Source organism: Coffea arabica, chromosome 2c (genome assembly GCF_036785885.1).
Source record: "Coffea arabica cultivar ET-39 chromosome 2c, Coffea Arabica ET-39 HiFi, whole genome shotgun sequence".
NCBI classification, from domain to species: Eukaryota; Viridiplantae; Streptophyta; class Magnoliopsida; order Gentianales; family Rubiaceae; genus Coffea; species Coffea arabica.
The window spans coordinates 62,581,040-62,725,218 of NC_092312.1; the positions used below are offsets into that span (position 1 = coordinate 62,581,040).

Genomic DNA, 144,179 nt, shown 5'->3' on the forward strand with positions numbered 1-144,179 from the left:
AAGGAAAGGCAACGAGGAAGGCAGCTTTGCCATCCTCTGGTATTTCATTCATAACTAGAGCTACGCTTATTGGATTAAGGTGAACTTGATAGCGTTTCGAAGCTAAAACCTAGACCTACATTTCCTAAGAAAAGTCGACATCTAGTTCTCGCGTTTTCAAGGCCAAAAAGGGACGGTGAAAAGCACATTCTGCTTCATTCTCTCAGACAGCAACCACAAACTTCCAGTAACGTTAATTCAAGCTTTAAGCAAAATCTCTATTCTTCCACTTGCTTAAAGCTCTAAATACTTAAGGTACATTCCGTCCAGCATAAACCAAAGCAATTAGCATATAGTTTCAACGAATTATTCAATCCAAAAGCCATGCACAACAATCTGACATCAGCTAAGGCATTGGACAAGTAAAGCTTCCAGCAATGTAGCAGTTTAATATATAACATTTTTACCATAACTCCTTCAGTTTTAATTCCAACTCATCTTGCAAAAGATGACTATCATGCCATAGAGTAATCTTGATCAGCAATATAAAAATTTACAGCCAAATTCATAATGAAAACTGAACTGAAGTTTATTTCCTTTTCTCTCGGCCAAGCTGTAAAAGTTTTGCTCAGCAATCAACTTTTTAAACAAGAACTTCTCCATTAACTACTTCCTTTCCCACTCAAATCCAACATGCATGCTGAGACTGTAATATTATGCAAGGTATTAAGCTTCAACGTAGGGATTTGGAACCTAAAATCTGTCAAGAAATATGGAAAATTCCTTGTTTCCTCTCTCGCCTAGCTAGACAGAAACTACCAGCTAATCTTTGCAAAGCTTTCACTCAAGCTATCAACTCTGCTCTAGTTACTCAGGTAAGACAAGGAAATAACATATAGTTTAAGCTTCTAGCAGAAAATTACTCCTCACTTTCGGTTAACAAGCTGCAACAACAAAGAACAACTCTCGGTTCCTACAACTTCAGTCCCGTTCCAATTTTTTTCTTCTTTATTAGATTTCCCTCGGTTAAAACTTATTGTTCCTTGCTAAAATATAACATGGAGCTTGTATATATTCTCATTTGTACTAACTAAGCAGAAAATTATGGTAGATTCTTAGCTCTTTTCCCTTAGAATTCAACAATTGTTGACTGCTCCAGTTTCGTTAGCTTCAGTTCCTAAAATTGCAGCAACTTTCACTCTTCCTCTCGGTTGAAGCTAATCAGTGATGAAACTAACAAAGTTTCTCTTCCTATCCTTCACTTTAGCTCTCAGTTTTGGTCGGTTAAAGAATGCAGAAATGGGAATGCTATTCGGTTGCTATGTTTTCTCTCTCGGTTGTTGCTGCCTAAGGAAAAAAATGCAGAGTTCTCTCTCTCACTCTCTCGGTTTGTACTCCAAATGAGCTGATCACTCACTCCTCAGTTGGTGATGGTAATTTCAAAGCCTCTCCACTCAGTTTTGCTTCTAAGGTTCTGATACTAGCTGGCCACATGGTAGATTAGCTAGATTGAAAGGTTAGTTAGGTCATTTGGTACCAATATAATTGCTTACTAAGAAGCTATGGTTTTATTAGTTTACACATTATCTCCTAACTTTGTTATATATATTTTTACACCATTCCAAAGTATTTATAATTTCTCAATTTTGTTGTAGAATTTAAATTTTGACATTTAACCGACCAATTATTATTTCTAATATCAAAATGAAAATAATACATGCAAAACTTACACAAAAATTTTCTAGGGTTTTCACATTGACGATTTACTTGAAAATCGATTGGATTGTCCGCCCATTTGTAGTTTCAAATCTCACAAATTTCGTTGGAATACATTAGTTTGTGAGTCTTCTAAAATCAAGATTTGATCTTGATATATTTATTATTTCAACAATGAGGAATCGTTTGTGAATTTTTTTAACTTGATGTCCTTTACACAAAAGGTTTTACCAACTTTGATAGAACGATCAAAAAGTGAATATTAGATGCTCATATTCTAATGTGCGAGAGTCATTCGATTTTGGTCTGACACCAGAGGCCTCTCAAATTGGGTATTTCTTTCGTTTTACCTTACAGCATCAAGGACAGTGCCAATATAAACATGCATATATTCCACCCTTTGTGTGTGTCGTTCAATGTTCCATTACGTTTTGTCCGCTGACCTGCCAAGATAAGTGTAATCAAGATTTATCAAATCTCCATTCCTTCTAAATCCAAATACAATATAAGAGCTAAAGGTTGCCAAAAAATAATTATGCTATATTAGCAAATATGTTATAGGACTTTAACTAAGTTTAGAGTACTTGTTAATAGTTTTATTGCTTGATAATTAGAGAATTCTTAAGTTAACATAAAGTGAATGGACACAAGGTCACAGGCGGTGCACTAGGGTTTGCATCTAGGGTTTTGCAGGTCCAGGCTCGCCTATGGCGGCCTTTATGCCGCCTGTCCCCCCTGGGTAGCCCAGGTCCTCCCCCCCCACCAAGGAGCTTTGCAACGGTGGTAGCTTCTGGGATGGTGGTGGGAGAGGATGGACCAAACCCTGGGACCATCTCTACCTTCTGCGGTGAACCTGCATTGAGGATGGCTCGCCAGGACATGCTGGTACTGTCTGAACCTTTCTGCAATGCACTAGTCGGCCGGTTTGCCTATAGCAAGCCTCCAATGGAGGTGATCCGCAAGTTTGTCATCTCACTGGGTCTGAAAGGTGACTACCTTGTGGGACTATTGGATTTCAGCCACGTTCTGCTGCTGCCAGCACTAGAAGAGAACTACACGAGGCTTTTCGTGCGGCAGACGTGGTTTGTCCAAGGCTCGCCCATGGCCATCTCCAAGTGGTCGCTGGACTTCAAGGCCAACAAAGAGGTGTCGATTGCCCCTATTTGGGTGACATTTTCAGATCTTCCCCTGCCCTTCTTTCGCAAACAGCAGCTTGCAAAGTTGGCGGGTGTGCTGGGTCGCCTTCTTAGGGTCGATGCGGCAACAACAGACTTGAGACGGCCATCTATTGCCAGGGTGCTAGTGGAGGTAGATGTTCCTACAAAGCCAATTAAGAGGATCTGGATCAGGGATGAAGAGTACAGATTTTGGCAATCGGTGGAGTTTGAAAACTGGCTGCCGGTCTGTTCCGTTTGCGCGAGGGTTGGACATGAGGAACCAGAGTGTAGTAAACGTAACCCTCAGCCTCAATCTGTCCAGGTAGTCTGCCCCAGCACTACCATGCAAGCGCCAAGAAGTTTACATTCCCAAACTGCAGGAGAAAGGCAAGGACAAGGCGTTGGTGTTATCTGCCCCAATGCCCAACCTCCCACACCCCCATGCACACTCCCAACCTCAGGACGTGGCCACCAACAGCATGACGGCTGTGGTGCAGACCAGAGAGGTAGTGGCTGGGGATGGTGTTCCAGATGGCGCTGCAACGGCAGGGGCCTCCTCGTCCGGGTTGACTGCGTGTCCATCACAAGGGGTTGCTCAGCCCCCCGTGGCAGTGGAGAACCTGGGGCAACAGCGATGAGATTACGGGAGCTATGGAGCACCACCTGGGGAGGGAGGGGAAGAACAGCAGCAAGATGAAGAGGAGACATCAGCCGACCTGGTGCACCTGTTGAGGCACCAGCACCAGGAAGAGTTTTTATTGTCGGACTCAGAAGGGGAGGAGGCAATGCTGGTGTCTAACTACTTTGCACCGTGTCGCGCCCCATTTTTTAATGAAAAAAATAAAAATAAAAATTTATGAGTTGTAAAAATGAATTTTGATTTATTTTGAATAAAAATGAGTTTTTTATTTTTAGAAAATAAACAAAGAAAATGGGCCTAAATGGGACTTTAAAAATGCAACGAGTTTGGCCCAAAATAATAGTTTAAAAAAGGTTTTTAAAGAAAATAGGAATCGCCACTTGGTATTGAGTTAAACTGTACCAAGTCACCTAAAATGAATTTCAAATAAAAAAAATAGAGAAAATCCTTTTTAAACGACTCAGAATCTGTGAAAATCAAGAGAAAAGGGGTCGGAAATCACAGTTGAATAAAGGGAAGGCAAGGATAAAATCCAAGGCATCCTTTCAACCTAGTCAAGGTTAGTTGCATGATTTAGTTAAAAATTTTCTTAATTTAACCTAAAAACTTATCACATTTGGATGTTACTATATGAATGCAAACCTAGACCTAATGGCTATCAGAAGGATCAATATGTCTCTTCGAAATTTGATTGGTGCAAATCGCATTAATTGCGACGCCCAAAAAAGATTCTTTGAAGAGGCCATGAATATGCAACAATGAGATTTGAAAAAAAATTATAATATATAGGTATACGTGACCTAAGGGAATGCATCATAATGGATGCGGGGAAACTAACACTCGTTATTTTAATTTTTCCTTTATTAGAGGGAATACGAGCGTGCTAAAACTAGAAAGCCATGCTCGTCCATATCCCATATTCGAGGGGTATTTCCTATCTAGTTAAGCAAAATGCACTAACCTATTTCTAATATTCTTAAATAGAATGCAAATCTAAATGTTATGTTTCACACATAGAGATAAAGGATATACATATAGAGGAATATCATGCAAAAAAATGATAAGGATCCTAAAAGTAGAAAATATGCACGAAATGTAGTGATTGTCATGCAAACATGATCTAGCACGTGGATGGTCCCTAAGGATCTAGCGTTGGACTAGTCCATAGCTATAAGTTTTCACTAGCATTGGACTAGTGAAAAATCATAACAAATGGTCACAACTAGCGTTGGACTAGTGTGGTAACATCATACATTTATTATAACTAAACAAATCACATAAAACATAGTAAAAGCAAGTAAACACATAAGATCACATAAAACACATAGCACATAGGCATGATATTTAGATACAAAACCCTAACAAAGCAAGTAAACACATAATCACACAAGCATGCAAGTACACACAATCAAATAAAAACAAATAGAGACCTAACTATTACATTTGGAGGGCCCTGACTACAATCTAAGAGGGGGAAAGAATAATAAAATAACTACCTAACTATTACATATTCTATCTAAATATATGCCTTGAACCCCCTAACTATTACAAATTGGCATTTAAATGCCTTTCAAATAATCAAAAATTAAATTAAATTAAATATACAAAATTAAATACAAATAAAGTGAATAAATAAACAAAACAAAATAAAAAAATTCAAAAGAACATGCAATTACACATATAAATTCACATAGGATCAAGTAAAATAAAAAATAAAGGAGTATAATATACCTCCCTTGAATTGGTGATCTAATGAAATGAAATTTTTCTTATTTACCCTCCAAAACAAAGAAAATGGTCAAGGCACCAATTTATTTAATAAATAAAAGCAATAACATGTAAAGAAATGGAAATAATCATGAGATTCAACAATTAAAGCATTTAAATGAAAAGCAAACAACCTATATTCAAGAACTTAAAAACAAGCAAGGACCTAATTGAAACACTTATAAAGTTTGAGGGGTCAAATTATTATTATTACAAATATTAGGGATCCAAATTAAAATAAAATTAAGGACTCAAAACAAAACCTACTACACCCAATGATAAAATTCACTAAACTAAATTAAATACCCCCGAAAATATTACCCAAATCCTCAAATCTTTTGATAAAATCCAAATCAAAATTATAAATCTATAAAAATTATTAAACCTTAAATTTCATCCTAAAACTCACACATAATCGGTCCAAAAACCATATTAAAGCATGCTAAAGAAAATTAACATTTTAAAGGGACAAGATTGATTGATTTTTCAATTTTTTGGGCCATAGTATAATTAATCAAAAGTCCAGGGTCAAAATACAAAATTTCGAAAAAAAACCCATGCAGCTTGGTACGAATTAGCTTTCTTTTTCATTCGTCTGCACCTTCTCAACTATGACTTTCAGATCAGACGCAGGTGACAAAATCCAAACAAATAACAATTTTTCGAACCCAAAACAACACTTTACGCATCTTATCATCAAAACCCAACCATATACTATGCACCTCCCAAAGATTTTCCTGCCCAGACCACGCACAAAGGAAACTACAAGAACAGCTTTTAATTCGTTCATCTGCAAAAATTGCGCAGAGGAGAAAACACTCTTTGTCCATGGCTTCTAAATAGAACTCGTAGTTCCGGATACACATCAAATGAATAAAATAGCCAGTGCCAAACCCATCATAATCATGAGAACAACGTAACAGAGGGATAGTCGAGATTATCAATCATTCGCAACGGCAAATCTTAAGAAAAACCACATAAAATGGACCTAAATCTTCATAAGAATTGTGTTAAACTCGCAAGGAGAGAAACCATAGTTACCTGAGAACATGGGTGAAGTGAAACAAACGTGAAATACATAAAGAAATCGCACTGGTTTCTAGAAGATGAAGCCCAGGAAAATTTGTTGCAGAAATTCGAGCAATGGCGAACCCGTCACTTTGAGCCACGATTTGAGAGGGTTGGAGATGTTTTCAGTCGATTATTTCTTAACAAGAATTGTTCATGGGTATCCATAGATAGCGCAGAAAAAGAAATTTCACTCTATGGACCATAGATTAGGTCGGAACTTGATCGAGAAAAAGCCTAGTTGATCAGCTTGGGCATGGGTTTTGCAGAAAAATTTTCTACACTTTTCTCGATTCCTCCTCTCTTTTCTTCTCTGTTTCCTTTCTTTTCCTTTTATTTTGTCTTTCTGTTTCCCCTCTAATCCCCTAGATTCTTTCTCCCTTCCCTTCTTCTTCTCTTCTCATTTTCTCTTTTTCTTTTTTTTCTCCTGCCCGAAGCTTCCTCTTTCTCACTTTCTCTCTTGTTTTCTTCTTTTCTGATCACTCCCGAAGCCTCTCTACCTCTACGCCATCTCCCTCTCTTCCTTGCTTTGTTTTCCTTTTTCTCTCTAAGAAAAACTTCCTCCGACCCGCAGCCTTTTTCTCCTCTTTTTCAATCCCAAAACCCTCTTTTCTCCTCATTTTTTCTTACCTAGCCGAAGCTTCTTTCTTGTTTCTTCCTCAACCCTTTTCCACTGTCCGAAGCTCTTCTCACTCTCCCTCTTGGTTCCAGATTGTTCCTCCTCCCCAAGCTTTCCTCTTTCTCGATTTTTCTTTTTTTCTCTTCCCCCGAAACCCTTTCTTTTTCTTCCCTTCTTTTTTGCTTCTTTTTTTTCCAGTTTTTTTCTCTTCCCTTGCTCTCTCTCTGGTTTTATTGTTCCCCTCTTGCCCGTAGCCTCTTTTCTTTCTTCCCTTGCTTCCTTTACTCAACTGCCACCTTTTTTTCATTTTTCCTCCATTTTTCCTTCCAAATTTCTACAAATCCAACAAGTGTCTTTGCCACCTAACCTTGCATGTGTTGTGGTGTCAAAAATAAGGACACTTGTCTAACACCTACCTATCCCACTTAGCTACTTTGCATGGCCTCCACCTACTTTCTTTTTATTTATTTATTTTTATTTTTCAAAACCAATTTAAGGTAAACAAAATGTTAATTCCTTACAAAAATGTCATTTTATCTGGAAGAGATTGAGTTTGAAAAGATTAAAACAAATTTTTGTTGAGAATTTTCCTTTTTTAGAAACATAATGCAAAAATGCTTTAAAAAGAAAATAATGAACCTAATTTACTAAAATAAATAAAAAAAAATACTAACTATTATTTTGCAAACTTAATCAACTGAAATAAGATAAAATAAAAAGAAGAATAAATAAATAAAAAAAAAGAAGCTAAAATTGAATTAAATAAAATTAAAATTTTGATGTCTACACACCGTTCAGTCGTCTCTCCTTATCTGATAAGGAATTGCTTGCTCATGCTGTAGATGTCAAGAGAGTTGTCTCGCCGCTATCTTTATAGCGACACAAGAGGCGCCAACAGTAGCGCCCTTGGCGGCGCAACTCTTTGGGTAGTTAAGGATCTTCAGAAGTGTCGTTGCAGTAGTTGCAACAATTTCGCATAGAAGTCACAAACCTGGATACACGGCGAGCAGGGGCTGATGATGGTCCAATGCTGGCACTACAGGAAGCAACACCCACCTCTCCTATGCCAGCGGGGGATGCTTCAATGAAACGCAACCAAGGAGGCCTCCGAAAACCTCGTTGCAGCAGCGAGTGTCAACTCTCCAAACTAAGTACTCCTTACGTTCTCATGTTCAATCCCATTAATATCGTTGTTTGGAATAGTAGGGGTGCATCTCCTCTAGATTCTTTGAGATATTTGAAGAAGCTAAGTAGGGATCACTCTGTGCGTTTGCTTGTCCTGTTAGAACCCATGTCGGATATTGCTTAGTTAGGTGTGGTTCAGCGCCATCTTTCTTTTGATCATTCGGAGTCATTTTTGGATAGAAAAATCTGATTTTTATGGTTCGATGATATGCGCTTAAGGTTTGCTGCATTAGCAGAGCAAATGCTCCATGCATTAATTGAATTTCGATCCAGAGCCTCAATTGCTTTCTCGGGGATATATGCCAAGTGCACTAGAGTAGAGCGAAGGACTCTTTGGCAAAGCATGGAAAATATTAGTGCGGGTCTCTCTACACCATGGTTGGTGGTGGGAGGCTTTAATGTAATCGCTTCTGCTGATGAGCAGGTCGGGGGCTCTCCGGTGAATGTTACTAATATGGAGGAGTTTAACTTTTCTACATTTAATTGTGGTTTGTCATCGGTGGATTTTGACGGTTCTTCGTTTACATGGACAAACGACTTTGTTTGACAAAGGTTAGACAGGCCACTGATAAACTCACACTGGTTGGGGGCGTACCCTAACACCCGGGTCTCTCATCTGGCAAGGGGGTGCTCCAACCATGCGCCGTTGTTAATAAGGTGTGGTGCTTAGGGTCCACAGGATGGTGGCTTCAGGTTCTTAAATGTTTGGCGCTCTCATCCTCAGTTTTGGGAGGTGATCGCAGACGAGTGAAACGCCCTGGGTTATGGGAAGGCATGGTCGACTTCCATAGGAAGCTGATGAGGGTGCGTAATCGACTAAAGGCCTGGAGCAGGGATACATTTGGAAATATTTTTAGACGAGTTCGGGAGGCAGAGGAGGTTTACAAGCAACAGGAGGCAGACTTTGACCTTCTAAGGGAAGAAAGGTCTAAACTCCATCTTCAAGAAGCGCGAGCCAAATATATGCGGGAGCAGTTAGTTGAGTGTGAGTGTTGGAGGCAAAAATCAAATATTAAATGGTTGAAGGAGAGGGATGCGAACATGACCTTTTTCCATGCCACAGCCAAGCAAAGATGGAATAAGAATTTTATAGCGTGAGTCAAGGGGGAGTCCGGCACTTGGCTAGAGGCTACTGAGGAGATTAAAGTGTCTATTGTCGCCTTCTACACCAAGCTCTTTTCATCAAATAGGCACAGGGATCCTTTCAGCATACCATTTGAGGTCCCGTAGGTTGGGGATGAAGATAACCAAATAATGGTTAGGCCTACCCACACTGGAGGAAGTGCATGAAACTGTGTTTGGCATGAATGTCGAGAGCGCCCCGGGTCCAGATGGGTTTGGTGTGGGTTTTTACCAGTTGTGTTGGGAGGTGATTAAGGAGAATTTGTTGTGCGCTATACAAGACTTTTTCAAAGGCATTTCACAGCCTTGAGGATGGTCTAGCTCACTGCTTCTTCTGCAACTAAAAGTGGATGGTCTTTCCCAGTGGCAGAATTTTAGACCTATCAGTCTGTACAATGTCTCGTCGAAGATCATCTTCCGAATAAGTTGAATAAGTTGCTGTCTTCTCTGATATCTCTATGGCAGGCTGGCTTTGTGCCGGGAAGGGGCATCATTGACAATATCCTCCTGGCGCAGGAATTAGTATTTGACTTGGAACGTCGGCTCGCTAGTCCGAACCTGATTCTCAAACTTGACTTGGAAAAAGCTTACGACCGCATGGAGTGGCCATTTTTACTGTTTATGCTCCGCAATTTTGGCTTCCAAGAAGGCGTTGTCAACCTTTTGTTTCGTACCTTTTTCAACTCGTAGTTCTCGGTGTTAGTAAATGGCGAGCCATCGGGGTTCTTCAAGTCTTCTCGGGGGGTGTAGTAAGGAGACCCGCTATCCCGACTCTTTTCCTGCTGGCTGTAGAATTCTTAAGAAGAGGCCTTCACCATCTCTTTATGGAGCGAGCTGACTTCTTCTACATTTCGGCAGGATCTAGAGTCCCATTCCTGACGTTTGCAAATGATATGATCATTTTCACACGGTACTCATTAGAGGCTGTCACCGCTATCCACGATTTTCTAGTTTCATATCAAACTATGTCTAAGCAAAAGGTCAACGGGGGCAAGAGTCCGTTCATCTATCCTTCTAAGGCGACGGCTAACCAAGTGACACTGGTCTCCTTGGTCCTTCAGTTCAGGAAGGGCACCTGCCAGTTACCTAATTGGGTGCTCCGCTGGTGCGTGGGAGGATGGGGTACGTTATCTTTGACAGTCTCCTCCTAATGCTGAGACAATGCCTGCTCCACTAGAGTTCAAAACTGCTAAGTATAGGGGGGAAATAGTGCTGATACAATACGTGCTCGACTCAATTTCGATGTATCTCTTGCAGGTGTTGTCTCCCCTGAAAGAAGTGCAAGTGGCGCTCGACAGAATTTGTAACTCTTTTCTTTGGGATCAGAGCAGTAATACTAAGCAGTTTCATTGGAGTGCTTGAGAGAAATTGTGTTTTCCCTTACGGGCAGGGAATCTCGGGTTTCGCTCCTTTGACGAAATGCCTCGAGTTTTCTCTTGTAAGTTTTGGTGGCGGTTGCAGGAGAATAAGTTTTGTTGGGCTGAGTTCATACATTCAAATTATGTCAAAGGCCTCCATCCATCACTAGTGATAGTGAAACGTCCTTCTTTCTCCTGGAGATGCCTGGAGAGAGTCAGACATTTAATGGACAAGCGGGTTCGCCGGTGTCTAGGAGAAGGTCTGGTTGATTTTTTGATTTGATATATGGTGTGAAGAACAGTCATTAGCCTCTCATTTGGGTGTAAACAACCCCCCCCCCGCATGCCTTGGTGGGTGAGTTTTATTCCCCAAGTGGATGGAATATTTGCCAGTTACAAGAGTGAGTGACAGAGGCGGTGGTGGCAGATATCGTTAACATTCCCTTTGATGCTTCTCAAAAAGATAGAATGGTATGTCTACCGGGGTCCAATGAGGAGTTCTCGGTTTCCTCAGCTTGGGGGACACTCCGGCAAAAAATGAATCTGTCGCTCATCAAGATACATCTCTGGGATCACGCGATCCCTTTGAAAATTCCTTCTTTACTTGGAGGCTCCTGCGGAATTGGATTCCAATTGATAGTATGCTGCAACAAAAGGGAGTGACTTTGGCTTTTAGATGTAGTTGTTGCGCTCAAGTATCGAAAATAGTCTCTCATTTATTTATTGATGGACCAATAGCCACTGAAGTCTGGACGTCCTTTTCTACTCATTTTGGCTTTAAGGTAGGCTGCCCGGCAGCATATCCCTACTCCTATTCAGCTGGTTCTGCTCTCATTTGACAATCTCTCTGGACCATATACGAGTCTGCTCCCCTTGCTAATTTTGTGGTTTCTCTGGAAGGGTAGGAATGATGCCCATTTCCAAGGGGGGTGCGTTCTCGACATCCCAGGTCATATTTCAAGTGGAACAATTTGTGCTTCAGTTGGGAGCAGCAAAAGTTTTTGGCACCTCCCACTTCGCGGGGGATTGTGATTGTGCTTGGTCCCAGTTGGTTGGGGTGCAGCGGGTCTCACTCCAGTTTCAGTTGGTCCGTTGGCAGAAGCCTCCAAACCAGTTTTTTAAGTTAAATACAGATGTCAGTGTAATCGACTCAAGGGGAAAAGGGGGTGGGGTACTGCGTGATGCGGCAGGAGATTTAGTATTCGCTTTCTACAAAGAGTTTGGAGATGTTGATGTGCTGATGGTGAAGGCGTTGTCACTGTAGACCGGGCTCCAGCTTTGTCGGCAGCGGAACGTTCAGAATTTGTTGGTTGAAGCCGATGCAAAGGGTTTGGTCCACCTAGTGCAATTGAATGCTCTATCCAAGTGGCCGGTGTGTCGAGTCCTCTAACGCATTCGTCTAACACTCAGAGACTTGAAGGCTTCGCTTGTTTTCGTGTTTCGGGAAGGTAACTCACCGGCACATGCCCTAACTTCCACTAACTTGGGCTCAGATATGATATTTTCGGAGTTTCGGCAGCTCCTAGCAAAGGCTAGGGCTTGCTTGCATCTAAATAAGTTTTCGTTTCCTTATTTTCATTGTGATAGCACTATCATGTAATAGTCCCTTGGTAGTTTTGGATCTTGGTGAATAAAAACAAGGGGTGACTCCCCTCCCCCGATCTCGGGGATTCGTTAAAATATATATATATATGTATATATATATATATATATATATATTCTAATGTGCAAAAACTACTCTATCATCTTCAATGTCGTCATCATGGACGGGATCGGATCGTACTTTACCTTGTACACTACCCCTTTGGATGATACAAAAATATAAATATGCAAATCTCTTTGAATTATATATTTGAGACAAAAGGTAGTTTATCCCTAATATGAGATTCCCTATACGGCATTCCTTCTATAGTTGATGCATGATGACAATTTATTAAAACAAGTAAATATGCAGTAACAAGAATTAAATACGACCTAAAGGAATCATTTTTATATGTCAGGATGGCGCTAAAAATGAAATCATTTTTATATGTCAAGGTGGCACTAAAAATGAAGTGTAATATGAAAGTATTAAAATACAATAACTGGTAATTCAAATGTGTAATAATTTATATACTAAGGTAGGTTTTTAAAAGAATACCATGTCAGAACTTTTATTTTCTAAAGTTTATGAATGCAAAAGAAAAGAAAACAAAGAGAGGTTAGTTCAATAAATAACACATAACACATTGGAACAAAAAATGATACTCCCTCCGTCCCATTGAAAGTGTCATGCTTTCCTTTTTGGTCTGTCCCAAAATTAATGTCACTTACCATAATTGGCAATAAAACTTTTCCCCATTTCCATCTCATGCCCTTAAATATACCAGATTCTTTTTAAGCTTTTTGATGGGCCCCATAAAACTACAAGAGTTGCACTGGTATGCGTGAGTCCCACAGCAGCAAATGCAAACAATGGCGTGCAAGGTACTTTCCCAAAAAACGGCTGGAGACATTTTTTAAGTATGGGTCCCACACATCTTGTCATCCCTTCATTTTCTTTCTGCCACTCAATGGAGTAAATGCATAGAAGGGGCACGACTGGAACTTAGACCAAAATGCAGCACTGTTGAAAAAAAACTCAAGACCCGAAGTGCGACAATTATTTCGGGACGGAGAGAGTACAAAAATGTAAAGTAAAGAAAATGGGATAGAATCCCTTCCCTCGTGTCTAGTGTTCCTAATCGAGTAAGGTTAACTCTATTCTAGGTAATTTCTAATGTGGATGCATGAAGTTAGACTCACTAATGCATCTAAACTTGATTAGATTTCAGACTCCCAAACATTCAGACCAAGAGGCTAAGAGTCATTAATGCCAAAGTCTTCAGTCGATGGTTTGAGTGATCCCTCAAATATTGCTACGCGCACGTTATACCACGGCCACATGTCCAAATAGATCGATTCTATTCCTAATAGGGAGGAGTGGTGTGACAACCACTAAAAAGAAAAATAAGATGAAGGGTTATAAAGAAATAACATATGCACGTATGAAGTGCTCCTTTGAGAGGAGAGATTAACGTTATTAAGAACATATGAGGGCTATAGGGTGACATTCCCTACCCCAAATGCAAAAACGTGATAATATAAATGAAAGTAAACAAGTTATCCATCACATGTATGAAGAATGGGAGGCGATTACGTGTGTGATATGCTGAAATTCTAAAAAAAATAAAAGAAAAGAGAAAGGAAAAGAAAAATGCAACCTAAACATCCCAATGTAATATGTAAAAAGGTTAGAGAAAGAAAAGAATCGACTAAACCAAGTGCTTGGACTCTCTAAAAGTTTCTAGTAGAATCGCCAGTTGTCGCGTCCTATATTTTGAAAGATAAAATTATGTGTTAGAAAAAATGAATTTTGATTAATTTTGAGTGAATTGAAAAATAAAAGACAAAAGAGGGTCTAAAATGGGACTTAAAAGTGTGACGGTTTGGACCTAAAAAAATTAGTCTAAAAGGGTTTTTTAGAAAAAAGTAGGAGTCGCCACTTGATATTGTTTTTAAATGTACCAAGTCATTCAAAAAATATTTTAAAAATAACAAAATCCTTTTAGACAACTCCAGATCTTTGAAAAAAAAAAGAGAAAATGAGTTTGGGAGTCACGGTTGAAAAAAGGGAAGACAAAAATAAAATCTAAGGCATCATTTCAATCTAACCAAGATTAGTTGCGAGATTTAGTAGAAAATTTTCCTAATCTAACCTATGAACTTATCACATTTAGATGTTTCTATATGGATGCAACTCTAGACCTAAGGGATTATTTGGGAGGGTCGAGATATCTCTTCAAAATTTAAATGGTGCAAATCACATTAATTATAATGTCCAAAAATGATTTTTAGAAGAGGTCACGAATATGCAAAGAAAGAGACTCGAAAAAAGAAATTATAATATATAGATAAGTATACATGACTTGGAGAGAGGAATGCAATATAATGGCTACTGGAGACAAATTTGTGATTCAATTTTCCTTTTTAGGATGAGAGCATGCTGAGGCTAAAAAAGTCACACTCATTCATTTTTCATATTTGAAGGATGAATCTCCTAACCTAGCCAAGCAAATGAACTATCATATTTCTAATATTCTAAAATAAGATGCAATTCTAAATGTCATGTTTCGCACACATAGAGATAAGAGAGATAATATATATAGGAAAGGTCATACAATATGAGAAAAAAGATCCTAAAAGTGAAAAGTATGCATGAAATGCAATAAATGTTAATCAAACTATGAATTATAGCATGAAAACGGCCTAAAAGGTCTAACATTGGACTAACCAATTTGTATAAATTCTCACTAACGTTGGACTCGTGAGAAAGCGGGGAAAATCCAACAACTAGCGTTGGACTAATATAGTGACGTTATGCATTTATTATAACTAAATAAATCATATAAAATATAATTAAAACAAGTAAACACATTAAACACATAGTGCACGTAACACATAAATATAATATTTAGATGCAAAAATTCTAAAGAAAGTGAATAAACACATAAACATGCAAGCATGCAAGTATAAGGACCTAACTATTATAATTGGAGTCCTAACTACAATCTAAAGAAGAGATTAAAAGAATAATAACCTAATTGTTACACTTATCTAACTAATTACATTTTGGTAAAATTAAAAACTATCTATTGCATAACCTAGCTAAATACATGTTTTGAATATCTATTTATTACAATTGTATTTAAATGCCTCTCAAATAATCATCAAAATAAAATAAAACAAACAAAACTTAAAACGAATAAAATGAGTAATTAAAAGAAAAAGCACTTAAAATATGCAATTACACATAAAAGGCACATAGAAGCATATAAAAGGATTCAAAATAATACTAAAAGATGCCTCCCCTAAAATTGTGGTTAAATGGGATGCAATTTACTCTATTTATACTCTAAAATCAATAAAATGGTCAAGACACTAATTTAATTAACAAATAAATGATAAAAAAAATGGAAATAACCTTGAAATCTACCAATTAAAACATTAAATGAAGTACAATTAACAATTATAGAAAATAAACAACTTATATTGAGGAATCAAAACTGTTAGGGACCTAATTATAAAAATTAAGAAATTTTTTAGGTCAAATTATAATTATTACAAAGATTAGGGTCAAAATTAAATAAAATAAAGTTTAGGAACCAACTTACAATTAAAATAGAGATCTAATTAAAAAATCAAAATTTTTAGAGCCATAGTATAATTAATCAAAAGTCCAGGGGCCAATTTGCAAAAACATTTCTGGTTTAACCAGAAAATGGCCTTGGGCCATCTTTTGTTTTCCTTTTGTTTTGGTTGGGCTGAAAATTTCCTACGCCAAGCAAAAGTCCAAAAAATAAATACACAGGCCAACCCACAATTTTTTTTTCCAACTCAACCCAACCAATATACATGAGCTTTACCCCCAAACCCATGTCATAACCCAATCCAAGATGCAGAGCCAAAAAAAAAAAAACAACATTAACCCAAGCATTGAATTATTTTATTAAACCCAACAAGACAAAAATCTGCTAAAAATTATTAAGGCTTAATAATGCGCAAAAACCTAGAAATAATCTGCCCAAAAACCTAATTAATATATGAAAAAGAGGATTAAAACTTAAAAGGGGCAACAACTGGCTCAATTTTCTAGATTTTAGACCACATTAGAATTATGTGAAAATTAAGGGGTCTAAGTGCAATTTTTAAAATTTTCATGCATCCTGATTCGAAGCTTCTTCTTCTATAGCCTTTTTCTGCAACTTTGTTTCCTCAAATATAAGAACCATACGAAGTAGCTACCGAGTCAACAAGATTCTGTAACTCATGCATTTTGTTTCCATAGCCCAACACCAAAGATTCACAAGCAAAAAAAGGAATATTCAGCAAGAAAATCATCTAAAAACAAGCATGGTAGAGAGACGGGCAAACCCATCACACCAGCAACAAAATTCGAGAGTTCATGTCCGATGAGCTCTAATCTTTACAAAAAATTGTGTTAAATTGACATGGATAGGAGCAATAATTACCTGGGAGTGTTTGTGAGGTCAGATAAACGTGAAATGTTCCCTAGAATGCGCGCTGATTCGTAGAATGAAGTCGAGAAAATTTTCGTCGCAGTAGGGTGCAGCACTGATGAACTCGCAACTTGGAGCTTCAATTTATCTATCTTGGATACGTTTTCCCTAAATCGTTTCTGAACAAAAATGGTTCTAATACATCCCATAAAGTGCAGAAGTAAAGAAATCCTCCTATAAGCTCGAGATTTGGTTGGAATTTGATGAAGAAAGGGGCTGGTTGCTCAGCCTGTTTTTCCTAAGAATTTTTCTGTAAAAACTTTTTTTCTTTCTCTCTCTATTTTTTCTTTCCATTCCTTTTCTCTTTGCTTTTTATTGCTCTGCCGCCACTCCCTTTTTTCTTCTCTAATGGTTCTGTTTTGGTTCTATTTATAGCAAACCAAGGCTCCCAAACCCTCACCTCAAAGGTGAGGGTGAAACCCAGGTATTGCTGCCATCTTTTGAGCCATTAGATGGCTTTAACTCTGGAACTTTGCTAATAATTTTGATGGTAAGGTGGCAAAAGATTTTTGGGAAAAAGGAAAATCAAGAAAAACGGAGTGGAAATGGCAACTACAATCTAGTACTGGAGCTCGTTCATGGCTTCTGTACGAAAGAAGTGATGAATAGCGTACGTGGAGCTGCTCTTTTTTTTATTACAAAAACTGATTTGATTTCCTGATTTTTCTTTTCTATCTTTTCTTTTCTTTTCTTTCCAATTTTTTTAAATATGATTTGAAATGATTTTTCTTAAAAAGTAAAAATATCATGATATGAAATGAATAAATAGATAAGTAAATAATAATAATAATAACAATAATAATAATAATAATAATAATTTAAAAAAATTGAAATAAGGATAAATGCAAATTTTGGTGTCCACAAACTGGACAAATGTCATTCTAAGCATTTTTTCCATCAAATCGTTGAGAATAAGAAACAATGAAGATTTGAAACACAACAATAGTTGGTACAAGGTGTCAAGATTAAAAACTACAAAATTAAGTTGCAAGATTCCAATATTAAGTTGATAAAAAGACAAAGCAAAGTAGGAAAACAAAAATAATGATGCAATAACATTGCATTAAAATTGCAATAAACATCATAGTAAGACTTACATTTAGTTTTAAAAACATATACACCAGTTATAATAATTGGAGAAAACTTTGGGCCTGTTTGGAACCTGAGTTTTTTGGGAGTTTGTCTAAAACTTTACTATAGTGCACTGTAGAAGTTTTTGAAAAAATTTTGTAAAAGTTTTTTATAAGGTGAAAATTTTTTTTGTAGGAGTTTTTTTGTAAGGGAAAAACTTTTTTTCCTTTTCTTTTTTTTTTCTCTTTCTCTTTTTTTTTTCTTCTTTTTTCTTTCCTTTTTCTTTTCTTTCTTCTTCTTCCCCGTTACCTCTGCCTCCCAGCAGCAACGCAGCCTGCTCCACCCCCTACTCCGCCACCGGCCCCACCTCTAGCACCTCCGGCCACGATGTTCCTGATTTCGCACCCCAACAGCTGCTGCTCCACCGTGTGCCTCTCCACACTGTCCGTCCCCATTCCGTCCTCCAACACATTGAATAGCGCCGAGTAGTAATGCAGCGCCTCCACGAACCGCCGCAAGAAGCTTCCCCCGTGGCTCAGGTCCTGCTGGTTGCTGGCGCGTCGAGACAGTTCATGGCCACGCACTCGGCGCATTGCAGGAGGAGGCCCAGGAGACAGAGGCCGGAGGACTTGGTGTCGCCAGCTGCTGCTCCACCCAAGGAGGCGGTTGCGGCGGCGGCTTCGAGCTCAGCAACGTCGTCGTCCTAGTTGTCTAAGTCGATGGTTCTATCAGCGGAGGTGGAAGGGTTGTCGGGGCTGAGAGAGGAGTGGCGGCGTTTGAGAAGGAGAGGTCTTCGTGGTGGGCAGAGGAGGAGCGCTTGGACTGCATAGAGGAGGAGGAGTTGGAGGAGGGACGAGCGTTTCTGCTGGGGGGAAGGAGAATGGGAATGGGAACGGAATTAATGGGGTTGGAAGCAGAAGTAGCAGTGGAATTGGAGTGGAGCAAACTCTGGAGCATGATAGATGGATAGATTGAATTGGAAGCGGTAATTGAACTGGAGTCTAGCCCGGAGAGGTGGTGGTGGGTTGGGATGGGAGAGGAAGAAGAAAAAAAAGGGAAGGAAATTTTTTTTTTTTTTGTGTGTTTTGTATATTTTGAAGTGGGTAGGTAAAAAACTTAGAGAAGTTTTTTGGGGTTCCTGTAGCAAAAGTTGTTAAAAAACTAGTAGGTAAAAAACTTGCTTAAAAACCTGACTTCCAAACAGGCCCTTTATTTATCACAATGTACTTTCTTAACCACACAGCGGAGTAAAGTTGAATGTAACTTTAATCAAGTTCAAGACTATACAGTCTGCTAAATCAAGCAACCGAGCAAATAAAGGAAATCAACAAAATGCAAAATTTCTCAACAATCTGTAAAAAAAGAAATTGCAAGCAAGCGGATAGAAATTTTATTTGCCTGATAACAGAAAAAAGCCCATCATACCAACTCATGTGCTCGCGTCTTCGCAAATACCTAATTTCAATTTGAAATTTCAAAGATTAAACAACACAAGAGCTTGAGTTAGCATGATATTCATAAAAACCTAGTTGCTTAAAGAGAACTTCAATTACAACTAAGTTTCAAGGATTAACATTAAAAGAAATTCAGAAAAAAGGAAAATAAGGGACACTACAATAAAAAAGGGATTTGGTGAGGAACCAAAGTCCTTGCCAAAAGGCTTTAACTTTCTTGCCAATTAGTTTTAGCAAGGAAAGTGCTTCCTTGCCAATTTTCTCGCTAAATGCTCATCGCTAAAAGTCATTGGCGATGATGCTATTGTCTTTCTAGCTAATGGGAGACAAACCCTCCTCGCTAATAGCTTTGATACTATGGCAAGGAAAACTTCCTCTTCATTGAAGTCAGAAAGTCCCCACAAAAACTAGAGTTCCTTGTAAATGGTCAAGGTGTTTGATGAAGAAAATTGGGAATCCTCACTAATAATGTAAAATTGGCAAGGAGTGCTTCTAACACAATTGCTATCCTCACTAAGTCGGAGGTTGTTTGCTTAAACCAAAAAGGAATATGACGTTGAGCTTTAATAATCAAAGTCAAAACTAAATACAAAACAAACGGGACAAGTTTGTCAATCATATTACAATAAATACTTCCTCTATGAAGGAGTGTAAAAATCCAATTACACAAGAAATAAAGACTAAGTACTTCGTTTGTAACATTAAACCTAACAAATATTTTATTTGAAATCCTTTCAATCCCCTGCCCAAGTCTTATCTTCTAATCACAATGCAAAATTTTTAAAAAAAAAAAAAAAACAAATTGAACTTTCATTTTTCATTCACAACAACATTAACAACACTTTATTAACCATAGAATGAACAAAAGATAAAGGCAAAAGAGTACAATGAGACATTTTATTGTCTATTACTAAATTAAGAGATTCTGCCAAAGTGATGCCTTTCAAAAATCACCAAGATGATTTTCAAGAGATTGTTGGCCACGTTTTCCCCTATTAATTAGTAAATGAGCTATAAGAGAGGTCTCGGAAAACCTAATAATTGCTAGCAATAGCAAAGGATGAACAAAATAAGTGCCTGAAAAGTTAAACCAGAGAAAAATGGTAAACAAATATAAAGTAATATAAGAATAGTATCAAAGGCCACATGCAATTGAAAAATGCGATCTTTGACATTTAATTATAACCGCATAATTTACCTTCACAGAGTCCAGAAGTATAGTTGGAACTTGATTTTCTTAAATCGTGAGAAAAATAATGCAATTTTCAAAATCTAACACAAACAATGGCAACAAGAACACATGAGTATGTAGACTTACAAAATGGAGCCAAAACACAGATCTAGCAGTATTTCAAGCAAAATGGTTGAAGCATTAAAGTTGTTCTGAGGCCTCCTTACAACAACAAAATCTAAGCTCCTTAAAGCTTAGCAATCATTAAGAGATAGACAAGAGATGGGTCTATTTTTCTGTTTAATCTGGTGTATTCTTAGACTAAAAATCTGTGAGGACCGGAATTTCATTTACTTTTATTTTATTTTATTGGCTTATTTAATTATTTAATCATCCATTTTCTCCAATTAATTTATTTCATTCATTTTAATTTCATTTGCCAGGAACAATGTCTCATTTTATATTTTTAAACGTTTACTAGTGAATTTAATTTTTTTGAGGCTCGTTTAGTGAGAATTAGTGAATACATGTTTTTCGAAGCAAAATTTGGTCCGAGAGTGCAGTAGTCTTGGAGAATTAAGGATGATCAATACTAGACTAAGAAAAGTTAATTAAGGGATTAGAGGTGAATGAGTTCAATTAAGTTCAATTAGGAGCACTAATGGCCTCCTATTCATTTGTTGACTTTTGGGTACCAAAATACCTTTATGTCATTTCTTCCTTTCACTCCATCACTTCACCAACTACCACAGAAACCCTTCCCTTCTTCTTCCCTCTTGGCCGGCTCTTCCTCCTCCCTTTCTCAACCAAAATTTCAGCTAGCTTCTTCTACTTTTGCTCCAAGAACACACTCCAAACTTGCTCCTTTCCTTGGTTCATCACTCAAGCTTGAAGAGAGACTTGAATGAGGAAGGAACTTTGGTGGTTTAGAGCTTAAACACTAGTGGTTTGGCCTTCAACTCTTGGAAGTAAGGTAATCCTCCAAAGCTCTCATCTTTTCCTCTCAACTTATAGTAGTTAGTTAGTTCTATCTAGTTAATCATTGGGTTGTTGATGGGTTCATCGAACCTTGACACTAGGTAGAGGACTTGAGGTGGCTTCATAGATAGAGGTCTTGAGGAATTATTGTATGTTTACTTGTTTGTTTGGTGCTTGTTTTGATGAATTATGACTTAGTTTTGGTTGGGAAGTTGAAAAGAAAACTTGAAGAAAGGAAGAGGCTTGCTGTCCGAAATTTTGCTTGTTGAATCCCTCATGTTAATTTCGAATTTTGTTGTTATTTTGGTGCTCTAATGCTTGTTATATGTTGGTGTTTATGTGTGTTAAATATCTCCCAAAAAGCATTGCATTTGGTTGAGTTAAAGTGGGGGAAAGTGAGGATGCAAATCTGTAAAATTTTCTGATCAGGAGACCAAACTAGTGTGTACATTTCAGTCCATAACTTTTTGTTCAGGAGTCAAAATCAAGTGACGTTTGTGGTATCTAAAACTAGACTTCGAGGGCTTTCCAAGGTATAAAATACACTTTCTAATTCATTTTCTATGAGCCGTAATGAACCGGCAAAGTTGACTGATTTTCCTCACTGTTGTCATCCGAGAAACAAGTGTAGCTGCAGCTTGTAGCTCGTTTTCCCTTATCTTACCAAATGAATTTTAAGACAGTTCTTTCTTGTGATTTTTAGCATTTTGAATCTAGTTTTCATCGTCGCAAACTACACTAAATTTAGCTTTAGTTATGATTTGATTTTGAAACTGTGTCAAGTGCCCCAAAACTGGAAATTTCGTGAACCAAGTTCCAAAAAGCAGCTTTCCTAAAACTGTTGTATCTTGGTGTAGAAACATCCGAATTGAGTTCTGTTTGTTGCATTTGAACTAGATTTGGATTTCTTTTAGTGTTATAAATTTCAAGGGCTGCTATTTTTAAGAATTTTGTCGAATTTCCAAATTTTACTAAAATTGCAAACCTATTTTGCTCTGTTCTGTCTGGAACAGTGGCATTGGGCTAAGATTTGAATGATTTTGGATTGGAGTTTGGGAAAAATGTCTTCTTGAGAGTTTTAGTGCATTGAGTCTAGTTTTCAACGGTATAAAGTTTCCAATTTTTGAACTTACGAAACTCCAAATATGATTTTTCCAAATAGTGTCACACCAAACTAGAAATTTTCTGGTTTCAAACCAATACTCTTTTAAGAACTTTCAACCTTTCTTTGAGATTGTTGGTCCATTTTAAGTTTAATTTATGGCTGGATACAAAGTCTCTTTGAACATTAGGGCTTCATTTTGAATCTTGGTTTCCAAAGGATTAAATCTCTTTTGATGCGTTTTCTTGGTTGCCTAACTTTTTTGGTTAATTGCACCTCATTTCATACTTGAGAAATGGACTTCAACCCCTAGTCTTGTGCCCTTGATTCCATGAAATTTAACTCTAAAAATGGAGCATTTTAACTACAGTAATTCTTGGAGAATTTCACTAGTTTTATACTCGAAACTTGGAAACTTTAGCTTTGACTCCATTAGTTTAGAAACTTGGAACCTGGTTAGAAACTTGGAACCTTTAGCTTAGAAACTTGGAACCAGGTCCATTAGTTTAGAAACTTGGAACATTTAACTTTGACTCCATTAGTTTAGAAAATGTTAATGCTCCTTTATATTCTAAAACTTGGGTATGGGATTAGAAGTTTTGAGAGATGAAAACCATCTATCCTTTTCGCGATTTTCGTGCCGAAAGTAAATATGGTACTTTCATTTGGAATTGAGAGTTCTTGCTAAGACTTAACTCGAAAATGACTTTTGAGTTTCCTTTGAGCATTATTTCAATGATTTAGTGAGAAAAACTCTTTTAACTTGCCTCGAACTTGTAACCTTGATAATGGGTAGCAAGAAGATGTTTTTCTTTTTAACCTTGGCCGAGTACCTAGGTAATCGTAATTGTGCATATCTCTGATGGTCACGAGGACGCCGAGAAGCTTGTCTGACCTCTCTCTTTGCTTTTGTTTTGCCTTGACTTTTGGTGAGTGTTAAGTGCATATTCAATGTTACTATGATTGAAATGATATTTGTACAAGTGCTATATGATACGTGAACTTGCCGAAACGAGAGTATACTTTACCGCTCTCGTCCTCTCTCTCTCTCTCTCTATTAATTAAATGATACTTGTTAAATGAATGTATATGACTTGCACCTATATTTGAACATGTTTTCACTCGTGAGCACTAAGCGGTAGAATGTACCACGCCTTATTTGGGTAGGAGGTGCCGCTCATCCTGACTCAGTGCTATGAACGATTCTAAATTGATTGGAGCGTTGTCTCGTCGACCATCATACTTGTGGGGCGCCCCAACCCATTAGCTAACCTTGTAATTCAAGCCGGTAAGGGCTTGGTCGAGAAGTTTGGTGAATCTTGGGAAATTTTATAACTTGATCTTTTGAGATCTCGCTTGACATACTCGAATAGTATTGCCACCTCATGCATGTTTGGTTCCAGATTTGAGTGGGTGTCATGTTGGATGGAGGAAATAATGGAGCGCTACGGTCTTGTTGTTACTTGAGTTGACGGAGAGTCAACCCCGGATAGCTCGAATTGATCGAGACGTGAAAATAGCTCCTGAGAGTTCCTGTATCCTTTTATGTGTGTTTATTTTTTACTTGTGCACTTAAATGAAAATTCATGTTAAAGTTGCTTTCAAGAATGTTATTTGATTAATTGGTGCCACTTGCTTGCTTGCTTTATTTTTTTGGCCTCATGAGCGTTAGCTCGTCCCTTTAAGTTTGTTTTCCTTAACAGGCTTTGGAGGTGGAAGTTGGAGATTCTAGACTAATGACTTTTGGTTGAAACTAGTATATTTTTGTATATTATTAGAGACCGTTAAAGTGTAAATTTTGTTATACTTGGGTATTTTGGATTGTAATTGTAATGGTATACTCGAGAGTTTTGGAGTTGTATATTCGAAGTATTTCTTAATTAAGTCAATGGTTGACTTGCGATCCTTTATTAAACTTGAATGAGTGCGTGAGTTCTGACGAGAATTGGGCAGGCGTTCTGCTGATACCCTAATGTTCGTCCTAGAGAGAGGTGGGGGCGTCACAAAATCACCAATCTTAGCCCTTGAGAGAAGAAGAGATGCGTGCTTCTCATATGAGAAAGGACAAAGACTTTGTCTAAACTACTTTCTGTAGCATATCAGTATATATATGTCTATATAAAAGTATTATCCCTTAGACTGTGTGAAGCTTCTGAATTTTGAGGGAAGGATTTTTCAAAAAAAAAATTTGAGGGAAAATTAAAAATTTGGAGGGAATCAAGTGGGTGAGTTCCAACATGTAAAATGATGTCGTTTTGTGTCTTTTTTTTTGGGTATATTTAACATTTTCTCAAGCGTCAGGATAGGTAGCCTAAAGGCACATTATTATTTTTATATCAGATAAAATAAAAAAATTGAGTATATATTATTGAGTTGATAACAAGTGTTATGATAGAAAGTGCTATAATGACACAAACCAACAAGTGTCCTTATAGGTATGTCAGGAAATGTCATTTTTGTTGTAGTGTTGCCCATGAATAACTCAATCTCGCAATCCAAAGTTTAAGCTATTAGGAATAAACAATTTCGAGAGAACTCGATATATAAATTAAGAACCTAACTCTGATCTAAAAGTTTAAACTGTTAGGTTTCGGACTTTTACTTATATATTAATCACTCTTTTTTCATTTCTCGAATCAATGTGGGATATAATTTTTTATTTATGAACCTAACATAGGACAATTATAATCATTTTAATTTTGATGGGAAATGTATTTCTTTCATTGGGTACAAGTGTTCTAAACATTGTGGTTCGTTGAAATTATATTGGTGCCCCTCTCTTTTGCTTCCAACATGCTTGTCACTTTTGAACTGTGGGTAATTATAGTCTAATAACTTTTGAAATCACTTTTATGTCTCTATCTAAGTTGTATTTTAGAAGTTTAGATAGCAAAATCTTCATGATTTTTATGTAATTTTGACCTTCTCATTAAAAATGTAATAAATATGCAATTGTCTAATTCTTCTATTGTGTATGGAAGTAGAAATTAACACATAATTGATCCCATACTCATTTCCTAGTCTATAATACAAAATATGCTATTGGCTTTCTCAAAATACTATTTCCATGTGTTGATTTTTAGGTCTAAAAGAGGGTAGAGATTAGGAGTGTGCAAAATCGAAAAATTCCGATTTACCGACCAAATTCGAATTAAATTCAAAATTTTCAAAATCTCTAATTTGGAATTCAGAACTGAAATCGGATTTTCTGATTTTGAATTATGCGAATTTGATTTGAATTTGGTAATGGGATTTTTCAAATCGGAATTTGAATTTGAATTCGAAATCAGAATTCAAAATTCCTATTTCAATTTCAAATTCATTTTTCATATATATAATTATATATATATATATATGTAATATAACATTTATATTATAATAATAATTTGAATTTGAATTCGAAATCAGAATTCAAAAATTCCTATTTCAATTTCAAATTCATTTTTCATATATATAATTATATATATATATATATATGTAATATAACATTTATATTATAATAATAATTTTTATATTCCTAAATTCGGTGATTCAAAATTCCTATTTCGATTTCAAATTCATTTTCCATATATATATATATATATATATATGTATATTATTTTATATATATATGTAATATAATATTTATATTATAATAATAATTTTATATTCCTGAATTCGGTGAAATCGGAATTTACCGAGTTTTGAATTGAATTTAGAACGAATTCGAAATCGAATTCGATCTACAATTCTGATGCCAAAATTACGAAAATTTTCGATTTCAAAATTCTGAATTACCGATTTCGATTTCGATTTCGATTTTGATTCACACCCCTATTAGAAATGAGTGAATATGGGAGGACTAAAAAATTTGCTAGATGACATTTGCACAATTAGGATTTTAATGTCAAATTAGTTTGTGCAATAGAAAAACAAGATTATGCCTTTCGAAGTAGTTTATGCCTTTCAAGTGTAAATGCAACCTAAGGGTGCACTTGATAAAATTAAAATTTGAAATCTAAAATATGAATCCATTAAATTATTGAATTGTTAAGTATTAAATCTAATACATTTGTATATATATTATATTCAGTGATAAGTGAATATCTTATTACTTATTTTTAGGAGCAAGATTTGTCTAGAAAATTTGGTGCTACTTAATTAATTCAGATGTTCAATTTTTTGTTGTTAAACGTGGCTAAATATGTTAAGATCTAAATTCATTAAATTTAAGTGTAGAATTGGATTATTAAATAGGATCTAACTTGAGAAACAAAAATTTGATCAAGTGCACAAATGAAATGTTAGTATATTCAAAAAAGTTAATACGGTTTCAAATTTGGAACTTTGGAATTAAAAATATGACCTCAAAAAAAATGTTAAGAGCCTATTTGTTTGGTTTTCCTGCCTGATTTATTCCACTTTTTTGACCTTTAAGACAAATAAACAAGGAAAAATTGCAGAAACCTCCCCTGAGGTTTCTGACACTTGCACTCACCTCTCTCTTGATTTGAAAAATTGCACTCACCTCCCTTAAACTTACTAATTCTTTGCATATTCAGTCCACAGGATTAAAATATAGCTTCTAATCTTGACATAACAAGGGATTCTAATCCCTAGGATTCTCTCACTTAATCTTTAACCAATTCAAATCTAACTTGTATTTACTTTCATTTAATTTCTTGCAACCTACTGCCTAGATGGTTGGTTTGACCACTTAATGGCTGGTTTTATATTTATTGCTTTAGCTATATGCCTGGTTGTCCTGCCTAACTAACTTCTAACTTTTATGGCTGGTTGTACCGTCTAAACTAACATCTTTTATTCTGATTTTAGTTATGGTCATTTCTATTTTTTTCAAATTATACTTATTCATAACTTTGGAAAGTTTTTAATTTTAGGTTGTATGTTAGTTTTTTTTAATTAGCCAACTTTAGGAAATATTGCTATTTGATAGCTTTAATATGGTAAGCATATAATTCAATGTGGGTTGAATGCCTTACCAAATTATGAGTCTATAAGAACTTCCTTTTTTTTTCCGTAAACTGATAGAAAACTCCGTCTCCGTCTTGGCTTATTCTCTATCACTTATTACCATATTGATTTACCATTCTCTTCGCTTATTTTCTGTATTAAAAGGCCTTCAGCCTTTTCCAGTCCCCATCTTAAAAATTTCAAAGCCATTACTCAGTGGAAGATTAAAACAGCTTTAGAGATTATGGCTACCATTAGAGTTGGCCTGAGTCTCATGCTGTCGATAGCAACATTCCTCCTGCTCGTTCTTACCTCTCGAGGCACTGCAGCCGAGGATTTCCATACGTGGTGTAAAAAGACAACCCACAGCGCCAAGTGTATTGATGTGATCTCTGCTAGAAGTGGCAAAATGGATTCATATCCACCAATCCATCCATATAAACCAACCTTAAATGGATTTGGATGATCCATATAAATTCAATGGTTTTAAATGGATAACCATTTAAATCCAATTATATTGGTGGATTTAAATGGATTATCCATCTTATCCATATACATCCATTTAACTTAAAAAATAGAAAACACATTTATAAAAATGTGAAATAAAATCTTGTGGACCATCTATTCTTTTCTTCGTAACTTTCTCATATGTCAAATTAATTTTGTAGGCCCACCTATTCTTTCTTTCATAACTTCCTCACATGCTAAGTTGCCAATAACATTAATTGCATTTTATTTGCTTCTAGTTCCTAGACTTCTTCCATCCTTTTCAAAATTATATTTTAGTCTCTACTCTTGTTTTTTTTTAATTAAACTCTCATGTAGTAATGATTGCAAATATTTATATTCTTAAATAAAGAAAAAGCGAGAATGCATCATGCAGTGTCAAAATATTTTTTATTTTTTTAATTCTTTTATTTATAAAAAGAATTTTTCTAACGAGTGTTCCCACAACATTGGTTAAGATATGTAAATGACACCTTTTTTTTTTTTTCCAAATTCTCATACTTGCAATCCCTCTCCCCTTATCACCCAACCCAATTATCCAAAAAAAAAGACACCTAATTTACTAAGTAATATAAGGTAGCTTGTATATCAATGGTATAATAAGGAGTTTCATATATTTTTAGGTACTACGTTCACATGTGATGAAAATATTTTACTTGTCAAATAACATAAGATTTCTTATTAGAATTCACTTTTATTTAAGACATCACTTTTGAACAGGAGTGCAAAAAATTAGAAACGTAAACTTCTTTTCACTGTAAAGCCATATTCAATTCATTCAAAAGTTATAAAAATGTAGTCAAGTTCTTAATTGTTCATTACTTTTCAAAATGATACTTAAAGTAATGACAAAAGGTTAAATTGACCACAATAGTTAAATTTTCTTGGAACTAAACTAATTTTATGAAGAACTGAAATAGAGTAGTAGTACAAGCATTTGTTATTACCAAAAGGTTTTAGGTGATTTAAAGATAGAATTTTGGGGATCTATATTTTTTGGAAAAAAACATTTGAATCTTAAATTTAGAATTTGGGAGAGTAAATGGATAAATGGATGGATCATGGTTTACACTATCCATTTAAATGACATCCATTTAGATCCATTTATTAAATGGTTTTAATTGGATTGGATCAATTTGATCCACTATCCATTTAACTAAAACCATTTATCAACCATTTATCCATTTTGCCACTTCTAATCTCTGCCGATCCTCGAAGCGATTTGAAGACTAGTCCCAGCGGCTTTTGCACCATACTCAATGATGAGACCAAAGCAATTGCTGCTGGGACCTCATCAAAAATCTCAAGTTTTCTAAGAACCACCACGGATCCTCTTCTTAAAAGTGCCCTCCAAGAATGTTCAGAGTCATATGATAGAGTCAACTTTAGATTGGACCAAGATTTTTCAGTGCTAAATCATGAAACGTATCCAACACTTGCCATATTACTCACAGAAGCTTATGGTCAAGCTCAAGAGTGTGAAGATGTGTTGAATGACCCAAAGCCACTTGAACCTTCATTAACGCCAGAAATCCAAACTGTTGTAGACATAGTTGAGACTATCTTACAGATTCTAAATCTTAATGAGTGTAACAAGATTGATTCTTGTGTTGGATAAAAATATGAATGCACGATCCATCTATAATAGAATATAGTGATATTAAATAATCTTGGAAAATTTTCAAACTCTAGATATTGATTTGCTCTAAGTACATTATACGAAATGAATGCTTTTACATTAGAATTTTTCATAAAAAAAATTTGATTTTTTTCCATGTGTCTGTTCTATCGTATTAATTAACTCAATGAATTTTCTTGAAACGTGCATAGCCAACCATAAACCAACAACTGTATACCAAATTGTAGTCTAGCATTTCCTTTTGTTGGTACAAAAGTTATAACGACTAGTTCAAAAGGTAAAAAGGATTATTGTATCTATTAATACAAATAACTTTTTTTTTTACTAGAAAACGTTTGGGTAAGTTCGGCACCAGTAACAACCACGGGTCATAGCATGCTTTCCAAACCACAAATCTCTTGTATCTTTTAGGTTATATTGTCTTGCATCAATGAACATTGATTGGCATATTACATTGTCAAGTAAGTTTGAATTAGGATATATTATCTCATAGATATTAGAGAAGATAAGATGTACTAGTTGATTAGATTCATTTTAGACAAGTCCACAAGTACATGAATTTTCTCACAATACAAATTGTTGAAATGTATTTAATTGACCCAACTCTGAATTTCGAATAAAGTATCAAGAGCATTTGTTTAGTTCTTTGGATAACTGCATGCTGCTCCATCCCACGACCCAAGCTCGGTCCAGATTCATGAGCTTCGATCAGCGTGTTTATTTGCGTGTGCATTTGCACAAGTATTTTTATTGATCAAGGAATAGGGTCAACAATTATGATTAAGGTAATTACTTGTCTACACCTAGTCCAGGCTTCCACTTATAAATCAAGTAGTACACTCAAAAAGTAAATATAAATAAATCTCATGTATTTATTGGTATCATTAGCATTAATTAGGACATATTCTCTCACATCAATTGATATCGATTGGCATATTACCTTACAGAATTAGCATCAATTAGGATATATTATCCAATATATAGTAGTCTAGATTCATTACAGTAGATGTTTATATTCAATTTACATAAGTCCATGAGTATGGGCACCGTTTCATGATACAAATTTGCAATTTAACCCGTGCAAGGCCATGCCTTCTGATGCAAATTAGTATTTTGGCCCGTGCATGACATTGTCTCGCGATACAAACTTGCATTTTGATGTGCTATGCACAGATTTATACTTAAATAAAAATAATAGTAAGAATTAATCTTCTAGACACTGACAGTGTATACACTTTCACGATTGGATGTACGACACATAATCTGAATTTGAATTTAAAAATTAAATTTTGTACATGTGTCGTGCATCTAACCGTAATAGTATATATATTGTCAGTGTATATAAAATTTACTCTAATAGTAATAATACTAGTAGTAGTAGTAGTAGTAATAATTATTATTATTTAAAATAGTTAAATGCAAAAGAGGTTTAAAATTTAAAAAAAAAATTGTTTTAGTATTTGATTTATATCAAAATATCATACCATATATTTCTTATTTAAATACCTTACTAAAAAGCATCAACAAAAGCTAAATAAAACACTTCAAGAAATACCAAAAGCTCACCAGATACACACATTATCACCCTCCCTCCTCCCCAAACAATCAATCTCCTCAAGCCACTGCTCCATCTTGTAAGGCCTGCAACCCCCTTCCCCCTTCTTCTCTACTCAAGACCCTAGCCTAACTCTCCGCCATCTTTAACTCAACTACTTAAACCAAGCTTCCTAGCAACCATTCCCTCCCTGCCTAAGCCTTATCTTGCTTCACCCTACCCGTTTCCTTCCTAATTGGCCCATCCCACACTATTCTTGCAAATTCTATCGTACGAGTCTTTCCACTCATCTATAGCTATAAATAGTACGCTAATTATTTTGACTCACCCATCAATAATTGAGTTTGGGTATGCACCAAATTTAGTCGAGTCTAAATAAGTGAAACAATGAAACCCATTAACTAGTGGGTATTAAGTGCGTAGATTTGGGTCACCCATTTTGACCTAATTAAGTTAGATATAAGTGGGTAGATTTAAATCATTACCAATCCAATAGCCATAATCTAATTCTGCAACAACACGTTTAGCATTCCTTTCCTTTTTCTAATTTTCATTCTTTTATTTTGATTTTTTGCTATCCTTCTTCTTTTTTGTATAGGTCTAACGAATTTTTCGAGTACTAATTGGTTGCTTACATTAAGACCTATATGATTTATAGATTCTTGTAAAAGTAACAACAGTTAAACTCACTATGATCACCGTTTTTGGTTCCTCTATGCAATTCATTTTTATTTTTCTTTTTATTCAGGTAAAATTTCATTTACTAATTTGGTATCTTTTTATTGGTTGTATTACAATGACATATTGTATTGATGCTAAACAAAATGCGATAGAAAATTTAAGCCAATTTTTTTTTGCGTGGGTTATAAATTGATAATTGAGTGGTTCACTCCCATTTAGGACCATAGTTATATAAGACACCTTGATTTTGAACCATTAATAACTTATTATGAGTTAACCCAATCATATCACGTTCAAACCGATGCGAGTTATTTGTTTTAAAAACTCTACCTTATCCTAGATCTTCCTTCCCCAACCCTACAACTACAAACCTACTGTTCCAGTCTTTTCATTGTTCACGATTCGTTTCCTTAGTTGTCAAGTGTTTTTGGTCGAACAAAAAGCTAGATACGGTTCTCTAGAAAATAAGTTTGGGTATAAATTTCATGAAATTCTGCCATTTTTTCCGCTTCTCAAAATCAACCATCAAAGGATAGTTTTTTAATCAAAAAGGGGGTCTAAAATATTTTTTGGTATTACAATGATATAAAGTATTTTTTTTATAACCATCTATCCAAGGATAATTATTTAATCAAATATTTAGCCTAAAAACTTTTTAAAAATAATTCTAAAGGCAACTATCTAAATACTCCACTATTCATTTAAATTTATATACTAATTACTAATTTTTCTAAAATGCATTTTTTCATGTACATATGTTGTATGAAAAATTATCTAGATGTTTTTACAATATCACTATAGAATTTATTTTAAATGCAAATAAAATGTCTAAACTATAATTTATATACTCCAAATTTAATGTGAGAGTATAAAATGCAACATTGAAAATATAAAATATTTGAAAAGAAACATATTTAATGAAGTCCCACATTAAAAATATGAAACTTAGCCAAAAAAAAAAACAACTGAAGTGTTACTAGCTACAAAAAAAATGACGAAGCCAACAAATTTCATTAATTCTTTTATAATAGTGTTAATGGCTACTATTGGTCACCGTTAAAATTTAAGACTCCTTGATTTTGAACCATTAATAACTTAATATGAGTTAGACCAATCATATTGCCATTCAAACACATGGGAGTCATTTGTTTTGAAAACTCCACCTTATCCTAGATCTTCCTTCCACAACCCTACAACTTCAAACCTATTTTTTCAATCTTTTCATTGCTCACGACTAGTTTCCATAGTTGTCAAGTGTTTTTGGTCAAATAAAAAGCTAGAATTACGATTCTCAAGAACATAAGATTTGGATATAAATTTCATGAAATTCTGCCATTTTGGTGCTTCTCAAAATCAACCATCAAAGGATAGTTTTTTAATCAATAGTTGGTCTAAAAAATTTTTTTGGTCTTATAATGATATAATATATTTTTTACAACCATCTATCAAAGGACAGTTATTTAGTCAAATATTCCGTCTCAAATTTTTTTTAAAACAACTCTAAAGGAAACTATATAAATACCCCACTATTGACTTAAATTTGTATACTAATTTTTTTAAAATACATTTTTTCATGTACATTTGTTGTATGAAAAATTATCTAGATGTTTGTACAATATCACTATAGAATTTATTTTAAGTGCAAATAAAATGTCTAAACTATAATTTATATACTCCAAATTTAATGTGAGAGTATAAAATGCAAGAAACTATTGAATGAAGTCCAACATTAAAAATATGAAACTTAGCCAAAAAAAACTACTGAAGTGCCCTAAGATCACTAAATACCAATAAAAATGATGAAGCCAACAAATTTCTTTAATTATCTTATAATAGTGTTACAGGCTACTATTGGTCACCGTTAAAATGTATATATGAAATTTCAAATTGTATTGAAATTTGAATTATGATATAAATACATTCAATGTGCCAAGAAGACTTTATAAAGAGAAAATTATGTTAACACGCTTATATAAAAATTTCCAAAATGAAGGTTTAGAATATTATTATTTTTAAATTAATTTGAATGCTTCTTTTAATTTTTCCTAATCTATGCCTTTATTTCTAGCGTTGCCAAAATAAATAGTTCAGAATATTTTTATTTCTCTTTCAGTTATATATGTTCATTTGTACCTGTTTTGAATCATAGTCATTTATAAGTTTGGTATGTTTTCTCTTTAAGGTGGTATGACTTCTTTTAATTGGTCAACTCTAGGAAATATTTCTATTGGATTGCTTCAATATGGTAAGTATATAATTGCACTCCTTTTATTGTTCACGAATCCTTTCCTCACTTGCCAATTGTATCTGGTTAAATAAAACTAGAATTGCAGTTCTCATGAAAAATAAAGATTTGGGTACAAATATCGAGAAATCCTACCATTTTTGGTGTTTTGCATAAACAACCATCAAAGGATATTTTTTTAATCTAATATAGGTATAAATATGTTTTTTAATTTGTATTACAATGATATACTATTTTTTTTTTCATAACCACCTATCAAAGGATAGTTTGTTAATCAAATATTTGGTCTAAAAAATTTTCTAAAACAATCCCGATGGCAACTGTCTAAATGCTGCTCTATTGATTTGAATTCGCATATTAATTTTTTAAAATGCACTTTTTGATGACGTAAAATTGTTGTAAAAAAATTATCAAGATGCTTGCACACTATCAAGATGGAATTTATTCTAAGTGCAAATGAAATGTCTAAACTGTAGTTTATATACTACATATTTAACGTCAGAGTATAAAGTCCAACATTAAAAATATTAAACATATTAAGTAAAGTTCAACATAAAAAATATAAAACTTAGAAAAAAGCAAACCTACTAAAGTGTCCCAATCTCACTAAATACCAAAAAAAAAGATGCAAACAAATTTCTTTAATTGGCATATAGAAGTGTTACTGGCTACCGTAGTTCATCATCAAAATATATGTATGAAATTTCAAATTGTATTGAAATTTGAATTATAATAACTCATTCCATGAGTCGAGAAGTTTTTTGAAGGAAGAAAAGTATATTTACATACTTGAATCGAAATTACCGAATAGAAGATTTGGAATATTATTGTTTCCATGTTGACTTGATTGTTTGTTTTACTTTTCCTAATCTATGACATTGCCTTTATTTTTAGTTTTGCCAAAATAAATAATTTGGAGTATTGTCATTTTCCTTTTAATTACTGTCATTTATTATTTTTTGAATTACTGTTATTTGTAAGTTTGGTATGTTTTTAATTTAAGGTGGTATGTTAGAATTTTTTAAAATAGTCAGCTTTAGGAAATACTGCTATTTGATAGCCTCAACAAGGTAACCTCGTCTTGGCATATTTTCTACCACCTATTACCATATTGAATTCTCTATCTTGACCAATTTCTGTGTTAAAAAGCCTTCAGTCTTTTCCATAATTATTTTAGGGAATGAAATGACAGATTTGTGCCAAATTTGCCCTTTGTATTATATGCCAAGTAATATTACCAAACGAATAACAAAGTACTACAAATCAATTAACAATTAATAAACTTTAAGAGGTGTAGTTTATGGGCAAATAGACATTACCTATTCAAATTACCAACTCTTTATGAGCATTTTACTCTCAAACATTTAATTTATGATAAATACATCAACGTTTGTAAGTAAAATTAAAAAAGTGTTACAATAATATTCTTATAAAAAGGAAACTGGTAGGTTATATATTTAATATTTTTTTAAAAAAGAAATGGCTCATAAATTAGTAATTCTTTATGATTTTTTTCCATTACATGAACAAAATAACGGCTCTTTATGGGTATTTTATTTTGAATCATTTAATTTATATTAAATACATAAATGTTTGTAACTAAAATTGAAAAAGTGTTACACTAAAATTTTTACGAAAGAGAAACTGGTAGGTTTTGTATTTAACAAAAAATAACTATGTGACAGTAAATACAAATTTAAATAGAGGTTTTAGATTTTGAGGCCATGTCATGTGAATAGAAGTAAAATACAAATCTTTTTTTAAATGTAAATTGCTTGATAGAGATTTTGAGGCCATATCACGGGAATAGAGGTAAAATATAAATATTTTTTTAAATTTAAATTGCCTGATAGAGGTATCAAATTTAAATTTGTATTTACTTTCATATATTTAATTTTTGTTAAATACAAAACCTACCAGTTTCCCTTTCATAAAAATATTAATATAACACTTTTTCAATTTTATTTATAAACATTTATGTATTTAACATAAATTAAATGATTCAGAATAAAATACCCACAAAAGCTGATACTTTGTTCATGTAATGGAGGAAAGCCATAAAGAATTAATACTTTATAGGTCATTTCTTTTTTTAAAAAATATTTAATTTATATTAAATAAATAATCTACTGATTTCTTTTTTGTAAGAATATTACTGTAATACTTTTTAAATTTTACTTACAAACATTGATGTATTTATCATAAATTAAATGTTTGAAAGTAAAATACTCATAAAGAGCTGGTACTTTGAATAGGTAATGCCTATTTGCCCATAAACTACATCCGTTAAAGTTTATTAATTATTAATTGATTTGTAGTACTTTGTCATTCCTTTGCTAATACTATTTGGTACGTAGTACAAAGGGCAAATTTGGTACAAATTTCTCATTTTTCATTTTAATCGCCTGGACTGAATATGCAAAGAATCAGTAAGTTCAATGGAGGTTAGTACAATTTCTCAAAATATGAGGGAGGTGAGTGCAAGTGTAAGAAACCTCAGAGGAGGTTTTTGCAATTTTCCCAATAAACAAATGCTAACTCCCTGTTCCTCAAATTCGTTCAAGCCCTTCTTCTTTCTCCTTTTTACGCGTGCCTCCTAGAATCTTCTTCCACAGCTTTTACCACGACTAAAACCTCAATTTGCAGTCAGTCCGTTAAAAGGGTTTTAGAGTCTTCTTCTTCTTCTTCTTCTTCTCTCACACGATGGTTGGTCCTGATGCTTCTGATGCTCTCGCAGGTTCCTCTATTTTTCACATATTTGAACATAATATAATGTTTTTCTATCTTTTTTTTTTTTTTTTTTTGCATTTATGATATGTGGTTTTGCCTTTTTTTTTTTTAATCAATTTTCCACAGTGAGGGACACAGTTCAGCAGTTCTTGAATGCTGCACGTACTGGGAATTTAGACCTTTTCAAGAGTAAGTTTGAACTTCAGTTCCAATTTATACTTACAGATTGTTCATCGCTCTTCTGTTATTGATGTTAAAGATTTGTTTTTTTTTTTTGGTTGGGGGGTGGTATAGAATTGGCTAAACAACTTGATGATGGGAAGGGAATAGCTCAGACAGTGGCAGATGTTAAGGATGCGAACAAGAGAGGGGCTTTGCATTTTGCTGCCAGAGAGGGCAAGACTGATATGTGCAAGTACTTGGTTGAGGAGTTGAAGCTTGATGTCAATGCAAAAGATGATGATGGTACGTCCTTTGCTCTCTGAGTTATTCTTTCCATGTTAGTTTTTCTGTTGGTTGTTTGGAATATTTGAATAAACAAGATTTAAGTTGTGCATGGATTTGTACATTCTGGTATTTAATGTCAATGCCAATTGTAAAGATTGTAACTTTTTCGTTCTATGCTCTGTTATCTTGATTTGATCTTTTGCCTAAAAAGGAAAGGAGAGGGTGTGTATATCTTTTTGCGAGCAAGTTTTGGTATCTGAGAGCTTGATTGCTTGATGAAACACATTAGGATGGATGAAACATCCATTATAGGGAATTCTAAGGTTGAGCATCTTGGAGTTACCCTAAAGAGGTCTCCTGTATTTGGGATAAGTACTTGTGTGTTATTTTTCTGACCAAACACGGTAGTAGGCTAGACATATTTATCTAGTCCACCCTCTTTGGATAAGGGTAGACATTTTCCTTTATCTGTACGATTCTACCTTGATACAAACCTCTTATCTGGTTATGCAAATTGAAAATGTCAAAGCAGCATTTGCCTGAAGGTGAGATTCAGTTGTACTTCTTAGCATTTGATGATTGACTTGTAATTGTTGTATTTTCTAATCTATTTTAGCTAGACTGGGTTTTTTGGCTGAATAAGTTCAAAATTGATGGATCTTCTTCAAATACATAATGATAATGGTAGAGGTGCATTATTATTTTACTAGAACAAAGAGGCGAAAAGATAAAATGTAGATTAGGGGACACCTGCACTTTGTAAGTAGCTTTGCTACTTACATTGCTGCATGGTTTTTATACGAGCAATACAGCAATAAAGGCAAGAGATACTTGAGCTCCGTCACATTCTGGCACTGGACAGTCTAAACAAGGAACATAAGTTGTGATGCCTTCTCATTAAAGGTTTCCCTAATTATTTGAGATGTGTACTAGAATTCATCTGCCAATGCAGAAGATGAGAAAATCGAGTAAAGCTGGTTTCTGTTTATTGTTATGTTTCAGTGATTGTTGAGGTCGTTTCTTCCCTGCAATAGAAATTTATTCTGTGGACTTCTGATTTTTGGGGCTTCTGATGCAGTTGTGAGGCTATGGATGTGAATCCTGGATTCTGCTATTTTTTCTTCTTGCTTCCTTCTTAATTCCTGATATAACAATTCAGTCATTATTTGGCTGCTTTCTTGGGCTTGGCTGCCTGAAAATTCTTCTTCTGAACCTAACAAACTTGGTAATTGCCCAAGCATTTGGTTCTGAAATCATTTTTTTTTTAAATTGTTTAACTGTAAACGTTTGCCCAGATGAACTGAAGCACCAGTGCCTATTCTGATTGCCTGTATATATTTAAATTGTAATTTTGTTGGCTTGTGTCCTTGTCACATGAACAACTTTGTAACTTGTCTGCTATGTCCTGCAGGTGAGACTCCTCTTCTTCATGCTGCAAGGCAAGGACACGCAGCTACTGCTGAATACCTTACTGAGTGTGGTGCTGATCCTAGTATACCCAGTCACTTGGGTGCAATGGCTCTGCATCATTCTGCAGGAATAGGTGTGTGGATTATCTGCCTCAATTCTCAGAAGCAACAGTATATAAGTCTTGTTCAAGTACTGTAGTTTAGTTGATTTAAAACTCTCTTTTTGCTTCTTCATTTGGGATTCCATGGAGCCATCACGGTCATATAAGACCTTGATATCTTGGCACTATGGCCACCAATTTAGAAGGATAGAAGACAGAAAGGAGATGAAATGAGCAGGAAAATTTTCATGTTCTGTACGATTGCACTATTGTCTGGCATGGTAGAAAAGATTTTGCATCCACTAGATAAATACATCCCCATATAACATGGTATAGAGCTCTACACTATTGCTCTACAAGTGCCAATGAATTTGACTAACTATAAGCGCAATGAACCAAAGAACCTAGTAATCAAATAAGATTCCGGAGTGTCAGAAGTGAGAACTGCTTTGAGGGAGATGAAATAGATCTGGTACATTTTATGTGAAAATCGTCTAAACTAGTCATTGAAGCAGAATTGCAAGCTCAAAGTGCAACTCAAGTTTAATGTAATCATTAACCTTGAATGTGGGAACAAGAAAAGTTGATTTCCTTGCATTTCTAACCTTTAGTTGGCTATGCTCTTTTTTTGGTTAGTTTTAAGAGCTTAACTGAGTACAAAAACCATTTTTACTAATGAAATTGAAAATACGTGGATATGAATTTATTTGCTTGTAACAGTGTGTTTTAGATTATAACGAAAAAATATGTGCTCAAGTTCCACTAAGTAAAGCTTATAAGAGCTGAGCTTGTCTGGTAAAGAAGCTGAAAATTAAGTCTGATCAAAGGGCCAGGCCTAGTTTTATTCATGCATCGTTCAACAGGCTTACAGCTTTCTCAAAAACAAGTCAATTGAGGACTTTTATCCACCAATCCAGTATTCTCATGAACATGAAACTGATATTAAGGTGTAATCTTCACATTATAGAAGTCATGGAAAAGTATCAAGAAGATTATATTTATACTGCATTCTCTGTTAAATAAGCTTAAGGAATAAAATTAAGTTGATATGTCCTTCACTTTAAGGTGGGAAATATCTTGTTTTGGCAATATCTGGCAACTTGCAATTGGAAGTATATCAGTCAAATAAGTACTTGAATCAAGCAGTGGGCACATAAACTGTCTTTATTTTGATGTACATTGTTGTTACATATCTGTAGAATGATGCAAGTTAAAGTTGCTCCCTTGCTGCTCCAGAAAATTAGATTTGGCGAGATATGCAGAACGTAGTTTAGTTTCTTCCTTTACACGATATGATACTATTATTTGCTCAACATGCTACTGGATATTTGATAGTTCAACAGGTTTGAAGCAAAGAGAACTACTTTTCACTACTCTTTCTGTTTGGCATGGGAGCCTTAAGCAAACTAATGGAAGATCATTAATAAAAGGCCTTCCAAAAGATTTTGAATCAAAGAGAGGATATCTTGTACGTTAGACCAAAGATGCATTATGTCTTGGTTGAGCTCAAAAAGTTTATTGGACATCAAGGCATCATGTGCTTGAAGCAGATTCTGGTTTGAATAGAGTTAACTTTTTCGTATGGGGATATCCTTGATGTGGTGGAGCTGGCTGTAATATTAGATTCTAGTTGGGAAACTTTCGTTATCTTAGGCTGGTTCCTGGGCTAAACACAAGAATATAGAATTGTGGAATTGTGTGGTTGATAGATTTAAGGGAAAAGCTGGTATGGAGAAACATCATCATTTCCAAGGGGGAGCTGACATCCACCACAATCACTTGTTCCAGCATGCCCACTTATTTGGTTTCTCTACCCTTTTTTACTGCTCAAAGTTGCCAAAAGATTGAAAGGCAGCAGAGAGTTTCATTATGGGAAGGATATCCCAATGATCAAAAGATACAGTTTATTCATTGATAAGTGAACCTCTATCTTTATTAATGTAGGCCTAGGGTGAAAGTAGTTATGGGGATGTGGTTTGGAACAAATTGCCTGTCAGAAGAGCTAACCTGTGCAAATAGTCAAGTTAATTGGGAATTGAAAATCTGGAGGTTCATCAAACTTGTGGAGTCAGCTTGAGAGAAATTATGATCTTTGGGGATTTTTTTAAAATAAATTTCAGTCAGTATTGTGAATGGAAACATTGGAGCAAATCTGCCTGTGGCTGAATTTTTTTGAAAATGGTGAGGGTGTACTTTAATGACTTTCAGAAGATCCATGGAGGATCATAAATATGAATTTCTTACTGACACTGTGAACAGGATATGTAGTTAGATTATCAATGTAGGTGGAGATGAAGAATCGGGTGCTGAATTATTGTTAGGTGTATCTTTTCCCAAGTTGAAGGTTGAATCATCTTGCGGAGTTTTTGTGTAGTGAAATGGAGAATTTCCGTGAACACCATTCCAAAACTTAAGCCTCCTAAGAGGTTGCTTTACTTACCTGGTTGGCAAGCTGGATATATCTGAACTGCTGAAATTTTGAGAAAAGAGTAACAGAAGTTACATAAGGAATTATTATTTATATTTTGGCTGTATGATTACCATAGAGTGCTACAATGAGGCTGCTTAGAGCTCACGTTTGCAAAACTTAAGCTCTTTGAAGCTTTATCTTGTCATGCTGGAGGCTACCTGGAAGACGTGTGTAGGCTTTTGAAGATAACAATGACAAAAATAACAAATAATTTTGAAATGTGAATCCTTTGGGTATTCTCTGGATTTATGGAAGGCTATAAAATCTTTTTACGAAATCCAGAACCTTTTGGAAAAAATAAAATATCAAATCATTTATCTTTTTGTTTTTATTGGTTTATAGAATCTGCATCAAATGTACAGAAACTTGGATCAATATTTGCAGCAGCTTTGGGGTTGAATCGATTGTGTGTGATTACTCATAACAATAGATGCTCGTATGCTGTCTTTGCTTGATTAGTGTTGCATATCATAGCAAATAGATCATTTTGCAAGATCGATTTAAAATGTATCAACAAATAAACTATAGTCTTTTATCTTAAACACTTTAATGAAACAATAGTGGCCAAATTATAATGAACTCGGGTACATTATCAGTGGATATGAAATTCACCTTATACTCTACCAGTAAGTAGTTAATTATAATTGGGTATACTTCGAATTAGTTATAAAATTAGCTATGGTGGCATTTGTTCTTTCTTGCAGGAGATACCGAGTTATTGAAATTCTTAATTTCACGAGGTGTGGATGTTGATTTACAAAGTGATGCTGGTACTCCCCTTATATGGGCTGCTGGTCATGGTCAGCAAGATGCTGTCAGAATACTGCTAGAACACCGTGCTAATGTTAGTGTACTTAGAATTTTTTCCCCCTTCTTTCCTCTTGTTCACCCAAGCCATTGAGTTCTATGACGAGGCTTAGGATCCTGTCGTACGGAGTCATATGATCTTGTCCTTTATAAGTAATTCTCTGTTGCAGCAAGGTTTTCCCAGTTTTTGATTCCTTGCGTTTTTTATTCCTGGGCTATGTTCAAGGAATCGTTATATGCAGTTTCATTTTTCACATTTTCTTTTACGCCAAATTTTTAATATCAGAATGTTATACCTTTTTGGGTTTTTTGTTGGTTCTGCATATCTTCTAGTCCTTCTGTTCTTCTTTTGTTATTCTTCTTTTGCTTTTTCCATTCGTCAAATATTTTCTCCTTGTGGTGTAGCTTTGCTTTGTATACCCTTTAAATTCTTTTACTTTCACTCCTTTCAATTATGTTCTTCAGTTATTGAACTTTTCTCTTTAACCTGTAGGATCCTTTCGAGTTGTGTGTTCTTGTGCTCCTGTGTTACAATTTTGTGTAGTATGTTTCGTGTTAAGTTTAAAATGATGGATTCTTATACATCTTAGACAATCCTTTCTTTACAAGGTTTGCTTGTTATGGAGAGTAGAGATCTTGCAGACTGTGTGGCAATTTCATTGTCTATTCTCATCAAGTATCCATACATTCAATGGCTGAACTTTGTGTTTCGGCTAAAATGGTCTGAACAATCTGGTCAAGCGATGCAGTAGGTGTAAACTTTATTGCCTCGGGAAAAGCAACATATTGTTGATGTCATTGGCACATCACCAGGACACAAACAATTAGTTTTGCAAGTCATAATTTTTTGCAATTATCAGATTTAAAGTTTTTTTGCTGATTGGTTTTCCTTTATCTTTCTTTATGTGGAAAGTCTGAAGGATAAGATTGCAAAAGCTGAAGTTTGATTTGTCAAAAGCTTTGACGTTCTGTATTCCCCTTTGACTTTTATTTGCTAGCATAAGTACCATAAAGGGAGTTTACTGTGGTCACCAAATAGCCTAGATTGGACTATGACTAATAGTTTGGTCTAGGGAGTGGAGTTTTCTCTAGTTGGAGATGCTTGAGGTTTAGTTGAGTAGAACAAAGTTCCAACTCTGTCAAATCTTTTTTAATCTTTGAAGTGCACTGGTTGGGTTAGTAGTTGGGGTTGACAAAAGCTTTAGTTGCTTTGGAGTGCCACAGTAGGTTGTGCTTGTTTTGTCTAGTGAAATTACCCATATATAAAATGGTTTCCACTTATACTTCTTTCTCTGATTTTAGTTATTATTACTACTCATATGCCTCATTCACTGAAAGATATGTCAGTTACATATACAATATGATTTCAATTTCAATCCAAAATAAAATGTATACTGGGGTTCATGGCCCTATTGTTGAAAAGTTTAGCAAAGTGTTCTTTAGCAGGCTTACCATATGAATATGGGAAATGTATCTGGATGTACTTTGTTATAAGATAAGTTGGATTATTACTTTGTCATATCGGTCGCTCCAAATTTATGGTTTTCATTATTCTTACAGTGTGAATTCTAGGACTGAGAGTTAAAGGAAAAGATGCATTTTTTGTTGTGGATTTTCATCTTTATGTTGTCCGATTGTTTTTGCAGCCAAACATTGGAACTGAAGATGATGTCACTCCTTTGCTGTCTGCGGTGGCAGCAGATTCATTACAATGTCTAGAGTTGTTAATTCAGGTCTGTAGGTCTTGTAGCCTGCATTCTTTCTGAATTGTACACAAATTTTCATGTGCTTCTGCTATTATGAGAATGCTACTAAAGTTCACTTCTTATTAAATCATTTAGGATTTTGTGAGTTAAACTTGCTTCATCTGATTGCATTTGGTATGGTGCTTCACAATTCTATTGCAATCTGCTATATTTTCAACACTTGCATGGGGTTTTACATCTTTGATTCATTGCAGATGTATTCCTCTTTTTGACTTGAAGGAAATTTTTTGTATTGCCACTTGATTTCATGTATCTTGCCACTGGATGAAGTTACTTGAATAGAGCCCTGATTTCATGTATCTTGCAGATGTATTCCTCTTTTTGACTTGAAGGAAATTTTTTGTATTGCCACTTGATTTCATTTATCTTGCCACTGGATGAAGTTACTTGAATAGAGCCCTGTTATGAGTAATGGAAGCATAAAGACAAACAAAAGTTGTGATAGACATTGTTCGAAATGATTAGCAAGTTGTTAAAGTTTCTTAATCGTTTATTGCTTAATCATTTTAGTTGTAGTTATTTTCTGGTATGATATGTTGCAATCTGTACCTAATGCATTTTATAGTTTATACTCTTGTGAAGTTTTACGTTGTATTATCTTCAATTCGTAAAAGTGGTATTTGGGCAAAAAAGAAGCTATGCCACGTATTATGTCTCTAGGATTTCCTTAGCTCATCTTCTGGGTGAAAATGTATAGATGATAATGTTTTCTATTTTTTTTTTATTTTTTTAACTTGTGTATGTATGTAAGCTGCCTGCAGCATGCTTATTATCTTTGATGTGTCTTGGGTCTAGTACCTTTTCTAAATGCAGTATACTCATTTAGTGTTTAGCAAGAAACCTGCATTCTTCTAATTGCAATTGTATATATCGCACAATTTTTAATGAAAAATAAAGAAGTGCCAAGCTTTTCTTGTTTTTCTTTGAGAAGGTAAAGCTTTTCCAACATAAGAAGGCATCTTGGACCGTGCAACATAAGATACAAGTGCAACTTATCTGCGTTTTCAATACCTTGTATTTTCAAGAACAATGCAAAGAAAAAACTGTCTGCAGGAACAGTGTTCTTGATCCATAGGTACTGAATATTTCAGAAAGCCGTTCCTAGCCATCTGTGTTCTTGTTTACTCTTTTAAGGTTCTGTAAATTCTCTCTCCGTAGAGTCAAGTAAGTGAACGGTGGATGTGTCCCAACTTTTAATTTTTTTTTCGTACAAGGGCTCTACCACAACATCGAGTTTATCACGCTCCCTAGCATTGTCTTTTGCACTGTGCAAGTAGCTAATGCATCTGTCTGTGAATTGTGGGCCGCTGGACAATGCAATAGCAGATGACAAGTTGTTTCTTCATTGTTGAGATGCAAAGAGCAAATATTGGCATAGATTTTGTGCATGTCTCGAGATAAGATTAGATGCTTTAGCTGGAGCTTCCCAGGGGAAAAGTGGTACATTTTTTGGTTTGCTAGTATTCAAAATCTTTTTATAGGAAACTTGTTTTACTTTTCCAGTTTAAAGTGTCTCTGAAAACTCGTCGTTTGAAACATAACTTGACCATCCCCACTTGGTGATTACTGACTGCAGACAAGGACGTCTTCTTGGAATAATCCAATTGTTTCAGCTGCTGGTAATTAAAATTTTTCTTGATCTGTGGCTGCTATGCCACTTGATTGAATAGTAGTAAGCATATCAGCGTTGGTTCATCCTGGTTGTCACCAATGTCATATAAGTGAAGAGATATATATACACATATATTTATATATTTATCTTTTAATTCTGCACTCCGACAATGTCTCCAAAAATGATTCTTGTTCATCCACAGCATTGAAATGCTGTTGGCTTTTGAAATTGACCATTTTCTTGGAAATTAAGATGCTTTTCCATACAGCCATAGTGAAGTATCGTTAGTACTTGCAGTGGGTCCAAAATTATTTCCTAGTACCACCCACCTTGTTGAGGGTTATCAAAATCGTTTCTGATGTGCCCATTTACTTGAGGAAAAGTAGGTTTGCTTCCGAACTGTTTGCCTGATATTTTCAATTGACTATTCTTGCTTGGTTAACTTCCTTTTGCTTTGTTTTTCTTCATTATGTCAAAGTAGAGTAGTTCTCAAGGGGCTTATAACAACTTTTTGTGCTTGAGCGTAGCAATATGGATGAAATCTCATGTCTCTTTCTTTGTCATGTCATTGGAAATCTAATATTTTGTTCAACCTTAATGCGATAATAGAGATTGATTGGTAAAATTGTATCATCCCCAGAATCTGTAATTGGTTTTAAGTCCAGCATGCTGATATTGCTTGCTATCACTGGTCATTTCTTGAGATTGATCAATTAGTTGATAAATCTTATCAAAGGGTAATGAACTTAAGGGAACCTCATTTGGTCTCTTTGTATGGTTTATGGAACCTCATTTGCCTGTTTGCCCTAGTCCCCGATGATTTAAGCTTCTGGAGTAGATATTTATTAATGAGATAATAGAAGTTTAGATCTGTAAGGTACTTGTTTGATGTAATTGTACAATTGAGCTTCCCCGTAAAATTGTATGTAAGCATGTTCATGAACTCTGCAGCATTTGTGTGAAGAGTGAAAAATATTGATTGTTTTTTTAGTCAGTGTAGGTTGTTAGGCACTACAAGGTTCTGGATGAATGAAGAGATTATTTACTTGTTTACAAGGTCTTGTAATGTATTATATTCCTCATTAATATGTAATTGTTGCATAGGTGTTTTTGCCTATCTTTGTTTTCATAGTCCTCTTTCCTGAGAAATTTTGGAAAAGTAAATGTGTGTGTAAGGTGGCAAGGGTGTTTCTTATGTTAAAGAATTTCTCTGTGTCAAGCTCTGACATTTTCTTCTCCTTCATACAGGCAGGTGCTCATGTTAATGTTACTGCTGGTGGAGCGACTCCTTTGCACATTGCTGCTGACCATGGTAGCCCTGAAATTTTAGAATGTTTACTAAAAGCCGGAGCTAATCCTGATTCCCTTGATGAGGTAATACTTAAAGACGAAGTAGTCAAACATCTGGGTTGATTTTTCAGTTACTTGGTTTAATCCTTTTACCAAAGCCTTTCTCAAAATGACTTAACAAGTTAGTAGTGTGAGGTAGGTAGGCACCGTTAAATTACCTGCAGGAGACAAAAGGATAGTGTAGAACAGGATAATTCAAGAACTTTCTTGCAATTTTGAGAGTTATGTGTTTTCATGATGGAACTAGTTTGATGGTGGAAGGAATAATTAGATTTATGATGGGGATTTCACTTTTATATAGCAATATTACAAATACTGTTACAAATAAACCCATTACTTTAGAATCAAGAATTTTCTGTTGATGTCAACCTATTCGCAGATCTACAGGCATATGATTTGATTTTATGTTTCGTTGGTAATGTACGTTGAAATGCTTGTTTGCTGAAAATTTAAAAGGTGTCATTTTTTTTTCTTTGTAAGTGGTGTAATTGACACAAGATATGTGTTATATTATGTACAGAGAGAAATGGGCAGACATCTTCAATCTAATGTCATAGCGTATACCTGAATCCTAAATTTAAATTTAAAGAATCTGTGCGCTGTTTATGGTGATCTACCTTTCTTTTGATTTAAGGCAGGAGACCAGAAAGCCACTCCCACTCTGCATTGATGGCTCTCAAGTTGATCCAGGATAACTAAAATTGCAATTTTGAATTCTGCTATTGCTACTATGGAAAAACAAATAAGCTGGTCTAGTACTAGGAATATAAGTAATCACAATTTCCCTTTCTGAAAGTCAATATGTACCGGTTCTTCTGAGAAGCATGCTAAGTACCTAAAGTCTTTGAAGAAATCTGATCTTACTCTTAGTAGGATTTCAGAAAACAGTGATAAGTAGGCATTTTCTGACATAGAGTGATTTTGATTTCCCAGTCCTTTTTGACATTTACTTTTTGAGGGAAGTAATGTGGAATTCTTCCCTAGTGATGAGTTGTCCAAACTCTAGCATGAAGGTTGTCTGGTGTATGTGATTTATTGCATTCCTGCCATTTGAAAATGTGTGTTATTTACTTATTTAAATTATTTTTCAGCATACATTATATTGTCTGATTTGAATGTGTTGAGGATGTTCTAGTTATTACAAGGAAATTGACTTGTCTGATTTGAATGTGTTAAGAATGTTCAAGTTATTATAAGCAAATTGACTACTTCACCAAAAGGTTAAAGATGTTATCTGTTTACAATCATGCATATTGGTTCATTCAGTTTGAGACAAATTATGAGTATCTAGTCCACAAAACAAAAACATGTATTTTAGTATAAATTGGCATAAAATGATCTTACTTGATGCTTAATTTTATCATCTAACAGGAGGGTGTGAAACCTATAGAAGTTGCTGCTGCAAGAGGTCATCGAAGAGCTGTGGAGATTCTATTTCCTGTAACCTCACAAATTCCAACAGTCTCAGAGTGGAGTGTTGATGGAATACTTGAGCACGTTGAGTCTGAAACTGACAAAGTGAAGGTATTTACTTCTGTTTTAACTAGTTAAGGTCTTAAGATGTTCTTTTTCTGTGTCATAGTGCCTAATTTAGAAACTTTTGCCCGTGCTTAGTTATTTCCTTCTGATCAATTGCTTTAAACATTTTAGTTATCAAAGTTGAGTTCTTCAAATTGATTTTCTCAATCTTCAAGTAAGAAGTTGAATGTTCGGCATACAGCTATCATAGGCTTTCTGTACTAAGAAGCAATGTTTATTGTGGTTAAGGGCCTGTTCTAATTTTGTAAACACAGTTGAATGCTGAAAGGTGGCTATTGAAAAAGTTGTTCGAAAGGTGGAAAGCATGTTCCTTTTTTTTTTTCAAAACTTTTTGAAGCTAGAGGCTATTTCCACAAGTACCTAAACGGTTGCTTCTTGATATCAGCTTTTGCCACTTAAAAGAAACTCAAAGGAGAAGTGAAAAATGAATAAGAACACCTTGAAAGCTTTTAGCTCTAAATAAGCTATAATTATCTGATTTTAAGCTACTAAGAGGCTCCAAACATACTTGTAGTGACTCCCATTTTTTGGTTTTTTTTATGTATGTAGGGTTCGTTGAGACTAATTGAAAATCAACACGAATCTGATGCTCACGCCCTCTTTGATCGTCCATTTTTAGGATTTGGATTTTTTACTCTCAGTGTTTGCTAACTGATTTTCAATTTTAACAATTACAGGAAGTAAAGCAAGTTAATAAGCAGAAGGCTGTTTCTGCGCCTGAGGTACAGTTTTGATGTCTATTTAAACACATATGATTACGCATTGTTCTAGCATTGTTTCTTTTGTTCATACATGGTTTATAAAGTGCGTCGTTATCATTAACTCTCGCTCTGTCCCCCCCCCCCCCCCTCCTCCCTCCCTCTCCCTCTCCCTCCCTCGCTGCTTCTTCCAAACTTAGTTGAGAAATAAAGAAGTTAACAGTCATCTGATGCTCCCTTATAGCTATATCCTTTATGATTTTTGTGATTGCTGTAGTGGAAACTAATTTTACAAAGAGAATGTGCATGTTGCCAGCCTCTCTCCATGTCTGAATAATGATTGCACCCAATCAATCTGAACGTAGAACTTTCAATAACTTAAAATTTGGTGTGAGGTTTTGCATATATTAAAATGGCATAATTGGCTTGAATTTCAGAATAGATAATTGTAGACCATTTCACTCATGTAGCATCAGCAATTAGGATTACTAAGATGGGCTATTTGAAGCTTTTCTCTCCTCTGGAACTTCCTTAACTGGAAGATCATAACAAGAAAGTAAACTCCATTACTTTCATGTAGTCTTTATGTGAATAACACGGATCGCTGTTTCATTTTTGTGATATCTTTTCTGTGAAAGTTTAATCAGTCAATAGTGGATATGTAGAGTAAATTCTGCAATGCATATTCATTATCATGATATCAATCTGCTATATTTATGAAAACGAATGTAATAGTCTGTAGCCACTCCGATTCTGCTGCCATCACTTGCAAAATTTCATGTTCCTAGGCAAATGCGGGCAATGAATACAACCTCATGCTTTCAGTTGTATCGAGTGGATCACATTTCCTCATTTAACCCTTTGGTTGGAAGGGCAAGCAATTGACATGCACAAAAAGTGTTCAAACTTTCCTACATGTTGAAATGAATAATGGCCAATTTGCTAAATATTGGCTTACTGTACAGGGCAAAAATCTTACATGGTCAATAAAGTATATGGATAGTGTACTTTCAGTCGCTAAACTTAATTTGTTCTGAAATCACCCACTCAACTTTGAAATGGTGTACTTTTGGTCGTTCTGTCTAAATGCGTAGCTTGTGTGATGATTCTTCTGTTAGTGGTTACTTTTAAGCCTAATGGAATGGCCAAAAGCATACCACTTGAAAGGAGTGGCCAAAAGTGTACCATTTTAGAAATTTAGTGGATGGTTTGGTATCAAAACTAATTTAATGGCCAGAATTAGACTATTCAAATAGGGTAGTGGCTATTTAAGTAGTTTGCTCTACAACAAATGTTATTTGACCATTACTGATCTGAATTTACTATCTGGTACTGTTTGGTTCACTTACAAGAGAATGACTGGACATTGATTCATTTCTCACTTCCTTTTTCTGAATAATAGCAAAGTAATTAATTTGAACAAAGCAATGGCTGTAATATAATGAAAACTGAATAGCTACATTTAATTGTATTTTGCACTTTGCTTGTGAATGCCTGGTTATCAGGTGACACCTGAAACAAGAAAGAAGGCTTCTGAAGCAAAGGCAAGAGGAGATGAAGCTTTTAAAAGAAAAGATTTTTCACTAGCTGTGGATGCTTATTCACAGGTAGGTCCTAATCTTTTTATTGTTCTTTTGTTTCTTTTTGACTTATAAATCTCATCCTTTAGTTTGCAAGCCATGTGAACGTAGGAAATATAATAACACAAAGGCCTTAGTGGTAGTATCTAACTAAACAGGATCTCATGCCTTTTTTTAAAATAAATTTTATTGTTTGACCCACAAAATTACTGCTCTCAAAAGGGTCCACTAGATAGATTTCAAGGTCTTAAAATGGTGCATAAGAATGGAGCATCATGGAATTACTTGCACCAAAGCAGTGCCACTCCAAATTTTCGTTTATAGTAGCCAGCTTAGCATACCTTTTTTGCGTGATCATATGCTATGTTTTCAGACTCGGACCGGGTATCGACTCGGTCAGGGTCAGGGGTCAATGGGTTCGACCGGGTTCGACCGGGGGTTAAATCAGATGACGTCATAAATAAAAATTATTTAGAAATTAAAATATTATATTTAAAATATCTAAGATCATGTTAATATTAACAAAGGTATATTCATATATGTTTAATGTTTCAAATGTATTTAACAATAAAATACAAAGAAATTAGAATAATCAAGGAGCAATTTATATTATTTAATGAATATTAACAAGTTTAGAATTAAAATTATGGACTTGATTAAAAAATAACACCAAACTTTAGGACAATATTTATAAAGTATGAAATATTTGAGGTATATTAATAGTTTTTAACAACTTAAGGATCAAAACATAATATTGAAAATGTTTTGATCCTATATCAGATGAAAGTGCTTTGAAGTTTGACCCCACGCCACACCTCTCATTTCTTCCTCTACTCCTGACGGTGTCATTTCATCTTCCTGCAACTCCTTTCTTCATCTTCCACGCCATTCTGCAACTCCTTTCTTCTTCTTCATCTTTTTTTTTATTTCATTTTCATTCTTATTTTATTAGTTATTTGTTCTCAAACCCATGAAATATCATGCTTTTATCTGATTTCTGCAAACTGTTCTCTTCTCCACGCTTTTTTTTTGCATTTTTGGGTCTTTTTTTTTTCTTTTGAATACAAGATCTAAGATTATATCTTATTTTAAAAAAGGGGTAAAACATTGATTTTTCATGCTTGAATTGAAGTCAAAGAGTGAAAATGGATTTGCGGAGGAGGCGGAGCTCACAAGGATTTGGGGTTAAGAGGTCAGGAAGGGTAAAAAAGAATTTAAAAATGGAGAATAAGAAAAACCCGGTTCGTACGGGTTCTTCAGGTTTCCGGTTAAACCTGGTCAAAACCGGGGTTTGACCGAGTCTTGACCAATCCGAGTTTTTAAGATAGCTCGGACCGGACACTTGGCCGGTTCCCGGTTCAACCGGTCGGACCGGCCGGTCCGGTCCGAGTTTAAAAACACAGATCATATGTTGAGTCTTCTAGCTTCTGTGGACATTGGACTCGCATTGATTTGTGCCGATGGATATACAGGCTATTGATTTTGATCCTACGGATGCAACTTTACATTCGAATAGAAGCCTTTGTTGGCTCCGATTGGGCCAAGCTGATCATGCCTTGTCTGATGCAAGGGCCTGCAGGGCACTAAGACCTGATTGGCCTAAAGCTTGCTACCGTGAAGGAGCCGCTTTGCGTTTATTGCAGGCATGTTCTACTCTGGTCAACTCTTTAATCTTTTAGTAATACATCTTGTAATCATTTACTCAAGTCTCCATGATGTCTGTTGCAGAAGTTTGAGGAAGCAGCTAGTGCTTTCTATGAGGGTGTCACGCTTGACCCTGAAAATAAGGAGCTTGTAGCTGCTTTCAGGTATAATGGACTGCTTCTTACTGTCTGGATCTTACTGTTTAGGATGGTCTGTTTAATCACATAAACGCTTCATGAGCTTTTGAATTATTTAAAATCATTATTGTGTGCGCGGGTGTGGTGGAGGATAGGACTATAGGTTGTATGGAACATGAAGCACAACAGATGTATTGTTGTAGATTTTTCAAGCTTTGAACTTGCAACTAGGTTTGAGTCACAGTGCTTCGCTTCAAGAGCATGAAGTTTTATTCAGTCATCCACAAATTTGGATAACATGTCTCCATTTCCCATGATTACATGTAAAGTTCGGCTTGACATTTTGTCAACTCGAAGAACGGAACGTCTTTTGGTGAAAAAGGATGTTCAATTTAAGTCTGCATATTACGAAATAATATTACTTCACTGCAGGGAAGCTGTTGACGCAGGGAGAAAGTTTCATGAAAAAGAAAAAGAAAAATCCTAATGGAATTTTTAGCAGCAGAGGAGAAAGAGGTAGGAAGAACTTGGATAGGATTCATGTAAACCAACCTGCACAAGGTGACGCCTGGCATTTTCAGATTGCAGTTATGTGGGGAATTCTCATGCAGAAACTGTGCTTGTGCAAAGAAACCACACCTAGATTTTGTCAATGTACTCGTAAAAGAGGTGAGTTCGAGAAGGAAAATTATATTTCCATTTTTTTTATTCGAGTATGTGTGTGACTGTAACATTATTTAGTGGTTTATGGATAACTCTCTCATATATTATGTAGAAGTACCAGTATCTTCAGCAATTCAACAATCAACCACATATGCACATGCAGTTTAGTTTCTGCATGACTTAATTATTTTTGTCAAAGTTTTGAATAATTTTAATAATATTGTCATTTTATACCAGGTTTGAAGCCCATATTAGCTTATGTGATATAGTTGTTTAACACACTTACTGCAAACAAAAGCATTTGAATTCAGGGTATTGTGAAAAAGAGTGCAAAACAAAATTATCTGTTTCTCTTAGTGGGAGTTTTCTTTTTCTTTCTCTTGGGAATTGTGTAAATCCATCTTTTATGAGAGAAACTAAACTGAATTTTTCTTTCATTAAAAGATTCATGACATGTGTGCAAATGTTGAATTTAAAATTCAAATTTTGCGTAGTTGTCATTTATCTAATGCTAACAGTGTAGGAAAGATTAATCCATAAGTTAAAGCGTACTTTTGGTATGAAATATTCTTCTCATTCTTGAAATTATTTTTTTTACTGTTGATTTTTTTGAATTGGGCTAATATGTTACAAGAACATTAGTTTTAAGGGAGGTTAATGATATTTTGAAAACATTAAGGGAGAGCAGTGAAACTGTCAGAAACTTTAAGGGAGGTTTCTAAAATTATCCCAACCAAAAATAAGACTAGATATATGGAAAATTTTTAAAAAAAAGGCTAAATTTTGAAGAGTGCTATGTGGTGAAGGCAATGGATAGATCCATGGAATGACATTGCTCTGGAATAATGACATTAAAGTCTTGCATATCCAATAATCACCTCTAACTATTGAAGCTCATGTGCTAGACCTTGAAACACAAACAAATTGTTGGTTCATTGGTATCTATGCAAGCTATTTGGATCAAGTAAGAAGGAAACAATGGAAAGTGACTGAAGAAAAAAAGAGGATTTGGGGAAATAAGTGGGATTATAGATGGGGAGTTTAATGATATTGTGTCAAATGAAGAGAAGAGGGGTGGAAAGACAAGAGAAGAATGGACTTTTAGTGACTTCAGGAACTTCATCTTAGACAATGAGCTGGTGGATGTAGGCTTTGAGGGCTAGCTATGGATATGGTGTAATAACTAGGAAAGTGAGGGAGAAGTAAGACAAAGGTTGGATAGAGCCTTAATTCTGGTTCGAGACTTTTAACAAAACCAAATGTACTCATGTGAAAAATAATGGCTCTGATCACAGTGCTGATTGACACTGGCCTACATTCTCATAGAAGAAAGAAAAGGTTTTTCTTTTATAAAAAGTGGGTGCAAAATTAAGAGATACAACAAGTGATAAGGGATGCTTGCAACAAGGAATGTGAGGGACCTAAAATATTCAAAGTGACAAGGAAATTTGCCAACTGTAGAGTGGCTCTCCTTAGATGGAGGAATACTTTTCAAGGGAATGTGAAGTTGAAAATAACAAAAATTACACAACAACTTGAAGATATGCAAAGATCAAGTAGGGACAATAGAAAAGACAGGAGAAGGGAACTAAAAAGTTAGTTGAAACAGGCCTAGGAGGAACAATTATATTGGGGTTAAAAGACAAGGGTAGTTGGTAGAAAGAAGGGGATAAAAATACCCAATTCTTCAATGCCAGTGTTAAAGGGAGAAAGAAGAGAAATAGAATGCAAAACCTACAAAAGAAGATAGGTCTTGGATTGGCAGTGAAAAGGAATTGTGAGTGGAAGTAGCAAATTAAAATCATTAGATTTTCAATAGCTCAAGGGTGGAGTGTCTAAATGAGATTTTAGATGGTATACCACAAACAATCTCCCATCAAATAAATGATAGTTAGAGGAAGTGGAAATTAAAACGATACTAAAATAGTAGAGGAAGTGGAAATTAAAAATGCAATTTTTTCCGCGAACCCAAACAAATCTCTAGGTACTAATGGCACGAACCCCCTCTTTTTCCAAAAGTTTTGGCACATTATAAAAGATGATATCATTAGGACTATTCAAAGCTTTTTCCATTCTTGTTTTATGCTCAAATTCATGAATCATAGTGTGATTTCTTTAATTCCTAAAGTAGATTACCCCATCACCTTGAAGCACTGCAAACCAATAATTTCTTGCCAATAAACTTAAGAAGGTATTGGATGTTTGCATTAGTAGAAATCAGGCTGCTTTTGTTCCTTGTAGGCAGATTTTAGATTTTAGACAATATCATAATATCTCATAAATTTTTGCACTAATTAAAAAATAAAAGGTAAGGAAAAAATGGATATTATGCTTTAAAATTAGATATGTCTAAAGCATATCATAGGGCGGAGTGGAAGTTTTTGTAGGAAATAATGAAAAGAATGGGATTTTGTGACAAATAGATCGAACGGATTATTAATTGCATCAAAATAGTCACTTATTACTTCAATATCAATGTGAGCCAAGAGGCTATATGACTCCTAAGAGAGGGATTAGATAAGGAGATCCTTTTATCTCCTTATCTATTTTTACTGTGCTATGAAGGTTTTACCAACTTGCTCAAGAAAGTAGGGAAAGAGAAGTAGATCACAAGAATGAAAATATGCAGACAGGGACTAGCAATTACTCATTTGTCTTTTTTGGCAGATGATTCCCTTATTTTTAGCAAAGCAAATCCCAAGGAGGCAAAGGAGTTGATGGGGATATTGAGAAAATATGAGAAAGGATCTGGTCAAGTGGTTAACCTAGAAAAGTCCTTAGTTTTCTTCAGTAAGAATGTCCCTCAGTCACAGCAAGTACATGTATGCAGAAAATTTGAAAACATCCGGGTAGTGACACAAGGAAAATATCTAGGATTGCCAATGGTAATATCTAGATCAAAACAGCAGATTTTTGGTTTCATTAAGGAAAAATGTGAAAAGAGAATGAAACACTAGAAGAACAAGCTGTTAAATGCTACTAGCAAGAAAGTTCTGCTTAAGGCAGTAACTTTAACAATGCCCACTTATGTCATGTCATGCTTCAAACTACCAGTTAGATTGTGCAAAGAACTGAGTACTATGATGTCTAATTTCTAGTGGGAAAAGGAAAATGAGAAAAGGAAAACTCATTGGTGTTCTTGGCAAACACTCACCTAGGAAAGAAAAATGGTGGCCTATGCTTTAGAGATTTGTAGAATTTCAACTAGGCTTTGTTAGGAAAACTAGTTCAGAGGCTAATAACAATGCCTAACTTCTTGGCAAGTAAAGTTCTGAAAACCAAATACTATCCAAAGGAGACAATTTTCAATTGCAAAGTCCACAAAAATGCTTTCTGGATCTGGCAAGGTCTGATCCCAGTGAGAGAGAATGTTGAGAGAGGCACTAGAAGGAAAATAGGAAATGGCAAAAGTTAAAAAATCTGGGAGCAGAATTGGATACCAGAGAACCCACAAGGAAAGCATATATCATTCAAGTCTTAGGATTGCAAAGCTTAGAAACTGGAGGATCTAATCTAAAACTTCAGATGGAAATGACCATGTTCAAACTTTTCAATGAAGAAGTGGCCAAGAAAGTGTTGAGAATACCAATAAGCTTAGCAAATAGAGAGGATTGTCACTTCTAGATACACAGTGGAAATGGCCAATGCACAGTTGCCTCAGGATATAAGGAACTCAGTAGGCAGAGGGGTAATTAGAAACACAAAGGACAACTAGGAGAAAAGGCAAGTTTGGAGGAGAAACATCTATGAAAACATCTGTGGAAACTCAATATAGATCACAAATTGAAGCTGTTTATCTGGAAATGCATGACTAAGGCTCTCCTTGTAAATGAAACTGCATTTCAGCAGGACTAAGAAGGGGACTCCAATATGTGAAGGTTGTGGTGAAGACATAGAAACTGTGGAATAGCTGTTCTTTCGCTATAGGAATGCTGAGGAAGTATGGCACACATATCACCAGTGAGATGGGATGGAATTGAATATCAAACAAGGAATTTCAAAAATGGTGGAGTGAGGCCAGGAGCAAACCTAAAGGGATGGAACACATAGTACTATCTGTAAATATATTATGCCAGCTTTGGAAGGCTAGAAATGAAAGAGTATTTAAAGAGTATAAAAGACCACCCATCAAGATTATATAGAAAGCACAAAGAGAACGGCTTGAATTTCAAGAAGCAGTAGCAAGAGACAGAAAGATGAGCATGCCAGAAACAAGAGCTGGAACAACACAGCAAGGAAGCAGAGGTAGAGATAACTCCATTCATCTCAGTATAGTTGTGAAAACTCAAGGAAATGGCGGTCAAATGGGTATTGGAATTCTTACCGAGAATGAAGACAGCAAGTGGTAGCTCAATGACCCTTAAAGGAGCATAGCTCAAGAAACAATTTGATGGACAATGCTGCGGCCCTTAAACTTGCATTAATCAAAGCAAGGGAATAATGGTGGAGGAGAATCAAAGTGGGAGTAGAAGAGCAAACAAGGCCAAAGACATCAAGCTCTATTCTCACTTAGAGGACATTCATGATTTAAGCTCTATGTTTGTGGAATGCTCATTTGTTTTGGCTAGAAATGAGAGTAGCAATTGAACTAATTATATTAGTAATCATGCTCTAAGCATGTCTTTTGGTGAGGAGTGGTTTAATCTTCAGTGTCTTAGAACACATGTATAGCTCCAATTGAGCCTTTGCTCACTAAATGTATAGTTCATACACAATTCCAAAAAATCATCTATCGTTTTTGGAAAAAAAAAAAAAAAAAAGAAGTAAAATAGTGCAAAACAAAGGCTCATGGGACAAATCCTTTCTCATGAAAGTAGTGGATGGGTTCCTTGCTTTCTTTTTGAGTTTTGCGTGTGTAACATAATGCTTGCAGTCGTTTAGTGTTAGCACATGGGTATCATTGAGTCGAGTTAAGAGCAAATGGTGCTCTACTCGAGCTCGTGAGAATTACTCAAACTCGAGCTTGGTGAACATCACATTTTGGTGCTTAAGGTCATATTGAAAAAAAAAAAAAATGAGGAGCTTGAGCTTGCTGAATAAGTCAAAATTTTTCTTGGGCCCATTTTTTATTAGATTTTATTAATTCTACTATTTTATTTGAAATTAGATCTAATTAGACAAAGATTTTGCCTACACAAAAATAAAAATAGCTAAAATCAATGAGGTGGATCATATTTCACTTTGTCTCTATTGTGTAGGGTTGTTTGTTGTACAGAGTAGTAATTTCCTGGTATAAATATACTCATCTCGTAATCACATATAGAATATATAGAATATGTAAAGCATGTAATTTGTCCATAATGAAAAGACATTTTAGTGATATCACATAAATATATAAATATTTGATATTCTCAACCATGCCTGACGTGCTTCAAGGAGAGTACTACCATGCTTGAGTTTGACTTGAAAATGCAATGAGTATACCTGAATTCGAGCTCCAACGAGCATTTGCTGTTCGCTAGTTGCTTTTTTCATTGTCCTCGCTAGTGTAGCATTATTATTCCATTCAATTTTTTTTCTCTAATTTCATCTATGACAACACCTTATCGGAGATCCACTAATTGAGCAATACCTTGGGATGACATAGCTATTCAATAAAAGTGACAAAATTTAAACAAGAAAAGACTTATGGGAGATGTATAGCACCCAAAACATGAGGAAAGTGCAGTGATCAATGAAATGCTTCATATAGTTGAACATGAACAGAGATTGCGCACTACTGAGTTACATTTCATAATAAAAAATCTTAATGAAATTGAGGACAAACTAAAGTAGGTAGAGGCATCCTTAGCCCTTTGTTTAAGGGAAATGATACTAGCACTCCTTACACTTCATCTAATGCAAAAGAAGAGTAGTGCCCGAAATTTTTCGTAGAGTGCTGATGTTATTTCCCTAGCTTAAAAAGGCTGCATGGCTTTGGTTGCTACTGATAAACATTGTAGCATAGCATGGCCCTTGTACCATGGATAAGATTGAATGTGCTTGGATTGTCTATTTTTTGGGAATTTTTTTTAGAATATATCATAAACATATTTTTCAATCACTAAGAGACGTGTAATGAAATGGTGCTTTGTAAACGTTAATTCAACCTGTGCTCCCCAATTGAGGCCTTGACTTTTTTATCTGCGCAATCAGCTCTCATATCTAATGTTCGGGTAAACATTGATCGTCTTGGTCTCATTTCCCTACTTGGAGAAGATACGCATGCAAGTTTGATCGCAAGCCAATGCTTGCACAGACCTTTTTCATTCTGCTTCTTTCTTTGGTAAAATATGCATCATTGAGGAAGATACGGGGTAGAACAGGACCCAGTCTTGCTAGAAGTGTACCTTCTCCCATGTCAATGAATTTGTTTGAAACAAGAAGCTAAATCAAGTTTTATCTTTCTTGAGTTAACATGCTTAATTATGCTGCAGCTTGCAAATCTGTTAACACCGTATGAAGCACAAAATCGGTACACAGATAAGGATGAGAATATACAAATCACAAATTATATGGTTCAAGAATCCAGTTGCCAGATACAATAAGCAAAGAATAATTCTCATTTGGAGACGAAACAAAGGGCGGAAAAAATCACCATCACTAATGCTGAACAAAGATATAACGAGTCACCTTATCACTGATCCATTGCTAAATGGATTCGATCAGTTTTGACATTGTTAATTTTATTTTTAAGAATGCGTCCTTCCAATTTCCACAAAATGTCAGGTTGGCTTTCATGCTCTCTATGATGAAAACTACCGCTTCACAGGGTCTACCTATGACAGGAAATCTCTCCTATTCAGCTACGAAAACTTCTGAAAGATCTTATATGGTACTGTATTCCATGTTTAGGCCTCTAGGAGTGCAAGAGCAGATAACAACTAATATGTACACAGGGGAGCCTTTAATCACCACATCAACACCTCATCCATCACGCTTATACCAATTTGGTTACAGCTGTTGATATGGAAAAAGGCATAGCAAGCAAGTCCTAAAGCGCGATACAAAATAGGGTCTCCCAATATTTGATTTCAAAGTTCAGTGATTAATAACTCAAGCATGTTATGCAATAAAAACTAACAAAATTGAGATATGAAAACTACAATCATCCATCCTCATTCTAAAACAAAAAGGAAAGTTCCAGTTAGGTGTGGCTGAGGTTTCAAATTCATAGAGAGGATGGAACTTTAGCACAGTTTCTGAGATGGGCAATTGTACACACTTCTGTGGTGAATGTGATCATACAACGATTTATAATTGCCATTCTTACAAATTTAGTAAAACTTCCAGCCTCTTTATGAATTAACAGAGCTCTGACATCCCATTAGAAATCTTCACAAAAAACAAACAGAAAAGGATTTTGCAGCCAAAAGAATCGAAACAATTACAAGTATAAACAAACCATGCAATAGTCCACTTCAATTTCTCCCACTAAGTATTGAGCTTTCAGTTAAGCAAATAAAAGAGTATCCCTTCTAATATACATTTAATTTTCAAATTGACATGGCCATCTTCTTCCTGCTACATGCATCGGGATATTGCAAGAAGGTAAAGAAAGCTAGAAAGCATTAGAGTAAGAATACAATGAAAGAAAGTTCAATTAGCAATTGCTTACAAATACTGTTAAAACACGAAATCTGATCAGTATTTGAAACGTTGAGCAGTAGATATCAGATCTACACTGTAGCCTTTACTTTCTCAGGACCTGGGAAGATCACCACTCTCTAAACGGCATCTCTTAAACTACCCTTACTCCATATGGAACTCCCAAAGAAAAAGAAATTTTTGATAGGTATCAAAGAAAGGAAAAATTAGGAGGAATGCATGAAAAATAGAGAGACACAAATAAATATATGGCGAGCCTTGTGAAGAGGAATAAGAAGCATAAGACATGTTTTCTGTCCAAAGAGGAAAACATACCAGATCAACCGAGTGAATGGTGTAATTCACCTCAAACAAGAATTCATTTTCTTGAATGGAAAATATAACAGGTTAATAGCATCAATTCACAAAACAACCTATGAAAATATGTCTAACAAACATGCTACCACATACATACACACACTGGCTGTGGATGCAAGCTACTTGTTTTGCACAAAATCAGCTGGAGAATACACTGATCAGTAACATATACCGACCTCAGATCATTCATGACAAAAAACTTATACATGTTTCTAATCAAACATTAAGACACTAATGGAATAACAGAAATCATTCAGTAAAAGTTATAATCAGACAGCAACTTGCAACCATACAAAAGGACAGACTTTTATAGATAAACATAAGCAAACATGTGAAGACAACCAACATTCAGGAAGACCAAAAATAGATGCCACAATTTGTTAGAAGCTTGAAAATAGTTCATCCACTGAATACTTGTAGTTTTTACCAGCAATGTATCCATTCTCCCTACAACCTCTTGCCATTCTCACACTTCACCTAATTCCCTTTACACCTCCAACTCCAAACCGTCATCACCTTGGTTCTCCACCAAACCTCACCAACCCCCCCCCCCCCCCCCCCCCCCAACAAAAACACCACACCACACCACAAAAAAAAAAAAAAATCATACAAGAATAATATGCTAAAAGTGGGGAGAGGGAGAGAGAGAGAGAGCAAATCAATCAAATCACAAAATGGTGCAAACTGGCATATGCCTTTGTACGTCACATTAGCAAAGTTCGACAGAGAGAGAGCAAATTAATCAAATCACAAAATGATGCAAACTCCCATATGCTTTTGTACGTCACACTAGCAAACTTCATGTTTGTGAGCATTACTTCAGAACAATACATGAGGTGAAGCAACCTAAATTTCTACTATAAGAAACCGTGCCATTAGAAAAGGGCCACAGACACATGAAAGAACAAAAGAAAACAAGCATTTCTCCCGTATGTCAAATTCCAATCCATGAAGCTCCAAGGAACAAAAAAGATACATGGCTACCTCCCACTTACCAACAGCAAAATAAGAAAGCTGTAAGCACACTCAAGAACTAAAGATAAAATCAAAAACGCATTCTCTGAGATCCGACAAAGCTCATGAACATTCACCTTGCTCTCTTGCTAATACAAAGTTCTGAACACCCACTATAATTTAGCTCCTCCATATTGCAACTTCCAAATAAAAAAGCCAAATGACAAATCTTCAATAACTTTCGACCAGAGCCTCCTTCGCTCTATCAAACCGCAAAAAACGAAATTCCTCGGAAAGCTATTCCCGCGCTGATTCCACTTTACAATCGTACAAATTCGCGGAAGAACTTAGCCTGTATTCCCAAAATACTCATCCAAAACTTGCCCATTCCCATCAAAACTAATAATAATTCTGCCGCAATGGCCTTTGCTCCCCTGCAACAACCGAAAGCAACCCACCTTCGGCTGCCTCGTTTTCATCCAAAAACAAGTCCTCAACGCCCCTAAAAGTGGCATGTAAGCCCACAATCACAACTCCAACAATCAAAGCAACCAACACATTCAATCCAACATGGGTAAAAACAAGAGCAAAAACAGTAACCAAGCTCAATATAATCATGACAATGCGATCATCGACAACTCTTCCAAACACCATAACTGGATCGTCCCGAAAGAAGTACAAGAATAACCAAGCAACGAAAATGGCCAAGAAGATTATCATCGAAAAGGGGTGGTAAATTAGGCTGCAGAAGAGAATAAAGAGCATTACCAAGGCGTAATTCATCCGAAAATAGTTGAGATTTCGCCGGACCCGCGACATTATCTCGGCGTAGCTGTAAGGGAGGGAGAAGGAGGAAAGGTCTAGGAGCTCTTTCCATGGGCGAAATGTGGCGATCTGGGCTCTGGCACGGGTGAAAAGGGTTTGTGGCGGTGGTGCCGGAGGAAGCCGGGGTGGTGGGAGTGAGGATTTCCCGGCGGAGGCGGAGCTGGAGGTGGGAAGGGAGTTGTAATTGGAGGGAGAGTTTAGGGGCATTTTGGGAACAAAAGAAAAGGAAAGAAGAGATTTATGGTTTCGAACTTTGAAGATGATGAATGGAAATCGGGCTGTGATTGTGACCGTTTAGACTTTTTGAGTGCATAGCTTGATTTATTGGAAAACAAATTATCAATTTAGTCCCTAAACTATTTTATTAAAGTCAAAATAGTTCCTAGACTTTTTTATGAGTCAATTTAGTCCCTCCCCTATTTTTACAAAGTTGAAATAGTTCTTGAACTTTATTATGATCTAATTTAGTCCTACGACTATTTTGCTTAAGCCAAAATAGTCTCTCATCCATGTTTACATGATCAATTTGGTCTTTATTTAGCTAATTGTCCAATTTATCAACTTTTGGCATCGACAACCACCGGCATAATAGGAAATCTAACCATGGTTCTTATTAAAATAAAGAAAAACTGATATTCGCCAAAAAATTGGATCCATGTGAAATTTTAGGCATCGGCTCCATTTTTTAATTCCAAAAGAAGCTCTATAAATTTTTTTTGTTCTCTATATGATTCAATTTTGTTTTTAATTTTTTATAAATATTTGTTTTTTATTGTTTTGATAAGGGCAATGATTGAATTCTTATTTTGCCCTATTTGTGAGTGCAGAAGGTTTGATAAATTGGGTGGATGAACCAACAAGGTCCAAACTGGCCATGTAAATAAAGGTGAAGGACTATTTCAATTTAAGTTAAATAGTTGAGGGACTAAATTAGCTCATAATAAATTTTTAAGACTATTTCAACTTCGTACAAATAGATGAGAGACTAAGATGACTCATAATATAGTTTAGGGATTATTTCGACTTTAGCAAAGTAGTTTAGGAATTAAATTGGTGTTTTGCTCTTTAAGAAAATTTTATTCTAAATGACACACTCACCTTTTTAAATAATCACCTACTTCCTTAATTTTAAAAATTCTCATATTGGTATTTGTTGTTTAAACATGTCATGAAAATCAGTTTATTTTTTTATGCAAATTCTAATTATTATGAGCGCATGATTGTAATAGTTTCTCTCTATCCATAAAGTTTTTGGTTTTCTTTACTTTAATCATCTTTCAATTTGAAAAATATATTATCTTTTTTTAAATAAAAAATATTATCCATAGTGTGGTTTTAAATTGCATATGTCCTCAAACTTTAAATTTTACAAATGCATTGCTTCACTTCTAGTCGTATTTAATTGGTTATTTACATTTAGGCTCTATTTGATAACTCAATTCAGCACTTAAACTTAATAGATTTAAATTTTAACATATTCAGACGCGCTTGATAATAAAAAATTGTACATCTCAATTGATTAAGTGGTGCTAAATTTTCTACGCAAAATAAGTAATAAAATATTCACTTATCACTGAATGTGATATGTACTCAATTATATTAGATTTAATACTTAATAATTTAATAACTTAATAAATTCAAGTTTTAAATTTTAGTTTTAAAACTTCAACTTTATCAAACGCACCCTTAGAGTTTACGTTGGATTTTCTATGGATGATTTTATTCCTGTTGCGGTGCTAATGAATCTCTATAAACAATATGATTCTTAAATCATTTAGAAGGCCAAACAACTATCCTAGATTTAGAATTTGTGGAAAAAAAAAAGGAATATACCTATCAAACTTTTTTATTAGTTAGGCGTTTCCAATTTTTTTTTAGTTTGGTAGGAAAATTTTTTTCTCCATGCACTTTTGGAGAAAAGTCTAATAGTGCTTTCCGGGTTTTTAGAGATTAATTTCTATCAGCTTTATACACATGCACGATTACATTAATGACACAACCTTCACTCATATTTAAAAGGGAAAAATTACACTTTACTCCTCTGTAGTATAGCTAATTTTTACATAGCCCCCTCTAGATTTAAAAATTATATATAACCCCCTAATAGTTTCGATTAAAGTGTCAAAGTGACGAAAATGATCATTCGTAACGGAATCTATGAAAACGTCAAAATTATCCTTGTTTAAAAACTAAAATAACTTAAGTAACCAAAATATATAAACATAATATGTATAACACTCTAACCGCATATGATTTTATATTTTATTATATAACCCCCTTACGGTTTTGTATTTTACCATATAACTCCCTTACGATTTTCAATATTTATACATATGAAAATGTCAAAATTATCCTTGTTTAAAAACTAAAATGGCTTAGGTAACCAAAATATATAAACATAATATGTATCACTCTAACCCGGTATGATTTTATTATATAACTCTCTTATGATTTAGTATTTTACCATTTAACTCCCTTATGATTTTCAATATATATACATAACCTCTCTGTGATTAATAAATAATTTTTTAACTTTATATAGAGGCATTTTTGACATTTTAGTTGACTCCGTTACATTTTAATTCAAACTATAGCGGGGTTACGTATAACTTTTGAAACCATAAAGAGATTATATAATAAAATACTAAATCATAGGGGGTAAAGTGTAATTTACCCTATTTAAAATCCTCTTCTTGCATGTGGAATCTCATTTGGGCAAACTCGCACATTGTGTGAGCCAAAAGACTAGTAGATCTCCAATTTTTCATCAAAATACCAGTAATGTTTATATAATTTGAAACACTTTTCACAAAATATGCATTTTTTATACTATGTGTGGGTTGTGGTCTGTATCTCTTTTAGAATATCCTTGCATTAAGTGCAGAAAAATGAGCATAAGATGGCTTCGTGAACAAAAAAATTTGGAGTGGGAGAATTCAAATGATACAATTTTGTTACCTGAAAAATTGTAAATTAAACTATGAGGGCAAATAATTTTTTTTTTTTAAGAACAAAGCCTCATGCAGCTAAAAACGTGTCAAGTATAATTTTTTGTTTTTGAAAAATGCGTCATGTGTAATGTTAGAATGAGGAAAATTCATTCTTGATGTTCACTAACTCTAAATTAAATTTTATCTTAGACTTTTATATCTAGTTTAGTTCCCTGCTTGCGTCACATATCCATTGTATCTGTAGACCACGAATGTTTTAGACAGCAGTTGTTTGAATTGCTACATGTAAGCCAAATCAATAAATACAATTTTTTTTTCTAATAGACATTCATTAATTCATTTATAAGTTAAGTGTAATCTATCAAGTGAATGCACATAACAAAATGTAAGGATCGAAGACAACCTAAGAGCGGGGTGAATTAGGTTATTTAAAAACTAATCAAGTTATTTTTTTATCAGACTTTTGAAATTAGTTAATTAAATCTAATCCCAAATTTAACCCCAAAAGCTGGCATAGAAAACTCATAGACTAATGCATCGCAACGAAATTTGTAAAATTTTGAGACTACCAATGGATGGACAATTCAGTCGATTTTCGAATAAACCGTCAATTCCATCCAATCCATTTTACCAGTTTATTGATTTCAGGGCATCCACTCAATTTTTGAATAAATCATCAATTCCATCCAATCCATTCAACTAATTTTTTCACTTTTGAATAAACCATCAATTTCATTCAATCCATTTGATCAAGTTTTCCATTTTTAGGGCAATCCAGTCAATTTTTGAATAAATCATCAATCACATCCAATATATTTGACTAGTTTATTCTTTTTTAGGGTTTCAATCTATCGTTCACTGAAAACCTAGTCGAGATATTGCAATCTTTTCAAAAGTAGGTTCTTTCACACTAAATTGATTTTTCAACATTATTTTATGTGTAAATCAAAATAATCAATCCATTCGGACTTTGTCCTCATTTTGTTAGGGCAAATGTCTCTTGTCACTCCAATTAGCCAAATTTTTCAAATTGTTTTTCACTCGAATATCAATAAGTTGATCGGATTCATCAGGTATTATATGGTGTCTACCTTAGAGGATTGCATTTTCATTCTAGACCAACCCTTGGCATAAAAGGGCTTCCCCATAGGACATGTATACTGATTTTACAATTTTGCTTACTAACTCTGGGTATTTTTCTTTCATTTTCCCCCCTCCCCTGCATTTACAAAAGATGTTTCAATAAGGTGAAAATATTTTTCTATATCTGATAATGATTTTTGTCTAATAAATCTTGAAAATTACAAGTATTATTTAATTCTTGGGCAGATCCTACAATGTAAATTTGAAGAATCCATCTGGAAGTGCTAGTTTAAAGCATTTAAGAGATTTCATGATTTAGTGTTCAAAAAAAAATTTCGTTTCAAACATTTACAACAATAAAGTTTTTCATTTAAACAATTATTGTTTTGTAGATATTCATATTCAATTCATTCTTTATTTGCTCATTGGGAGATTTCATGATGAACTTTAAGAAATAAGATAAACTGAGATTTTTCAACCTCTTGCCTGAAAATTCACGTATGTTTAATTTTCTAAAATCTTTGCATACACTAGATTAGTGGTCCAAACTATTCAATGAGAGCATTCGAAATCAAAAGAGATCACTCAAACATGAGGATTTGTCTCAAAAGAACAACTAGATACCTTTTCCCCTTTCATTCTTTACAATTCATATTTTGCCACTTCCATCAAGCCTTCAAAGTCAGTCACATTAGTTGACAAACTTCAGAGTGAGGCAATCTTTATTTTGAAAATACCCACTAGGTCTAATCGGATTCAATTCACATCTAAGTGAAAACAAAAATATATATTACTCTTGTTTGTTTTGAAAATTTGGAATGATATTTTAGGCGTTCGTTTCTCTATCTATACAGATTTTACCATTTGTTCTCCTATTTGAGCCTTTAAATTCATTTCAAATAAAAGCCTTAGTGATCGTAACCCTACATGGAAAAAATTTTCAATTATCAAAAGGGAATGGATTCTCAATGAGTTATTCTTTGCTTTGATTGTCACGTAACGTAAGAATGATGCTTTGGTCATCGTTTCTCCAATCTAAACACTGTTTATCTCTTGCACCCTCATTTGAGTTTAAATTGGTGGTTCGTTTTAAAAACATTTATGATCGCACCTCACATTGGGGAAGGAGATTTGAGAATAGCAAAAATGCTAAAAGTAAAAAGAAGAGAGAAAAATTACAAGTTGGGGGAACTTGATTCTATCATTGATATTTGGACTTCAATATTGGAAAGAGAGGGGGCACATATTCTCTAAAAGTTAGGGGATTTTCAAATTTATCATTAATATTTAAAATTTCGATATTAGAAAAATAAAAAAAAGAAGAAAAAAAGGAAAAAAAAAAAGAAAAAGAGAAAAATGCAAAGACATCTAATGCTAAATTCCCTCTAGTGGTTGATGATAAAAGTCAAAATGAAGTCCAAGATCTTTAACTCCAAAATTGGGGCAATTTTTGGGAGGAATGCGATCTCAAGTGCAATAGTCTTGAAAATCTTATTTCTTTAACTATCGCTTTTAAGCCACATTACGAGCTCATAAAGTCCATCGCTGACTTATCTTTCTTGACAATTCGAACTAAGGATCATGCTTCTAAAGAATCTACCAATCATTCGTGATCATAACATAACCTGCTTCCATATGTTTAGCTATCGTTTCTACCCATACATTACAAACCTATAGAGCTTAAATGTTGATTGAGTTTTCTTAAGAAATAAGAGTGACAAACTATTCGCTTTCACCAAGATGTGATATTGAATAGGTTAGACACAATCTAGGCATAAAAAGCAAGGCAAATCCAGACATGCCATTTCCCTTAGCCACCTCAAAATCATGAATAACACTACTTGATTGGTCCTAAAGGATGAGCTAATAAGAAAAGTGTTCCTTCCCCCCTAAGCACATGGGCTAAAGTGATGAAGAAATCTGTTGCAATTTGGTCTTGTTTTAAGAGATTCATCATGAAATCTTCTGCAAGAATTTAAACTTTTACATTTGAAAAATGCAATTTCTATTCACATTGCATGTTAGTATGTGATCATTCTCTAAATTTTAGGAAACACAATTTTTCTTGTTTTGTCCAAATAGATGGATAGCCATCCGAATAAAATTTTTGCAACTAAATAGATTCACACTGGGGCAACATTTTATAATATATTTGTAAGATTTCGCAAGATAGGCTCAAACTGGGGCAAATTTTTATAATACATTTGTGAGATTTCACCAAATGGGTCCAAAATTGGGGTACGTTTTCGAGATTTCTCCCAAGAGTCAAGTAATATACTTTCAAATCTATTGCTCAAAATTCGATTTTTGATAAGACCATTCCTTTCAAGAATAGTAAATGCATCATCTTTCAGAATAAAGAGAGGATTTTTTTTGTCAAAACTCAAGTGCATGTTGTACTTTGATAAACCCCCCTCTGCGCAAATATTTATGGCTGAAATCGACGAAGAAGCGCAAGTCAGAATACTGTGAATTCGAAGGTCAATCAAGAAAAAAAAGAGAGGAAAAAAAACAACAAACCCTACGCTGGGGCAATTTAGAAAATAAAAAAGAAAGAAAAAGAAAAAAGAAGAATTTCAAAACCTATTTCGACCATTTTTATTTTGTTGGGTTTGGATCTTATCCTACCAACCTCGGCAGGCTCGGGTCTTATCCCATTGACCGTTTTTATTTTGTTGGGTTTGGGTTTTATCCCACCAACCTCGGCGGGTTTGGATTTTATCCCACTGACCGTTTTTATTTTGTTGGGTTTGAGTTTTATTCCACCAACCTTGGCGGGTTTGGGTTTTATTCCGCTGACTGATTTTATTCCATCAACCTCGACAGGCTTGGGTTTTATCACACTAACCGTTTTTATTTTGTTGGATTTGGGTTTTATCTCACAAACCTCGGCAGGCTCGGATTTTATCTCACTAACCCTTTATTTTCTTAGATTCGAGTTTTATCCCACCAACCGTATCGGGTTTGAGTTTTATCCCACCGATCGTTTATTTTGTTAAGTTTGGGTTATCCCACCATTCCTTTTATTTTCTAGGTTTAAATTTTTCTGATTAATTAAGTTTTGCTAATTGTTTCAATCGCAGCTAAGCCAGACAAGTGAATAATTTGGTGTCTACGTCTTTGTCTTGAATTTCTTAGAAATCCAGACAAAGAGGGACAAGTTGTAGACACCAAAATTTAACAAAATTTTCTTCATTTTATTTCTATTTTTTGTTCATTTTTAGTTAAATTTTATTTTTATTTTTGTTTCATTTCTATGTCTTGAGAAAAATCATTGTAGAAAAATCGGAAAAGAAAAGAAAAGAAAGAAAAAAAAGCAAAAAAAAAATCAATCAAAATCAGCTTTTGCATTATAGAAAAAAAAAAAAAAGAGGAAAAGGGCAACCCAATGCACGCGCGCCAATCCTTTCCATGGCTTCGTACCAGAAGCCATGGATGAATAATACCAAAATTTGCAGCTGGCCATTTGTCCAATTTTCACTCGTTTTCTTTTGCATTTTTCCTTCCTTTCCAGCCCTTTAGTACAAGAGGACACTTCGTCAGCATGAATCATCAAGAAAATCCAGATTAAAAGCCATCTAATGGCTTACAATGGCCAACAAAAAAAAGGCAGCAAACCTGCACCTTAGATGCTAGGGTTGAGGGTTTTGTGCCTATAAAAGGCTCCAAAACGTAAGAAAGAACAAGAGGACAAGAGGGAGGCTGCGGAAGAGTAGATAGAGAGAGAAAAAAGAGAGAAAAAGAGAAAAAAAAAAAAAGGAAAAATTTCTGCAGAATTTTCGCAGAAAAGAGCTGATTTTCAGCCATTTTGGAACTCAATTATCTCTTTTATCGCAGCTTCATTCGATAAGATTTCAGTTTCCACGTAAACTAGGACGTGAAAAGAGAAATTTTTTTTTAGATACCTCTTGCAAAAAACGTCTAGACACCTCTAAAATCGAAGCTCGAACCTGCTTACCTGGCAGAAAATCTGAAAAAAAAAGTTAAGCCAGGGTTGGGGAGAAGGCAAATTCGTGATCAAAATTTGATGTCGAATCCAGGTCTTTTGGGAGTTTATTTTAATATACACCATCTACACTTGTAGAGGTGTAATTTTGGTTCAGTTTTCTTCACGAAAAAACCTCTCTAAATAGTCGAAATTTCTGCCCAAAATTCACCCATAGTCAGCTCCTGGACGTTCTTCGGCAGAATTTCGCAGCTTCAATTTTTCGTTCGGGGGAGTGTTGTCGTCAAATCCTCCTCTTCATTTAGCTCTATAAGACGATTAAGGTAACTTAAGTCACCTTATTCTTGTTATATACACTCAGATTTGTTCCCAAAAGAGGCTAAAAAATCTGCTACTTCAGTATCTTTCTTCCTGTTTCATTTTTTAGAAGTTGCTGTCTTCAATTGGAGGTTATGAAACTTTGTTAATGTTTTTGGTGATGTTTGCTAAGAGTTTGGGAAAGAATTTGACTTGATTTGTTCAGGTCTTGACTGTTTTCCTTTTATGATGCAACATTTGTGTCACTCTTTGCTATGTTTGACAAACCCAGAAGAGTCGCAGGAGAAAGAATAAGAAACCAGCGAAGAAGATGGTGGCTTCGATTGCTGACATTTTTTTTTCCAAACATTGCATTTTGACCCCACAACTTTGGCCTAATTCCACTACAGCCCAAACACTTCTGCAATTGAATCAATTTTCCCCCTATTTTGTCTTAATCATTTTTTGCATGTTTAAATCTGTCTCTTGAGCAACTTATTTTCTGGTTTTAGGATATAATTAGGGTTTAATAATTTTAGCTGCTTTTTTTTTTTATCATGTTGGGTTTTAGTGAAATAGGTGATTTGGGTTAAAAGGTTATTTTGTTTGAGTTTTAAGTGAGTGGGTTTGAGTTAATTTTTTTGGGTTTTTGACTTGGGATGTAGGGTTAAAACCCATCCGTTTTGTTGGATTATTTTCGGTCAAATGATGGACTAAACCCGCTCCTTTTACCTTGGACTTTCGATTGGGCCAAATGGCTTTTTACCCAAAGAAATGTTGAGGATGGTCTAGTGGTCCAATTCCTTAAGTGACCTGGTGACGATAATTGCAAGTCAGTCCCTAACATTTTTAGTAATTATTTTGTGGCTCTAAAAACTTTAGATTTTTTTCATTTAGATCCCTAATTTAATTGTAATTGGGTTCCTAAACTTTATTTTTCTTTAAATTTGATCCCTAATCTTTGTAATAATTATAATTTAATCCTAAAAACTTTCTTAGTTTTTACAATTAGGTACCTAATGGTTTTGATTTCTTAAATACAAGTTTTCTTTCTTCTTTAACTATTAATTATACTTCATTTAAGTGCTTTAATTCGTATATTTCATGATTATTTTCATTTCTTTATAATTAAATTGGTGCCTTGATCATTTTGTTTATTTTGGAGCATAAATATGGCAAATTTAACCCCCATTTAATCACCACTTCAAGGGAGGATACCTCTTTGATTATTTTAAACTCTTTTATGTGCTCCAATGTGTTTAATTGCACATTTTGAGTGTTTTTTTTAATTAGTCATTCTTATTCATTTTTAAGTTTCATTTGTTTTATTTACTTTTTGATGATTATTTGAAAGGCATCAAAATGGAAAGGTGTAATAGACAGGTGCTAAAGACATGTATTTAGCTAGCCTATGTAATAGATAGGTTTTAATCTTTCTTAAAAATGTATTTAGTTAAATAAATGTAATAGTTAGGTTATTATTTTTTAGAATTCCCCACTTTAGATTGTAGTTAGGGTCCCAAATATAATAGTTAGGTCCTCATGTGTGTCTATTTGCTTGTGTGCTTGCATGCTTATGTACTTATGTATTTTACTCGCTTTCTTAGGAGATTTGCATTTAGATATTATGCTTACGTGCTATGTGCTTACGTGTTTACTTGTTTTAATTATGTTTATATGATTCCTTATGTTATAATAAATGCATGACGTCATCACATTAGTCCAACACTAGTTGTGGCCCATTTTCTCGATTTCTCGCTAGTCCAACGCTAGTGAGAACTTATAGACATGAGTTAGTCCAATGCTGGACCCTTAGGGACTGTCCACGTGCTAGACCATGTTTGCGTAACGATCACTACATTTCATGCATATTTTCTACTTTTTAGGATTTTTTCCATTTTACTTGATATTTCCTCTATATGTATATCCCTTATCCCTATGTGTGAAACACGACATTTAGATTCGCATCTCATTTAGGAAATTAGAAATAAGTTAGCTCATTTGTTTGACTAGATTAGGCGAGTCACCCTTCAAATATGGGAAATGGACGAGTATGGCTTCTTAGTCTTAGCACGCTCGTAACCCCTCTATAAAAAGAAAACTGAGTCACGAATCTTAATCCCTCGTACCCATTATGTTACATTCCTTTCTTTTAGGTCACATATATTTATATATTATAATTTTTCTTTTCTTTGAATCTCGTTTTTGCATATTCGTGACCTTTTCTAAGAATCGCTTTTGGGCATCACAATTAATGTGATTTGCACCAATTAAACTTTGAAGAGATATGTTGACCTTCCTGCTATCCATTAGGTCTAGATTTGCATCCATATAGTAACATCCAAATGTGATAAGTTTTATAGGTTAAATTAAGAAAATTTTCGACTAAATCGCGCAACTAATTTTAGCCAGGTTGAAAGGGTGTCTTAAATCAAATTTTTGCCTTTCCTTTCTTCAACCGTGACTCCCGAACTCTTTTCTCTTATTTTTCGAAAACTTGAAGTCGTCTGAAAAGGGTTTTGTTTATTTTTTATTAAAAAACATATTTTTGGGTGACTTGGTACACCTTAACTCAATACCAAGTGGCGACTCCTATTTTTCCTAAAAAAACCCTTTTTTAGACTATTATTTTGGATCAAAATCGTCGCACTTTTTAAATCCCATTTTTGGCCCTCTTTTTCTTTTATTTTTCAAAAACTCATTTTCAGTCAAAATTAATCAAAAATTCATTTTTATAGCCCGTAATTTTATTTTTTCAAAAATAGGGCACGACAAGTGCAAGGTTTAGAAAAACTACCTGGATCCTTCAACTTTGGTGACAATTTGTTTTGAAAGATGGCACTACATTCCTTTGTCAATACAATTGTCTCCTAGTCTTCAAGCTTCCTTTTCCTTCTCATGATTTCTTTCAAGAACTTAGCATATGATGAACCCACTAGATAGCATCAGCAAAAAGAATGTTAATGGGCAATTGCTTAAAAATCTTAACAGATTCTCAGAGTCCTTGTCAACTTGTTTTCGTTGAACCTTTGAGGGAATAGCACTAGTGGCGAAATAGGAACTGTCTCAGAGGTTGACGATTCACCTGTAACTTTCTTTTCCTTAACCTTTTCCCCCTTACTCACCCGTACATTCTTGCTCACCTTATTATTTTCTTCCTTCTGACTTTCTTCTCCATGCTCATCAATCAAAGTGTCATTCAACTGCCAACCATTACAGAAGCTAATAACCTTAACATGATCTCTAGGATTGACATTGATTTTGCTAGGTAACTCTCCTTGGTTCCTATTGTTGATGGCATTAGCTATTTGTCGAAATTGGACCTTAACATTCCTATACATGTTAGTAATTTGGTCCATCCTCCCCTCAAATTATTTAAACCTTTGTGTAGTGGCATGAGCTAGTTTGTTGATCTTGTCATTGAACACATTAGCTAGTCACTCAATAGCCAACTCTCAAGTAGGTTTGGTCGGTCTCCACAAGTGCCAATCTTGAGTGAAAGCTAGGTGGATTGATCGATTTTGGCTAGTTCCTTGTTCTTTCTATCTAAAGTTTAGATGGTTTACTTATACCCCAGGTGGTAAGTATTGAAATATGGATTGTATTAGGACTAATGGCTACAACTATTTAGATATTGTACGTGCTCAATACTTGCACAAATGGAATCATCATGATCACCTCTACACATAGTACAACATGTAACATTGACATTTAGGTCAAGACTAGAACCAACTTGCCTATTAAGCATTTTTACCACATTGTCCATTTTGGCATTCAACATATTCAAGCTATCAATCTCAAACATACCTACAAGTTTCTTAGCATTACCTCACTCATTATGTGAGGACTCGAAAATTTTCTTATTTTATTTTATTTTACTGGCTTAATTAATTATTTAATTCGACCATTTAAAATCCATTTATATGGAAAAACGCCTCTTTTATGTTTTTAAAGCGTTTTGTTAGAAAAGTTACTTTTTGAAAACTTGTTTAGTTCGGAACAACGAGCATACGTTTTTCGAGACTATATTGGAATTGAGAGTGTATTAATTTTGGAAAAATAAGAATGATCAATAGTAGATTAAGAAAAGTCGTGAGGACTCGTAAAAATGTATTTATTTTAAACTCCTGTTACGAGCTTATTTAAATATTTAATTGCCTGTTTGCCCCGAATATTATTTTCTAACATTTTTAGACCCAATTACATGGAACTATGATTTACATGTATTTTTAAAATGACTTGTTACGAAAATTAATTTTTGGAAGCTCGTTTAGTAAAAATAGTGAATACGCGTTTGGTGACAGTGATCGGTTTGAGGATATAGAGAGTTTGGAAAATTGGAGACTTACACAATGGTCTTAAAATAGGTATTTTTATGCTTAAATATTCAAGTGATAGTTATTAGTACCATCGTTATAAGAGTTTCTTGGAGATTTCACTTTATTGCGCTTAAATTGAAAATATGCGTTTTCACACCCGCGATTTAATTGAGGGACTTTAGACCCTTATTTTGGAACAATTAAGAGTGAATAATATTTATATGAATGTAAGTGCATTAGAGGTTTAGTGCACTAGTGTAACAAACTTAAGAGGAATCGAGCACAAAACGCACGCGTACGCGCACTAATTGCGGTTGACTTTATGCACCCAATACTTAACCATTAAGCTACCTTCAAGAAGCAAGCTCCATCAGATTTTCCCTCTCTCTCCTCACTCCCAACAGCCGAACCAACAAAGGAGAAAAACAACTCCAATTCCATCCTAATTCCTTCACCAAATCTTCTCCATTTCACTTCAAATTTCAACTACTCTTAGCTAATCACTTGGAGATTACATCAAGCTAAGAAAGAGGGCTGCTTACCACGGTTTTCTTGGGCATTCATTGGACAAAAAATTCTGCCCTAGTTCATCAAGAGAGGTAAAGGACGATCAACCCTTCAAATCTTACTTTATAGAAGTAGTATTGCACATCTAGGCTTATACATGCTTATGGGTAGATTGTTTATGTTGGAAAAATTGTTGTGTGGGCTCTATGAACTCTCACTTTGGTTGGATGGACTGACTTGGTGATTGATGATGAAATTAATGTTGGTTTAGTGCTTATATTACTGAAATAATGTTGGGTTGTTGATAGAAACTCAAGGATGGTGAAATGAGCAAAAGTGACCATTTTACCCCTGCCTTGTTCGTGCACTTTGGTGCAAAATTTTGAGGTTCTAATGGCTTGTTTATGATGTATACATGTTATATGGATAGTGTAGAAAGTTTCGTTGAAAAATAACATGATTTGGTTGGTCAAATGTGTTGATTTCCAAAGTATGGCAGAACTGGAAAATTTTCCCGGATTGCCCAGGCAGTCCTGTTGTTTCGGCTATAACTTTTTACTCCGATGTCGAAATCGAGTGCCATTTGTGGCATTAGAAACTAGACATTCCCAGATTTCTATTGGTATAAAATGCACATCCTGGTTCCACTTGTGTGAGCCCAAACCATTCATTTGAAGTTTGCTGTCCTGTTTCATTGGTTCACTACATGGCAGAACATGAACTACAAATTGATGCTCAAATATGAGTTAGTTGTGGACAGATTTTAAAAATGATTTCTTCTGAGAACTTGTAGCTTTATGAATCTAGTTTTAAACGCCATCAACTACGCTCAATTCCAAGTTGAATTGAGTGAGATATGGCCAAATTACAGACTTGGATTTTTGCTTGAAAATCCTCTTTTGGCTAGTTAAATGGCCTAGCTTGATTTGGGACTTGTTGTTTTGGAAACTTTGATGTCCAACATCTACCAAACTTTATATTAGATGTTCCTTGGACTTTGTTTCACAAATAAACCAGATTTGGGTCGGTTGCATTGGACAAAATGTTTAAAAAGGAAAGAAGAGCTAGAAGACAGTTTTGCCTTGGGAAATTTCTTGAATTTTGATGGTTTAGTTAACTACCTTCCCGTGTGAATTTTCAAATGAAATTTGATAGAGGAGTAGTCCTCATATGGAAGTTTAATTGTGCAAAATTTGGTGATATTCTAAAACCATTTTGATGCAAATGATGTCCCGAAATTGCTCTTCGAATCTAGAAAACTTTTCCTTTTCTCTTAGCTAAATGACCAATCTTGACTTGGGACTTGTTATTTCGAAATTCTTGGTGTTAATCACCTAAGAAAATGTATCTTGAATGTTACTTAGACATTGTCTATACAAATGAACCATGTTTAAAAATATTTCATTAGCCAAATGATTTAGAAAAGGGAAATGGTAGCACAAGGCAGCTTTGCCTTGAAAATTTAGAAACTTTCGTGACTTTGTTAACCGACTTCCCGTATGTATTTTTCCATGAAATTTGATAGAGGAATATTCCTTATATGGTAGTGTAATACTGCCAAATTTAGTGCCATTCCGAGTCCATTTCAATGCTTAACCCAAGTCCCAAAGTTTGTGATTTGAACCTGAAAATTGCCTAAAAGTTTCGATTTTTCAGCAACTTTGAGCTACTATATCTTGGTGCTCAAAACTCCGATTCTTGTTCTGATTTTTGTGTTTTAAACTTGGATTACAACTCTAATGGGGTTCCAAATTTCAGAGGCTGGTTCGCATTGTGTGAATTTTTCCAAATTTCCAAACTTTGCCGAAAACTAACCCCGAAACTGTCTCGCAAGCCAAAACAGCAACTTTGAGACAAATTTTGAATTCCTTCCGTTTGGAATCATGAAAAAGTGTCTTCTAGAAACTTTTAGTACTTTGGCAGTAGTTTCCAACAGTACCAAGTTTTCCAATTTTGGACTCATAGAGAGTGAGATCTGATTTTTCAAAGTTTGCTTGTCGAATCTGAAATTTTCGAACTTAAAGGAAATTAAGGGTTTCGAACTCTCCATTTTCCTCTGATATTGCTAGATCGTTTTACACTTGATTTCAAAGGCGAAAATCACATTTTTCTTGTGTTTTTGAAACCCACTTCCGAGTCTCGATTATAAATAATTAAGGCTCAATTCATGAATTCTCCTTAGATTGTACACTAGTACAACTTTCTTTGATAAGTAGGGGTTCTAAGTAATAGTGTATAATAATTGATGGTTATTTGTTCAGGCGCTCAAGGGGACCTTCAAGAGGGATTCGGAGCGGACACCTAAACACTTGTTGAGCGCTTACTCACTTGTTTTGACTAGGTGAGTGTTCCATATAGAAGTACGTAATTTCAATAAGTCTATGACATGCTTATTCCATGATCATTAAGTATTAAATGCTACATGTCAAGTATTTACCACATTCATGCATATTTAAGTAAGGTATACTTGAATTACGCGACATGAAATACTTGAATTGTATATTTACGTAAAGTGTTTAAATGATTAATTATGTTATGATTGCATAAGTTGGTTGGAGTGAACCTTCTCGACTCTTAAGTGGTAAAAGTGAGAAACGGCCAATGGCGGCCTATTGAAATGACTAATGTCTACCAATTAACCGTGATTACTACCGTTAACCGTCAACCGTTAATCGTTTACCGTAATTACTTACCGTTTTTCTATCTACTTGATTACCTGGTACTTGATTATTTGGTTATCGTAAATTACATGTTCACATGAAATTATCAAATATTGCCTACGTGTTTATGTGTTAATTGATGCCAATAATTGCTCATATGAAATTGTCCACCATTTTAAGGCGAGTATGTACTTTATCTCACTCGACCAACCAAAAGAATAAATTTTTACCGTTCACTAAGTTATTTGATTACTTGTACATGTTGTAAGTTCTAAGCTAAACTTGGGGCCTGCCCTTGGTTACTGACCTACTCGAGTCAGAACTGAGCTCGGTTGGGTAGGTTGAAACCCTAGGCCACCATTTCGGTATACTCGAGTATTACCACTGGAGGGATAAGGTGATAGCCAGACAGTACCATAGGGACCGGAAGTCAAAAGGTGCAAGTGACCGAAATGGTTCCAATGGAACACCGTATCCTTCAATGTGTGTTTATTTTACATAATGATAACCGTTTCATGCAAATGTGCTATACCTGTAATATACTCAAATTACTTGTACAATGATTATTGTCTCATGTTAATATGCCAATGTGCAACCTTGAACCATACACGCAGTATGCTCAATTACTTGATTTATTTGAACTGTTAGAGTGTCTTGGAACCTCACTGGGCTGTGTAGCTCATTCCACGATTTTGTTTTCCTTAACAAGGTTCGAGACCAAGAACGATCGTGAATAGTACTAGATAGCTTTCTTTTGAAAATTTAAAGTTGTATTATAGTGGATGGTTGTAGTAAATATTCTTTTGGGTTGTATTAAGCTTGAGAGCTGATTGATTGTAAGTGTGAGATATTTTGGAGTACTTTAATTATGTATTGAAGTTATTTGAAGTATTCTTGAATTGTGGATTGTAGTGAGTCCTGGCGAGAGTTGGGTAGGCGTCTCGCGGATACCCTTTGGTTCGCCTTAGGGAGAAGTGGGAGCGTCACACATTAGCCAATTGATAGTTATTTGTAGCAATCTCCTCTATTAATTGTTGTGCTTCATCACCTAATTTGCCTATGAAAGCTCCTCCCATTGCATATCCACATGAGTTTTAGTTGGATATGCTAGTCCATTGTAAAATGTTTGTTCAATGAACCAATCAGTTAGTTCGTGATGTGCACATTTCCATTGCAACTCCCAAAATTGCTCCCAAGCATCATAAAATGACTTGCCTTCCTATTGGTAAAAACTCGTTATATCTGTGCCAAACTTAACAATCTTTCTTGGTGGAAAATATTTGTTCAAAAGTGCATGTGACAAATCATTCTAAGTTGAGAAAGTGATTGGTATGTGAGATTGCAACCAAACTTTGGCCTTGCCTTTTAATGAAAATGGAAACAATCTAAATCTAATTTCATCATCGCTTACCCCATTAAGCTTGATTCTATCACAAATTTCCAAGAAAGTAGCTAAGTGAGTATTAAGGTCCTTGGTCACATTACCTCCAAATTGATATTGTTGCACTATAATGAGTGAAGGTTAAGCATTTATCATAGGTCTCACAATACTTGTTTTAAGCTAGTACCTCTAGGCAATGCAAAGTCCCTTAATACTCATCTATTTGCCTACTCAACCATGACTTCTTGTGGTTGCTCCTGTGATGTTACTCCAATAGCCTTGGCCTCCAGCTTCTCTTAACAATGATGGATGTGGATTAGGTGGAACCTAAGTAGTAGACACATAAAAGTAGCTATGCACTTAGATGGATTTGTTGCGCATCTCCTTGATCTTCATGAACTACCATTAGTAATTTCACCACGAAAGTATGAAGGCCTACTATTGGCAAAAATCAACTCATTGGTGAAAGCAAGTCTTGATTACATTTGGAAGTGAAATCTCTAGTAGGACAAGAATGATTAGTGAAAATTTAAGAAGCCAAATCTTGAACTATTAGTGGATTATAGACCCTAGGACACTTGTGTTTAGTTGAGTTTCTCCAATTTCATTACTTTCATTTGCATAGGTTTTACATTGCTATTACTTTACATTTTATATGCTCTTGTTAGTTTAGATAATAAAGTGAGTTACAAGCCTTAGTAATTAGGCATGTTTCTCATGTGATCAATCCTACCACCTTACATACTACAAGCGCGACATGTATACTTGCAGCAAACGAGGGGTTCAGAATATAAACTTTGAGTGCAAGTTTGAACCTCATCATTATACGTGAGTTATAGGGATACTAAAATTTCATAAAACATGTTCTTGGAGAATGTGTGAGTCAATCACCACAACTTGAGGTTCTTTTAGTCCATTTTGGCTTTAGATAAAAGAATAGGAAAGATACATGAATACTTGAAATGTTAGGATACGATAATATGTAAAACCATAGGGGAATTGTTAGTAATTTACTTATATAATAAAAAAGGATAACTCTAAGTCTGGCAAGGATACTTAAACTCGGATATATGATGATTCAAAAATTCCAAAAGACTTATGATGTAAGACAAAGGCAGTGTGACAATTGCCCAGAAGAGTCCTCTCTCTCTCTCTCTCTCTCTCTCAGCCCTTTCAAGGCAACATAAGATAACTATAATGGAGAAAGAACATACGATGGCTGCTATTCTTTCTATAATATAGAAGGAACTTGACACATTCATTTGTAGAAGAAAAAGATTTATTGCAAGAACCGGTTCACTCTCATCTTTTTATAGTCTTTATACATGAAAAGGCTAAAAGATACATGATCACGTCCACAAAAAGTAACCAGAATTTAGTAAGAATTAAAGAAAGAAAAATAAAACTTGTTTTGGAATGGATTAAAAAGAAGAAAAAATGAAAAGCAAAATAAAAGCAGTTATGAAATGTGCCCTATAACTGAAAGTCCAAATGTGATGCAACTGACACCTATGGAATCAAGTACATCTCTCTCCAACCTTCACAATAAATCAAGCTTTTGGATTATACAGCAATATTTGCTTGATCTGGTCTGCAACATTGTATCTGGTCCACTCAAGGTTTGACTGTTGGCTACAAGAAACAGTAGGTTATGAGTTCAAAAGAATATGAAAAGCAACTTCCTATATCAAGAGGTAAAATTTGCACAAAATGGTAAGAACTTACTATGATAAGAAGTTGGTGTTTAATCTTCTTCAATTCTACTAAAACATCTTTCATATTCATCCTTTCTCCTGGAGATTCTCTACAGCAGTTCAAAGCCAATTTCATGATAAATATAACACATTTCATCTTATCGGTGAAATGCTCATCCTCTTGCCTTATTAAGTTCGCATCAATGACCTGAAATGCATCAGGGAGAGAATCTTCTACCCAACTTTTAAGGATCAAATCTCGTGAAAACATTTCATCAGTAGGCTTTACCCTTGTAAAAGTTTCCATCAAAACTATTCCAAAACTGTATACATCGATTCTTGTGGAAACTATCCCTTCTAATCCATACTCTGTCATAAGATTACAATAGTTAAAATAATTGAAATATCTGAAAGACTGATAAAAAACGGACAAACATGAAAGTAAAGAAAATGTAGACAGCAAAAGCTAAAAGATTAACCTGGTGCAATGTATCCCAGTGTTGCAAGGGTTTCGGTGTGCAAAATACTTTCTCCTTCACCAAACATTTTTGTAATACCAAAATCACTTACATGAGCGACCATATCTTCATCAAGCAAGATGTTACTGGGCTTCAGGTCACAATGTACCACAGGAATATTGTAACCATAATGGAGATACTCCAATGCACAAGCAACATCGATCATTATATTTACTCTTTGAATTAGATCTAATAAATAGTTGTGTGAGTACAACCACGTCTCAAGACTCCCGTTGGGCATGTATTTGAGTACCAAGGCTTTAAATTCAGGGTTGGAGCAACTACCGAGCACCTTTGTAAGATTTCGATGGCGTAGACTCTTTAGTACCTCACATTCTCTATCAAAACTTTTCAATGCACCTTCCACTTGCAAGTTGAATACCTTGATAGCCACAGCAATGCCATCACTTAGGATCCCTTTGTAAACAGAACCAATGCTCCCTTTTCCAATCAAATTGCTTTCACTGTAGTTATTAGTTGAGTGCAAAAGTTCATAGTATGAAAATCTTCCATATTTTGCCACTGACATCAACTCTGTTCCACTAGAAATGTTTGGTTTCTTCAACCATCTTAGAATCCATATTGTTATAGTAACTACCATCAATATTGCTGCAATACCTGACAGCAACATTACAAGCAGAAGCTTCTTTCTTTTGTTTGATTTTGTAATTGAATTACTTTGACATGGTGGAACACTGAGCCTTGGGTCACCACAGAGTGCTTCATTGTTCATGAATAATTGACCTGTAAAGCTTCTAAAGGGACCACCTCGAGGAATTTCACCACTTAATCTATTAAAAGAAACGTTAAATTCCTTAAGGTGTTTGAGTGCTTCCAATGACTTGGGTATTGTGCCAGAGAGATTATTGTGTGAAATGTCCAAGAATTCCAAGTTCAACATGTTACTAATTGATTTTGGTATAGAACCCTGTAAATTATTTTTTGCCAATGAAAGAGTTTGTAAAGCTTGTAGCTCTCCAATTGTAGTAGGAATAACATCTGACAACTTATTAATCGAGAGATCTAAACTATATATTGCTTTGAGGTTCCCAATCTCTCGAGGCAGCGATCCACTAAAGAAATTTGATGACAGGTTTAGAACTTGGAGATCTTTCATGCTCAATAGCGTAGCAGGTATGGTGGATGCCAACATGTTGGAGTCCAGAAAAATCTGTCTCAAACTTGTCATATTTCTGAAGCATTCTGGAATACTACCAAAGAATTGATTTTGGCCTAATGCTAAGTACCCCAAACTTTGGAATCCACAAAAACTGTCCAAGACATCTCTTATTTGATTGGACTCTAAGTAAAACTCCTGAAGATTCATCAGCCTATTGATAGTTCTTGGGATAGATCCAATCAATTCATTATTTGAAAAATCAAGGTATAATAAACTGCTCAAATTGCTAATTCCAAGTGGGATGCTTCCTTTGATTTTACAATTGAATGCACCAAAATCTTCTAGAGAACTTGAGTAGTTAGAAAAGGAAGCTGGTAGAAAACCATTTAGAGGATTTTGATGCACCTCTAAATATCTCAAGGATCTACAAGTCGTCAAGGAAGTGAAAAAGCTTAATTCTGGAGATGAGGATTCACTTGACAGCCTATTGAAAGCCAAGTTTATCAATTGAAGATTTCTTAAACTTCCTAAAGAGTTGGGAATTGAACCTATGAGCTCATTATCGTCAAGCATCAAATCAACAAGGTTTGAAGCATTTGAGATGGAGTTAGGAATAACTCCAGTTAAGTAATTCTGATAAAGAGATAAAGTCTCCAGATTGTTAAGCTTATGATTCATTGTCAAAGGAATAGTTCCTGAGAAATTGTTCTGATAGAGTTCAATAACTTGGAGAGATGAAATGTTAGAAATTTCTGTAGGTATGGAACCCGACAATGTATTATCACCTAGAACAAGCGTCTCCAATCTATGAAGGTTCCCAATCTTTTCAGGTATTCCACCTATAAAATGGCAAAGCACTTTTGTGTTAGCACTAGTAAATAATGCACGTGCTTTGCACGTGAGTATAGTAATCCAAAAATATTATTTTTGTAGCTAATAAAATTTGTTGTGAAGTTTTGACAATCTACCTCATAATATAACTTATGTGTATTTTTCAATTTCTCTAACTAATTTTGGCTGCAAGTATATTCAAATTTTGAACTCTTTGACCACAAGCTATTAGAACTTTTTTTTGAGCTTTTATTGATTAAATTTGGATTGAACTTTAATAACAATTATTAACACTATCATATTTTACCAATGGTGTTGTGATTTCCCTAAAATTATAAAATTGCACATTTTTGTATAGTTCAAAATCATGTTATTAAAAAGAAATATATATGCACATATCAAGTTTGGGAGAAGCAAATCTAATTTGTAAGTGTATTAAAATTTTAAAAGGAGTATTAGAATGCAACATGAATTGACTTATTAGATCTTTATCATTCTGATTATTGTACTATACATCTACTTTTCCTTCCTCTGATGCATTCGCAAGCTCTCTTATCGGTCTAGATATGTCTTTTTCCGATTGAAAGTAAAATCTATGATAAACCTTCTACTAAAATTATTAGATTTTAACAACCGAAAAACTAAGATTTGGATAAATTATTAAACACTTCCTAAATAGTATTTGCAATACCAATACTTATGATTACTAATTATTTAATTGTAGAATTACAATCAGTTAATTACTTAAGAATAAAATACATGAATGGTATTTCTTTTTTCTTTAGCTTGAGTTTTCTACAATTTTCATTTCATATAAAACCTAATTCTCTGTAGGGTAGATGATTATTATTTATCATGTTATAGGAGTTGAATTAGTTAGCTTTTTGATAAAGTTCTTTAGTATGAAGTGAGCTGCATTATTTTTTAAATTTTTTGCACCATTTTTTGAATTGTCTACATATATATATTTTTGTATATGAACTCTTTGTAATTATTTAATTCACAAGGGTATGTTTAATCCATCATATTTAATTATTTCTGTGTGAATGTTCATTGTCATCAATTGAGATTTCATTGACTGCAGTAGTTGAGTATTCTCTTTTCCATTTATCTTCTATTGTTTTTATAATTTTGTTTGAAGACAATGCAACATAAAGCACAACAACAATTATTCCTTTTCTACACTAATCTGATAAATGGCATGTTCAATATGGACACGTTTAAATTAATCCATAGATTTTTTTGGATTTTTTCCTTTTTGTCTTAGACGATAAAACTCTAATTGTGATATCAAAATTAGTTAGTTGATTGTAGGTGAAATATAAGAAAATTTTTTATTGTTTGCTTGGATTTGGGTGACATGAATTGTCATTTCAATTGAAACTAAATTGTTTGCATGTTTGTTAGTTGCATGAACATTTAAGTACTTTCTTTTATATCATGTTAATTGTTTAGCATTTCAATTTTTATATGAATTTGAATGGGATAAAGTGAAGTGTAATATTCATTGAATTTGGACTATTTACATTTTATCTAAGTGTTTTTCTTATTAATAGAGAATGTAAATTATTCATAATGCTCAATCATTTTGGATTGGTTATTTAATTTTTAGTTAATGATTGAAATAGTTGGGTTTTATATTTTACTTTTTTTATTTCTTCATATTGGTAAAAAGTGCATAATTGTGAAATTTTGCTCGTGATATTTCTATGAAAATATACAAATGCATAAGGGCTCTCCTTTTCTAGTATGTTTCTCTTGTTTCCAAAGAGTATCTATTTTTTGAAATTGATTTTTTTTTTTTTACAATCTCAAATAATGACTAATGAGAAATTTTTCATGTTTCGATAAAAAAATTTTGATACGTATAATAATTGGAGATGTTGTCCAAGGTCAGGTAAATAGTTTTTAATTATAATTACCAATACTATTGAGATGTAATCAATTGGAAAATTTTATTTCTTTTAATTAATGTTACATTGAAATGCAATAATTCTAATTAAAAGGCAAGAGGGTAATTTAGGGATAACAAAAATTAAAATAAAAAAGTGCTTACACTCCCTAATACCAAGATTCATACTTTTTATATAATAATGATAATGATAATATTGGTCCTATCCAACAAGGCTCTAAATTTAAAAAAATAGATATTAATAGAAGGTTATAGGACCTCCCTGATCCTTCTATTCGTTGCTTCAAAATTGATCTCTCTGAACATTAAATCCATTAGAAAGAAATGCTGATATCAATCAACTGAACATAAGCTCAAGCATCCTACAGATCAAATTGATGTTGAGTTTTAACGACCGTCTACAGAATGCAGACCTTATGATTAGGAACTAAGACATACCTGTCAATTTGTTGCTTTGAAAATATAAACTCGTCAACAAAGCTAAATTCCCTATTTCCATTGGAATTGCACCTACAAAATTGCAACTTTTGTGAGTTTGATTTGATTTATAATGAAAAAATATAGTAACAAACAATGATGTGATTTTTGGACTTTCAAATGCATTAATTAGAAACGATTGTGTTCCTTTTACCCTATAGCCAACGGTTTAAGCAATTAAGGCCATGTAATTAGAGATTTGGCATACCACTCAATTTGTTGACGGCAAAATCTAAAATGGTCAGCATGGTTAGATTCCCTATTTCATTTGGAGTTGCACCTGCAAAATTGCAACTTTTGTGAGCTTGATTTGAGTCGTAATGAAAGCACATAATAGCAACATTAATGAGACTATCGAACTCTCCAAATGCAATAATTGGAAATGATAATAGAGTGTCTATTACATTAACAAACAAAGAATATAGAACTAATTACATTTACCTTCCTTTTTTCTAAAGCCTTTTTTTAAAATATTTTTAATATAAGTGGGAGGGATCAAATCCACTCCCTCTTACTTACACTCCCTCCCCGGGACCATCCAATCCATCTATCTCCCTTACTTTCACCTTCTTTGAGGTTTAACCAAATTATAGATCACACCTTCAATTTTGGCAACATTATGGCCACCCTTGTCAGTGATTAAACAAGGAAAATTAAACAGAGCTTTTTTCCTATTAAATTCCTAAAAACAAGCGCTCCACGAAAACAAGAAGCAACTTCCATGTCATCCCAAACTATTGAGAGATTATTAAAATTCAACAAGGATTTACATAAAAGAAAAAAGAAAAAGAAGATGAAGATATTAAATTCCAAACTATTCAGGAAATGGTTGCATACCTAATTTGTATATAGAAAAAAGAAAAAACCAAACCCATAATTATTTAGCAAACAAATGACCACGGGATTGTGACAGATATAGTTGTTATATTTCTTCCATAATTTGTGTATGCTTTGTATTGAAACATTAAATTGATGTACATAAATAAAATTTTTAAGTACAATAAAATTATATAAACGCACAACATCTTATGCAAAAAAAAATATATATATATATATAACAACTAGACAAGTATATGAAAATCCAGTATTATGTCGTGAACGCAAGCGGCAATTGTTGTTTCCTATTGTTTTACTTGTATTTTGAGTCATTTAAATATCGCTATTTTCAAATTACATTGCAGGCCAACATTAAAGTAATTGTGAATTCTTCTGCGTCTAGTATCTCTTCAAAAGATTTTCATCCAGTTTCTTTGCATATGAGCATCGTTTTAGCGTAAACCAAACCGTAAGGATGCAAATTTATTTGTTCTCATCTCCATTTAGCTGTCAGTTAGGGTGGAGTTGAACCAAGTAGCTCGGCTCGAGCTCGCGAGCTACTTGGTCAGCAACTTGAGCTTGAGCTCGGTTGACCAAGCTCGATCTCGTGCTCGAACCGCTCATTAGAGCTATCGAGTCGAGTTCGAACTTGGAAATATGATACTTGAAAGCTCGACGAGCTCTATCGAGTTTTTTATAATATATATTTTTATTTTTATTATTGTGAAAATGTCAATAATATCCTTTATTTAAAATTATATATAAAATATTAATTTTGATTACTTGAGCTTGATTAGGCTTGATTGAATTCGAATAAGCTCGATTGAACTTGATTTGAATTGATTTCATTTAATTAAGCTCGAGCTCGAGTTTCATAAATTGATGTCGAGCTCGAGCTCAAATTTTAAAAGCTTGACGAGCTCGAGCTCAAGATTGAGATCGAGTTTAGTTATTTTGCCTCTAGTCGAGCTCGAGTAGTGCACACTCGACTTGACAGCAGCCCGTCTGTCATACACATCTATCCTCAGCGTGGACAAACATCACCTATCACCCATTTAGGCCTGTCAACGGGCCGGGTTCGGGCTGAAATTCATTATTTCGGATCCGGACCCGGCATATCAAATCGGACCCAGATCCGACCCGTTTATCCGACGGATTTTCTACTCTATGTTCCGGATCCAGATCCGACGGGTCTCGAATCCGGGTCGGACCTACCCAAAAAAATTATCAAAACTTACAATTTCTAATAAAAATGAGAAAAAATATATTTGTAAACTAATTTCTAACTAATACAAAAAAAAACAAATAAGAAAAGAAATCAAATTGATTTTACTCAAATACATCACCCCTAATCTAATTATATTGATAAATATATATATTTTAAATTATTAATCCATTTATATCCGGATCCGGATCTAATACGGGGTGAAATACTATATTCCGTATCTGACCTGTTTTTTGTTTGACAAAATGGATTCGGATCCGAGTCCGGATAACGGAATTAAATCCCTACCCGTACCCGTAAAAATTTCACGGATCCGATCCGACTCCGGGTCTAGACCCGGACCGTTGACAGGCCTACCCCATTCAGACCCCATAGAAGAATGGGAGAGGGGCAGGGACGGTTAAGCTAATGGACAAGATTTGATCACCAAAATTTGTAAGGTCCAGATTTTAACATGTGTGAGACCCACAAAATATTGCACTAGTATTACTCACTGTTGTTCTAGTGTTACATCGTGTACAAATGATGTTACACCATATACAAAATGCACACAAGCTTTCGGAACGGTTGCACTGACAACCGTTCCAGCCCCGAGTCCCAGAAGAACAGAACAGAAGGGGCGCACCTTAGAGGGGCATCTTGGTCATTTACTGTTCGAAGGGGAGTGTATCATAACATAATTAGTCCTCATTTCTCTCTCTTCTTGATGAGTCGACTCCTTTCTTCTTCTTCCCCTCCTTCTCTTGCTCTGCCTAATTCTATTCTTAATTCCTTATCTGAAATAACTAAATTGATCTCTAAAGACTTGAAGGCTTGACACTGCATTTGACCCTGGTCGAACAGCCATCACTCCTGGCCCCTACTGCAGCATCTTGCTTTTCATCTTAGTTGTTGTAAGCCTCCAATCCAATGGATTCCTACTCTCGCACAACTACTTGGTTCAATCTACCTCCTTCAACCTTAGGTCGGCCTTTTGTCGGAAAGTAAACCCCCAAATCCTTCAACTATTACTCCTTCTATCTGATTCCTAAATAGTCTACCATTACCATAACTTGCCAAATAACAACAATTACCCTGCTTGTTCTTCAACTACGCCACCAAGTTGCTCCTACCTCTGCTCACCTTCCTATGGATCTGTATGCGATAGTTTACTGGGGTGTGTGTTTGTGTGTGTTTATATATTTGTGTGGTAATGTCCATAGAATGGTGTTTTTATGTGAAAGTTACATGAAGATGGTGATAAAGAATGGGTCAAATGATGAGAAAATTGTAAGGGGAAGATGACGATGGTGAATTTTTTTTTTTTTTATTTTATGTTTTGAGAATTTCAGGTTGGCAAGGGTATTTTATGGCCTAAATTTCAATTATCAAATTTAACTTCGATTATCTTTTGCTCATGAACTTCTCAGACTAAAGATTTTACTTCAATGGTGAAAAGATGGACATGGGAGAAAGGATATGTTGGTAACAGAAAACTTGGTTGAATAGAGAGAAAAGAAAGGTTGGGCTTCAGGGTATCATCGGACTTCTATTAAAAAATAATAATGCTAACGTTAATAGAGTCATAATATAACGGTTAATCTTAAGAGTTTGTTAGGCCTCAGACGGTAAAGGCGTTTAGATTATAAATCTGTTTGGATGTGGGACATTTTGGTAATACTGACAAATTTTAGGGTCTATCTTATAATTGGATCAAACTTTGGAGAGGTGAATTGTAATTAACAAAAGAATATATGCATAGTCATACATAAAAGTGAATGTCTATGTGGGTGTATGTATGTGTATCCCAAAATCCAATTACATGATTAAATATTTAAGGTTGCATTTTTTATTTGCATGAAGTCTTAGAGCATGATCCACAAGGGAGAAAGGAATGGTTTGAGTATGGAGAAAGGAGAGTATAAATGAGAAGTTTCGAATTTAAAATCTCTCACTTACACTAAAACAAAAAAAGTTTCATAAAAATTGATCCACAAGGAATTGTCCAGGAAAACCACAAAAATAAAATGATGGTATAGTTTTTTTTTTTTTGTAGTAAAATATGCTAGACTCACCAAACTTTTCAAAAGTCTCATTTGATCCATTGACCTATTTTTTATACCAAATTATTTACTAAATCTTTTAAAAGTCTCATCTTATCCAATTAGCTATTTTTTGTACTAAATAGCACACTAAATTTTTAAAGCGGTTCATTTTTTTAACTATTTGTTAAATTTTGTTATTAAGGCAGTTGCAAGTTTGCTATTTAGTACAAAAAAAATAGTTTAGTGACTAAAATGAGACTTTCGAAAAGTTTAAAGGATTATTTGGTAAGAAAAATAGTTTAGTAGATAAAATGAAACTTTTAAAAAGAATGGTGATATCTGACGTACTATTCTTTGAAACGTCCATACAAAAGAACAGGGGCATGAGCTTAATATACAATTATAAACCATATACAAGAAGAAGTATAAGCTTAATATATAGTATTTATAAAATAGGAATAAAATTATTACCTGTTAAATTGTTACTCCCCAGGTATAGTCCCTCCAGCATTGTCAAGTTCCAAATTGCCTTAGGTATGGATCCACTTAAATGGTTCGAAGCCAAGGAAAAGTGCTGAAGCAGTGACACTGAGATAATGTTGAAGGTATTTGACCAGTCAAATTATTACCTCCTAGACCAAGCCAGGTAAGTTTCTGAAGGCCGTGACAGATGTTGTCTGGAAGAATGCCAGATAACCTGTTGCTCATAAGAGAGATGGCTTGCAACGAGGAAATATTGGAGATGTGGAGAGGAAACGGACCCGAAAGCTGATTATGCTCAATAATCAAATTCTCCAAATTATTAAGATTCTGAAATTCTATTGGAACGCTCCCTTCAAGGGAATTGTGTGACAGCCATAGCGTCTCCAAGTTTGACATGTTAGAGATGGAAGGCGGGATAGAACCCGTGAAGCTGTTGTTTCTGAGAGAAAGGTATTGGAGTTTGTGTAAATAACCAAACCAGGAGGGAAGCTCTCCACCGAGATTGTTGATTCCAAAATCAAGGTGTCTTAATCGGCGCAAGTGAGCAAGCTCACGAGGCAGTTCTCCATGGAAATTGTTTCTCTTAATGTCAAGGGAAACAAGAAAGGACAGATTCCCAAGTTGAGGAGGTACAGTACCAGTAAGGTTCATGTCTGAAATATTCAGGGCAGTCACTCGGAGGTGTCGAGAGCCACAGGTGATCCCCATCCAATCACAGACGAAGGAGGTGACGGACCAGTTTTTTGCCAAGATTTTCTGAGATTCTGAGGTGATCATGCGATCTTTAAAGGCAAGAAGAGCTGATTGATCAGCTGTAATGTTACTGTTGCTGGCTGCCATGACGGCTAAGCACGCTAAACTAAAGATAAGGCAGAAAGAGTAGTAGATTTTGTTCATGGTTATGCTCATGGTTCAATTTCAGATTTCTGAGCTCACCAGGGCAACTCGGTAAGAGTTGGTGTCAAGTTTCACCTTTTATATATATATATATATATATATATATATATATATATATATATATATATATATATATGGACGGCTCTATAGTCTAGTATCAAAATCGTACCAGTGGTGTGGGAATTAATAAAATATAGAAGAGTAAGACTTGTCAACTAGTACAGCCAAAAATTGACCAATAGGCCACCGGGTTAAACGGTAAAAGAAGAGTACTAGCTGTTCAATAAAATAAAGTGCATCTCGGGAATATCAAGTCGGGGATATCAAGAGCACTTGAGCTGTAATTGAGCGGTTCTTTTTGACAAACTCCAGAGACTTCAGCAGATGAAATATACCAATAACACTCCGTGTGGGCATTATCAAGAATGAACAAAACAATACAGATCACAGTTCCAAGTGAATTTTTTGGTACAATAGAAATCTTGATATGGGTAAATGTTTTATATTTTTTGCAAAAAAATTCACTATACTTTACTTTGTTCGTTAACTATGATACTTCAAATTAAAGCATCAAATACAAAGTAACCGTAATATATTGTATTTTTGCCAGATTCTTTTTTGTTCATTTTTTGATTACATATATTAACATTATATTTACAAAAAAATATAGATCTAATGAGTTGAATCAACTCAATTTTCTCAACTTCCAGTACAATTAGGAGTGGCAATCGGGTCCAAATCGGGGTGACGGGTCGGGTTGAGACCTGAGTGTAACAGAAAACCCGTTGACCCGAACCTGACTCATCAAACCGAAACAAGTCAAGATATTTGACACAAACTCGAAAATTTCTGATTGGCGGGACGATCCGAAATGATCTGAAACTTAATTTTAATTTATTAATTTATGATTGTAATTTCTAATAAAACCAATTTCGTACAAAACTAATTACATAATCAAGTAATAAAAATTTAAATAAACAATCCTAAACCAAATCTAAAATAAATCAAACATCGTAAAGGTGTTTTATCCCAAACCAAATATAAAATAAATTAAAACAGTATAAAAGTAAAAAATAATATAATACATTATTTGTCCAAATATAATAACTTTAATTTCACTCAAGTTAAATAAATTCATTTAGGATTAAGTGATAATACCTTTGGAAAAAAGTTAACTTAGTTTAGTTAGATAAAATAATCTTTATGTTTATTAAATTATTATTAATTCACAAACGGGTTATCGAGTCATATCAGATTGCAAGGCTCCATTTTTTTATTCATTTTTTGATAATGTATTAATATTGAATATACAAAAAAATATATAGATTTAATAACAAGGCTCCATAACATATAGGATTGCAAAATGAGCTGAATTGGCTCAATTTTCGCAATTTCCAAAGCTCGAGTTCAACATTAATCTCGAGCTTGAGCTTGAGAAAAATAATAATGAGTGATCATTATTTTATTTGTTTAAGAAAAGATATTTATAACATAAATGAATAGTCATTTATAACAAGTAATAGAAGTGAATAACTTCAAATTATCATATGATCAAATGGAGCAAACGAACTCTACATGAAATGGGAGACGAATAATCTTGTTGTCTAGCATTTGGTAGGCAGTGTCATGTTAGATGTTTGGTTTAACCAAAAAAAATAATAGGGGTAAATTAGTCCAAAAAATTAAGTGTAATTGTCATGCCCAAATTAGTCCAATACATAAATTTTTGTGCAAATTGAGGCGGTTATTTTTCCCAAAAATGTTATTTATTTCTTTAATATGGGTAAATGCGTAAATAGCAGTTGTTTGTTAACTGTATGACCATATCGGTCAAAAATCATGGTGTATGATTAATTTAAACAAATTAGTCCAAAACTTAATTTTTTATTAGTTATGGTAAATAAAGCCAAAATTCTGCAATTTTATTAATATCTAGTTAACATAGTGTATACAATTGTTTGAATATATTATTATATAGAAGGTGTTGCATTAATGTTTGTAGATTGTAACAAAAGTAATATAAGATGGCACAAAGAGTCATTTATAAAAAGAAGAATAAAATAGTCATTTATACCATCAATTTGTTAAAATATATTCATCCAATGGAGCAAATGAACTCTGCATGAAATGAGAGGTGGTTACTCATCTATGGATCAGTAATCTTGTTATTCAGCGTTTGGTTGGTTTTGCGTTAGATGTTTAGTTTAACAAATAAACATCAATATTTATTCTATCAATAATAGCATGAGATGGAATTACTTACTTGAGGATTGCAAAATTGCTTTTTGGTACAATGAAAATATTGACAACGATCTTGAGCTCTATCAACCTTCATTTTAAAACTTGAGTTCAACATTAATCTATTGAGCCTAGTTGAGCTCGAGAAAAATAATAGCAAGTGATCATTATTTTATTTGTTTAAAAAAAAAGTTATTTACCTCTATTATTTTAATATGGGTGAATATTCATTTATAACATAAATGAATAGTCATTTATAACAAGTAGTAGAAGTAAATAACTTCAAATTATCATATGATCCAATGGAGCAAATGAACTCTCCGTGAAATGAGAGATGATTACTCATCTTTGGATGAGTAATCCTATTGTCCAGCGTTTGGTTGCCAGTGTCAAGTTAGATGTTTGATTTAACAAAAAAAAAACTAGGAGTAAATAAGTCTAAAAAATTAATTTAAATTGTCACACCCAAATTACTCCAATACATAAATTTTGTACAAATTGGGATGGGTTTTTTGCCCAAAAATGTTAATTATTTCTTTAATATGGGTAAATGCATAAACAGTTGCGGTTTGCTAATTGTATGCCCATATCGGTCTAATATCATGGTGTATGATTAATTTTGACAAATGAGTCTAAAAATTAATTATTTATTAGCTATCATAAATAAATCCAAAATGTTGCAATTTTATTAATATGCAACAAACATAGTTAACTACATATTAATGATACGATCTTGTATTAATGTTTGTAGATTGTAATTAAAGTAATATAAGACCATATCGGATTGATGAAATGGACGGAATCCAAACGTGTACAATTCATTAGGGGAAAAAATTGGCGCAAATGCATGAGATGGAATTCTATTTCAAGCAAGGAAAGTTTTCATAGTTGCCGCACTTTGACTTCTCGCCAACATGCCGATGTGTGGTGGGAACCGTGAATTTGAGGGACAGTAGTTAGTCTCCTATAGGTGGGAACCAATAGTCAAATAGTGACCCAAAACTTAGTGAAAATAATTAAACAAATAATTAGTTGCGTAAAATTGACTATTTTGTACTTCATAAAAATTAATCAAACAAAGAGATGCATATCCCACCGCATAATGCAAGACCCACATATAACATTTTCCTCTAACATTAGTGATTTATATAATTATTTGAAAAACATAAACGTGGTCTTTATCAAAATTTAATAAATATTACTTACCTTCTTTTCAATTTTGGGAGGGTTGCTTTGTTGATTTTCCACCTACTTTTCTTCCATATACATTGTGATGGATCCTTGCCATTCTTCAATAATTTATAGTATAGGTTCAAAGTAATGCCATTTATTATCCCCAACAACCATTTTAATTCATTAAATTTTTAATAACTCATTTCCAAAGTGAAAGCATTGAATGCAACTTGGACAGTAAACTTGGAACTAATCCTTGAACAATCTAGTTGTGGTACAACTAAATTGAATTTTGTCTGATACAAATTCGTTGGGAAGACCATAAATTCTTAGGATGTGTGGACGGTAGAATACAAGAATATGCTCTTTTGTTTCTTTAAGCCAGGCCCCACTTCTCTCATTTTTTAATACACAGGTTCCGGTTATGCATCTACAAGACTACAACAACCGGTCATGACCCAAGGCAGAAATAGGATACTTTATATCAACACTTATTTTCATCCATCATTGCAATTATCATTTGTTGAGATGTCACTTCCACATTGGATAATGATAAATACTACACGTCTAGTATTTCTCTCAATACTAGATTGCAGATGGATCCATATCTATACACATATATAAGAAGCAGTTGGATTTTCCTCTTTGCCGCAGTTTTCGCCTTGCAATTTCATCTGCTTTGTTTGTGAGGAAAATTTGAGAAAAAAATGGGGATCAGTTTCATTTGCTTCGTTGAGTTTCATCCGCTTTCTTTTATCGGATTATAGTCAGATGGTTGCAGTGTGTGCAATCCAAGGTTCATTAGCTTTGTTGGTGAGGCAAAATTTAAAATAGAGGCATCTGTCTGTTGCCATGCAGAGAGAAAGATTTCAAATGGAGGCATCTGTCTGTTGCCATGCAGAGGGAAAAATTTTAAATGGAGGCATCTGTCTGTTGCCATGCAGAGGAAAACGCCGTTTGTTTCTTTGTTCCAGAAAGCTCATTATCTCCCATCTCTCATATCTGTTGCAGTGTGTGCAATCCAAGGTTCATTAGCTTTGTTGGTGAGGCAAAATTTAAAATAGAGCCATCTGTCTGTTGCCATGCAGAGAGAAAGATTTCAAATGGAGGCATATGTCTGTTGCCATGCAGAGGGAAAAATTTTAAATGGAGGCATCTGTCTGTTGCCATGTAGAGGAAAACGCCGTTTGTTTCTTTGTTCCAGAAAGTTCATTATCTCCCATCTCTCATATCTCATATAGATATAGATAGATGGTGGTTTTGTGTCATAACCCATTAACATACTGATACTTTGTGTCATAACCCATTAACTTACGGATATCTTTGAAATTGCATTTGTGTCGCTGCATTCTTTTTTTGCCTTCCAACTGGAGTTTTAGTTTTCTGCCGTCTGTCCTTTCTTTGTGTCAAAGAAGGTAATGGCTCTATTTTTGTTCGAGTATATAATGATAGTATTCTTGTTGCACGTTCTATTCATCGTCTTCCATTTTCTTCTTTGCAGCTTTTAAACGATTTCCACCTCTTAAACAGCTTCCTCTTTCTTTCTTTTGTCGACTTCTAGCTTCGTCTGCTAACTTGGTCCTTTCCTGCTTCTTATATCTGCAACTCCATCGGCTGGTTGTTATCCGTCCAAGTTTGCTCGCCAGTTGCAGGTTCGATTTTATATGCATGCTTATTTTCGTCATTCTTCTGTTTACTGAATGAATGTCTTATTAGTTTTGGATTGCTAGATGTTGCATTTTCCTTTATTGCCTGTATGATTCTTGCTGTCCAATACAATGAGCTTCTCCAAATTTGTTGTTGATACGGTTGATTCAATAACTGAAAAAAAGAAACAACGTAATAAAAAATTAAGAGAACAATACGCTGCGCTCTCTCCTAAAGAAAAGGAAATTCGTTTGGCTAAACAAAGAGAGGCATATCAGAAAAGAAAATTAAATAATTTTTTAGCTCTCTCTGCTCCTGAACAACTGAAACGAGCTGAAAAATCGCTTCTTAGGGAGACTTTTCGCCTTCATTGTGACCAAGCAAAAGTTGAAGAAGAACAGAATCGTTTAGTAAAAAAAAAGGAACTCCGTCGACAGAAGCAGAGAGAGGCTTATCATAGAAAAAAGATGTGCTTATCTTTTGGTGCTGATACATCAGAGCATATTAAAGGAACTATGCATCCTGCTCCTGCTACTGAGTTAAGTGCTACTATGACTACCGACTGCCTGTCGACTCAAGAGGCAGAAATTCCTAAAAAAAATATTAGTTCCACTTCTGCTGCAAACAGCATACTATGTGCTGAAGTATCATCTCCAGAAAGTCTCCACAAAATGGAAAGTGCCACTTTCGCTGCAAACAATATTTTATTTGCTGAAGTGCCATCTACTTCTGGATTAGTCATTCAAGAGCCGGTTAAGAGCAATGCAAAAGGTATATTAACATACAAACGTACGTCTAACTCATCCTTCAAATTCTACAATGTTATCTTTTACTTATTCTCATGTCTACATTATTCACTGTTGATTACTATTTTCAGCCACGGATGTACTCGAGTCAAACAACAATGACAAGTCTAAAAAACATATCACTATTTTCTCCAGCTATGAAAGAGGTATTAATTACTTTTATGTTCCATGGTTTAACCTTTTAGCATTTATTATTACATTTGTATTGTGTACTATACGCTTGTGATTTATAATTAGGATCCTCCTCCAATACAAAGTCGAATGATAAGTACAGATGCTCTCGAAACTCTGGTTTGCATTGCTCAGGTTTCTTATTCTTCTCTACTGTTTATATTTTTTTTACGTCATGTACCATTGAATCTATTTACAGCAAATATTAGTCTTCATCTATTTTGTATACACATACATCAGATGAACGCCGACTATGCCCTGGTTGTTACAACTTTCTCTCTCAAAACCTTCAGGAAGTATCAGGTTGCACATATTTGATTATCTCACCAAGTCTGCTTACAAAATACTATAATTTCCGACATGATTTAATCACTTTCTCTCCGCTTATTCTTAATAGAACAATCAACATCGTTATGTGCGAGGCCTACTGTAACTCCACCGGAAAATGGTACCACATCGAATGCAACTACAGAGCATACTGCTAAACAGACTAAGAGTCGAGGTACTATACTCTTCTTTTACTTAAAACTGAGCTTTTGACTCCGAATATTTTCAATCTTCACCTTCCTTAATCACCTATCCAACTACCTAGCGCCTCATTTTTTTTGGATTAATTATTAAGCTATGTTTTGTTCATACAGCTAAACATTCTACAAGGCATTGTCCGGCCAAACACTCAAGGAAAAAATCTAATGCATCAAAAGGTTGTGAATTATTTTTCTTCTTTTCTGATTCCACCAAATAGCAGTACAATTTTCCCCTTTGATATTTTCCAATTACCTGTACCATTGATCGTATCTTGCTCTATTTCGAACTAGCTAAACATTCAACATAACAATTTGTCATTTTTAATTTATAGGTAATAGAGTCCTACAAGGCATTGACGCGCTTAGTTACATACCTGACAAGTCATATAAGTTACCTCCAAAAGAAGAATGTCAGTATTGTCATGCACAAAAATTTCATTCTGAAACAGCTAACTTCTGCTGCTTTGATGGTTCTGTTGTTCTCCATGACAACAAATTACCGAGTGTTCTTGTTGAGCTCTTCACTGCTGAGACACAAGAGGCAATTTGTTTTCGTACATATGTTAGAACATATAACAATATGTTTGCTTTCACCTCCTTTGGTGTTCACTACGACAAAACACTCTGCAAAAGAAACAATGGAATCTACACTTTCAAGATTCAAGGACAGACTTACCATTTCATTAATCAACTGATTCCTCATCATGGTTCAGGAATGTATCTCCAACTCTACTTCCACGACACAGAGCATGAGCTACATAATAGAATGGCTGTATCAGATAGATTAACTGAAAGTCTTGTGATCAAACTCATGGAAGTTATGAAGACCAATCCTTATGCTTGCTTTTTCCGTAGTTTACGCAACATACCTCAGCTGGATTCTTACCAAATAGTCTTAAAGTCTCACACTGATAATGATCAACGTGTATTCAACCAACCAACAGCTTCTCAAATTGCAGCTCTTTGGGTTGAAGGAGAAAATTCAACTAACGTCTACTCCAGACATATACAAATCTATACTAAAGAGGGTCATACTCATCGAATTCAATAATATTATGGATGCTATGATCCTCTCCAGTACCTGCTGTTGTTCCCACTTGGAGAAACTGGTTGGCATCCAGGAATTAAAAGATCAGAAAAAATCAATCCAAAAAAAAAACAAAAAGAGCAACAAGAAAACAGCAGACTTCAGCAACATTGTCTAATTTCTCTTCTGCTCAAGAAATGATTGACAAGGAAGAGCAAGGTCAGACCATTTATATGCATTTCTTATATATACAAAGCTGTATATTTACACCACTTTTGTTATCTCTTATCTCTCTTATATATAAAAAAAAATACATATTTACGTCAATTTTTCTTAATGCTTATTTTATCTGTAGCTATTCAGGAGTGCAACAACTCAAAGGAATATATATCAATGAGAGAATACTATGCTTACAAAATGCAAATTAGACACCACTGTACGCCTAGCATTCTCAATACTGGACGACTATTTCAACAATTTGTAGTCGAGATGTATGTGAAGATTGAAACCCAGAGATTGGATTTTTACAGAAGCAGGCAACAATTAATACGAAGAGAACAATTATAGGGACTGATGGACAGTATTATTCAAGGACAATCTCGCGGAGCACAGGTTGGCCAAAAAGTTATCCTTCCAGCTTCGTTTATTGGGGGTCCAAGAGATATGAAAAGACGATATGTGGATGCAATGGCTATTGTACAAAAATTTGGCCGACCAGATATATTTATTACAATGACTTGTAACCCTGCCTGGTCAGAAATAAAAGAAACAATGTTACGTACAGATGAAGCTCATAACCGACCAGATCTTCTATCAAGAGTATTCCATGCAAAGGTGAACATTTTAAAGGAAGATTTATTCAAAAAACATATATTTGGAGAGGTCGCAGCATATACTTATGTTGTGGAATTCCAGAAACGCGGACTGCCGCACATTCATATGCTTATTATCCTGCAACCGAGATCAAAATTATATTTCACAGATTCGTATGATCGAATTGTGGCAGCTGAAATACCAGATGAACACGAAAATAAACATCTGTTCAATATGGTTCGAAAACACATGATGCACGGTCCATGTGGAACAAAAAACCCAAAGAATGTCTGTATGCAAGGCTCATTTATGAGAAGATGCAGAAATAGTTATCCAAAGAAATGGGCCAGCAGAACAACTCATGGAAACAACACTTATCCAACTTATAGAAGAAGAAACGATGGCAAGAAAATTATTGTTCGTGGACAAGAGCTGGACAACAGGTGGGTAGTCCCCTACAACCCTTATTTACTTGCAAAATTTAATTGCCACATTAATGTTGAAATATGCTCTACTGTTAAAGCTGTTAAATACATCTATAAATATATCTACAAAGGACATGATAAGATACATTTCCAAGTTAACAATGATAGTGAACCAACAGCTAATAACCAACAAACTCAGATTGATGAAATCACAGAATACCAATCTGCTAGATGGGTATGTCCAGTTGAAGCTATATGGCGTATTTATAGATTCTCATTATCTGAAATGTATCCTGCAGTTATTCATCTTCAGCTACACCTTGAGAACTTTCAATGCATGACTTTTAATGAAAATGAAGACTTACGAGATCTTCTGCAAAATTCTTTCAGGAAAAGAATGATGCTAACGGAATTTTTTCACATGAATGCTACCGATCCATTAGCTAAACATCTCAAATGTACATACAAAGAATTTCCAGAGTACTTTGTATGGTATCCTGGAAAAAAGTATTGGGCAGTTAGACAACTAAAAGATAGTATTGGTAGAATAGTTAGCGCCAGTCCAACAGAGGGTGAACGTTACTTTCTTAGACTGTTACTTACTCATGTTAGAGCGCCAATATCTTTTGACGACTTGAAGACAATAAATGGAGTTCATGTTGGTACATATCGACAGTCAGCTATCTTGAGAGGTTATTTTGAATCAAATGATTCACAAGAACAATGTATGGAAGAAGCTGCTTCATATCATATGCCACACAGTCTACGCAGATTATTCGCAACTTTATTGGTTTATTTCCCACCAGCAAGTCCTCTTATTTTATGGAGCAAATTTGAACAGGCAATGTCTGAAGACTACAATAGAATGTATACTTTACCTGCTGAACAGGTTAGACTTAAAGTACTACACCAGATCAGCAACTTTTTAGATTCAATGGGAAAAGACATCAACAGCTTTTGCTTAGTGTCTACAACATTAAGGTTCCGAGATAGATACACAAATACAAGAGATACCTCAAGTGAGCTAAATATTCAGGTATCAGAAACAGATTTATTAGCCGCTACACAGCTCAATACAGAACAAAAAGCTGCTTTTGATCACATAATGGATGCTATATTTATTAAACAAAAAGGATGCTTTTTTATTGATGGACCTGGAGGCACAGGAAAAACATTTCTATACAAAGCTTTGCTAGCTACCATAAGATCAAGAGGTTATGTAGCCCTTGCAACTGCATCATGTGGAGTTGCAGCATCTATCTTACCCGGAGGACGAACAACGCACTCGCGCTTCAAAATCCCTATAGACATGAATCCAACTAATATGTGTAAAGTTAGCAAACAAAGTGCTTCGGCAAATTTACTTTGCCAAGCAAAATTAATTCTTTGGGACGAAGCACCAATGACTCATCGACATGGAATTGAAGGAGTTGACAAACTTCTAAAAGACCTGATGAATTCTACAGAACTATTTGGAGGAAAAGTTATCGTGTTTGGGGGCGATTTCAGACAAGTCTTACCCGTAGTCACAAAAGGAATCAAAACAGATTTCATCGAAGCAAGTATCATTAGTTCCTATATTTGGCCACAACTCACAAAACTACATCTCAGCCAAAATATGAGAGCCATAAGTGATCCAGAGTTTACTGCTTATCTCCTTCGAATTGGAAATGGAACAGAGCCACTGATTGATGATATCAACATTCGCGTGCCAGACAATCTCCTCATTCCCTACACTAACGAAGATGAGTCCATCAACATACTCATAAACTCTGTTTTTCCAGATCTTACAACTTTTAGTAATCAAAATTTTTCTTTGGTAAACAGAGCAATACTTACAACGAAAAACGAATTTGTTGATGAACTAAATAGCATTCTTATAAAAAACTTTCCTGGAGAAGCACATGAATATATAAGCCGCGATAAATCCATTATAGAATCAGAACAGGCAGTCTTAGAAGATTTCCTTAACAGTTTAACTCCAAATGGTTTCCCACCTCATAAAATTATCCTAAAACCAAATACACCAATAATTCTACTAAGAAATATTGATCCTCCGGAAGGTCTTTGCAATGGTACCAGGCTTATATGTAAATCTTTAACACAAAATGTTATACATGCTATTATTAGTTGTGGTGAATTTATTGGTAAAGATGTGTTTCTTCACAGAATTTGTTTTCGAATAGATAATGATGCTGATTGCCCTGTTCCTTTTGAAAGAATTCAATTTCCTATTCGTTTATGCTTCGCAATGACCATTAACAAAGCTCAGGGTCAGACTTTAGATTATGTTGGATTATACTTACGCGAGCCAGTCTTTTCTCATGGACAATTTTATGTAGCACTGTCTAGAGCTAAAAATAGTACATCTATTAAGATACTGATTAGACCTCCCACCTCTAATACTAAATCATACAATGCCACACAAAATATAGTATATAGAGATGTTTTAGACATAGCAAATACCTTATGACCTGTATATTACTTGTCTTGTGTTTCTTTACCAGGAACTAAACATAGCTCCATATAATCGATTTTCAATTGTATAGTAATCTATAACTTCAACTCTTTACATCTTTCGTTTGCAGTTTCTCTGTTAACAGACAAGCATCATTGAAAGAATTCCTGTTTCACTCATGGAAAGGAAAATCAGCAAGGTCAATGAAATTGTGCCTAATACGCAGCACTGGACAGCTATAGTTGAAGTGTTTGACAAACAAAAAGTTCAGATATCAAAGGCTGGAAACAAATACAAAAAATTGGTTCTGGTTGATGACGAGGTACTACTGGCTACTGTTTTATAACAAAATAGAAACAACTCCTGCTAACTGATTTTTTCCATTGCCATGCAAAACATACTTGCTCTCAGGGAAACAAAGTGGATGCTATCATGTGCAAATCTGATATAGAATTCTTCAAAGATCATTTCCAGCTTTACAAAAGATACATGGTATCAAATGCACGAGTGGAGCGAACACAAGTAGAATTTCGAACTCATGAGAATCAATGTAACTGGATAATCGACAACTCCACTGTTGTTGAGGCTATACAAGAAGCAAATCCTCCGCAGCTTCCTCTGACAATCAACTTCATTCCTTTCAAGAAATTCCATCAATATATAGATGATAACACAGAAATAGGTACATCACTTTAACTAAAAAATATGATTCTATATTCAATTTATTATAGCAATCTATAACTCCTTTACAATTAGATGTCCTAGGTGTTGTCAGTGAAGTTCATCTTCGTACCTACAAAGGAACAACACCAAAGAGAGAGATCGTACTCATCGATCAAAGGTAACAATTATATCTATCAAATCTGAAATTATATATCCATTTTGGAACTTTCCTTATTCCTCCCAAATGAATAAATAGTTTCATGCCTGTAATTTTAACACTCTGGGGAGACCATGAAACTGATGAAGGCCAGGCTTTGACAAATATGGTCCAAAATATGCCTTTCATTGCTGCTTTACGACTCAAAGTAACTTCTTATCATAGTAAGTACCTATCTACATTCTAATCAGACTACCATATACAAATTACATTCTATTTATAATCTTATACATTCATTTATCTTTATACGTCATATTTTATTACCGAATAACGCTATATGCGCTACAGCAATGAACCTGTCTACAAAATTTGGATCTAGCATTCTTATAAATCCACCGATCCAGCAAGCTTCTGAAATCAGAACATGGTAAACAATACTCCCATACTATAAAACTCTTCCCAACTATTCACTGCTTATTTACTTTACATTAACAGCTTTTCCTTTAAAAAAAACACACCATGCAGGGCAACAAAAAATGAATACCAAATTCGACATCTAATGGCTGATAAAGCGTACAACGATCGAACAAAATTGCTACCATTACCAGATGCAGAAGAAATGACTACAATAAGAGACTACCTTCAGTTCCCTCTGGTAAATTTCACTTAGAGAACTTCTTCCCATAAACCGCACAAACCAATTCTTCTGTACACAAAAAAATAAACAGCCATATACATGTATGTCACAGCAAAAAGCTTATTGGGTACAAGGAACTCCTAAATTGCTTGACAGAAGTCAAAAATTCTGGTATAATGCTTGCCCCAGATGCTTCAAATCTGTACGTTCTATTCCACAGTGGCCAATTGTCTGTGTATCTTGCAACACGAACGTCCGAGTCACTCCAAGGTATGATACAAAACTCCACTCTAAAAAACATTTGCAAATTGCTATATACTGCAAAAATTTATTCCTCAACACTCTTCGCTTCAAAATAGATGTCGATTAACTGTGCAATTGGAAGATTACACCGGAAACATGACTTTGGATATCTATGGAAATGATGCTTCCCAATTGCTTCCTTTTACAATACAAGAGATTCAACAACAAGAGCAGCAGGTAACCATACATTAACTGAATACATTCTAGCTTGCTATTACTACACAAACACTCATAATAACATGTGACTATGTTTTCCTTGTAGAACGCACTTAATTATGAAGCAATAGAAGAGAATATAAGCAGCAATATAATAATTTGCTTCGTCAAGAAGATTGCTACAAACTATGCCACTGCTTCAAATTATGCTCCACTAACCAACGCCAAATACTCAGCCATTATGGTACACAAACTTCCCAACATGACCAGCACTTCACAGAGCAGCTCCAGCGGCCTTAGTGGAGAAAAAAACACAACAAGAATGCTCATCGACTCTCCACCACACCCAGAAACAACCGAAGTTGCACATACACCAGAATCTTCAACAAATATAGACAGCAATCTCCTGACCGCACTCAAACTGACAGAGAGCCCCATCAAAAAACAACGAACCGACAACTACAACAATTAGGCTTGCAACCCTTTAACATTTTTGAAAGTGCACAGAGCTCTAAGAAGCTTCAGCTGTAAATATATCTAAATATGCCTGCATGATCCTGTAAATTGGATATAGACAATGATCCACATAAGTCTATTCTCTTCAAAAGACCTGAAAAATTATCTATATCACAGACGCAGTCCATCAATCTTTTGCAAAATATGCATTTCACTTAACTCCTCAACAGAATAATATAAAAAAAAAAATCCCATGACGCCCGCGTATCGCGCGGGGACCGCACCTAGTATATATATATAGAGAGAGTAGACAAGCATGGGAGTCAGTAGCTAACACATTCTTAGAAAAATAAAACCAAATCAATGGAAAAATACAACTGTAATGCTGACTTTCCTGCTAAGTTCCAAACATGTACTATCAAACAATAAATGGACGGATGGACCTTCGGGGAGGGCCCTCCATCAAGTCATTTTTAACCTCTTATTGCGTTAGCAGAATGGCACGTCGCTGTTGGGTAGAATAGTCTTTGGAGACGATAGCTTCAAGGCGAGGGTGTCTACCGTGCAAGACAGCTCAGGGACTGTTTCTTGATACTGTTGACAATTTGGATTGAGATTCATTTATTTATTCATATAATTTATAATTAAATAAATTTAAGTTATTTATTTATAGTATTAATTTTAAATGATTGATCAAAATAAAATCATTAAATTAAATAGATTTATATGAATTATTCACAAAAATCACATATATTCATTTATTTAAAAACCAAATAAAAGTAGCGAGACTTATTAGCTAACTGAAATCTCGAATTTGTCGACTAAAGCCGCACATCACAGCTAGCTTGAGTTGGCTTGTCCAAGAAATTAAATAACCCTTGAGAAGTGGTGCAAGTAGGAAATGATGCTTCTATAATCATGGTCAATGAAGCTGAATTATGTGGAGCTTTTCTTGAATTGAGTCTAATTTCTGATGGTTTTTCTGTATTAAATGCATTAAGAAGTATCTTCAAAAAGTACATAAAAAAGTACATAAAAAAATATCAAGAAATGATTATACAAAAAAAAGTAATCAAAATATTTAAATGGATTGTAAATGAATAATTGATTTTTATTTAATCCATTTAGATCCATTTATTAAATGGATCTAAATGGAGTGGATAAATGAATCTAAGTGGATTGGATAAATTTCATCCACCATCCATTAAGTCAAAACCAATAACCATTTATTCATATTGCCCCTCTACTCATGCACATCGCTATTCTAGTTGCTGTTGCCTTGTGCATTGGGAAGAAACAGACAAGCACTTTGTGTCCCATCCCAAGTCGTCCCTGAAGTCTCCTTTCAAGTTTCAAAGTGAATTGTTGGAGTGTTCGTTTTTGTGACAAACATATTCGTGCTAAGCTAGCAAGTAGCTTTGAGCTTCCGGTTTGCCGTTTTCCAAACATTTGGCCAATAAATGACTCAAACAGAATTCATTCCAGTAGGTAATGTCTAAAATATGTCCAAGGTACATTTGATAGGTGATTTACACCAAGAAATTTGGAATAACAAGTCCCAAATCATTGCTAGTTCAAATCTGTCCAGATGTAAGGTATTCCTTCACCAGACCAGATTCGAGTTTTGATCATAAATCACTCAATTCAATTCGGAATTGAGCGTGGTTGGTGGCGTTGGAAAATAAACTCATAAGAATATATTTTCTCAGAAGAAACCATTTTCAAAATCTGTCCATAACCAGCTCATACGTGAGCATCAAATTGCAGTTCATAATCTGCCTCCCAGTGACAAATGAAACAGGACAGCAGTTTTTAAATGAATGGTTTGACTCACTCGAGAGGAACCAGAATGTGTATTTTATACCAAATGAAATCTGGAAATGTCTAGTTTCCAGTGCCGCAAACGGCACCTTATTCCGACATCGGAGCGATGAGTTATAGCCAAAACAAGACGACTGCCTGGGCAGTGACGGGAACAAAATTCCAGTTTTCTACCCTTTTGAAATTTCAACATTTGGGTGACCAAACAAGTTATTTTTCAATAAAACTTTTTACACAACCAATATAACATGTAAACAATATAAATTAAAACCTCAAAAATTTGCACAAAAGTGGTTGAACAAACTAGGGGCAAAATGGTCACTTTTTCCCATTGCACCTCATTTGAGTTTCCATCAATAACCCAACATTAATCCACTAGTTTAAGCACTAAATAAACACTATTACCATCAAAACATCACAAATCAGTTCATATATCCAAGGTGGGAGTTCATAGAGCCCACACAACCAATTTTCCATCACAAACAAGCTACCCCATATGCAAGTAAGAGTTTAAAGGTGCACTACAACTTCCATAAATTAAGTTTCTGAGATTTGATCGTTACCTACTTGCTTTGATGTGTACAACAGAAATTTTTGGTCCTCTCCTTGGCCAAGAAAACCGTGAAAAACTCCCCCTTTTCTTAGCTAGATGTAATCTCCAAGAGTTAAGTTAGGTGGGTCAAATTTTGAAGTGAAACGGAGGAAGTTTGATGGAGGAATTTGAAGAAGAAAGTTGAAGCTTGGAGCTCTCTTTTCTCCTTGTGTTGTTCGGCTGATGAGAGTAGAAAAAGAAGAGCATTTGCTGATAATAAGCTTCCGTGAGAGGCTTTAAGATTTGGCCAAAGTTTGTTTCAAAAGTCAACTAGGAATAGTGCGCGTACGCGCGCGTTTTGTGCTTGATTCCTCTCGAGTTTATTTCATTAATGCACTAAACTTATAATGCACTTATATCCATATAAATATTATTCACTCTTAATTGTTCCAAAATGAGGGTCTAAAGTCTCTCAATTAAATCGCGCATGTGAAAACGCGTATCTCCAAATTAAGCGCGATAAAGCGAAACTTCCAAGAATTCCTTGTAACGATAGCACTAATGACTATCACTTGAGTACTTAAACATAAAATTACCTATTTTGAGACTAATGTACAAGTTTCCAATTTTTTCAAACTTATTGTATCCTCGATTCAATTATTTATTCCAATCGCGTATTCGCTATTTTCATTTAATGAGTTTCCAAAAATTAAATTTTGAAACTAGTCACTTTAAAAATATAACGAAACTATAGACCCATGTAATTAGGTCTAAATAGACTAAAAAATAATATTCGGAGTAAATGGGCAATTAAATATTTAAATAAGTTCGAAATGGAATTTAAAATAATAAATTTTGCGAGTCCTCACATGAGTCGAGTTTTAACTCATCAACTCTCAAATTAACTTTTCTTAATCTACTATTGATCATTCTTACTTCTCCAAAATTAATATACTTTCGATTCAAATATAGTCTCGAAAAACGTGTACTCGTTGTTCCGAACTAAACGAGTTTTCGAAAAGTAAAACTAAACGTTTTAAAAACATAAGAGAGGTGTTTTTCCATATAAATGGATTTTAAGTAGTTGAATTAAATACTTCGGAGAAAATGAGTGAATAACTATTTAAATAAACCAGTAATATATGACGAAAATAAGAAAATTTTCGGATTCTCAAATGGAATTGATATGAAGGTTGAGAGGCTACCATATGATTTAGAAGTGAGAACACCTACGGATAACCAATTTTTACTAGCTAACGAGGTGTATAGAAACTGTGATATTTGAATTGGTGAGCGAAAATTGGTAATTGACCTTATAAGTCTGGCCATTAAGGGGTATGATGTTATTATAGGAATGAATTGGTTAACTCGTTATCATGCTCGAGTAGATTGCCGAACAAAAGTGGTCGAATTTTGTATATCCGGTGAAGCAACCTTAAAAACTAGATGTAAGGGATGTTTTAGCTTTATCTGCCTTTATTTTAGGAATTAGGGCTAAAAAATTGTTAAGTAATGGGGCACGAGATTATCTAGCCTTTTTAGTTAACACTCCAAGAGAAAAGGTTAAACTCGAGAATATGCCGGTGATAAGTGAATATCCAGATGTATTTTCAGAAGAATTGGTATCATTGCCCCCCGAGAGAGAGATCGAGTTTAAAATTAATTTAGTACCGGGAACCACTCCTATCTCAAAAATTTCTTATCGGATGGCGCCCTCTGAGTTTAAGAAATTAAAATTGCAATTACAAGACTTGCTAGAACGAAAATTTATACATGACAATGAGTAACCTTGGGGCACTCCAGTGCTTTTTGTTAAGAAGAAGGACGAAAATTTGAGATTGTGTATTGATTACGAGGGTTGAATGCAGTGACCATTAAGAGTAAATATCATTTGTCCTACATTGACGAGTTATTTGACTAGCTAAAAGGGGTTGTGATGTTTTTAAGTTAGATCTCAGATAAGGATATTATCAATTAAGAATTAGAAAGGAGGACATGCCAAAAACTGCCTTTAATACTCGATATAGGTATTACAAATTTGCAATGATGCCTTTTGGATTAACCAATGCCCCAATAGCATTTATGGATTTAATGCATCGGGTGTTTAAACCCTATTTGGATCGATTTATGGTGGTGTTTATTGATGACATCCTGGTGTATTCTAAGACAAAGGAGGAGCACGAGCAACATTTGAGAATAATATTGCAAACCTTATGAGAGCACCGGTTGCTTACCAAGTTTAGCAAATGCGAGTTTTGACTAGAGAAAGTGTCATTTCTAGACCATATAATCTCAAAAGATGGACTCACTGTAGATCCAGTTAGAATAGAAGCTGTTGCCAAGTGAAAATGGCGGGAGAATCCTATTGAACTTCGTAGTTTCTTAGGTCTAGCGGGATATTACCGTCGGTTTATAAAGAATTTTTCAAGAATTGTGGGACCCCTAATGAATTTGACAAAGAAGTAAGGAAAATATATTTGGAACACTAAGTGTAAAACCAGTTTCCAAGAGCTTATGAAACAATTGACCATAGTACCAGTGTTAGTTTTATCAAATGGGAAGAATAGCTATACGGTATCTACAGATGCTTCGAGAGAAGGATTGGAACGTGTTTTAATGCAAAATAGAAATGTAATTGCCCATACCTCTCAGAAGTTAAAATTTCATGAGTAGAATTATCTAACCCATAATTTAGAACTCGCTGCCGTTGTGTTTGTTTTAAAGAAATGACGGCATTATTTGTATGTGGTGACTTTTGAAATATATACGGACCATAAAAGTCTTAAGTATTTATTCTTTTTGAAAGAACTAAATCTGCGACAACGCTGATGGATGGAGTTTTTAGAAGATTACGATTGTACCATTAATTACCATCTGGAAAAAATCAATGTTGTGGCAGATGCTTTAAATCGGAAGACTCAACTAGCAAGTTTAATGGTGAGAGAGTGAAACCTGTTAGAAGATGTTAGTGAATGGAACGCTCGTCTTGAACCATAGAAAATTATCTTTGGGAATATTGTGGTGAAGTCGATATTGTTGGATCGAATTAAAGAGGGTAAAAAAAAAGAACCAACAGTACAAAAGTGGATGGAGAGAGTGAAGAAAGAAAAATTATTCGATTTTAACCTAGGGGCCGATGGAGTTCTAAAGTTTCAAAATCGCGTTGGACATTTTGAAAGAATCTCACCGGTCTAGATACACTGTATATCCAGGTAGTGGTAAGATGTATCAGGATCTCAAAGGTTTGTATTGGTGGGACAATATGAAATCGGAGATTGTTCAATTTGTTTAAAAGTGTCTTACGTGTCAACAAGTTAAGGCTGAGCATAAAAAATCGTTGGGTTTGTTACAACCTTTAGAAATACTTGAATGGAAATAGGAACACATAACGATGGATTTTGTGTCTGACTTACCACGAATTCAAAAGGGTCATGATGCGATTTGGGTGATAGTAGACCGATTGACTAAGACCGCACATTTCTTGCCTGTTAATATGAAATATTCTTTGGAGAAACTTGCCAAAGTTTATATTGACGAAATTGTGAGATTACACGGGGTACCAGTGAGCGTAGTATCGGATAAAGACGCTAGATTTGTGTCTCGATTTTGGCAGAAGTTGCAAGAGGCTCTAGGAACTAAGTTGAACTATAGTACGACCTATCATTCTCAAACAGATGGACAGTCGGAGAGAACTATTCAAACTCTTGAGAATATGTTAAGAGTCTGTATTGTGGATTTTGGAGATAATTGGAGCCAGTACATGGCATTAGTTGAGTTTGTCTATAATAACAGTTAACACTCTTCTATTCAAATGGTCCCATATGAAGTACTTTATGGATGAAAATGCCGATCACCGATCCATTGGAATAAAGTAGGAGAAAGAAAAATTATAGACCCGGCAACAATACTATGGGTTGAGGAAGCCTATGAAAAGATAAAAATGACACGTTAGAAACTTCAAACGGCCCAAAGTCGACAAAAAGCTATGCTGACCACTGAATAAAGGATTTGAAATTTGATATAAGGTGTTTCTTAAAATTACTCCACTAAAAAGAAAGATCAAGGCGGGAAAAGAAAAAAGTTACAACCAAAATGCATAGGACCTTTTAATATATTTCAACAAGTAGGAAAGGTAGCTTACTGACTAGAGTTACCAGCCAATTTATCTTGAATCTGTAGACACCAAATTTTGGTGTAATTTCATTTACTATTTATTTTTAGTTTTTTATTTGTCGTGTCAGTTTTATTTGATTTTTAGTTTTTAGTTTCTAGTTTTTATTTTTATTTTTAAGTTTTTAGCATAAAATTTCTTGAAAAAAGGAAAAAAAATGAAAAAAAGGAAAAAAATGAAAAAAAGGAAAATTATGAAAAAAAAGGAAAAAGAAAATTGTTCACAAAAATACGTTCAAATTCAATCTTTTGGCATTTTGGTTTATTTTTGTTAATTTTGAGAAAAAAAGAAAAAGGAAGGGAAAAAGAAAAATGAATGAAAAATTGAAAAACAATGAAAAAAAGGAAAAAGGGAAAAATGAATTTGCACTTTGTTGTTCTAGTTTATTTTTTTATTAAATGTTAATTAAATCATTTTTGTTAGTTATTTTTATTATTTTCAATTTTTGTTTTAATTAATCTTAAAAAAAAAAAAAAAAAAGAGAAACTCGGCATGCAAGCTGCGTTTTGCCGCAGCTTGCAAACACAGGCTTGGGCAGCTCCTTAGCTGTAAATAAAGCTGGAGTGTTTGAGGGTTTGAGGGGGAGGTTCCATATAAATAGATAGAGAGATTGAGAGCCGCAAAAGAGGAGGGGGGAGAGACTCTCGGATAAGTTGAAAGAAAAACAGCGTAGGAAAGAAAGAGATCGGGCAAGGGGGCGAAAAGAAAAACTGAGCAGAGAGCTAAGAAAACAAGAGAGGGAAGGCTGAAGGGGCGGCGATATAAAAAATACAGGGGAGGTTTTGAAAGAGAAAGGAAGACAGAAAAGGAGAGCAAGAGAGGGATCAACAGGGAGGTTTAGAAGGCAATAAAAGGGAGAAAAAGGAGAGGGCTTTGCCGGCTGGAGGCTGAGACGAAAGAAACCAGAGAGAAAGGAAGATTGCTGGGAAAGGCTGCAGACTGATGAAGAAAGCAAAACGAGAAGGGTTTCAACCGTAAGAACAAAAAGGGATTTGGGTTTGGAAGAAGACAACCGCATCATCATCGCTTTTCCGTTGAGTGTTGGCCGAATAATCCGAGCCTTTTTCTCCATTTCAGGTATCAAATTCTTCCCTTTAAGTTCAAAGTTTTGTTCTTTGGTTATTTGTTGGCATTTCTGTGACATTGCTGGTTTTGGTTGGGCTTCAATATGGCTAATGGTTCTTGTTTGGATATTGTTAAAATCTGGAATTTGGGTGAGGAGTTGATATCTTGCATGTTGGCGTTTTGACCGAGAGAAAAATTGCCTAAAGTTTCCAACTTTGGTTGATGGTTTGTCTTAGGCTGAGTTTTGGGATGCAAGTCTAGATTTTTCTTGTAAGCTAGTGTCCTAGATTCTTATCCGAGTATTGCTTTTGTCCATGTGAGGAATAAGAACAAAAACAGGAAAAAAAAGAACAACACGCACGGGCAGTTGCTTTGTTTGAGGTTTTGATTTACCAGCCATTTTGGATACCATGTCATCGTTTCCTTTTCTTTTGTTGCATTGAAGTTTTGACATACTTGAAAGGTTCCTCCTTGCTGGGATTTTGCTGGCTATGAGTTATCTACATGCGCAGCCCTTTCCCCCTTTTCCTTAGAGTACAGCAAGTTTCAACTTCTCTTTTGCTGCATTCCATGCCTTTTTTTTTCATTCAGTTTATGGAGACTAGATGATCATGCTTAGGCATGTTAGACAATAAGTTGAAGCTGTAAATCTGCAGCAGAATGAAGAAAGATAGCTCTCGCATTTCCTTTGCTGTTCTCTTCCCTGCAAATTGTTCATCATAAGTTTCGGCCATCTGTTTTGCTAGCTGGGTATACATGTTTGAGGTGTTGGGGTACGGGCTGAAAAGGATTTGAACAAGAGGTTTGGGTGTGTATGTTTAGGGGTTGAAGTGTCTGAATCATTTTCTGGTTCTTTGCTGAAATTAGCAATCATTTTGCCGAATCAATTTTGTTTTCTTTATCAGAATTTTTGCATGATCTTTTCCCAAGTTTTCTGGTCATTTGGATTGTGATCACCAGGTAGTTTGTTACTTAGTTTAGAGTCGTGATGTTGGGCTGAAAAACATTTGATCAAAGCTGTGTTTTTTGAATTAAAAGTCTGGTATGCGAAATGGAATGAAAGCCGTGGCTGGAAAATTGCTGCTAGTGTCATCCTATCTTTTGCTGCATTTCTATCCAGTTATTTTCTTTTTTGTTTAGGTGGTTTGTTAACTACACGGGTTAAGAGCTAGTATTTGAGTTGGGGGGGCTTGGATCTTATGATAGCTTGATGTTTGTTGATGCCTGTTGTTTTCGGTTGGAAATGGAATGTTGCAATGATGCAAAAGGAAACGGAAATGCAGCAAGTTTCATCTTTATTTGTTGCAGAAATCTTCTTCGTGCATGCATGGAACAATTCTTCAAAATTGCCTCTTAACCCCCTCAAGCTTCACCTTATGCTATTTTGACCTACAAAATTGAGAAAACTAATCAATTGGGTCCCTGTGATTTTTGCAGCAATGCACTAGGGCCCAATCACATTCCATGTTCTTGCAATTAGGTCCTAAGATATTTGCATTTGAGCTATTTCTCCATTTTTTCTTTGCCTTTGGACCTTTGAAGTTCCTAAAAGTGTTTGATTAAGCCTGAATGTTTGGCTAGTGTTCGCATTTGAGTCTTTGGTAGCATTAATGTTTCAATTCAATTGCTTACTTGCCTTCATTGGTTATCATGTTTTGCTAAGGTGATTCTTAATGCATGGATTGTGAAACTTGGTGTCTAAATGAGTATGTGGTTGCCTATTTTCTTGAATTTTCTGAAATAAATTGGTTACTTGACCATGTCTTGCTCATTGGACCTGTAAAGTTCCTAAAAGTGTTTGATTGAGCTTGAATGCTTGGTTAGCCTTCGCAATTGAGTCCTTGGTAGCCTCAACTTTGCAATTCGATTGCTCGTTTGCTTTCATTTGTTTAGGTGGTACTTAATGCATGAATTCGTGAACTTTATGATCAAATGAGCTTGTGTTCACCTAATTTCTTGGATTTTCTGAAATAAATGGGCTTTGGCCCTTTTCTTGCTCTTTGACTTTCAAAGTTTCTAAAATGTTTCAATTGGCTTTGGATGGTTGATAAATGCTTGCAATTGGGTCTTTGGTGGATCCCTTTATTGGAAATTATGTATAGTTTGATTTCATTTAAATTGCAATTAAGAGAGTTTTGGTGACTTTGTTATACTTTACTATTTGAGGTACCGTGACCTTTTTGTTGTTTTGAAGCCATTTTTCTTTCATTTGGACATCGTTCAAAGGGGGTGGTATAATTTCTTTTCTCCCTTTTTGTGTCTCTCCTATGTGACTCAACGTGCTAAGTGAATTGCATGTCTACTTTGTTTTCCTAGCTTTTCTTTAATTCCTTTTACTTATGTCATTTACTTTTTGTTTTCATTAAGTTATTCTTTTAATGGGGTATGTGTACACCTCTTGGCTTGTAATAGATAGGGCTGCGGCGAGCAATTTGGTCCATTTTCCCCTTCCCCTTTTGTTTTAGTTAGTGAATGTAATAGGTTCATTAGCTTGGTTGCATGCCTATGTGTTACGTGTTACTTGCTTTATTAGGTTTTGCATCTAGTCAAGCATGTTAAGTGCTACGTGCTACGTGTTTATGAGTGTTTGGCATGTCTACTAGCTTTCCGTAGTGTAGATGAATGGAATGGATGAATGTACGTTTCCACTAGTCCAACGCTAGTCGGAATTCATAGAATGGGCTAGTCCAATGCTAGACCCTTAGGGATTTCCCCTCGTTAGTACATGTTTGCATGTTCATTACATGTCATGCATTCTTTTTAGTTTTATCATTTTGCATGCTCCTCGATTTCCCTTTCCCCTCACTTTAGGTCTTACATCTCATGCTAGTTAGGGTACATTTGCCTGAAGAGTCCCCTTCTGATAAGGGAAACGAGCGAGTGTGGCTACTCGATAGTCTTAGCACGCTAGTTTTGCTTTCTAATCAAAGGGAAAATTGAAGTCGAAAAAGTTAGGAGTCATTCCCATACCCGACCTGATGCATTCCTTTAGGTTCATTCATTCTCATTTATCACTTACTCATTTTTTTCCAATTCACATTTCCTCGTCACTTTTCCTTTCCTTATTGTTCAATTTTGGTTTCTACTTCACAAAATTGCACTTAATTACACCTATATGCACTTATCACTATATTTCATACACTGGCACACAAACACTTGGATTTTTTCATACAATTTCACACATGCACCTTTTCATACACTTGCACACAAACACTTGGGTTTTTTATACAATTTCACACGTTCACCTTTTTATACACTTGCACACTTGCACTTTAGCCATCATTTGCATTAATCGACCTCTATAAGGTTTCTTTTATTGGCCGCCACAATTCATGTGGTTGGGACCAAAAACCTTACAAGAGACATTTTAGAATTTAGGTTTGCATTTTTTCTTTCTTTTGCATTCATGTAGTGCATCCAAATGTAATAAATTCTTTGGTTAAAATAAGAAAAACTTTGATTAAATCACGCAACTAGCCCTGGCTAGGTCGAAGGGGTGCCTTGGATTTTATCCTTGCCTTCCCCTTCGTCAAATGTGACTCCCGAACCTTTTTCGTTGGTTTACGTGGACTAGGAGTCGTTTAAAAGGGGTTTCTTACTACTCTTTCCCATTTTTTCTTTAAAAAATTCATTTTTAGGTGACTTGGTACACCTTAACTCATTACCAAGTGGCGACTCCGTTTTTCTATTTCAAAAACCCTTTTTAAACTATAATTTTGGGTCAAATCGTCGCATTCTCAAACCCCCATTTAGACCCATTTTTCTTCTAAATCACAATTCATTTTTAATCACAAATTGAATCAAAAAATACATTTTTTAAACCATTTATTTATTTATCAAAAAATGGGGCGCGACAGTTGGCGACTCCACTGGGGATGTTCGAGAGTCCGAGCAAATTTGATTTAATCAATTTTTTTCTTCTTTTAATCTTTTCATATATCACATTTGGGTGTTTAGGATTGCATTTTTCCTTTTATTAGGATTTTTGCATTTCACGCGTATCCAACTACTCTCTCGCTCACGAATGTATGATTGGTGGATTGGATGTATGTTTATCTCGCGTTTGCATTGCATTTGGGGGGTGTCACCTTTAGAGCCTTGTGTGGTTCTCAACCCCTTCCCTCAAAATATGGAAAACTTCATACGTGCACGTTTACTTATTGTTATCCCACTTTATTTTATTTTTCGTGGGCGCTACCCCACACCGCCTTGTAGGATTAGGATCGATTGCCTTGGGTAGGCGGCTGGTGTGCACTGCGCCCATAGCGCTACCTAAGGGATCACTCGAGCCACCGATCGAAGGCCTTGGGAGTGATGACCCTTTGCCTTTAGGTCTGAAGGCTTGGGAGCCGAAGCCTTATCGAGTCTAGTTGCATTAGTTAGCCCCAGCCTCATGCATCCATGTTAGCATTTTCCTAGGTTAGAGTCAGCCTCACCCTCTTTTAAGCACATTAGGCACGAGGGAAGGGGTTCCACCCCTTTTACTTGTTTTTATTGTATTTTCTTTTCTTTTCTTAATTGCTCCCAATGTGTTATGTGAACTATCAATTGCACTAACCATTCTTTTGTTTTCTTGGCTTGCATCCATGGGCCTTAGCAATAAGAGGCCTTTTGGCACTCTTTTAGTGACTTACCCACTAGGTGACTCACATGTTTAAATTTCAGTTATTACACTTGATTTTCAATAAATACATTTCTTTTTTAGATCTTTTCCCCCCGATGCATTATTCATGTCCTTTAGGCCATATTTGTCACATATTTACATTGCTTTAATAAACTGGCATCATGCATAAACCCTAGAAAGGGAATGCCATTTAGGCGATCTCGTGTTAGGGGATAAGCCACCTTGTGTCTCGGATACTTAATCCAACGAGACTTGCACGTTTATATTTTGTACCATCCAAAGGGGTAGTGCACAAGGTAAGGTAGGATCCGATCATTGTCATAGAGCGGTCTTTGGAATATGAGCATCTAATAATCACTTTTTGGCCATTTTATCAAAAATTGGTAAAAATCCCTTGCGTGAAGGACATTAATTTGAAGAAATTCACAAATGATTCCTCCTTTTGAGACGATAAATAAATTAAGGTCAAAATTTGATTTTTAAAAGGTCATAGACTAATGCACCTCAATGATTTTGAAATAACCAATGGCCGGACAATTCAACCAATCCATTTTGCCGATTCATTGAATAAACCGTCAATTCATTTGACCAATTTACCCTTTTTAGGGTCATCCGGTCGATTTTGAATAAACCGTCAATTCATTTGACCAATTTACCCTTTTTAGGGTCATCCGGTCGATTTTGAATAAACCGTCAATTCATTTGACCAATTTACCCTTTTTAGGGTCGTTTGACCAATTTACCCTTTTTAGGGTCATCCGGTCGATTTTGAATAAATCGTCCGGTCGATTTTGAATAAATCGTCAATTCATTTGACCAATTTACCCTTTTAGGGTCATTCGGCCAATTTTTGAATAAATCACTAATTCAATTTCATTCATTTGATCAATTTACCCTTTTAAGGTGATCTGATTAATTTTGGATAAATTTCATTCAATTCATTTGACCTGTTTCCCTTTTTAGGGTATTCGGTCGATTTTAAATAAATTGTCAATTTCATTCAACCCATTTGCCCTATTAGGGTTTTCAGTATCGAATTTCAAAAACCTAGTCGATTTTGAGAAAAACATCCATTGCATCCAGCCATTTGATCAGTTGGAGTTTTGACCCGTGCTCCACTAAGAAAAGTTGTCAAAACGAATTCCAATCTCTTCGATAGGAAGTTCGTCAAGGTCAAACCTGTGCGTTTTTGCAAATTCTTGTATCAATCAAAAGCAATCAATCCCTTCGGACGATGTCCTCATTTTGATAAACGTCTCTTCTCACTTCAATTGACCAAATTTTTCAAAATTACTCCTCACTCAATGAGTTGATCGGATCCATCAGGTATGGTATAGTGCCTACCCTAGAGGATTGCATCCTCATTCTAGGCCTACCCTTGGCACAAAAAAGGGTTCCCCCATAGGACATGCATCCGAATTTTCTGGATATCTACTAACTCTTGTCTTTTTCTTTTCCTTTTCTTTATTTTCTTTGGAATAACTAAGCGAGGATTGAATCTAAAGGCAATTTTTCAAAAATTCTCAGGTAATATTTAAACATAGCTTCTCGTCGAAGCCCCATCATAACACGATCCCGTAGTCAAGTCCAAAGGAATCGTGTAAACATGAGTTCACAACCGGAACAGTCAGATAGGTCTGCTACTACCGCTCAACCCGAGACTGCAAGTTTGGGGATTCAGTTGACTGAGATGCTTACCAAGTTCGGAGAGATGGCGTCTGAGATGGCCGCTCAAAGGAAGTTGGATGATGAGCTAATTAGCAGCGGAGTTCAACCTGAACCTGTACCCGCCAGACAGCCTGAGCAAGAGACATTTGTCCTACCTTCGGCCCACGCCACTGTTACTCCATCATTCCCTATTGCACCTGAAGAAACTTTCACCTATCCCACCACAAATTTGCCATACACTTACCCTCCTCATCCTTCATTTTTTCTTACTCACATGCGAGGTCCACAACCCCAAATCACTTCAAATATACCACCTGAGCCACGTACCTTTTATTACCCTGCTGCTGAGCCATTCCTGCCGGACCATACTTTTCAAATCAAGCCAGAAATGGGGGAATCTTCCGCTCCCGTTGATATGAAGCTGCTTAAGCGCCTTGATTGTTTTGATGAATTTATAAGGAGGAGTCAGGGGCTGAACAAGCAAGGAGTCCTGGATTACGATGAGCTTTGCCTTTTCCCGAATGTGCAATTGCCTGAGGGGTTCAAAACTCCAAAGTTTAACAAGTATGATGGGACGGACAATCCCAAGACACACCTCCGACTGTTCGCCAACAAGTTGGGTAGGCCAACAGATGATGAAAATCTGCCTTTGAGGCTATTCCCAGAAAGTCTGGAGGGGGATGCACTCGACTGGTATTCCAAGCTGAAACCTGAAGAAGCAAAGACCTGGCTGGACCTGTCCAATGCGTTTGTAAAGCAGTACGAGTATAATTGCGAGTTGGCTCCAACACGAACCACGTTGGAAGGGACAAAGAGGAAGCCATCTGAAGATCACAAGACTTATGCCAAGAGGTGGAGGAAAATAGCTGCAAAAGTCGAGCCACCAATGACGGAAGAAGAAATCATACGCACTTTCATTAAGGCACATGATCCGCCGTACTTTGAAGAAATTTTTCGCATGACTGGATGCTCATTTGCCGCAATTGTTAATAAGCTTGAGGAATTTGATGATTTCGTGAAGGCTGAAAAAATTGTTAATGTGTCTGCCCTAAAAACTCAAGTGGAAGCTTTGCAAAGCCAAGGAGGTAATGGAAAGAAGCAACAATTCAAAAAGCAAGAGGGGGAAACTACCTTCACCTGGAGTCAAAACCCTGTCCCAAGACCCAGACCTCAACAATACCCTACCTACTCAAACCCTTACTCTTACTATTTAAGCCCTCATCCTGTTTACCACACCAATATCACCCATCCTCGATCTCGCCCAAATTATGCCAACCCGCCTACAACTTCTTTCCAAATATTTCAACCAAGCTTTCAACAAACTCGTCCTCGACCCCCTTACCACCAAAGATTTTCCCTACCAAATAGACCCACCTACAACTATCACCGACCCACTGAAACCTACAATCAAAGCCGTACCCGAACCTTCGCCAACCTAGGCAGGCCTTTGGACCAATTGTATGAGCAATTGAAGGCTGTCAACAAAATAGGCGTGATTCCCCCTCCAACTTACCTTCATGGCATGCCTGTTGGGTACAATCCACATGCTATTTGTGCCTATCATTCGGGAGTACCTGGTCACTCAACCGTCGATTGCAGGGCACTCAAGCACAAAGTCCAAAACATGATCGAGGCAGGGGAAATAATGCTAAGGAAAAGAGGTGAACAAGGGCCGAGCATAAGTACAAATCCTTTCCCTGAACACAAGGACACCTTCGAAGCATCTGCCTCCAATGACGAAATTTGAAAATCCTGAAGGAGCTTTGCATAATTTGAATGGCCGAGTATCTTCCCTCTCGAAGGGAATTTCGGTAAATCTAGGGGTTGTTATTTACTAAGGTTCACGAAAACCATTTCTTGCATATGTGAATAGCTTAATGAAAACATCTTTTGCAACTAAGTTTTTGTCTTGTTTCCGTTTTGATTAGTTTTTCTATCAAATGCATAATTTGTTTTTTCTGTCTATTTGATTATTGTCCCGAATTTTTAATTCTTTTAGATGGCCAAAGATGGAATTATTTGACCATTTGAATATCACTGTTCTGGATTCCGATAATACCATTCATTCAAAAATTTCTTCGTGAAAAATCCCTTCGTTTGAAAAGGCCACAAATCCCTTCGTTTGAAAATGCCAAAAATCCCTTCGTTGAAAAATCCCTTCTTTGAGAAGGACAAAAATCTCTTCTTTGAGAGACCCCTTCATGAAATTCCTTCATTGAGAAAGTCTTCATTGAGAAATTCCTTCATTGAGAAAGTTTTCATTGAGAAATTCCTTCATTTGAGAAAGCCTTCATTGAGAAATCCCTTTATTAAGAATTCGTTCATTGAGGAAGCCTTCATTGGAAAATCTCTTCATTGAGAAAATCCCTTCCTTGCCAAGTTCGAAGCTGATTGATTAAAGCAGCGTCACCGACAATTGATTTTGATGGATGAAAAGCAGTTGAACGCTATGTGCCATGGCCAATGTTATCAAAGTGCGTGGCCTGTGTTCATAACAAAAAGGTCCGCCTCCGAGCCTTTAGAGAAGGAGGACAAAGAGTTAAAGCGAGTATTGCCAATGCAAGATGAAGTCAAAGACGAACTTGATCTAAACTGGTAAGGACATTTGTTATTCAAAAAGGTGCCACCGAGTGGAGCATTTATCCTTGAAGAGATGGATGGGCAAACATTCTCTCAACCTATCAAAACAGACATGTGTAAGAAGTCTTTATTTTTTATTATGCAAATTTCTTTTGGAAATCATGCAAGGGACGAGGTAAAAGTCAGGCCATCTTCCTTTCCAATCAAAACATTTCATCCCTAGTTATCCCTTTTGAGCCATCAGAGCAGTAATTTTCGTTTGGCAGCCCCTGAGAGTTGTAAACCCCACACTGGGGCCAAGTTATTTTGGAAAAGAGATGATCAAAAGAAAAGAAAACCCTACACTGGGGCAAATTTATTTTGAAAGAGAAAGAAAAAGCAGAAAACCCTACACTGGGGCAAATTTTTGAAAAAGTTCAAAAGAAGGGCAAAAGGCCAAGAGACAAATCAATCAAAAAGAGATGAAAAGGAAAAGAGAACCCCATACTGGGGCAAATTTAGCTTTGAAGAAAAATGCAAAAAGTGAGGAAGATGCAATGGAAAAAGCAAAGAGAGAAAATTCAATCAAACTGGGGCAAATTTCCCTCAATTTCGTTCGAAATTGAAGATGATTTCAAATGATGTAATCTCAGGTTATTTCACCTCTCATAAGAACAAATTGCGTTCAAGCCTTAACTTTTCTTGAAACACCCCACCTGACCTCATTACAAAAGCCCAAAAGTCCTGGCTTTAGTTCTTTGCTGTATCTCTATCAAGAAAATTTGCTAATCAACTGGCAGGTGATGTCCGTAATGTTTTCGCCTAATCTCATAAGGGAAATACATTCTACTGATGCCAGAAATCTTCAAATCATGTTTCTAAGTCGATCATGGTCGAGATATTTCTTTGTTCTTTAGGTGAAAATCCGAAAGGGCGAAAAAATAAAAAAAAAAGGGGGTGAGGGCAACCTTGGTGAAAACCCGAAAGGGCGCCAAGGCAGGTTTTTGGCAGCAAGCAAGCATGAAAAGGAACAGCTGATGACTTGGTTCATTTGGATTTTCTCCTTATTTTTGTCATACCACAGCCAACATTGAATTCCAGAGCAAAGATGTCCAGAGAATTGAATATGACATCCGTTGGCTAAAGCTGTGTCGTTTTTGTAAAAACATTCTTTTGCAAATACATTCTTAGGAAACTCATTTTTTCCAAATTGCTTGCATTTATGGCATTTTTGTAGAATTTAAGCACAAATGGTTATGTGTGCATTCTTGTGCATATTCTTTCTTACATGACATGTGAATTTTCTTGCATACCTCATTCTTTATCATTGAATTTTGGTGAATAACAATCCCAGTGGTTTATTTCAAAAGTATGCTTGGATTCAGTCATCTTTTGGGAATAGTTGAAATTCAGCCAAGCCAGCTACACAGACTTCGCAATATGGCAAAGCACATACCTGGTCAGTTTGAAAATCGGAAAAGCCTTAGGGTGAGAAATCCAACTCAATCGACTGCCGCAGCAAAAGTTGATGAAGGCCTTGAAAGACTCATGTTTACACGATTCTCAAAGGAAAACGGATCAAATGATGGTGGCAATTTCTTTGTTTTTTCTCTCTTTTGCAGAAAATTGCATACACAGACGAAAGTAAGCACACCTCGCACTGGAATCGGTGTCGGAAAGAGTCCTCCGGTGAACAAAGGCAGATTGAAAATGTCGCAAGCAAATTTCATCAAAAAATGCAACAGCATGGCGATACAGAATCAACTCTGGACTCACATTGCAAAAATTCATTATACTGGGGCAAATTAATTTTTTTTTTTTTTGAAAAGATTTTCAAAAGTCAAAAAAGAAGAGCAAAAGGAAAAATCATCATCAATCAAAAATCAACACAAATTTTATCACGGCAGGCTCGGGTTTAATCCCACTGACCGATTGTCAAAGCATTTTCGGGTCAGTCCCATGATCAAAAGTTTATTCGGGTTTGTCCCATGATTAAAAGCATTTTCGGGTCAGTCCCATGATCAAAAGCATTTTCGGGTCAGTCCCACGATCAAAAGCTTATCCGGGTCAGTCCCATGATCAAAAGCATTTTCGGGTCAGTCCCACGATCAAGAGCTTATCCGGGTCAGTCCCATGATCAACACCATTTTCGGGTCAGTCCCATGATCAAAATCTTATTCGGGTCAGTCCCACGATCAAAAGCTTATCTGGGTCAGTCCCACGATCAAAAGATTTTCGGGTCAGTCCCACGATCAAGAGTTTATCCGGGTCAGTCCCATGATCAAAAGCATTTTCGGGTCAGTCCCACGATCAAAAGCATTTTCGGGTCAGTCCCATGATCAAAAGCATTTTCGGGTCAGTCCCATGACCAAAAGCATTTTCGGGTCAGTCCCACGATCAAAAGCATTTTCGGGTCAGTCCCACGATCAAAAGCATTTTCGGGTCAGTCCCATGACCAAAAGCATTTTCGGGTCAGTCCCATGATCAAAAGCATTTTCGGGTCAGTCCCACGATTCAAAGTTTGTTCGGGTCAGTCCCATGATTCAAAGCATATTCGGGTCAGTCCCATGATTCAAAGCATATTCGGGTCAGTCCCATGATTCAAAGCTTCTTCGGGTCAGTCCCATGATTCAAAACTTGTTCGGGTCAGTCCCATGATTCAAAGCTTCTTCTTCGGGTCAGTCCCATGATTCAGATTTTATACGGGCCAGTCCCATGATTTTCAGTTTATTCGGGCCAGTCCTAAGATTTTTATTTTATTCGGGTCAGTCCCATGATTTAAATTTCCTTCTCTAGTCAATCCCATTTAATTTTCTGTCCGGGTCTATCCCGTGGGTCTATCCCAATTTTAAATTCCTGTTCGAGTCAGTCCTGTTTTAAACTTCCAGTTCGGGTCTATCCCGTTTTAAATTTCTCGTCCGAGTCGGTCTCATTAAAAGGAGTCAGTCCTCATGTCAATAACAGCAGTCGTTCGAGTAGCTGAAGCCGAATGACCCAGGTAAGCATTTGGTGTCTACTTCTTTGTCTCAAGTTTTTTCAAAACTCAGACAAAGAGGGGCAAACTGTAGACACCAAATTTTGGTGTAATTTCATTTACTATTTATTTTTAGTTTTTTATTTGTCGTGTCAGTTTTATTTGATTTTTAGTTTTTAGTTTCTAGTTTCTATTTTTATTTTTAAGTTTTTAGCATAAAATTTCTTGAAAAAAGGAAAAAAAATGAAAAAAAGGAAAAAATGAAAAAAAGGAAAATTATGAAAAAAAAGGAAAAAGAAAATTGTTCACAAAAATACGTTCAAATTCAATCTTTTGGCATTTTGGTTTATTTTTGTTAATTTTGAGAAAAAAAGAAAAAGGAAGGGAAAAAGAAAAATGAATGAAAAATTGAAAAACAATGAAAAAAAGGAAAAAGGGAAAAATGAATTTGCACTTTGTTGTTCTAGTTTATTTTTTTATTAAATGTTAATTAAATCATTTTTGTTAGTTATTTTTATTATTTTCAATTTTTGTTTTAATTAATCTTAAAAAAAAAAAAAAGAAAAAAAAAAAGAGAAACTCGGCATGCAAGCTGCGTTTTGCCGCAGCTTGCAAACACAGGCTTGGGCAGCTCCTTAGCTGTAAATAAAGCTGGAGTGTTTGAGGGTTTGAGGGGGAGGTTCCATATAAATAGATAGAGAGATTGAGAGCCGCAAAAGAGGAGGGGGGAGAGACTCTCGGATAAGTTGAAAGAAAAACAGCGTAGGAAAGAAAGAGATCGGGCAAGGGGGCGAAAAGAAAAACTGAGCAGAGAGCTAAGAAAACAAGAGAGGGAAGGCTGAAGGGGCGGCGATATAAAAAATACAGGGGAGGTTTTGAAAGAGAAAGGAAGACAGAAAAGGAGAGCAAGAGAGGGATCAACAGGGAGGTTTAGAAGGCAATAAAAGGGAGAAAAAGGAGAGGGCTTTGCCGGCTGGAGGCTGAGACGAAAGAAACCAGAGAGAAAGGAAGATTGCTGGGAAAGGCTGCAGACTGATGAAGAAAGCAAAACGAGAAGGGTTTCAACCGTAAGAACAAAAAGGGATTTGGGTTTGGAAGAAGACAACCGCATCATCATCGCTTTTCCGTTGAGTGTTGGCCGAATAATCCGAGCCTTTTTCTCCATTTCAGGTATCAAATTCTTCCCTTTAAGTTCAAAGTTTTGTTCTTTGGTTATTTGTTGGCATTTCTGTGACATTGCTGGTTTTGGTTGGGCTTCAATATGGCTAATGGTTCTTGTTTGGATATTGTTAAAATCTGGAATTTGGGTGAGGAGTTGATATCTTGCATGTTGGCGTTTTGACCGAGAGAAAAATTGCCTAAAGTTTCCAACTTTGGTTGATGGTTTGTCTTAGGCTGAGTTTTGGGATGCAAGTCTAGATTTTTCTTGTAAGCTAGTGTCCTAGATTCTTATCCGAGTATTGCTTTTGTCCATGTGAGGAATAAGAACAAAAACAGGAAAAAAAAGAACAACACGCACGGGCAGTTGCTTTGTTTGAGGTTTTGATTTACCAGCCATTTTGGATACCATGTCATCGTTTCCTTTTCTTTTGTTGCATTGAAGTTTTGACATACTTGAAAGGTTCCTCCTTGCTGGGATTTTGCTGGCTATGAGTTATCTACATGCGCAGCCCTTTCCCCCTTTTCCTTAGAGTACAGCAAGTTTCAACTTCTCTTTTGCTGCATTCCATGCCTTTTTTTTTCATTCAGTTTATGGAGACTAGATGATCATGCTTAGGCATGTTAGACAATAAGTTGAAGCTGTAAATCTGCAGCAGAATGAAGAAAGATAGCTCTCGCATTTCCTTTGCTGTTCTCTTCCCTGCAAATTGTTCATCATAAGTTTCGGCCATCTGTTTTGCTAGCTGGGTATACATGTTTGAGGTGTTGGGGTACGGGCTGAAAAGGATTTGAACAAGAGGTTTGGGTGTGTATGTTTAGGGGTTGAAGTGTCTGAATCATTTTCTGGTTCTTTGCTGAAATTAGCAATCATTTTGCCGAATCAATTTTGTTTTCTTTATCAGAATTTTTGCATGATCTTTTCCCAAGTTTTCTGGTCATTTGGATTGTGATCACCAGGTAGTTTGTTACTTAGTTTAGAGTCGTGATGTTGGGCTGAAAAACATTTGATCAAAGCTGTGTTTTTTGAATTAAAAGTCTGGTATGCGAAATGGAATGAAAGCCGTGGCTGGAAAATTGCTGCTAGTGTCATCCTATCTTTTGCTGCATTTCTATCCAGTTATTTTCTTTTTTGTTTAGGTGGTTTGTTAACTACACGGGTTAAGAGCTAGTATTTGAGTTGGGGGGGCTTGGATCTTATGATAGCTTGATGTTTGTTGATGCCTGTTGTTTTCGGTTGGAAATGGAATGTTGCAATGATGCAAAAGGAAACGGAAATGCAGCAAGTTTCATCTTTATTTGTTGCAGAAATCTTCTTCGTGCATGCATGGAACAATTCTTCAAAATTGCCTCTTAACCCCCTCAAGCTTCACCTTATGCTATTTTGACCTACAAAATTGAGAAAACTAATCAATTGGGTCCCTGTGATTTTTGCAGCAATGCACTAGGGCCCAATCACATTCCATGTTCTTGCAATTAGGTCCTAAGATATTTGCATTTGAGCTATTTCTCCATTTTTTCTTTGCCTTTGGACCTTTGAAGTTCCTAAAAGTGTTTGATTAAGCCTGAATGTTTGGCTAGTGTTCGCATTTGAGTCTTTGGTAGCATTAATGTTTCAATTCAATTGCTTACTTGCCTTCATTGGTTATCATGTTTTGCTAAGGTGATTCTTAATGCATGGATTGTGAAACTTGGTGTCTAAATGAGTATGTGGTTGCCTATTTTCTTGAATTTTCTGAAATAAATTGGTTACTTGACCATGTCTTGCTCATTGGACCTGTAAAGTTCCTAAAAGTGTTTGATTGAGCTTGAATGCTTGGTTAGCCTTCGCAATTGAGTCCTTGGTAGCCTCAACTTTGCAATTCGATTGCTCGTTTGCTTTCATTTGTTTAGGTGGTACTTAATGCATGAATTCGTGAACTTTATGATCAAATGAGCTTGTGTTCACCTAATTTCTTGGATTTTCTGAAATAAATGGGCTTTGGCCCTTTTCTTGCTCTTTGACTTTCAAAGTTTCTAAAATGTTTCAATTGGCTTTGGATGGTTGATAAATGCTTGCAATTGGGTCTTTGGTGGATCCCTTTATTGGAAATTATGTATAGTTTGATTTCATTTAAATTGCAATTAAGAGAGTTTTGGTGACTTTGTTATACTTTACTATTTGAGGTACCGTGACCTTTTTGTTGTTTTGAAGCCATTTTTCTTTCATTTGGACATCGTTCAAAGGGGGTGGTATAATTTCTTTTCTCCCTTTTTGTGTCTCTCCTATGTGACTCAACGTGCTAAGTGAATTGCATGTCTACTTTGTTTTCCTAGCTTTTCTTTAATTCCTTTTACTTATGTCATTTACTTTTTGTTTTCATTAAGTTATTCTTTTAATGGGGTATGTGTACACCTCTTGGCTTGTAATAGATAGGGCTGCGGCGAGCAATTTGGTCCATTTTCCCCTTCCCCTTTTGTTTTAGTTAGTGAATGTAATAGGTTCATTAGCTTGGTTGCATGCCTATGTGTTACGTGTTACTTGCTTTATTAGGTTTTGCATCTAGTCAAGCATGTTAAGTGCTACGTGCTACGTGTTTATGAGTGTTTGGCATGTCTACTAGCTTTCCGTAGTGTAGATGAATGGAATGGATGAATGTACGTTTCCACTAGTCCAACGCTAGTCGGAATTCATAGAATGGGCTAGTCCAATGCTAGACCCTTAGGGATTTCCCCTCGTTAGTACATGTTTGCATGTTCATTACATGTCATGCATTCTTTTTAGTTTTATCATTTTGCATGCTCCTCGATTTCCCTTTCCCCTCACTTTAGGTCTTACATCTCATGCTAGTTAGGGTACATTTGCCTGAAGAGTCCCCTTCTGATAAGGGAAACGAGCGAGTGTGGCTACTCGATAGTCTTAGCACGCTAGTTTTGCTTTCTAATCAAAGGGAAAATTGAAGTCGAAAAAGTTAGGAGTCATTCCCATACCCGACCTGATGCATTCCTTTAGGTTCATTCATTCTCATTTATCACTTACTCATTTTTTTCCAATTCACATTTCCTCGTCACTTTTCCTTTCCTTATTGTTCAATTTTGGTTTCTACTTCACAAAATTGCACTTAATTACACCTATATGCACTTATCACTATATTTCATACACTGGCACACAAACACTTGGATTTTTTCATACAATTTCACACATGCACCTTTTCATACACTTGCACACAAACACTTGGGTTTTTTATACAATTTCACACGTTCACCTTTTTATACACTTGCACACTTGCACTTTAGCCATCATTTGCATTAATCGACCTCTATAAGGTTTTCTTTTATTGGCCGCCACAATTCATGTGGTTGGGACCAAAAACCTTACAAGAGACATTTTAGAATTTAGGTTTGCATTTTTTCTTTCTTTTGCATTCATGTAGTGCATCCAAATGTAATAAATTCTTTGGTTAAAATAAGAAAAACTTTGATTAAATCACGCAACTAGCCCTGGCTAGGTCGAAGGGGTGCCTTGGATTTTATCCTTGCCTTCCCCTTCGTCAAATGTGACTCCCGAACCTTTTTCGTTGGTTTACGTGGACTAGGAGTCGTTTAAAAGGGGTTTCTTACTACTCTTTCCCATTTTTTCTTTAAAAAATTCATTTTTAGGTGACTTGGTACACCTTAACTCATTACCAAGTGGCGACTCCGTTTTTCTATTTCAAAAACCCTTTTTAAACTATAATTTTGGGTCAAATCGTCGCATTCTCAAACCCCCATTTAGACCCATTTTTCTTCTAAATCACAATTCATTTTTAATCACAAATTGAATCAAAAAATACATTTTTTAAACCATTTATTTATTTATCAAAAAATGGGGCGCGACAGAATCCATGATATTTTTCAAGTTTTTTTGCTTAAGAAATATCATCCGAAACCGACTCACATTTTGCCGCCAGACGATATTGAGCTTGACGAGTCTTTGACTTATGAAGAACGACCTATTCGAGTACTAGATCGGAAAGTGAAGGGCTTGAGAAATAAGCAAATTCCATTGGTAAACATCTTGTGAAAACACCATGAGGTAGAGAAAACAACCTGGGAGTTAGAAGCAGACATGCAAGAGAAATACCCCGAATTATTTTTGAATAAACGTATAAATTTCGAGATCGAAATTTTTTTTAAGGGGGAGAAAGTGTGAGGACTTAAAAATTTGCTTATATTTTCTTATAATCCTCTTTTATTTTGAATAAGTTAATTTATAATTTATTTTACTACTAATTTACTTTCTCAATAGTTGTAATAAATAATAGAATAAAAATTTTTCTTTTACTTTTCTAGTTAGAATAAATTAGGATTTTTGTGCATTTTGGTAGTGTGATCAGTTGGTGAGGTGTGTGTACTAAAATTGGTGGATAACAGCAAGTGCTAAGTAAGAGAAAGTGTGTGATTAGAACTACTAAGAATAAGTTAGTGACTCATAAGTTAAAACAAAAGTACAAGAGAGTTAAGAAAGTAGGTCTAAACTGACGTGCGTTGTTTGTTACCGATTGAGTACACCATTTGACCAATGCTTTCTTACCCTAATCTCTTTGATTTTATTTCATTTAATCCTTCCTAAATTAACCCTAAAGTTAGCCGAAATTATTGACCAAGAAAAGGAAAAAAAAAGGAAAAACTTGGCCTTGCCAAGTGTCAATGATCCAAGACAAGTTTGACCAAGACAGCTTTCTTCCTTCTTATCTTTCTTTTCGACCAATTTTTCTTTATTTCTTTCTTGTCTTGGCCGAACCATTGGAGAGAAAAAGAGAGGAGAAAAACTTCCATTTCCACCTTGATTCTTGTCTTGTTTAAGTTAGAATCACAAAACTAAACCGAACAAACTAGTACTAAGGAAGTAAGGAAGTTTGTAGTGGAGAATTTTTGGAGAGGAAGCCTTGGTTCTTCACTTTTTTCAAGGGGTTGAAGGTATAAAATGAATAATTTCCTTTCTCTTTCTTATTCTTGCAAGTTATGATGAAGATGACTTGAAACTTGAAATTTTATGGATGATAATCTAGATTTGGTAAAAATTGGTGAAATTTCAGCCTAGGGTTATGATTTTTCAGCCTTGATTTATGTTATTTATCCATAATATGTTGGTATTGAGCATGGTTATGAACTTGTGAGGTGATTGGTAGCTTTATTGTGACTTTTTAACTTTAAAATAGGAAATTTCAGCTTTATTAGAGATTTTCCAGCTTTGCTATTGTGATGTATATATGCTAAAAGTGAGCTTTAATTGGATGGCTTTATAACTAGTATGAAAACTGAATTTATCTTATAACTTGTGGTGTAGATTTGGTTGATTTGAGATGGAAAGGTGGCCTTGAAAATGACTGGAAAAGTAGGGAAACACAAAGAAAGTGCTGTCCGTTTTATTTCTTGAAGTTCAAGCGAGTGAAATCGGAACTTGAACTGTGATTCTTGGTTGAATTGAACTTAGGATTATTTAGAGTATTTGAGTTTCCCTTAGTAAGAATGTATAAGCTAAAATTTTTACCAAAACCTAAATATTTTATAAGGAAAAATTAGCGACCAATTTAAACATGATTTCCTAGTTTCTTATACCAAGTTGCAAATTTAAAAGTTTTAAACGCTTCTTTATCGAAACCAAAAGAGCGAGCATGAATTTTTTAGAGTTTGATAAGTAAAATCAATAATACTTAAATGAGTTCTATTTATTTGATTTTGTTTAAGCAAAACTCCTATATTTTGCAATTGATTGCAAACTGTTAAACGGTATTTTTTCGCAGATTTGGACTCCACCTAAGGAGTTGAACCTAAGCTTGGTTTTGGAAAACAATAAATCATTGATGGGTGTTTCCAAGTACATGTTTGAACTTATTACTTGTATGAATTGTTTTGTTAATGTGATTGAACGGTACTTAACTTGTTTGATAGGACAAGAGTGTATTTTATCGCACTTGCTCTAATGTGACTTATGACTGTGCATTGGTTACACTTGGTTTGATATATCTATGTGTATGATTTGGATACTATCTGGAATTCAAAAAATCCTGTGGCTAGTTAATCGAGTCGAGCCGGCAAGGGTCTGGTCGATAAGATAATGAACCCTTGGTCTACTGTTTTGTCGAGTGGAGTGTTATCTCCTTACTAATTGGTATGCTCGAGTATTACCACCATTGTTATATTGGAGTTTGGGCCTAGTAGGGGGGTTTGAATGATGGATGGAGATTGGAGTTAAGTGGTGCACTATTGGACTGGTTACTCTATTTGAAAGTTGACGAAGTGTTAACTACTACTTGGTGAAATTATGGCGAAGTTAACTCGCAAGAGCTACTATACCCTTTTACTTGGAAATGTTAGATATCTAATGATTTGCTATTTGAAATGTTATTGCTCATTTTTATGAAATCTAATGCTCGCTACTTCGCTACTTGGGTTTGTATGAAGTTTTGAAACCTCACAAAGTTTTGACTCACCCTATTAGTTTTGTTTTCCTTACAGGAGGTACGAGCGTGGGCGTGAGACTGGTACTAGCTGGCGTCGTATAGTTTTTAACTTTTGTGATTGTACTCGTGCCAGTGTTCGGTTAGGGTTGAAAGTTATCTGGAACTTAAATCTTTTGTTGTATTTGGGAATGTGTGAACATTTGAGATAGATTTGAGTATAAATGTACATTCTAAGTTTAGAACTGTTGTTTCATTTCCTTTTGAAGTTATAACTTGTTTTCTTAAAGTGACTGAGTGAGTCCTGGCGAGAATTGGGCAGACGGTCTGCTAAATCCTGGGGTACGCCCTAAGGAGAGATGGGCCGTCATAGTCCTGAAGGAACTTCTTAGCGGTAGCTGTCATTTCTGACATTGTTCGTTTGAGTGCTTTTGGAACAGCCTTTTTTATGATCATCAAACACAAGTGATTTGATCTCTCTCACCTTTTCTCATCCCTTAATACAAGGTTGAGATTCATTACTCCAAGAGCTCTCAATAGGTTTTCTTTTCAGAATTTGAAATTTGTGCCATTTAACATAAGAATATTGTTGATGTTGATAGTAATATTTGCAAGATCATTTGTAACTAAACAGAGAACATAAAATAATTAAAACAACCTCACATAGATCAAAATAATAATAAATTCAAATAAAGATAACCCCATCTTAAAATACTGATATTTTATTTTTAGACAAAAATATTAACTTTTAAGTGATATCTTGGCACAGTAATAAATATTGGCAATTTTGCTAAGCATTGACGTTCCTTTGGGCTGATCAATATTCACTAAATTACAAGTATCCAGCATTGACATTGATTAATTTTCACAAAAGAGGTGACTTTAGTGGTATATTATTTTAATTAATTTATTCTAATATAAATATATATAATCATACCAATATTAAAATTTAAAATTACACAAAAATTTTTATCAACGTCAATTTTGGTCAACTCTGATTAAAACGTGGTCAACCCAGTCAAACCAGTCAATTCTAATCAAACGTGGTCAAAGCAATCAAACGGATCAAGACAAATTGGCCTAAAAGTCCATATCCATAATTTGATCCAAATTTATCATTCAAACCTAAAATTTTCTTGAAATTCATAAATGCCTTATAAGACTTTATTTTTAGTGGTCCAACCTTATGGATTTTGTAAGCTTTAAATATGTTATTTAACTTTATTAGAATTCACACAAATTAGAGAAATTCTAATTTTCTTAACATAAATATATGCATATTGGCTCTTAAACAAAGAAACAAGCCAAAGAATCCAACTATTAATGCTTGTGCCTTAACATATCATGCAGGCCCTACCAAATATTATGTTACTCTTGGATGAATAAATAAACAAGACAAGCAACAAGGCTTTCTGTTGAAATAAGAAAAAGACGAACGACTTCCCAAAACTAGAAATCAAGTTAATTTACCATCCAAGTTGTTTGCACGTGAAACAACTACTAGACTGCATCATACTTTGCAACCATAATTTTCCCGTTAAATAATCTTATGGATAGAATATTTAAACCCATAATGTCTTCTTGTCAATTTTAATCCTTAGGAATAGAGAAAACGAAAGATACCCCATATCTAATAAAAACACACAAATTACAATATCCAAATTAGTTTTCAATAATCAATCATATCTAGCTCTAGTACCTCTTGTTAGTAGTTGTTTATATTGACTTTTGGTGAAAATAATCACCTATTAAATCCAAAATTTTTATGGTGATTATTAAGAAATAAATTAGAAGCAAAATTGTGGAAGCGTATTTGGATTTATGTTGACCAACTGGTACTTGAATTCTCAAAGATTTTGAGGTGATTTTCCAGGTCAACACGTATTCACTAATTTCTCAAGAGAACCCTTTAATTTCTCTGTGGTATCTTTCCTGACAATGGGATATTAGAAAAAAGCTATTTTGTGGTACTAAAAATACGTGTGATTCAGGGACCATAACTCTATTTATAGATAACTTTCTTGTTGCTTTAATTGGACTTAACCTCATTTAACAGTTTGTAACACATAATTATTTACACATAAGTCCAACATTGGATTAAGGATCCAACAATAATGTCACTCCTAAGTAAATATTGAGATATAGAATTCTAGTTTACATCGTTTGTATGATGGTTTCCATTGAAAACATGAGATGGAATACTGTTAATACAAGGTTAACGATGATGTGTTTTTGATTGGTTGTGGTCGAAAATGGTCTTCAATCTGCAAAGATGATAGTGTAGACAACGAAAATTTATTTAGTCAAGATTTATTTAAATTAAATTGATCTTTGATTAAGTTAATTAAATTATAGAAGTCCATTATGTTTTGGACTGATAAGTTGGGCCAATATTATATGAGTTATTAAATCAAATTAAACTTGTGATGTCTATTTAAACTAAAATGGATTAATTGATTTATTAATTCACAGAGAACTATCGGGTTGACCCACAATTTAAACCCAAGTTAAATGGATTTCTTGAATTACAAGTCATCCAAAATGCAGAAAGGTTCTGGAGGGTTTTCTTGAAAACCTAACCTACATATTTTGCTTATAAATAGAGGTCTTCCCTTGAAATAAAGGATAGATTGAATCCCTAAATTTTGGAAAAACAAACTCTATCAAGCTCTCTCAAGAGTTTTTCTCTCAAATTCAAATCTAAATCAAATCAAACAGATCCTCCTTCCATTCATGTTGAAAACTTAAAGATTCAAGTGTTCAACGCCATCTTTAAATCGTCCGCCTTTTTACGCTTAAATCATAGGAAATACCCTCTTGATCGAAGAACAAGCCTTTTTGGCCCTTCGATTAAAGTTATTTTAAAACATTACTTTCAAGCACACAGCGTAAGACTCATCTTAAGGGAGAATCCCATAAAATACGTGATGAGTAGGCCAGTACTATCCGTCCGTCTAAGTAGATGGTACCTTCAATTACAATAATATGAAATTATATATGTGTCTCAAAAGGCTGTGAAGGGTCAAGTACTAGCAGATTTTCTTGCTGATCATCCAATACTTGCTGAATAAGAGTTGAGTAATGATCTACCATATGAAGATATAGTCATTAAAATTTGCCCACTATAGAAGATGTATTTTGATAATGTTGCTCATCACCATGGAGTTGGGATTGGAATTGTATTTATAACACTTGATGGAGAAGTTTTGCTACACTTTTTTACTTTAAACCAACAATGTTCAAATAATGTTGCTGAACACCAAATCCTCATACTCAAACTTGAAATCGTTGTTGACATGAAACAGCTAGAGTTTCAAATCTATGGTGACTCATAAGTAGTCGTTAACCAACTTTTGAAAAGTTATGATGTTAAAAAGCCAGAATTGATTCCATATCACAAGTATGCAATGCAGCTCATTAGGTGGTTTGGAGGTGCAATCGTTGAACATGTCCCCAGAAGAGAAAATAAACAAGTTGATGCGTTAGTTATGCTTGCCTTTTCTTTTATCGTGCCAAATCATTAGATACAAGTTCGTGTGTGTCAAAAGTGGGTAGTTCCACCACTATTTGATGATAAAGATATTGAGAACATTGATACTCATGTCATCTCAACTTATGAAGTTGATAGGGAAGATTGGAGATAATCTCTTGTCAATTATCTCACGTATCAAAAGTTACTTAAGGAGCAACGTAGAAGAGCTAACATCCGTCGTCATGCCGCTGGTTCCATCTTATACAAGGATGCGCTATACTAAAAGTTATTTGAAGTTGTATTCTTGTTCTGTTTGAATGAAAATGAGGCATATTAATTTATACAAGAGGCACATTCTGAAATATGTGGAGCTCACCAATCCGGTTCCAAGTTGCATTTTGGGATCAAAAGGATGGGTTATTATTGGTCTACTATGGTAAAAAATTGTATAAAATACTCCCAAAGATGTCAACCTTGCCAATTTCATGTAAATTATATTCATCAATCACCCGACTTATTACATTCGACTATTACTTTTTGGCCTTTTAATGCATGGGGCTTTGATTTTGTTGTACCATTGCCAAAGTCGTCTGATCAAAATCTATATATTGGTTACGACCGACTACTTTTCTAAGTGGGTCAAAACTGTACCACTTAAGCAAATGAGAAAAGAAGATATGATGAATTTCATTCGTGTAAATATTATTTACCATTGCGAAGTTCCTTGTTACATTATCACTGATAATGAAAATCCTTCTCCAATAGCTTAATGGATAGGTTGTGTGAGAAATTCAAATTCAAACAGTACAAGTCCTTCATGTATAATGCCCCTGCCAACAGTCTTGCTGAGGCATTCAATAAAACTCTGTATAACTTGTTGAAGAAAGTGGTGGTTAGATCAAAAAATGACTAGCATGAAAGGATAGGTGAAATTCTTTGGACTTATCGCACCATATATCGAATTCCAACGCAAACCACCTCTTATGGCTTAATTTATGGTGTAGAAATTGTCTTGTCTCTTGAGTAACAAATTCCTTCTCTGAGGATCGCCATCCAAGAAGGGTTCACGGAGGAAGAAAATGTTTGCCTGTGTTTTGAAGAATTAGAAGCTTGAAATGAAAAGAGGTTAAAAACTCAACAAAATCTTGAATGCTATTACGCTTGCCTTTCTAAAGCTTTCAATAAGAAAGTTTGTCGTCATTCCTTTCAAGTTGGTGGCATGGTACTCGCCGTTCAAAAGCCAATTGTTATGACTCATCGTATCAAAAGATAAATTTGTCTCCAAATGGGATGGGTCATATATTATTCGAGATGTTTATACAAATGGCGCGTACAAGATAGTTGACAAAGATGGTGTAAAGGTTGGTCCCATAAATGAAAAATTCTTGAAGTTGTATATGCCATAAAAAAATAAAGTGTTCCATGACGCATGAGTCTAAACTGCATATTACTCTTGACCCGCATGAGCTAAAACTATGGATGGTAACCACCAATAGTATAGTATGTGGTTAAACTGTTGAAACACTCCACTAAATCCAAGGTGGTAAACAAATAGATACTCTTGACCCATAAGAGGTTAAACTATGAACGGTAGGAACTACATGTGATTTGATTCCCTTTTGGGATATGTAGACAACTTAGAGGGCAACTCCTAAATTCAGTTACAACCCTATAAAATCAAATTCTTCTCCCTCATGATTCTTTTGTAAAGATGTCATGCAAAAAAAAAATAAAAAGTGTTCCTCTTTAGGGTAATTCAAATTACTTTGTAGCATACACCTGAAAGTATGTTGTTCAAAGTATCATTTGGACAATTAACCTTCCAAGTGTGATCAATATTATGCAAAGATTCAATTATTTGTTTTGCAATTGATAGCCTAAAATGGTGGCTATTGAAAGCAACAACAGAAAATAAGAAATAACTACAAGAGTGTCATGAAATCAAAAAGAAAATTCAAGTTTTATTGTTGGAAAAAAATAATAGTTATGCGTATGGCTACATGCTTTAAAAAATCAGCAATAAATGAAACTTGAAACAAACTAAAAAAAAAATTTTGCAACTGGTGCTAAGTTCAAATGATGACAGCTCTTTGTGGTTGCTTTCAGGTAGTACTTGCATCTTGTCCAATGTTCAGCTCTCCTCATCAAGTAAAGGTGGGGAACTCTCAATCCTCCGAACTTCATTTCTTAAGTCGACCATCCTGCTTTGCATCTTGGTAAGCTCGTCTTGATCCTTTCACATGAGTGAAAGTATTTCCTTCCTATGAGTATCCAAAAATTCAATCCATTTTCAGCATGTGCATTGAAATCTTTTCTTTTTGTCACATTTTCTTACTCTGAGCATCGCTAAGATGCTGTGTGAGGACCCGTAAAATTTCCCTAGATTATTTTATTTTATTTTATTTTATTTTTGCATGCATTTTCTTTATTTTACTTTATTATATTAAATTTTCAAAGATTTTTATAATTGAGTATAGGTTTTAAATCATTTTCCTAGTATAAGTTAGTTCATGACAAGTTTGAAGTGCATCATAAACGTGGGACCCGTTAGTGCGCTAAGTGCGATAAATTTTTGCCAATTAATTGAAATTTTGTATAAAGAAATATTACTGTACAAGATGCTAGGAGACAATTAGATGTTAGCTAGATAGATTAACTATTGGGAGAAAGAAGATAAGTTTAAAACCTAAAAGATGCCAAGTGTCGCGACCCGATTGGAGTAGGATTTTGACCAACTTTCTTCACCTTTACTAAATACAAAATTTGACCAAGATCATCTTCATTTTTTCCTTAAGCTGGTCGAAATATTGAGGAGAGAAAAGAGAGGAAAACTTCATCTTGTCTTTCAATTCCAAGCCCAAATCTTGAGTTCCAACTATTAACATCTCATAGTACTCCATAAAAACTCCAAGCTAGGAAAGATTAAAGAGGTTGGTGGAGTGGTTTTGGGAAGGGAAGCACTAAGTTATCACTTTTCTTGGGGTTTTAAGGTATTTTGCCAAGAACTTCCTCTTTACTTCAATTAATTGTTAATTAGTGGATTATAGTTGTTAAAAATGTTGTTTTGTGGAAGATTTCATGGTTTGAGCTAGAATTAGGTTAAATTTCAGTTTTTATGGAGATTTTTCTGCCCACATGTGATGAGTAATGGTTGGTCATAGAATGATAGCTTTATATTGTGTAAAATGAAGCTTTGGTATGCTAGTTTTGGTTGCCTAAAGAAATTTCAGCTAGGGTGCATAAATTTCAGTTTTTGGGTTTTCAATCTGCCTTGTTTTTACACTGTATGTTCGTCCGTGTTAGAGGCCGAATTAGGTTTAGGTCAAAACATCAATGTTGTAGTAAATTGTGTTAACTAGCTGCCTGTAAAATTTAACTAAATCAGAGCACTGTAGCTTGTGAAATGACCAAAATACCCTTGACTGCCCACAAGCCTTGTTTCATGGGCAGTTTTCTGTTTTCTCTGAAATTTCGATTTTTGACCATGAAAATGCATGATTTGGCTTTGGAGGTCTTCATAAGAAATGTAGGTATATGTATTGGCCTCGAAACACCATAAGATTCTTCTCAATCCGATAAGTGTAGCTTTAGTTGTGGTTATCATGTCGAAGTGTGCGTGGAACTTGATAATTATAGAATTTCCTTTGCTTGACATGATATTCGTAACCTAGGGCTTGGACTTGAGTAAGGAAACTATTTTTTATGGATGTGGAGCTTAATTGTAATTGGTTTTGGAGCTATCAATTGGCTCAAATTGAAGGGTATTGTGGCCCTAACCACATGTGTTTTATAGCCTATGATTTGTATGTGAAATTGTGGTTGATTTGAGATGAGTTGATGTCGATTGTAGGATGGAAAAGTAAGGAAATTTAAGAGAAAATGCTGTCCAATTTTCTAGGCCATTTGGTTCTTTTAAGTTTGAAGTTGCATTTTGGTAGAAGGGGGGGTTTTGGGGTTGTTCGTAACCCTAGCACCAATTGTTATCCTTTTGCTCAAAAGTCACATTTTATTTTTTTGTACTAGTAATTAACTTGGAGAGGCACCTGACTTGTAGTCAAGCTTCATTTATGTATTTTATTTACTTGGTTGTGGCTGTGGAACCATAATTTTTTTTACCTTGGTTATTTTAGGGTTTCTTGGCGATTAAAGCCACTTTAGATGAAAACTTTTGAAGTATCTGTGCTTGAACTGGTGAGTGTACCACTCTCCTCATTTGTTGCTAAACTGGGTTTCTGTACATGCAATTTGTGATTTGAATGACTGTACTATCTGTTCATTCTGTTTGAGATGATGGTGTATTTTATCACAATCGTTCTCGTAGCTGTATGCCTATCTACTGTGTACAATTGACTCTGTTTTCTGTGCTTAATCTGTTGTCGTTTGGAGGGGTGAGTCCAACGACTGTTCTGTGACCTCTGAGCTCAAATCCTATGGCTAATTACTCGAGTCAAACCGGCAAGGGGCTGGTCGATTAGATAACGAACCACGGTAGTATGTTTCTAGGAAATCTTTGGGTATTGGAGACTCTGGATTTTCGGTATACTCGAGTATTACAACTTCTGTTTCTGTTGAGGTGTTTGGGCCCGATAAGAGGTTGGTGGATGAAATTTGGTGTAAAGTGGGGTCTACAGTATGATTGTTCCTTATATGTTGACGGAGAGTCAACGGGTTTGGATCAAGTACTGCAATAGAAATTTTGGGCTCCCGAGAGCCATTTGTATTCTTTCTATCTAAGATGTTTGTTTATTTCCCTATTTGATATGCATATGTGACAAATTGAACATGAAGTTCCATGATTCTTAATTGCTATTGTTTTGGTACCTCATTGAGCGTAAGCTCACCCCCTTCCCGTTATCTTTATTTTCCTTACAGGGGACAAACTTTGAAATTATAGTTTTGGAAGAAATAGGTCGAGCTAGTGTATATGTTATTTTGTGAAGCTCTTTTACAACCGAAACCCAAATTGTATTTTGTGTAGTATGAATACTTTGGCTTCTACTTAGTTTGTCTTCTACTTAGTTAATTCGTTCAAAACTTCGATATAAATACATGTATAAGTGTGTAACCTTATTTATTAAATGTATTCATTTGAGATGTTACGCTTCTACGGCTTTGGTAAGTGTTCCTTGTAACCGTTGGTGATCAGGCGAGCGCGGCATTTAGAAAAGAAAGAAGAAAAATTTTTGGCCGGAACTGTTCGTGGAATCGGGCCAAGTATCCAGCCAGTTCTTGGCCGAATTTGCAGGGGAATTTGAAAAAAATTTGGGTTGAGCTACTGCCTCCAATCCAGTCAGGAATCCGGTCGGGTATCCTGCCAGAAACAGGTCGGATTGTGACATGGCGGTTACTGTTCATTTTCAGTTTCGTTTTCGTTCTTCGTTATTTGTGGTCATCGAAGTGTTTGAGCACTGTAATATCATTCAGAATGTTGTTGCTTGTGTGTATTCGTCTTCGTAATCTTGGCAAGAGTTAGGCAGGCGGTCTGCTAAACCCTTTGGTTCGCTTTAGGGGGAGGTGAGCCTGTCACATGCTGGGTAGTTATAGAACGCAACTCATTATATGATTTGATTGGAATTTTATTTGAAAAGAAAGATTTCATTGCAACATAACGAGTTGTGTTTGCAAAGAAAGCTTTTAAAAGGCCTTGCAAGTTTAAGATATCCATAGCATTTAAGTTACACATTTCCTCCATGATTTCATTTGCTTTTATCTCAAGAGTAGGCATGCGTTCTAGTGCCATTTGGGATATCATCACTTTCAAATTATTCTAAAGCATTTGAATGTAATCTCAACGACATTTGAGATTACAGTTTGAGGGCAAAAGTCAGACACTTGAGGTGTCTTTGGATAGGAGGGTGGATAAAAAATTTTGAGTGTCTTTTTCTCTGGTGGAGCCACATGTTCTTCCTTTTGTAGCATAATTTGTTGAACTGAGTTTTCATCATCTACCACCTTTTTGGAATTCTCAATTATATCCTTTTGTTGGGTAGAATTGGTCATTTTTTTGCCAAACGTTCAAATGTTGTGGCTCTTTCAATGGATGTTTGGCTTGGTTCTCCGTCATCAATAAAAATTAAGTCTTGATCATTCAACTACAAGAAAAATGTTATGAGACAAATCATGAATATAAAATTAATAAGTAAACTTCAAATGCCAAATTTAAAAAGGCAAGAAGAGTTCTTATAATATTGCACGGTTATACCATGCATAGATATGTTTGAAATGTCTTTCAAGAATTCTTTAGAATCTAAAGTAATATCATTCAAAGGGAGAGTCATTACCTTGAATTTCTTGTACTTTTAGTGCTAGTCCGTGCTAGTTGATTGCTCGTCCTCCTCGCCAAAAGTGTCACTCTGCTTCTTTTCACTGGAGTTGCAAGACTCATGGTTAGTGGTTTTTACAAATTGAAAGAAGGCGAAATGAAATACCCTTTGGAGATTCTCCATTAGAATTTAGGATTTCAGAAGTAGCAATCTTTTTATTTGAACTCTTCAAAACTTGCTCCTCACTCCTCACAGCCTGGGTGATTTTCTGTTTTGTCTCAAAATTATTGCCAATCTTGGAAGGATTATTCAAGTTTGCAAGTTCCTTTCCTTTCGATTTTTTTTGCTCCAAATTTGATTGGGCACACTTAATCAGAGCATCATGTCCTTTGAGGAGATAGTCATCATGCACCGTGGAACACCATGTTTGAAAATCTGGAGATGTATGCCTGTTAGCATTCAAGAGATAACTAGAAAAAACTACCTTTGACTCTGTCTTATTGCGAATAACGGGGTGCTAAATTATTCGATTTAAGTCATAATTTGTAGAACGGATATCTGCTCCAAGTTCCTGTGGAGCATTTTGATAAAAACCCAAATTGCCGTGCAAACCAGTATGGGCTGTATGACTCAACAAGAAAATCCCCTTCAGCATGCAAGACTAAGTAATTTGATCAGATGCTTATAAAATTACTCAGTTCTGGATTTGCTAATTTGCCGTCATCAACAAAAAGTTTATTTTGATTCTTCACAAGAGAAGTTGATCCCCAAGTTACTTTGTCTCCTTGATGAATGAGGTTGCGAGCATTGTTTTCATCAAAATATCGTGCACCACCCTCTCTAAAATAATTGGTTATGTTAATCTAGACATGGTATTTGACAAGCGCGGGGTATACATATAACATTAAACTCATCCTAATCAAGTTTTACATTTATAAACTTCTAAATACCCCACACGCGATTTATCACAAGTATATGAATCGTGAGCGAGTATAGGGTATTAAGGGTCGATCCCACAAGAAAGATTGCAATTACTGGCACTACTAAAACTTTTCTATTATTTAGATTATCAATGAATTATAAGAAATGAAACCTACTGAACTTATGCAAAATAACAATTGAAAGGTTATGGTATCCCTAACTACTTAAGCAATTGCCATTTTTGGATCATTGAGTATTACTATTTAGGTTAGTTATGGTGTAATTTCCTTAAACATGTGAAACCTACTTTCGTAGTGAATCAACTATACTCATAACTAATCCATACCTATTCTCATGGTTATGAAATGAGCTACAAGTTCATTTTTTCAATGAAATTACATGAAATTAATTACTAAAACCACATAGGTGCACCTCTACTCTCGTGAGTGTACTTCCTATGTTTAGCACTTCTTGAACTAGTGTTAAATCTCAATGTTCATTGCAAAAATAACACCTTACATAATCACAATTAATGGTACCAGATTAATCATGATTTAAAGGGCCAAAGTACTAAATAACTTGCTCAAATAATAGCAATCAAATAACCAAATAATAAACACTAACAATTACAGAAAGTTCAACCAAACCCAAGGCATAAACTTTGAAGACACATATTGAACACAAAATCCAGAACTTGTATGTTAACTATACTTAAGAATCTGATACAAAAGATAAAGAGTTGGAGAAGAGATAACCATGTCACTTGAGTTTCAACTCCTCCTTCTTCATCTCCATCTTCATTTTCATCCTAATCTAACTGACATACAAGAATGGATGAACTATACTAGTCTACGTTAATGCTAACCTAACACTCAGAAGATGAAAGAGCTACATTTCTGCACTCTCCAAGTTCTCCGTATGTCTCTCTATTCTGCCTTCAATTTTACAAGTTTTGACTATATAAGATGAAAGAAGTCAAGAAAATGAGGC

The 144,179-nt window shown here is 35.1% G+C and overlaps 2 protein-coding genes, 1 long non-coding RNA gene, 1 other non-coding gene and 1 pseudogene across 12 annotated transcripts; 3 read left to right on the forward strand and 2 right to left on the reverse strand.

The window, feature by feature from the left end:
• Window positions 1-36,635: 36,635 nt before the first annotated feature.
• On the forward strand, window positions 36,636-57,831 carry LOC113727414 (palmitoyltransferase AKR1-like). Of its 9 annotated transcripts, none has more exons than XR_011839520.1 (15): window positions 36,636-36,802; window positions 36,922-36,984; window positions 37,090-37,260; window positions 38,654-38,785; window positions 41,927-42,066; window positions 43,676-43,762; window positions 46,656-46,781; window positions 48,129-48,281; window positions 48,974-49,018; window positions 50,500-50,601; window positions 52,047-52,217; window positions 52,303-52,382; window positions 52,788-52,871; window positions 52,937-53,024; window positions 56,865-57,831. XR_011839520.1 is itself a non-coding variant. In XM_072076073.1 (14 exons), exons 1-13 carry the CDS (start codon window positions 36,769-36,771, stop codon window positions 52,840-52,842), a joined length of 1,359 nt encoding a protein of 452 aa, XP_071932174.1. In that variant the 5' UTR covers window positions 36,636-36,768; the 3' UTR covers window positions 52,843-52,871; window positions 52,937-53,202. The 9 variants fall into 9 exon arrangements, 3 of the variants coding, with proteins under 3 accessions (XP_071932174.1, XP_027107369.2, XP_071932175.1); XR_011839519.1 differs by having other exon boundaries at window positions 56,868-57,831; XR_011839518.1 differs by lacking the exon at window positions 56,865-57,831 and adding an exon at window positions 53,131-53,202.
• Window positions 57,832-61,700: 3,869 nt separating this feature from the next.
• On the reverse strand, window positions 61,701-62,825 carry LOC113727415 (uncharacterized). Its single transcript, XR_011839521.1, has 2 exons — window positions 62,685-62,825; window positions 61,701-62,418 (listed from the first exon to the last, which is right to left on the reverse strand). It is a non-coding gene; the product is annotated as an uncharacterized protein (transcript).
• A 7,603-nt stretch (window positions 62,826-70,428) lies between these two features.
• Window positions 70,429-79,364, forward strand: LOC140035373 (uncharacterized). The gene is made up of 2 exons (XR_011839522.1): window positions 70,429-71,044; window positions 78,106-79,364. It is a non-coding gene; the product is annotated as an uncharacterized lncRNA (long non-coding RNA).
• Window positions 79,365-81,344: 1,980 nt separating this feature from the next.
• Window positions 81,345-91,917, reverse strand: LOC113724474 (uncharacterized; annotated as a pseudogene).
• An 8,127-nt stretch (window positions 91,918-100,044) lies between these two features.
• On the forward strand, window positions 100,045-105,555 carry LOC113724476 (uncharacterized). The gene is made up of 7 exons (XM_027247376.1): window positions 100,045-103,143; window positions 103,313-103,489; window positions 103,579-103,849; window positions 103,933-104,008; window positions 104,814-104,894; window positions 104,984-105,104; window positions 105,190-105,555. The coding sequence occupies exons 1-7, from the start codon at window positions 100,045-100,047 to the stop codon at window positions 105,553-105,555; spliced, it is 4,191 nt and encodes a 1,396-aa protein (XP_027103177.1).
• Window positions 105,556-144,179: the final 38,624 nt, after the last annotated feature.

What these genes read in the sequence shown, in the direction of transcription:
- LOC113727414 (XM_027251568.2), top strand. Translation starts at nt 36,769, where the DNA reads ATGGTTGGTCCTGATGCTTCTGATGCTCTCGCAG. An exon ending in GAATTTAGACCTTTTCAAGA is followed by an intron (nt 36,985 to 37,089) that starts GTAAGTTTGAAC and finishes GGGGTGGTATAG; the next exon opens with AATTGGCTAAACAACTTGAT. An exon ending in CTGAAACTGACAAAGTGAAG is followed by an intron (nt 48,282 to 48,973) that starts GTATTTACTTCT and finishes TAACAATTACAG; the next exon opens with GAAGTAAAGCAAGTTAATAA.
- LOC113724476 (XM_027247376.1), top strand. Translation starts at nt 100,045, where the DNA reads ATGGACAGTATTATTCAAGGACAATCTCGCGGAGCACAGGTTGGCCAA. An exon ending in TGGTTCTGGTTGATGACGAG is followed by an intron (nt 103,490 to 103,578) that starts GTACTACTGGCT and finishes ACTTGCTCTCAG; the next exon opens with GGAAACAAAGTGGATGCTAT. An exon ending in TTCAACAACAAGAGCAGCAG is followed by an intron (nt 105,105 to 105,189) that starts GTAACCATACAT and finishes TTTTCCTTGTAG; the next exon opens with AACGCACTTAATTATGAAGC.